Source organism: Schistocerca serialis, chromosome 1, assembly GCF_023864345.2.
Source record: "Schistocerca serialis cubense isolate TAMUIC-IGC-003099 chromosome 1, iqSchSeri2.2, whole genome shotgun sequence".
NCBI lineage: Eukaryota > Metazoa > Arthropoda > Insecta > Orthoptera > Acrididae > Schistocerca > Schistocerca serialis.
In genome coordinates, this window is record NC_064638.1 from 929,758,417 (window position 1) to 929,902,595 (window position 144,179).

A 144,179-nucleotide genomic window follows, 5' to 3' on the forward strand; every position below is an offset into this window, starting at 1 on the left:
TTGGCCTGGGCGAAAGTCACATGACATCTACACAAGCTCATCGTTGCCAGCCGTCTGACCGAACACACTGGACAATTTTGCCGGCATCACTAAGCCATCCGGAGACATTGGTCATTGCAACCGCATGGTCTACCCTAGCATGCCTCCCATAACAACCGAATTTTCAACTTATCCACACGCCACTAATGCAGTGCCCTTGCCTATTATCCTTTTACTCGCGGCATATCGCCGATTCCCATAAAAGATCGAGCCTGTGTGAATCTGCACTGAAGGGATCATTGGCTGTTTCGCCTTATTTATACTAGTATGTCCGAAAGTGCAGACACTACATATATAGAAAATAAATGAATAAGAAGATTAGATCAATAAATGAAACTCTAGGCGTCTATAGATCATGTGACATATGACTCACCATAAGACCTATAGATACTCAGTACCACATGCTATTCATTTACTTTGTCACGATTGCCTTGTTAAAACAAGGACAGCGAAAGCTGTAACCAAGAAGCTCACACAATGTACATGACGTGCCATATCAAATCCAGGAATGTGAACAGCCTGCGTCTTCGCTGTCTTTATGAAACACTTGGCATGTTAACGCGCAGATAACGTGAGGCATAAAAGAACTCACTGGCAGGCTGCCCTCTGCACAAAGAGTTCTTTGTGCTATTATTTTTATGTAATCCATTTTCAAACATCATATGAATTTCAACATCTGGTCACTGATAATAGTCATGCTTGTTGTGATTCTCCAATAGTTGTTTGGCTCTGAGCACTATGGGACTCAACTGCTGAGGTCATTAGTCCCCTAGAACTTAGAACTAGTTAAACCTAACTAACCGAAGGACATCACACACATCCATGCCCGAGGCAGGATTCGAACCTGCGACCGTAGCGGTCTTGCGGTTCCAGACTGCAGCGCCTTTAACCGTACGGCCACTTCGGCCGGCAGTTGTTTGGGACTAGCCTTTTGTAAACCTAGATAAAAGTACATTTTGAGACGCTACAAGAACCTGTAAATGGGTAATAAACCTACCGATTCACAGTGGGCAAGAATCCTGAAAACCTGTTCAAAATTGTAAAATTCTCCTCCAATACGGCAAAAATTGGATAACGGGATTTCTGGTCGTTCTGATGACGACCTTCATATCACAACTGAAAAATTCAAAATAGCGGATCCCATATGGCGAAAAGAATCCGGAAAAATTCATGAAGTGGACAAAAAATGTTTTCGGTGAACATTTATAATTTTAATGGTAAACATTATTACAAAACTGCCTCTACTACCGTCTTTATTACAGAAAATATATCTTAGTAACAAAAATGGAAAGTTTTATAGGCCTTCTTGTTCTTCATTTCCTTCTTCATCTTCTTCGTCACCGACATTTGTATCCTCTTCATTATCCTCAGCATCTGTTTCCTCGTAATCCTTTGCAGCAAGTACCAACAGGGCAACAGCTTCCGACGACGAAGTGTCAGAGATTGTTTCCGCAAAGAAGACATATATAATGGCAAAATATAATTTAACGAAACAAAATTTATATAGGTAAAGCTGATGAATATGAAACAACGTAATTATTTTATAAATAGTAATTTTTATATTTTAAATATTTTTTATATTTAGTAATTATATTTTTATTTTCTAAAGCTTATTAGCAATGTTAGAGAAATAACATTGTATGATTAAGTGTATTACCCGTTTTTAGTAAAAGTTTCACTTCTATTTTCTCGGTGTAAATAACGGCATTTTGCAACTGTCGCTATAAAAAAATGGCCCAAAGCAGGAGTTGTGGCTAGTATCTGCACTAAAAGGCTGATTCGAGAAGATAATAGGGATCTAAAACTAATCTCTTTTTTCGTTCTAGTTTAATAATTTTTTTACTTGTATTCGGGCAACAAGTTGATTAACAAAAACTACTTGTTATTAATGATTAAATAATGAAACAAGTGTTTGTAATTAAGTCATGCCTTCAGCAAAAGCCTCCATTAAAAAAAAATACCTCCGCTTTCGCTGAACAAAAATATTTCATCGAACGAAATTCAGCTTTCCAACATTACTGAAGCCAACCTATAAACGAAAATTCGTAGCTCCGAACTTTTTTGTTATTTATGGCCACTTTTTCTGGATTCTGTCCCAATATGCGATCAACTGAAGCCGGAAAGGGAACATTCGGACTGTCTCTAACCAGATAATTTATATATAACACGGAGAATAACGGTCTGTAACACTTCCTTTATGAAGGCCCTCCTGATACTTTCGCTTCTGACAAAGTATTCTGAGTTCCCCTTTCCAAGAAGTACTGAATCTAAGGGCTTACTTGCTCTAAACACTTATTCCACTTAATGCGTGTAAGTGCGGCGTTGTATCGCCGGTATCACAAAACTTGTTTCAAACGAAGTAGTCATGGACCTAAAGTTTGACTGAACAATGTTGTGCCATGTTAGGCATGGCCCTTTCAGCTATGATCTGTCCTTCCTTTCTGCTAACCTGTATGTCAGATCACGAGGGCTATTACGTGCTGGGCATGAAATTAAATGTGGATACCAAACCTCTGTGCGACTTTGCACTTTTCAGACCGAAGAGTCATAGTAATTTCCAGAAAGAAAAGAAGTCCCACCAACGATAGAGGACTGATCTCAAGACCTCCACATAATTAGCTAAGTGCTTAATTAACCCACAATGTAACTAAGAAACCCCAGACTGCTTTCTTTATTGCAGTATCTCGCAAATAGTCACGTGTGCTTAAGGAATTTACGAGGCTCGCGAGATATGCGACTTTTTAAGTTTTTTACTTAATTAACATAAGCAGCGATAGGAAAGTTGTTTAACGTTTAATGGCAGTGGAATCGTATTTGTGTGAGCTGCAGGGTGCAACCTGCTAGGTTATCGCACGCGGGGCCCAAGTACAACAAATGGCACATTCCATAACTGAGCAAAGTGTGTTCTTCCTGCGGTGTTGGAATGAGCAAGGACTGCCACGTTAACCGCTTCTGATTTATCCAAGCCAACTTATTAGACGAGTTGCAAATTAAAATAATCGAAAAACTACAAATCTGACGATTGAAACTGCAACACCAGTAAGAACAGAGATATCGGAATTTTACTTGTTGTGAATATTCAGTGTAGTTGGAAAAATATATGATTTAATTTGTTGGTGACTTGCAAAGTGCGAAATTCAGTACAGAAATCCGCAACCTCAGGCAGCAACAACGGATCTATTCCGACTGGTTGTCGAGTCGAAGAGAGATTGAGCGACAGTTGCGGATTCGTCATTCCATGCTGTTTCTGCTCTGTATCAGATTTCATCAACCGTAGTAGCTGGCGAGCGGTGGCACAGCAGTCGCTCGGCCACCCATGGCCAGATGTTTCCAACAGGCGAGAGATTTGACCAGGGCAACAATCGAACACTTGCTGTGTCGGCGTTGGTCAGGACAGCACGGACAACATGCGGTCTTGCGTTATCTTGTTAACAACAATAATGCCGTATGACCAATGGCCTGGTACAAGTATTACAATTGGACGCCACATCGGCGACTTGCGCGACCATGAACCAACGGCAACCGGCGTACCCACACGGTCACTATGCATTAACCAGGCCCAACGTCGTCGGGCAAAGAACAGTACGGGATGACCAGGCAAGAGGTATACAAAAACATTTGTTTGTATTTCAGTACCTATTAAAGTTCATACCTTCATTGTACAGTATTGTACATAGGAGATCAAAAATTTTTATGAATGTTAGCACAGTTCTATGTGGGCACCGTTTGAAGCTCGACAGATATCTAAACGGTACTCCACTTCTCGCCACATGTTCACAAATATGAGAGGAAGGTCTCTACTACGGCGTAGATCCGTTCTCCCAAATCTACCAGATCTCCAGACCTTTTTTCTGTAAACAATGTCCTTGATAAGTCACCATGTAATGAAATCCAGCAGAGTCGGATCCGGAAACTGAGGGGAGCAGGAAATTGGACGCCTCCCCCTGCTCCGATCCAACGCTCAGGAGATCAACAATTTTTATGTGTGTTCGTAGAGTTCAGTGTGTGTACAGTTTGAAGCTCGACTGATATCGAAACGATACTCCACTTCTTGCCACATGTTCATCAGCATCAGAGGTGTTATGGCCTCTACTGTGGCGTAGATCTGTTTACTGCGGCGTAGATCCGTTATCCCAAATCTACCAGATCTCAAATCTCTGTTCTGTAAACAGTAAGCCCCCATGCAGTGAAATCCAGCAGAGTCGGATCGGGGGACCGAGGGGGCCAGACAATCGGATGCCATCCGACTTTCCGATCCAACACTCAGGAAACGTCTCAGGCAGGAATGTGGTAACATCTTGATGATGGGTGAGGCACCATCCTGCTGGAAAATGACGTCGTAACTGCGTAGTTCGCCAAAGTGTCGAGATAGGTATGCTTTGTCACTGTAGGCTCCATATTAAAAAATAAAAAAAATAAAAAATAAAAAAAATGAACCAGTCACACCATTTTTATGTAATACCAACCAGATATTGGTGTGTCATTTTCGTACTGAGTCAGTTCTCTTGAAATCTCATGTCGCCATATTCGACCGTTACGTCGGTTAGTTTTGCCACGGATGTAAAGGTAGATTCATCACTGAGCAGCACTCCACTGACGTAGTCGTTGTTTTCGTCTATACGATGCAACATTTCAAAAGAAAAATCACATCGTCTGCCGTGACCCTGAGGCTTAATGTGATGCAAAAGTTGTAGTCTGTTAGCACTCAACCAGACACGTTTGTGTACAATTTCGCGCGCCGTCGAACGGGGGACGTTTATTTCTAATGGTTTTACCTCGGCTTCTACCGAATGCTTCGCGCAATTGTTCCACGGTCTCTTCATTCACTTGCGTTTTAGGATGTTTTACAACACTTGAAATCAAATTTCCCGTTTCTCGAAGAGTTCTGTCCCACTGATAAATGGATTTGCATGTGGGAGGATCCACGTTCCATTCTCTTATTGCAAGCCTCCGAACACGTGTAATGCTAACCACAGCACACACTGCACCTTTCGTTGTGGCGTCCACATGTTGACTGTCAGGCGTGCGTCTGCCTGCTGCACAATAAACATTTGTGCGCAAGCACCACACGATTCAGCGCTGTTCATGAAATGGCGAGGATCACATCTTGGAGATTGTCTCTATAGATTGCGTATTTACCCAGCAACATAAAATGAGTTGGGCGTTTGTTTGTGTATATCTCTAGTCGGGACACCCTGTATTTCCAACATGAGAAGGCAGTGAAAGGAACCTCGAACATTGGCCACATTGCGTCCGGTATTGTAACTCCAGCTGCCGTGCCTGTATGACAGCGACAGTCACACATGTATACGTCCGTTGTGATGCTACATACGCAAACAGGACTAGTCTAACAAGACAACGTGGCGCCACTCTTGTGTCTAGTATACTTGTCAGAAAGAAGAGACACCATATGCATGTAAGTATATAGTTCTGGCAATACCGGCCATGACTTTCTTCTTCTGTGCGGGTGCACACATATTCCCCGAACTCTTACGGGACTTGGTAAGATTGTCTTCCACGAGTAATGAGTGTGTTGGGGTGGGACACTACAAATGTAGTGTGTGGACATACAAGGTAAGAATGTGGGTCTCGCGGGAGGCGTGCGCGAGATAGTCCCTGCAGTTGCGCTGTCCTCTGTACCCTGGGTTGCTCAGATGGACAGAGCGTCTGCCATGTAAACAGGAGATCCCGGGTTCGGGGCCCGGTCGGGGCACACATTTTCACCTGTCCCCGTTGATATATATCAACGCCAGTCGGCAGCTGACGGTATTAATATAATTCTAATTCCCTTGTGTCTAGAGTTGTCCTTGGCCGCCTAAGAGTTGGCGCACCTCTCCCTGCTGACGCGTCAGGGGAAGCTGCAACAGTGGTCGCCATTCTGACAATCGGTGGTGTTCAGACGTCGTCGCACTGATTTAAGGTACATCACGCAGCTCTACGACCCTCCACGGCCGAGAGAACAATATATGTGTCCTCTCGGAAGGAAGGGAGATTGGCATTTAACATACTGTCGAAAGCGAGTTCATTAGGGATGGAGCACAAGCTCGGATTAGGGAAGGATAGTGATGGTAATAGGCCTGTCCTTTCAATGGAACTATTCAGACATTTTACTTAAGCAATTTAGGGAAATCATGGGAGATCTAAATCTGGATGGCCAGACGGGGATCTGAACCGTCCTCCTCCCGAATGCGAGTCCAGTGTGCTAACCACACCACAACTTCGCTCAGTTGTCCTCTCAGGCGCTAGGCATTTGTTAACATGCAAAAGATGTTATCGACGAAGTAGATTCAGGTGTGGAGGATGCGTATTGTTTCCCTTGGACACGAATAACACAGAACAAAATAATCGACGTGGAACTTACACAGTAGACAACAGATAAGCAAATAACCACGAAAACTGCTCTGACAGAAACTGAAAGTATTACACCATGAAACATCAGTCAGGCATTTATTAAACTTTGTAGAGTTGTTCACCACGTAACTGGTATTAATTGATTAAATTTTCATTCCATTTTGAACTGCTGTCCCTCATCAATATCAGTACGAGATTTGGCCTCCACTAGCACGAATAAACTTTGGTATTCGCAATGGCACGCTAACAAAGAGCCTCAGAATATCTCATTTGTAATAAATCTCACAGCCTGAAACACGTGCAATGTCACTTCATAAAGACTGCTGGCTGGAGGCTGAAATGAAAGTACAGTGTGTTCCAAAAACCACCGATGAGCTTTAGGAAGAGGTTTCTTACACCAAAACAAAAAAAGTCTGGTAAACATGAGTTCTAAAATGCATACCTTAAGAGCTATGAGCACTTGTTCCTCTTCAATATTTTGAAATACATCTATCCTACTGCAAGCTCCTTGCTCCCCATATTTTGGGAGGAGGTAGCATGGATCAAAGCAAGAAAAAAGTGGTCAGTAAATATGGACTCTAAAATGCATACCTTATGAGCTATCAGCACTTGTTCACTAGAACAGATGTGTTTCACACTAGCAAGCAAGTGCTCATAGCTCTTATGGTAAGCATTTTATACCCAAGTTCACGCGACATTATTTTCTTGGTTTGGTCCATACCTTCTAAAGATGAACCACCTTCATGTTGTCTCTCTACCGTTCCACTCTCGAACGACACGCGGGAAAAACGAGCACTTAAATTTTTCTGTGGGAGCCCTGATTTCTCTTATTTTATCGTGATGATCATTTCTCCCTATGTAGGTGGGTGCCAACAGAATGTTTTCGCAGTCGGAGGAGAAAACTGCTGATTGAAATTTCATGAGAAGATCCCGTCGAAATGAAAAACGCCTTTGTTTTAATGATTGCCACTCCAATTCAAGTATCATGTCTGTGACACTATCTCTGCTATTTTGTGATAATACAAAACTAACTGCCTTCTTTGTACTGTTTCGATGTCATCCGTCAGTCCCACCTGATGCGGATCCCACACCGCACAGCAATACTCCAGAATAGGACGGATAAGCGTAGTGTAAGCAGCCTCTTTGGTAGACCTGTTGCACCTTCTAAGTGTTCTGCCAATGAATCGCAGTCTTTGGTTTGCTCTACCCACAATATTATCTATGTGATCTTTCCAATTTAGGTTATTTGTAACTGTAATCCCTAAGTATTTAATTGAATTTACAGCTCTCAGATTTGTGTGACTTATCGCGTGGTCGAAATTTAGCTGATTTCTTTTAGTACTCATGTGAATGACTTCACACATTTCCTTACTCAGGGTCAATTGCCACTTTTCGCACCATACAGATATCTTATCTAAATCATTTTGGAAGTCGTTTTTATCATCTGATGATTTTACAAGACGGTAAATGACAGCATCATCTGCAAACAATCTAAGACGGCTACTCAGATTGTCTCCTATGTCGTTAATATAGGTCAGGAACAATAGAGGCCCTGTAACACTTTCTTGGGGAACGCCGGATATTACTTCTGTTTTACTCGATGACTTTCCGTCTATTACTATTAACTGTGACCTTTCTGACAGAAAATCACGAATCCAGTCGCACAACTGAGGCGATACTTCGTAGGCACGCAGTTTGGTTAGAAGACGCTTGTGAGGAACGGTGTCGAAAGCCTTCTGGAAATCTAAAAATATGGAATCAATTTGACATCTCCTGTCGATAGCACTTATTACCTCATGAGTATAAAGAAGCAGTCGTGTTGAACGATATTTTCTGAATCCGTGCTGACTATGTGTCAATAAATCGTTTTCTTCCAGGTACTTCATAATGTTCGAATACAGTATATGTTCTAAAACCCTACTGCAAATCGACGTTAGTGATATAGGCCTGTAATTCAGCGGATTACTCCTACTTCTCTTTTTGGGTATTGGTGTGACTTGAGCAATTTTCCAGTCTTTAGGTACGGATCTTTCTGTGAGCGAGTTGTTGTATATAATTGCTAAATGTGGAGCTATTTTATCAGCATACTCTGAGAGGAACCTGAATGGCATACAATCTGGACCGGAGGCCTTGCCTTTATTAAGCGATTTAAGCTGCTTTGTTACACGGAGGATATCTACTGATCTACAGATCAGGGAATTGGGTAAAACTGTGAGAATCTGTGGAATTCCTTAAGGAGATTATGGTCTCCACCGCAATGTTGGGTCTTGCAATTATCCTGCTGGAATATGCTATTTGATACTCCGGTCGTGTAGAGTATGACAACAGAGTTTACCATTCTTTCCACATTCTGACGAATAATGTCTAGAATCACTATTTCCTATGAGCTTCAACCATACCGTTTACGGACAATTAGGCATCGACCTGACAGCTGCGAACAAACGCGGAACTCATCGCTGAACACCGCAGGATGCTACTTAATGTGCCAGTTGGCACTGTCTCTACACCATGCAAGTGTCGGTTGTGTATGGTGTGCTGTCAACCGGAGGCGACATGTAGCAGATCGAGATCTCAAACCAGCTTCCAGTGATATGTTCGTTGTGACACTCTCCCTCCAAACTCTCTCCAGATTTCAGTTGTGGTGATCGGTCTATTCATCAGAGTCAGTCGGATAATCCTACAAACTCCTCGTGGTGTAGTCTTTCTGGAAGGAGACGTACCTACTCTTCTTATCGCTGTGTCGTCCTGAGCTCATATCTGTGTGATGTTTCCATGTCCCTCATGCTGATGATTGGACCTTTCTCAAAGTTAGAAAGATGGTGATAATCTGCCCGTGCACGTCCTCCGGCTATACTGCGTTGTGATCTCCACCTGAAAAATACTGGCAAGTTAGACACACCCAACAGCCATCAAGTACTCACACAACTTTTCACCTGTGTGAATGGCTTTCGACTGTACTGAAAATAATGTCGCATAACGATGACCTAATTGGGCGCATGAAGCACTCTCAAGCTCACATATACGGATGTTGTAAATGTAACGCACACAAGAATTCGTGGTTAGTTGTATCCATCCAGTGTTCTCACTACCCGTGCCGTGTTCGTTTACATCGAGATAATGGAGGTTCGGTAGAACGGGCGATTGCACAAGTTTACTTTTCAAACTGGCTCTGAGCACTGAGGTCATCAGTCCCCTAGAACGTAGAACTACTTAAACCTAACAAACCTAAGGACATCACACACATCCATGCCCGAGGCAGGACTCGAACCTGCGACCGTAGCAGTCGCGCGGTTCCAAACTGAAGCGCCTAGAACCGCTCGGCCATTTACTTTTCATATCCTGTGGAAATATGTTCCGAAACTTTTAAGGGCAACGAGGTAAGCCGAAGTCGTTCAACATGCGACGACAGGATTTCCTGCCCAGTTGAGATGCTCATCCAAACTTACACCCAAGCTCCTCACTGTTTTTGATAAGGCATTTCAGTGAGCATTGACTGAAAAAAAATACAGTTAAATGCTACGAGGACGTGCTGAAAAGTAATGACTCCGAATTTTTTATGTGAAAAGTCTTACAGATTTTTAAATAAAACAAACGTAAGTAACATTCTACACCTTTATTAGTCATGACTACATATTCGCAGCCATCTGCCGCTAGAGAGATCCGAATGATAACGCGTAACATGGCGGTGTGTAATTGTGGTGCTTGAGAAACAGCGTGTTGTAGTCGAGTTTCGAATTCGAATAGTTCGTCCGCACGTGGTGCACCCCCTCCTTCAGCGTGATACTGACAGACCACACACGATCGCTGCGACATCTGTAACAGCCTGATGCCTTGGGTTCACTGTCACTGGTCATCCTCTTTACAGCCCCGACTCGGCTTCATCAGACTTTCATCTGTTTCCAAAACATGAAGAACAAAAATGGTTCAAATGGCTCTGAGCACTATGGAACTTAACATCTTAGGTCATCAGTCCCCTAGAACTTAGAACTACTTAAACCTAACTAACCTAAGGACATCACACACATCCATGCCCGAGGCAGGATTCGAACCTGCGACCATAGCAGTCGCGCGGTTCCGGACTGAGGCGACTAGAACCGCTTGGCCACCGCGGCCGGCGTGAAGAACACCTTCGAAGACTTCACTTTGATATTGATGAAGTGGTGCAAGCAGAGATGAGGCTGTGGCTCCGTCAACAAAGTGTCGGTATCAATAAACTGGTCTCTCGTAGGGAAAAATGTGTTCGTTGCCAGGGTGACTATGTTGAGAAATTAATATATAGACATGAAGAATAAAGAATCAGAATGTTAATAACGTTTTTTTTCTTATAAAAGAGTCGAAGCCATTGCTTTTTAGCACGCCCTCGTATAAGCTTCTCCGTTTTAATACGAAGATTGCGTAGGGCTTTCCGGGAAGTTAAAAACTTAATTTCTGTGCAATGTCAACAGTGGATGGACAATACGGTAAGTTTCGCTAACCCTCTTTCACAAGTCTGTTGATTTTGTTCCCGCGAATGAATGATCGGAAGTTCACTGAGGGATTTTGCAGATGATGCTGTGGTGTATCGAGAGGTTGTAACAATGGAAAATTGTACTGAAATGCAGGAGGATCGGCAGCGAATTGACGCATGGTGCAGGAAATGGCAATTCAGTCTCAATGTAGACAAGTGTAATGTGCTGCGAATACATAGAAATATAGATCCCATATCATTTAGCTACAAAATAGCAGGTCAGCAACTGGAAGCAGTTAATTCCATAAATTATCTGGGAGTACGCATTAGGAGTGATTTAAAATGGAATGGTCATATAAAGTTGACCGTCGGCAAAGCAGATGCCAGACTGAGATTCATTGGAAGAATCCTAAGAAAATGCAATCCGAAAACAAAGGAAGTAGGTTACAGTACGCTTGTTCGCCCACTGCTTGAATACTGCTCACTGGTGTGGGATCCGTACCAGATAGGGTTGATAGAAGAGATAGAGAAGATCCAACGGAGAGCAGCGCGCTTCGTTACAGGATCATTTAGTAATCGCGAAAGCGTTACGGAGATGATAGATAAACTCCAGTGGAAGACTCTGCAGGAGAGACGCTCAGTAGCTCTGTATGGGCTTTTGTTAAAGTTTCGAGAACATACCTTCACCGAAGAGTCAAGCAGTATATTGCTCCCTCCTACGTATATCTCGCGAAGAGACCATGAGGACAAAATCAGAGAGATTAGAACCCACACAGAAGCATACCGACAATCCTTCTTTCCACGAACAATACGAGACTGGAATAGAAGGGAGAACCCATAGAGGTACTCAGGGTACCCTTCACCACACACCGTCATATGGCTTGCGGAGTATGGATGTAGATGTAGATGTAGATGGCAAGTAGCGGTGTAATCAGTTATTTTCTGTTGCCAGTGAAGCAGCGTGTTAGTAAACAGAGGGGTCCGGCAGAAGAGGGCAGCCACGTTACGCAGCTGTCGCTGACCCCAAACAGTCAAAGTCTGAGGTGACTCAGGACAGGAGGTTACATTCCGCTAGCCGATACCCCACTCTGAAGGAAATTTCCTTCACCTCATAGCGGAGGCAAATAAGTGTTCCAGATGTGCAGCCGTGCTTGCAAGACGCTCTACCAAATTAGCTACAAAGACGGACAGGTCTATTCTTACAGAGGTGACAGTTTCAGGTCTTTTAACATTGCTCAAAAGTAAGCATCTATTGATATGCGATATTTTCAATACAAGAGAAATACACTACTGGCCATTAAAATTGCTACACCACGAAGATGACGTGCTACAGACGCGAAATTTAACCGACAGGAAGAAGATGCTAAGAGATGCAAATGATTAGCTTTTCAGAGCATTCACACAAGGTTCGCACCGGTGGCGACACCTACAACGTGCTGACATGAGGAAAGTTTCCAACCGATTTCTCATACACAAACAGCAGTTGACCGGCGTTGCCTGGTGAAACGTTGTCGTGATGCCACGTGTAAGGAGGAGAAATGCGTACCATCACGTTTCCGACTTTGATAAAGATCGGATTGTAGCATATCGCGATTGCGGTTTATCGTATTGCGACATTGCTGCTCGCGTTGATCGAGATCCAATGACTGTTAGCAGAATATGGAATCGGTGGGTTCAGGAGGGTAATACGGAACGCCGTGCTGGATCCCAACGACCTCGTATCAAATGGTTCAAATGGCTCTGATTACTATGGGACTTAACATCTGAGGTCACCAGTCCCCTAGAACTTAGAACTACTTAAACCTAACTAACCTACGGACATCACACACATCCATGCCCGAGGCAGGATTCGAACCTGCGACGGTAGCGGTCCTGCGGTTCCAGACTGAAGCGTCTAGAGCCGCTCGGCCACTGCGGCCGGCAGCCTCGTATCACTAGCAGTCGAGATGACAGGCATCTTATCCGCATGGCTGTAACGGATCGTGCAGCCACGTCTCGATCCCTGAGTCAACAGAAGGATACGTTTGCAAGACAACCATCTGCACGAACAGTTCGACGACGTTTGCAGCAGCATGGACTATCAGCTCGGAGACCATGGCTGCAGTTACCCTTGACGCTGCATCACAGACAGGGGCGCCTGCAGTGGTGTACTCAACGACGAACTTGGGTGCACGAATGGCAAAACATCATTTTTTCTGATGAATCCAGGTTCTGTTTACAGCATCATGATGGTCGTATTCGTGTTTGGCGACATCGCGGTGTGTTTGGCGACATCGCGGTGAACGCACATTGGAAGCGTGTATTCGTCATCTGCATACTGGCGTATCACCCGGCGTGATGGTATGGGGTGCTGCCATTGGTTACATGTCTCTGTCACCTCTTGTTCGCATTGATGGCACTTTGAACAGTGGACGTTACATTTCAGATGTGTTATGACCCGTGGCTCTACCCTTCATTCGATCCCTGCGAAACCCTACATTTCAGCAGGATAATGGACGACCGCATGTTGCAGGTCCTGTACGGGCCTTTCTGGATACAGAACATGTTCGACTGCTGCCCTGGCCAGCACATTCTCCAGGTCTCTCACCAATTGAAAATGTCTGGTCAATGGTGGCCGAGCAACTGGCTCGTCACAATACGCCAGTCACTACTCTTGATGAACTGTGGTATCGTGTTGGAGCTGCATGGGCAGCTGTACCTGTACACCCATCCAAGCTCTGTTTGACTCAGTGCCCAGGCGTATCAAGGCCGTTGTTACGGCCAGAGGTGGTTGTTCTGGGTACTGATTTCTCAGGATCTATGCACCCAAATTGCGTGTAAATGTAATCACATATCAGTTCTAGTATAATATATTTGTCCAATGAATACCCGTTTATCATCTGCATTTCTTCTTGGTGTAGCAATTTTAATGGCCAGTAGTGTAAACAAGGGGTCATCAAAAATTTCCAGTTCGAATGCCTTACAGTCCAGAATAGGTAGACCAATCAGGCAAAATCGCCTTGAGCATTGAGGCAATTATCCCACCGACGCACCAGGCTGAAGACACCGGTTTGGTAAGACACCGTGTCCTGATGCGTGATGAAGTCCGGAAGTGCCTGCTGTACAACCTCGTCCGATAGGACTTGTCGACTGTTCAAGGCCTTTTTTAAGGGACCAAAGGCGTGATAATCGCATGGCGAGAGATCAGTACTATAGGGCGGGTGCTCTAGTGTCTCCCACTTAAACTGGCGTAATTTCTTCGTTACGACATTTGCGATACTGGAACGTGCGTTGTCATGAAGCAGCAGCACCCCTTGAGGCACAACGGTAGTTTTCGCCAGACGTGCTGCCCCATAAGCATTCTTCCTTCTCAGATGGACGTATACCGTTGTTTGTCTTTTTGGTAAGCAAGAAAAGAATAACAGCACGTTATTCCTGTTTGGACGCATTTGGTGATAGCGTTGCCACAGTTCACGTTGTCACATTTACCGCAAGCACGTAGGAAAGACACGTAGCCACACTAATTCCTTGGCTAATGTCGGTGCTTATATACCCGTTCGGAGTCATGTTACATTACACATACGCTGCAGAAACGTACTCAAATGAAAACTTTTTGGTCGCCCCTTCTACAATAAGCGTACCGAAGCAGAAACAGAACTCTAAAACAAATGTAACACAAGTTGCAAACTGCATTTCCTTAAGGGACTTCTTACAATGGCGGATGTATTAATACAAGACCGTGAAACACATCAATAAAAATGGTACAAAACCCAGAATTGTGTTGCTGAATACCACGAACTGAGCATCAGTGTCAGAGGACGCAGCATTCAGCTATCTTCACATCGCAGCCAACTGACAGTGTTCGGCACTCCTACACTGGAATACCAGCATGAATCTAAACTCTGTGAAAATCGAAGTGTTCCATCTCCCATGATACACCGTAACTATACACGACTTGCCATTAAAACTGCAACACTAGGAAGGGGAGAAAATATCGAATTTTAGTTGTTGTGGTGTGTAGTATGAAGATCACATGTATTGGGTTGATGCGCCCGCATCTCGTGGTCGTGCGGTAGCGTTCTCGCTTCCCACGCCCGGGTTCCCGGGTTCGATTCCCGGCGGGGTCAGGGATTTTCTCTGCCTCGTGATGGCTGGGTGTTGTGTGCTGACCTTAGGTTAGTTAGGTTTAAGTAGTTCTAAGTTCTAGGGGACTTATGACCACAGCAGTTGAGTCCCATAGTGCTCAGAGCCATTTGAACCATTTGGGTTGATGCGTATGTTATAGAGTTTTTCCACAAGTTTAATATACACAACATATACACATAACAGAGAGTTTAGTCATCAGTAATATATTCTCCTACACTATTTACAACTGTCTCAAAACGCTGCGGCAACTTTTCGATTCAGCGACTGTAGAAATCACATGGTTTTGAGGCGAAAAATTCATCATGTTCCGGAAGGATGTTGCTCGAAGGTTGTTCCACAGAGAGCGGAAAAGATGAGAATCTGAGAGCGCAAGAGCAGGTGAGAGAGGTGGGTGCGGAATGACTTCCCAACCCAACTCCTACATGGTGTTTTTTGTCAGTATACCAGAACGCGGGCGGATGTTGTCGGGGAGTAGCATCACTTCACGCAGTCTTCCTGATCGTTGTCCTTGGATTGCGTCCGCAAGGCGTCTCAGTTGATAATAATTGTCAGCTGTGAGGGTTAGACCTCGGGGACGCAATTCGTAGTACACCACACTGTCGCTATTCCACCAGATGCGTAACAGTATCTTTTGTGGATGCGTGCAGGTCTCTCTACTGGGAGTTGCTGCTTTATTTGGGTTCAACCATTCCGTTCTTTCCCTTATGTTAGCATAAAAACACCATTTCTCCTCACCAGTAACGATACACTACAGGAATGGTCGGCGTTGTTCACGAACCAGTTGATGAGGAGCAAGCAGAGATGCACATATGGCCACCCACTGATATTTATGATTGTGGCTTAGAGCGTGCGGTTTACATACACCCGATTTTTGAACCTTCCCCCATTGCATGCAGACGTAGCACCATGGTGAAATAATTACGGTTCACCACATTTGCCAGTTCTCGAGTATGCTGATGTGGATCATTGTGGATTAATACGTTTCAACAATCTTCATCAAACCCCGAAGGTCTTCCTGTACGTGAAAAGTCATTAATGTCAAAACGATCTTCCTTAAAACAAGAAAAACATTTTCTTACCGTGCTCTGTCCAGTAGCTTTATCCCCATTCACAGTGCAAATGTTTTTCGCTGCTGTCAGAAGAATAAGTCGGAAATGTTCTCCTCTTGGCACTCCATTTCCTAGCGTCCATAGCTCCACTCACTCTCTCCAAATGACAAAATGACCATAGGTAAACTCAAGTACAAACGACAACCCAATATAAGCCAACCTAATATAAATTTGTAGGTGGTTTGGAGCTATAAAGGCTGAGAAATTCGGTACATAGAGCCGCCGCCTCTGGAAGCAGCAATGCCACCGACATGGCTGGGCGTCACATCGAACTAAGCCTGATGACATGTACGGCTCCATGCTGTCTCAGTTCAATGTTAGTGTCCGTCAGCTGTAGTGGCTGGAAAGTGGTGGCGTGCCAACATCTAGACAACCCATTGCCAGATATTTTCCGTGGGTGACACAGTTGGAGGACATTCTGGCAGGGCGACACTCGAATACTCTCTGCATCAAGGTAGGTCAGGACAACACGGCCAACAAAGTTCTGCAGTGTCTTGCTGAAGGCCACGGAAATATCGAAGATAGGCCACAACCACAGCCCTTAACACGTCTTAAACTAACGGATGCCGGCGAGATTACTGGCTTTGCGAACCAGAGGTGAAGTTGTGTGTATCGAATGTCAGCCAATACCATGACGTCAGGAATGAACATGTATGACAATGACGAATACATTCTTTAAACTTACGTCTTCTTAGAGCCTCCTCACATGGATACGTATCGTGATGCTGCACGAAGAACCAGGAGTCGTCGGACAAGACTACGTGGTGCTGGCATTGTGACCAACGTTGTCGAGCGCACCAGTGTTGGCGCACTTGTAAAAGGATGCCAAACGGTTGTCGCCGTGCCAACACTCTAGTGTTTCTCCAGATTTTGTCGTGTAATATGTCACTTCTGTCTGTTTTTAAATGTATTTGAAATATGTACGAATGTGCACATGGCGCAACAGCGATATCTTTGTTTAAAGCGACTGTATTCCGGAGAAACTACATGGTCCAGCTATACTAATGTAATTACCACGTCAACGTGCAATAACCACTCACAGACGGTAGGTGGCAGCACTCGGAATGGAGGGTATGTACACTGAGGTGACAAACGTCGGGCAGGGATATGCACGTATACAGACGGCGGTAGTATCGCGCACTCAAGTTATAAACAGCAGTTATTGGCGGAGCTGTCATTTGTACTCAGGTTATTCGTGTGAAAAGCTTTCCGACATGATTGTGGCCGCACTACGGGAATTAATACATTTGAACGCGGAAGGGCAGTTGATGTTTCAAATGGCTCTGAACACTATGGGGCTTAACTTCTGAGGTCATCAGTCTCCTAGAACTTAGAACTACTTAAACCTAACTAACCTAAGGACATCACACACATCCATCTACATCTACATCTACATCTACATCTATACTCCGCGAGCCACCTTACGGTGTGTGGCGGAGGGTACTTATTGTACCACTATCTGATCCCCCCTTCCCTGTTCCATTCACGAATTGTGCGTGGGAAGAACGACTGCTTGTAAGTCTCCATATTTGCTCTAATTTCTCGGATCTTTTCGTTATGATCATTACGCGAGATATATGTGGGCGGTAGTAATATGTTGCCCATCTCTTCCCGGAATGTGCTCTCTCGTAATTTCGATAATAAACCTCTCCGTATTGCGTAACGCCTTTCTTGAAGTGTCCGCCACTGGAGCTTGTTCAGCATCTCCGTAACGCTCTCGCGCTGACTAAATGTCCCCATGACGAATCGCGCTGCTTTTCGCTGGATCATGTCTATCTCTTCTATTAATCCAACCTGGTAAGGGTCCCATACTGATGAACAATACTCAAGAATCGGACGAACAAGCGTTTTGTAAGCTACTTCTTTCGTCGATGAGTCACATTTTCTTAGAATTCTTCCTATGAATCTCAACCTGGCGCCTGCTTTTCCCACTATTTGTTTTATGTGATCATTCCACTTCAGATCGCTCCGGATAGTAACTCCTAAGTATTTTACGGTCGTTACCGCTTCCAATGATTTACCACCTATGGCATAATCGTACTGGAATGGATTTCTGCCCCTATGTATGCGCATTATATTACATTTATCTACGTTTAGGGAAAGCTGCCAGCTGTCGCACCATGCATTAATCCTCTGCAGGTCCTCCTGGAGTACGTACGAGTCTTCTGATGTTGCTACTTTCTTGTAGACAACCGTGTCATCTGCAAATAGCCTCACGGAGCTACCGATGTTGTCAACTAAGTCATTTATGTATATTGTAAACAATAAAGGTCCTATCACGCTTCCCTGCGGTACTCCCGAAATTACCTCTACATCTGCAGATTTTGAACCGTTAAGAATGACATGTTGTGTTCTTTCTTCTAGGAAATCCTGAATCCAATCACAAACCTGGTCCGATATTCCGTAAGCTCGTATTTTTTTCACTAAACGTAAGTGCGGAACCGTATCAAATGCCTTCCTGAAGTCCAGGAATACGGCATCAATCTGCTCGCCAGTGTCTACGGCACTGTGAATTTCTTGGGCAAATAGGGCGAGCTGAGTTTCACATGATCCCTGTTTGCGGAATCCATGTTGGTTATGATGAAGGAGATTTGTATTATCCATGCCCGAGGCAGGATTCGAACCTGCGACCGTAGCGGTCGCGCGGTTCCAGACTGAAGCGCCTAGAACCGCTCGGCCACTCCGACCGGCAATGGCATTGAGTCACAGGCATGGACAGTCCATTTCGGAAATCGTTAGGTAATTCAGTATTCCGAGATCCGCAATATCAAAAGTTTGCCGAGAATAACAAATTTCAGGCATTATCTCTCACCATAGACAATGCAGTGGCAGCCGACCTTCACTTAACGACAATGAGCAGCGGCGTTTGCATAGTGTTCTCAGTCGTAAAACACAAGTAACGCTGAGTTAAGTAACATCAGAAATCGATTTGGAACGTACGACCGACGTACCCGTTAGGACAGTGCGACGAAATTTGGCGTCCATAGACTATTGCACCACTCGACCAGCGTGAGTGCCTTTGTTAACAATACGACATCGCCTGCAACGCCTCTCCTGGGCTTGTGACCAAATCGGTTGGACCCTAGACGACTGAAAACCGTGGCCTAGTCAGATGAGTCCCGATTTCAGTTAGTAACAGCTGATGGAAGGGTGCGAGTGTGGCTTAGGCCCCACGAAGCCGTGGACCCAATGTGTCAATAAGCCACTGTGCAAGCTGGTGATGGCTACGTAATGGTGAGGGCCATGTTTACATAGGATGGACTGGGTACTCTGGTCCGACTGAACCGATCATTGAACTGGAAATGGTTATGTTCGGCAACTTGGAAACCATTTTCAGCCATTCATGGACTTCATGTTCCCAAAGAACAATGGAATTTTTATGGATGACAATGCGCCATGCTACAACAACTACACAAACGCCGGGCTACAGTCGTTCGCAATTAGTTTGAAGAACATTCTGGGCTGTTCGAGCAAATGATTTGGCGCCCAGATTGCCCGACATGAATCCCATTGAACATTTGTGGAACATAATCGAGAGGTCAGTTCGTGCACAAAATCCTGCACCGGCAACACTCTTGCAATTATGGATGGCTATAGAGGTAGCTTATCTCATTATTTCAGCAGAGGACTTCCAATGATTTGTTGAGTCCATACTACGTCAAGTTGCTGCACTACGCTGGGCAGAAGTAGGTCCGTTACGATATTAGGATGTATCCTATGACTTTTGTCACCTCAGTGTATTATGGATGGCTATAGAGGTAGCTTATCTCATTATTTCAGCAGAGGACTTCCAATGATTTGTTGAGTCCATACCACGTCAAGTTGCTGCACTACGCTGGGCAGAAGTAGGTCCGTCACGATATTAGGATGTATCCTATGACTTTTGTCACCTCAGTGTAAAGCGTTTTATGGGAATGCAGTCAACAGTACAGTTGCTATCGTAATGTGGAAATAGAGCGATTTATTTGACATCCAAAAGGCATGATCATTGGCTTTTAGGCCAAGGTTGAAAGCATTTCCGAAACGACTAAATCTGTAAATTGTTCGCGTGCCGCCGTGGTTAAAGTACAAGGAGGTATCCAAATGACAACGGGAATTATTTTTGAAAAGCTATGTATTTTCATATTGTTTACAAAACAACCTTGTCCCCTTCAAAGTACTCTCCATTACAAGTAACACATTTGTCCCACCTGTGCTTCCACCGTTCGAAATATTTAATGGCTGACAGCCCCTCCCTCGTTTTTTTCTTGACTTGCACGGAGCCAGGTCCGGCGAATAAGGTGCGCGGGGCAGCGGAACCATGCCATTTTAGCCAAAAACGGTCTAACAGAGATGGCTGTGTGTGCAAGTGCATTGTCATGGTGGAAGAACCTGTCTCCTCTCTGCCACAAATTGTGTCTTTTTTGACGAACGCCGGCCGGTGTGGCCGAGCGGTTCTAGGCGCTTCAGTCTGGAACCAAGCGACCGCTACGGTCGCAGGTTCGAATCCTGCCTCGGGAATGGATGTGTGTGATGTCCTTAGGTTACTTAGGTTTAAGTAGTTCTAGGGGACTGATGACCTCAGATGTTAAGTCCCATAGTGCTCAGAGCCATTTGAACCGTTTTTTTGGACGAACACTGTTTCACAATCTCTGACTGATTAATTGTCTATCGGTGGTCTGTGAGCACAACCTCTCGAATTTTTTCAATATTTTCGTCAATTTGGGCATTTGATGGACGTCGATAACGAGGTTTGTCATCAATCGACATGTCGCCGTTTTCAAATCTAGCAAACCACTCGTACACTTGAGTTTTTCCCATAGCGTAATCTTGGTAAGCTGCTTTCAACATCAAACCAGTTTCAGCAGCATTTTTACCGAACAGAAAACAAAATTTCACAGCTGTACGTTCTTCACTTGAACTTGCCATCACAAAAAACGAAACAAGATCAAAATGGCGCTAGCAAAAACAGTCACCGCAGATGAACAGAACAAGCCAGGCGGCACTGAACTGGCAATGAGTTGCGCTATATACGCTTAGGCCGGTATTACACTATCATATTTCTTTGTCAAAGCTGATATGTCAAATATTTACGGCAATGAAACTTGATGGTGTAATAAAGAACTTTGTCAAATCTCGCCTGTCGTCAAATAAATGTGATCAAACCTGAAGCCTCGCCATAAATTTTATCATAATAGTCGTTCGTCTTCTGTTCACTGCAATGTGAAATTTAACCTCCAGGAGCGCTGGCGCCGCTACAGCTATTTCACATCTCTGTAGTGCGTTTGTAAACATGGCTTCATAGTTGATGCGTTCCTTCGACCCTTTTCTTAAAAAAAAATAAACTTGCCTCGACTAGGGTGGGGGTTGAGCAAGGGGCACATTGCATGCTATTAACTGTGTGGTGATGAGCATGTGGAATATGCTGCAGGCGACTTCATGTCGCCGGCCGAAGTGGCCGTGCGGTTAAAGGCGCTGCAGACTGGAACCGCAAGACCGCTACGGTCGCAGGTTCGAATCCTGCCTCGGGCATGAATGTTTGTGATGTCTTAGGTTAGTTAGGTTTAACTAGTTCTAAGTTCTAGGGGACTAATGACCTCAGCAGTTGAGTCCCATAGTGCTCAGAGCCATCTGAACCATTTGACTTCATGTCCACAATCACCCCTATAGCCATCCACTTCTACATCTGGAAACATCCAGGCAGCTTTTCAGCAAGCCAGAATAGGCGATGTTATCACACTCTAAAATAAAAAATTCTTTCTTGGTTTTCCGTTCTACTTTGCCTATTTTTGAACTCTGGATGCCACAAGTTATGAAGCGCTTCTTCTGTTTCGTACTTGTTATTAATTCTGTAGTTGTTGGAACACTAATTCCATTAATTAAAGTATTCAAAAATTAAAAGTAGCTCTTATTGCCATTATAGTGCACGAAACATTTATTTACCTTCACATATTCCCTCTTCAGTGGTTTATAAATCGCTTCATAGTTTCTGGAATTATTTAGGTTAATGTGCAATGTGATATTCGAGAGTTGTGTTGTAAACTAGAGCGGCACTCTCCTGTATCAAGATATGACAGTGCCACAACTTGCCTGCCTTCTGCACACACAGCGTTTTTCAGGCGAGTATTCCGTTTTGTAATATGAGAAGGCACTTTACTGAGCAAATACTGAAATACGCTCTCATCCATTCGTAAGTAATTTATATGTAGGACTTGACTTCCTTCACTTGCATCTCTCATCACAAATTTTGCTGAATGCTTTTATTATCTCGACGTAATACCTATGGCTTCATCCAAGTACGTTTCCTTTTTTTCGCCGCTTTTCTTCCAAATACTCACACAACGCAGTTGTTGTACTAGCAATTGCAGCGAATAATAACGAGCTGTTGTCCACCATCTTGAAATTTGACGAAAAATATGACGACGGTGTAATACCCCTTTAAGCACCACGTCAAATATCTCTGTCAAAGAAATTTTACGAGTATTTGATCATATTTCTTTGTCAAAGAAACATGATAGTGTAATACCGGCCTTAGTGGTAGAAAAGCATACTACACAAGTTCCGCCCACGGCAGTGTTATTCCAGTTCGTTTCTAGGTATCCCTTCACATACCGTGCATGGTCAAAACCAACGTCAAGGCAACAGTGGTGCACCACGGCCCATAGATGACAGGGTTGAAAGACGACTGCGGAGATGTGTACGGGCGAATAGACGTGCAACTGTAGAACAACTGGCCGCCCAGATCAACCAAGGCGCTGCAAACAGTGACTCCTCAACGACAGTTCAGCGAACATTACTGCTCTTATGCCTCTACAGCAGGCGCCTTGTTCATGCACCCCTGCTGACTGCCATTCATTCGAGATGAAGGCTGGAATTTGCACGCCAATTCCACAACTGCACGTCTACTTAGTGGCTATAGGTGGACTTTTCAGGTGAAACATGCCGTGTACGGAGTGAAAAGGCTGAAAGCAAACAAGGAGGGAGCGTTATGGTCTGGAGGATGTTTTCTTGGCATTAGCTGGATAATCTCGTTATTCTGGAAGGCATAATGGATCAACACAAGTATGCATCTATCCTCGGGAATCATGTCCACTCCTACCTACAGTTTGTTTTTGCTAGGCACAATGGCATCTACCAGGATGACAATGCAACACGTCATACAGCTCGCAGCGTGCGTGGTTCGAAGAGCACAAGGATCAATTTACCTTATTCCCCTGGTCATCAAATTCCCCGGATTTAGAGCAATCGAGAACCTGTGGAAACACGTCGATGGGCTGCTCGCGCCTTGGGTCCTTTACCGAGACACTTAGCGCAGCTGCCCGCGACACTGGAGTGGGCATTGAACTAAATCCCTGTCGGTACCTTGCAGAACCTCATTGACTCTTTTCCTGCGCGTTTCGCAGCGATCCGTCCTACAATAGATGTTTATTCAGGTTTTTGATGGTGGTCACGTGGTGACTGGACAATGTATGTCAATTCTCGATGTAGGGATTCTGAGCTGCTAATAGCATCCACTCGCTGATTCTTTACGTATTATACACTGAAGCGCCAAAGAAAGGCATGCGTATTCAAATACAGAGATATGTAAATTGTCAGAATACGGTGCTGCAGTCGGCAATGCCTATTTAAGACAACGAGTGTCTGCGCTGTTGTTAGATAGGTTCCTGCTGCTACAATGACAGGTCGTGAAGATTTAAGTGAGATTAAACGTGGTGTTATAGTCGGCGCACGATGGACACAGCACCTCCGAGGTAGTGATGAAGTGGGGATTTTCCCATATGACCAATTCACGAGTGTACCGTGAATATCAGGAACCCGGTAAAACATCAAATCCCCGCTTCGGCAGGAAAAAGATACTGCAAGAACGGGACCAATGCCCGCATCTCGTGGTCGTGCGGTAGCGTTCTCGCTTCCCGCGCCCGGGTTCCCGGGTTCGATTCCCGGTGGGGTCAGGGATTTTCTCTGCCTCGTGATGGCTGGGTGTTGTGTGTTGTCCTTAGGTTAGTTAGGTTTAAGTAGTTCTAAGTTCTAGGGGACTGATGACCATAGATGTTAAGTCCCATAGTGCTCAGAGCCATTTGAACGGGACCAACGACGAATGAAGAGAATCGTTCAACATGACAGAAGTGCAACCCTTCCGCATATAGCCGCAGATTTCAATGCTGGGCCATCCACAAGTGTCAGTGTGCGAACCATTCCACGAAACGTCATCGATATGAGCTTTCGGAGCCGAAGGCCCACTCGTCCTGTACCCTTGATGACTGCACGACACAGAGCTTTACGCCACGCCTGTGACCGTCAACACCGACACTGGACTGTTGGTGATTGGAAACTGGTCGCCTGGTCGGACGACTCTCGTTTCAGATTGTACGTGTACAGGTATGGAGACAACCTCACGAATCCATGGACCAAGCACGTCAGCAGGGAACTGTTCAAGCTGGTGGAGGGTCTGTAATGGTGTGGGACGTGTGCAGCTGAAGTGATATGAGACCCCTGAAAGTCTAGATACGAGTCTGACACGTGACACGTAAGTAAGCATCCTGTCTGATCACCTGCATCCGTTCATGTCCATTGTGCATTGCGACGGACTTGGGCAATTCCAGCAGGACAATGTGACACCCCACACATCCAGAATTGCTACAGAGTGGCTCCAGGAACACTCTTCTGATTTTAAACACTTCCACTGGCTACCAAACTCCCCAGAATTGAACACTGTTGGGCATATCTGGGATGTCTTGCAACGTGCTGTTCAGAAGAGATCTCCACCCCTTCGTACACTAACGGATTTATGGACAGCCCTGAAGGATTAATGGTGTCAGTTCCCTCTAGCACTACTTCAGAAATTAGTCAAGTCCATACCACATCGTGTTGCGGCACTTCTGCGTGCTCGCTGGGGCCGTACACGATATTAGGCAGGTGTACCCGTTTCTTTGGCTCCTCAGTGTAAAATGAAACGTATAACAGCTTTAGCCCAATTCTTGCCCACCTCTTGACATTCTTGCCGACTTCCACTTCATGATCGACGATTGTTACTTGTTAAAAAAAATGTTCCATCACCGAAAAACCTGATGGAATATATTTTCGTGTACAACACTGACAACTACATAGATAAAAAGGAAAAAAGTGCGGGTTCCCGGGTTCGATTCCCGGCGGGGTCAGGGATTTTCTCTGCCTCGTGATGGCTGGGTGTTGTGTGATGTCCTTGGGTTAGTTAGGTTTAAGTAGTTCTAAGTTCTAGGGGACTGATGACCATAGATGTTAAGTCCCATAGTGCTCAGAGCCATTTTTTTTGAAAAAAGTGCAAGTACAAGCGGAGAAAATGCGTATTAAGGTGTATGTTGCGTCCGAGGTGATGGTATTTTTGCAGAAAGTGTCCCCACTCAGTGTAGTTTTAATCTCTTTCGTTGCCTAAAAATCCTTCTTTTCTTTCCTCTACAAAATTTGTTCAAGTGCAGGAATTTATGACCCAATAAAAATACCTTCCCTAACTTTTGGATTAGTTAATGTAGGAAATTTGTGACTTAATTTATTTAAAAAGTCAGAGCTTCACGATTCACATTTGTGTATTCCAGGTAAGAGGGTGGCAACAATGATAATCGCTCTGGCTGCAGATAAAGATTAACAATATTTATTCCTAGAACTGCGGAGAACTTTCAAACAGCTAAGAACACATTAAATTCTCATGCAATACTCCAGAGATATCACTAAACTGAAAGTACGTCTGACAAAAATAATTACACACGTATATTGTACACAATAAGTTGTCGTTCGGAAGGCAAAGTCCCTCATATTTTTGAAAATGTTTTTCATCAAACGCAGCTTTATATGAAGGTTTGGAAGAAGAACCTCTTTTGGGTCGACGAAATGCTTGATAAGAGGTATCACATTGCGTTTCATCTACATCTACAACTACGACATACTCCGCAAACCACCTAATGGTGTGTGACTGAGGGTACTTTCGGTACCACAATCTGATCCCTCCAACCCTGTTCCACTCGCGAGTAGTGCGTAGGAAGAATGATTGTCGGTAAAACTCTGTATTGGCTCTAATTTATCGAATTTTCTCCTAGTGGTCAAAACGCAAGATGTATATGGGGGAAGTAATATGTTGTCCGACTTCTCCAGAAAAGTGCTGTCCCGAAATTTCATTAGTAAATCCCTCCGTGATGCACAACGCCTCTCTTGTTTAGTATCTCCGTAACGCTCTCTCGCCAGGTAAACGATCCCGTGACGAAACGCGCCGCTCTTCGTGGGATCTTCTCTATCTCCACTATCAAAACTGTTCATATGTGAGTGAGTTCTTAAGGGACCAAACTGCAGAGATCATCGGTCCCTAGACTTACACACTACGTAAACTAACTTATGCTAAGAACAATACACACACCCATGCCCGAGAGAGGACTCGAACCTCCGGCGGGAGGATCTCCACTATCAGTCCTACCTGACAGGGATCCCAGTTAGATGAACAATACTCAAGAAACGGGCGAACAAGCGCCTTATAAGCCGCTTCTTTCGTGGATGAGTTACATTTCCTTAAGATTCTTCCGATGAATCTGAGTCTGGTGTCTGCTTTTCCCACTATCTGTTTTATGTGGTCAATCCACTTAAGGTCGCTCTGGATAGTTACGCTTAAATATTTTACCGCCGACCCTGTCACCAGCTGTTTGTTATCAATAGTGTAGCTGTACGATAGTGGATTTCTTTTCCTATCTATGCCCAATATGTTACATTTATTTACGTTCAGGGTCAACTGCCAGAGCCTGTACCATTCATCAATTCTCTGCATGTCGTTCTGCAAATTCTTACTATCTTCTGGTGTTGCTACTATGGTATAGACAACTTCATCATCTGCGAACATCTTAAAGAGCATCCGATGCTTTCTTCTAAATCATTTAAATATACTGTAAACAGCAACGGTCCTATCACACTTACCTGTGGTACTCCGGATTTTACCTTTACATCTGTCTATTTAGTTCCGTTAAGAGCGAGGTGTTGAGTTCTTCTGCATGGAAGTCTTGAATCCAATCGCAAGTCTGCTCCGATACTCCGTAAGCCGAAACCTCGTTTTTTTTTCATTAAACGGTAATGCGGGTAGGTGTCAAATGCCTTACTGAATTCAAGGAACCCGGCATCAACCCGAGTGCCGTTGTCCACTGCGCTGTGGATCTCATGCAGGAAAAGAGCGAGCTGAGTTTCGTAGGATTTCTGTTTGCGGAATCCATGTTGATTTTTATAGAGGAGACGTCCATTTTCCAAAAACGTCATAGTTCTTCAGCATAAAACATGTTCCATAATTCTACAATAGATTGACGTCATCGATACAGGTCTATGTGGATCTGTCTTACGGCCTTTCTTAAAAACGGAAATGACCTGCGCTTTTTCCAGTCGTTATGTACCTTTCGTTGCTCAAGCGATCTACGCTAAGTTACTGCTAGGAGGGGAGCAAGTTCTTTCGCATAGTCTTTATAGAATTTTATAGGTATCTCATCTAGTCCTGACGCCTTTCCACTACTAAGCGATTGTAGCTGCTTTTCAATTCCGCGATCGGTTATCTGAATACCTGCCACTTCGACGTCCGTACGTCGATTGAAAGGAGGGCCAGTGTTACGACCTTCCGCGGGGAAATAATTTCGGAAGACCGAATTCAGTATTTTGACCTTCTCTCTGTTATCTTCCGTTTCGGTGCCGGCGTGGTCGCTGAGATAATGAATAGATGATTTTGACCCACTTACTGAGTTTACATACGACCAAAATCTCTTAGAGTTTTTACTCAGGTCGGCTGACAACGACTTACTTTCGATATCATTGAACGCTTCTGTAATTGCTCTCCTTTCGCTCATTTTCGCTTCGTTCAGCTTTTGTTTGTCAGCTAGGTTTTTACTTCTCTTGAATCTGTGATGAAGCGCTCTTTGTTTAATTAGCACTTTTCTAACACGGCTATTAAACCATGGTGGATCTTTCCCATCCCTTAAAACCTTACTCGGAACATACTTGTCTAGGGCATATTGAACGATGCCTTTGAATTTTGTCCATTTGTTCTACACTTCTTCGTCCTCGTCACCAAATATTTGATACTGACTGCTGAGATATTCTGAAATTTGTATCCTGTCACCCCTGCTGAGCAAATATATCTTCTTACCTTTCTTAACATTCCTTGTAGGGCCCGTAGTCATAGATGCTGTCACAGCCTTTTGGTCACTGATACTTTCCTCTACGTTAACTGATTCGACAAGTTCATGTCTGTTTGCTGCCAGGAGGTCTAAGACGTTACTCTCACGAGTTGGTTCTCTATCTGCTCGAAGTAATTTTCGGACAAGACATCCAGAACAACGCCACATGAATACCTGTCTCTGGCACCAGTTTTGATGGCATAAAACTCCCAGTCTATACCTGGTAAGTTGAAGTCACCCATGTAACAACGACATGATCAGGAAAATTGCTAATGATATTCTGCAAGTTCTGTCTGAAGCGCTCTACAACTATAGAACCTGACTCAGGTGATCCGATCACCATTATTGACCGTTCTTTGATACTCAATTTCACCCAGATTAATTCACATTCGGAATCCATGGTAACCTCACTAGATTGTATCGAATTTCTTACTGCAACAAACACACCACTACCATTGGCGACTAACCTATCCTTACGATAAACATTCCAATCTGAACTTACGATTTCGTTGTCATTGAAGTCTGGTTTCAACCAGCTCTCTATTCCCAATACAATCTGTGCATTACAACCTTCAGTAATCGATACTGATTCTGGGACCTTTCCTTGGACGCTCCTGCAGTTTACTGAAATCATATGAATCTTTTCTATCTCTGACCTGCGAGGATCAAGATTCTCTGAGGCCACTGTGGCTGATTCAACAGACACATCGTCTTTGATTCCAAAGGAGGGGTTCTGTAACTAAAAAAGCCCCATGTGTACGCCACACGTACTCCGCTACCCTAGTTGCCGCTTCCTGCGTGTAGTGCACGGCTGACCTATTAAGGGGAACCCTACAATTCTGCACCCGATAGCCGAGGTCGAGAAATTCGCATCCGGTACTATCGTCTGAGCCTCTGGTTTAGACCTTCCACTCTATTCCAAATCAGAAATTGTTGTTTCATCGCAATGGAACGAAAATTATTCACCGAATTTACATATTTTCCTGTTATTTTGATCTCAGAAATTTTACACTTCAAAAGCTCTTGAAAACCATAAATACTGCACTAACTACAATACAAACAATGTGATACTCGCATTCACAGAAATAGTACTAATGTTTATAACCCACCAACAGTTGGAGAAAACTGTTTGTGGTAATGTAGCAGGTACGGCGACACTTACATCAATTTACCACTAACTAAATAGTTTGATTTACTTCTGATATTGCTAGGATGGGAGCATCTTTTGCGCATTGAACTACGGAAAACTCCAAACAGCCAGTCCGCATTCAGTAGTGGTATGAGTGCGGACACTAGCTGTGGGGGCATTATTCCCTTGTTTTGTATGTATAGATATTATAATTATGACATGCCGACATCCAGTGTGTTCCAACGTCGTTACATACAAGTTTGTGATATGACACGATATAAAATGCAAATGGTGGAGACTGTATCAATTGTAAACTTGAAGATCCGAAGATGGTAACATGCTCTTACTGAAACCAGTCATCTAAATAAATACTTTATTAGCGATTTGTTTGGAGTTTTCCAGAGTTCATAAAAAAATTGACTGAGGAAAAAGTGACATTTCATTGTAGCTTCAAAGCAAGAATTAATCTGTCATTTTATGGTGATTTTAGAATTCAATTCAATAGGTGAAAATACAAGAAACTAGATTTTTTTTGAGCCCGAAATATTTTCACTGTAGACAATGATCGAGCATAGAGCCACCAGCAAGCTGGAAGTGGTCTACAGTGAATGAAGTAGACTTACTGAGTTTTAATTGAAGCCAATAAATTGCATTTATTACGGTGGAGAATTGAGTGTGATGTTTTGTGTGACTTTTTCCCCTGTTTTCTTTAACTTATTTTTCTGTTTTGTCTTTCCCAGCTGCTGTGGCCGAGTGGTTCTAGGAGCTTCAGTCCGGAACCGCGCTGCTGCTACGGTCGTAGGTTCGAATCCTGCCTCGGGCATGGATATGTGTGATGTCCTAAGGTTAGTTAGGTTTAAGTAGTTCTAAGTCTAGGGGACTGATGACCTCAGATGTTAAGTCCCATAGTGCTTGGAGCCATTTTTTGTTTTGTCTTTTTTGGGGGTCTCAGTGGAAGCTTCTAGGAGCCACCTGGTAATTGTAAATGAACTCTTAGCAGTGTACCTTTTTCAGGCCAGTGATAGAACCTCGGTATCTATTTGTAAGATTTCATATTGTTACAGGGCATTTATTAGTGGTATATTAGCAGTGACACTCTTAACCGTGTTCGCAGGTCAAAGAGAGGCTAGCGACCCTTACTTGGACTGATCTAGCAGTGTAGCAGTGCAGAAGATTACCCTGTGTTCGTCAGAGAACGTTTCCAAGTAAAGACGAGTTCACATTGGCCGTCACGTCTTATCATGTGAAAACGTTCCACAATGCGTTGCAAATGGCGACATTCACACTGGCCGTCACGTCACGTCACGGTACTGGCAAGGTTTCTCAAGAACGAAATTTTGATGGCTGATGCCGTCATCCGTTGTTGACCACGTGACCCCCCCAAGCTCATTTCCTCCCAATACCAGTCATGCACTTATCTTCCATAATTCGTTTTATCGTGCTTCGTTCGGTTGTGCTTGTCATTGTTGATAGCAGTTGTTACTCTACGTCTTTGTTATTTGTTCTTTGTTATTCGTTATTTCCTGTTGTTTGTTATAGATTGAAAACATGAGAGCGCTATGCGAGTTGAGATCACGTGACTTGACGTAAAGTGACGCGACGCATCGGACAGTGTCAATACATCCTGACATGACAGAGCCGTGACGTGACGCTGCCACGATGTGACGGTGCTGGGACGGCCAGTGTAAATTGGCTTCAACTCCGCCTAGCCGCATGGAGCGTAATTGGTCCCACGAGACGCACAGAGCAGAGAGAGCGTGGGTTCTGGCCGCGAAACTTCACGCAGCGCCGCGGAAACTTCGACGACGGAAGGAAGGAACATTGCACTATGTGTTATCAGAAGTACAAGTATCTCAATAAACCTTCTGTAGTGTCACATACTGAACACAGCACTTAAATCAGTGTCTTTCAGTACGAACTTTGGTAGTATTGCCCGTAAATTATAGACAAATCGGGGAAAAATTATATCCGACATATATTCAAATTGCGTGACAAGTATAAGTTGCCAGCACATTTTTTTGTTAGTACTGATAAATATATTTGGTTACAAAGTGTTGAGAAGAAGTGACGAGGTCACCCCATCTGTTTCCAAGCGAGAGAACTTACTGATGCCAGTTTTTGGGAGGAAAAGCAACTGAATTCTTCTCTGTCACTTTTGATTTAACTTCTCCGTGTTTTCCCTTTTCACTTGAGGCGAATTTCGGTACGGTGCTTTTTTCAGGGCCACGACATGTCTCTTGCCCATCATTTTTCGAGCTAAGCTAGCCCTCCGTCTGTTATAAACTCAACGGCACGTTAAATTCCAAGCTTCCTTCGTGTCTTCCTGTTGTTACATTTTTTTTGCTAGCATCTCAATCTTTTTAAATATTTTCTTCGTTCCTTCTGTTTCCTCTTGTTATCTCAATAGTGGAACGAAAATAGAAACTGTAATACATTACAGAAACAAGGGTTCGACAAGGATATGGAAAAACTGCAAGACATGCGTGCTTCTACATAAACGCTGATGTTAACCAAGTCTGCGGGTTACGCTGTAGTGTACCACCACGAACGGCATCTGTGCAATGTCTTCCACACGTTGCAAAGTGCCAGTCGTGTCAAGGCAGTGTTCTGAGTGGTTGTGAAGGCATTATGTGGCAGCTACGTGAATTTCGAACACGGGTAAATTGTTGGTGTTCGTCTGGTGGGTGTTTCCATAACCAAGGTAGTTTCAAGAGACACCGTATCGAAGATTTATACCGCGTACTTGTCTCTGAGCACTATGGGACTTAACTTCTGAGGTCATTAGTCGCCTAGAACTTAGAACTAATTAAACCTAACTAACCTAAGGACATCACACACATCCATGCCCGAGGCAGCATTCGAACCTGCGACCGTAGCGGTCGCTCGGCTCCAGACTGCAGCGCCTAGAACCGCACGGCCACTCCGGCCGGCTATACCGCGTACTGGGAGGGCGCAAAAACATCTGCTGAACCAAAATGCGGACGAAATAGTGTGTTGAGTGATCGTTATAATTGGTCTTTGAAGAGAATTGTGAGGAAAGATAAGAGGACAGCAGCTGCAAAAGCCATAACCAGACTGAATGTCTCGCCGGCCGCGGTGGTCTCGCGGTTCTAGGCGCGCAGTCCGGAACCGTGCGACTGCTACGGTCGCAGGTTCGAATCCTGCCTCGGGTATGGATGTATGTGATGTCCTTAGGTTAGTTAGGTTTAAGTAGTTCTAAGTTCTAGGGGACTGATGACCACAGCTGTTAAGTGCCATAGTGCTCAGAGCCATTTTTTTAAGACTGAATGTCGCACTCGCTAACCTTGTCAGCATCAAAATAACACGAAAAATCCGATTAGAAAGAGCATTTAATATGCCAGCGCTATAAGATTTTACATTTTGGTAATAAATAACTAAACAATAAGAAACCGAACCTAAACCATTCAGGAAAATGTTGGGCAAGCTGGGAGTCCACGACCATTCACCAGTGATGCAGATGCCTGTAACTGGAAGAGGTAGTGCCGAAGCCACAAAATCTGGATTATGAGTAATGGAAAAAAGGAATTTACTTAGCTGAGTTTTGTTTCACGCATTTTTCTACTACTGGCCGAGTTTACGTCCCAGGAGTGAAATGGTTCAAATGGCTCTAAGCACTATGTGACTTCACATCTGAGGTAATCAGTCCCCTAGAACTTAGAACTACTTACACCTAATTAACCTAAGGACACCACACACATCCATGCCCGAGGCAGGATTCAAACCTGCGACCGTAGCAGCAGCGCGGTTCCGGACTGAAGCGCCTAGAACCGCTCGGCTACAGCGGCCGGCCCCAGGAGTGAAACATGCGGGGGCTTGATGGTGATTTGGACAGCCATATCGCGATATTCCACGGGCCCCATACATATTGCGCAAGATCGCTTTACCGCCAAGGATTATGGGACCGTTTTGCGTGATTAGATCCATCCTACCTGTCTACCACAGTCACCAGATCTAAATATTGCTGAGACTCTGAGGTTTACTTTCGAGAGAAGGGTGCGTGAACGCTGTCCATCTCCAACATCGTTACCTGAACTTTGCTCTATTTGGCAAGATGAGCGGAATAAGATTCCCTTGAAAACCATATAGGACCTTTATTTATCCATCGCGAAACGACTGGAAGCTGTTTTGAATGCCAAGCGTTTTCCTACACCATAACAGGCATGGTAATGTGTTGTGTTTTTCGCGTTTCCATATTTTTGTCTCTCCATTTGATAATGATTGACTCCTGATATTGATCCCATATTTTGGTTACATCTCATGACAAACATCAATGTGTTGTACCTTCTCGGACCTGGAGAAATGTTTATTTTTATTTGGTGTATGAATATTATATTTTAGATGGAAATGGGGTGATCTACACGGTAATATTTAAGAGAAATCGTGCTTTTCCGAGAATTTTTTCGGGAGTGTCAACTTGGAGGGGTCAAAGAAGTCCGACCGTAAATAGGAGAAAAATTTCCTTTGCACAGTTTAAAAATACAACTACTACAGGCGAATTTTCGTTGCTTTCCGATTAGTCGTTTTGTCCTAATAATGACGGCTGTAGATTGTCTCAGTTCGCCTGATGATAATATGCATTAAGACGAAGAAAAGTGCACACACAAGCTCTGTTGTTGCCTTTCACAGACGTTATGTTTTTATCCACATTATTGTCCGCCCCGATAGCTGAATGGTCAGTGTGACGGATTGCCATGCTGCGCGCCCGGGTTCGATTCCCGGCTGGGTCGGGGATTTTCTCCGCTCAGGGACTGGGTGTAGTGCTGTCTTCATCATCATTTCATCCCCATCCGGCGCGCAGGTCGCCCAATTTAGCGTCGAATGTAATAAGACGTGCACCAAGGCGGCCGGACCTTCCCCACAAGGGGCCTCCCGGCCAATGACGCCAAACGCTCGTTTCCATCCACATTATTCTACGCAAAGCGATAATGTCACGTGTTTTATTCATCTACTTTTGCATCTATATGTGCCGCGTGTTCGCGTATGCTGCGCTGCCGGACCTCTGAACAGTATTTCCACTCAATTCTACATTATTTCAGTGTTTACTTCGTGGCTTCCCGTCAGATGGAAAACAGTCGCACAGCCCGTCGTTGTTTTGTGCTCCTGTTAGACAATCTTCGTGATTACGTAACTAGCTGCTTTGTACTTTTATCGAACCATGCATCATTTATCCAAAAGCCCATGGTGATCAATGATTTTAAATGTGCGTGCGTACTTTGGGGCCGAAAAAGAACAGGACGCGAACAGTTCCGTATCACATCTAGTAAGGAGAACTTCTGGATCTGTCGGTACTAGTGAAAGTACAGACAAACGAATTACGAGAGAATACAGCGAAACGTCATATCGTATATCACCAAAAACGAGTACTGGCAGACGGCAGAAGTTTGAATTCGATAAGTTTATACAGGGTGTCATAGGAAGGAAAATCCACGGTTTCTACGTGGAAAAGCAGTTTCCAACAGTAGCTACCGGACTGGAAATGTTACAGACTGAAGTGGAAGACATTCCTAATATGAGTGAAACAACCCTTCGAGTTCTATTCGGGAGATTGAGCTTCGGATGCAACGATCTCATTATCAGCTATTTTCTAAAAGACAGCAAACATTATTCATTTGTTGTATTGCATTCCATATATTGATGGAAAGGATCGAATGGAAACAGTATGTACGGTCGGGTGTAGATTTGGTATCGGATGGACTATTATTCATTCATTTCTTTTGCGTGGAACCAGGCTGTGGGGGAAACCGAGTGAAACCACTATAATCAGTCCCTTGTCGTTTGCATATTGACTAAATTATTCATTCTTTCTTTTCAAATGAAACCTTTCTGTGAATTTTGCAGGCCAGCCTAAAGAATGTGGTTTTTAAGCGGTCCCACCACACTCCCCTAGACGATTGCTCGGCTGTTCAACCATTCGTAGAAAATTAACGAACAACGACAAATATTTCCCGCAAAAAAAAAAAAAATGAAAAAATGGTTCGGACACATTGCAGTATATGCTTAAAAATAAAGTGATTAAGCCACAAACAATTTTTAAAAAATGTAGCCTTTGTACTTTCTGTTCGCGTCACCTCGTTATTTTCCCGAAAGGAAGTTTTCGGTGTTGGGCGAAAACCGACGGGAAGAGAGAGACAAAGTTTCAACAATTTACATTAAAAAGTAACCGTTCACTTATTTCAACATAAATTTACAGTGTAGCTCCAGTTATCAAAATTCTAAAACCAACCAAAAATTGATTGTTGATGCCAATACCAGAAGTACGAAAAATCCGTATGAAATATACTTTTTATCTAACTCTCCTTGGAGTATGATACGTTATTTCACACTAAAAAAATGGGCAATCCTAGTCGTGGCTTATCTATAAACGAAAAGACTGAACAAGTATGCAAGAATATGGGTGATAACACTCTTAACCGGAGACTGCGTGAAAACTTTCACATATCGATGTAGCCGTCAGAGACTTGTGTCACTCAGATACCTCAAATTAAGTGAAGCCACTCAAACCCGGACGACAGTAAAAAATTTTCATACAGCGACGTCGCGGTAGAGACTAATTTCATGAAAAACAGACTGAACGGAAAAACAAGCAACTGGATGGTCGATTGTCCCACTACCAATTCCGTCGTCAAGTAACACAGGGTCATACATAACTCGCGCATCTGTGTTGTGTACTGAGTGCAGTACGTTGATATTTAATAAACGTAAACATGGTCCGTAGTAGTCTGTAATGTGATTTTTATTTAATCGTACGATTAGCAAATATCGACTACTTGTTGTTGTCAAGCACCTGTAAAACCAGGAAGGGAAAGCACTACATTGTCTGCATACATCGGCATTTATAAATAATCCTCCTCTCATGGAGAGTACCATACACTCAACACTTCAACCAGTTGAGTATTTTGGGGTGCAAAACCAGTAAAATTCTTTGTTTTGTCGATCTTCACAAATACAAAATTTTATAGTGCTATTTGATATACTCTTACAAATAGCTACACACACACACACACACACACACACACACACACACACACACAGAGAGAGAGAGAGAGAGAGAGAGAGAGAGAGAGAGAGAGAGAGATAGGGAGTACTACGCTTACATATTTTTACATTTGTGCAGTGTCTATTTCTATCTACATCTACATCGATACTCTGCAAAGCACATTTAAGTGCCTGGTAGAGGGTTCATCGACAGTGTCTGTATAGTTTCATGGTTCAAATGGCTCTGAGCACTATGGGACTTAACATCTAACGTCATCAGTCATCTAGAACTTAGAACTACTTAAACCTACCTGACCTAAGGGTATCACACACATCCATGCAAGAGGCAGAATTCGAACCTGCGACCGTAGCGGTCGCGCGGTTCCTGACTGAAGCGCCTAGAACCGCTCGGCCACACCGGCCGGCAGAGTTTCATGCAATGTTCCTTCGGGCAGCCACACATGTCGGAAGGTAGACTGCGTCGAACTATACAGACACTGCACTAGTGTATTTCATACCAAAGCCAGCACACCTTTACGACAAAAATAAATAAGTCTTCTCTCCCTGTGCGGGAGTCAAATAATTGTGCAAGCACTGTGGGAAGCAGTCACTGGGACATACAGAGATTTAGACCGATTCTGGAAGCGTGCTCGGATAGCTGAAGTGGATAAGGCGACAAGCGAAAAATCCGGGTTCGAGTCCCATTCCGGCACCAATTTTAATGTGTATCCAAATTGCGAATGTCTCGATTACATATTTTTGTCTGGAGCAGTATTGTCTCGGCGTTAAATTGAAAATAATTCTGATTCATCAGTCCACGCCAAGGTTTTTCGGAAGGTTTTCGATGGTTGTTAGGCACATGGAAATCCCTTCCAAATATTCTCAATTGCAAACTCACCTATTCCACTGCCTACCGCTTGAATCTGCCTGAAATGATAAAAGTTCTACAACGTGCCGACATGTCAAACAGCTTCCCAGGAAAGAAACGTTACAGAAAAAAAGCCTCTTTATATTTAATTGTAATCGCTTCAACACACAGATCATGTTCATCAGCTGCCACAACGAGTCTTTTCAGAATTCATTTCCTAACAGTAGCTCCTGTAGACTTTATAGAGTAATTACGTCTTCATCATCCATTCCGATCACTATAACGTCATCTGCAAAAATTATGGCATGAAGTAACAAACTACGAGTTTCAACGTCCATAATCTGGTATTTCCTGGACCGAATCCAAGTGGCATGAGAAAAACGTACTTCGAACTGCGCAGGGGCCTAGACCAAAAACCATCCGCCATTTGAGGCTCAAAAGTTTAGTTTCCTATATTTTTAAGACAGACTTTTGTTCACATTTATGCAAGTATCGCTTATACCCGCAATGACACGAATGTTTAAAGTTATGAAAAGTTTTCAAGCCTCGTATTATTCTGTAAGGCGATGCACGAATAGAAACTGTGTTGCACCTGAAGAGAGAAAGGACGTCACCATCCACTTCAGCATGCATTTTTACAGCCACTGATTTTCAGGGTCGCAAGACGTTCCGTTCTATTTTAATCGACCGACGCCGCCGGCTGGTTATCGAAGTTCACCTTTGAACCCCGTGTTTTTCGGTCCAAAGATCACGTATCAACCGATCTCTGTTCAGTGCACTCTGGCAGAATTTGTTTAAGTTGTTAGCGGTCTCCGTTTCTGTCATGATCAGAACACTTGCTGATGCTACCTAGCGACTACATGTATCCGAAGAACCAAACTACATCTACATTCATACTGTGCTAACTACCGCGAAGTGTATGGCAGATGGTACGTCCCACTGTACCATTTATTACGGTTTCTTCCCGTTCCATTCACGTATGGATCGCGGTAAGAATGATTGTTTGAATGCCTCTAAACGTTCCATAATCATTCTAATTTTCTCCTCACGATCCCTATCTGAGCGATACGTAGGGGGTTGTAGTATATTCCTATGGTCATCATTTGCGAAGCGGCGCATCGGTCGTCTGAGGAAAAGTGTTCCAAACCCCGTGCAGCCATTCGGTTTTGTTTTTCGCGGTTTGCCTAGCAGGGGCTACCAAACTTTTTCTCTGACGGAAAATTTTGGTAGTCCTGGTACTTCGATAGAACACTTTGTTTAATTTGAACGCAAAATTAAATTGAAAAAATGATTACTTCAATATCAAATCACAACTAACAGCACAGAAATCGTGATCAAATTTTAAACAAACGATTAACATCGACAAAATTTCGAAAAACAAACACTCCATGTTATTAACAGTTTTTAGGACAGCACTTATTCACTTACCTCAGAACACAGTTTCTGTAAACCTGGCCTCTAGCGATGAAGGCGAATACAGGCATTGTTCCTTTGCACAAAAAAGACCGATTACTTTCCCATCCTTTTTCTGTTCGATCTTATGATGCGCTTCTGATTATCTTGCCGTCCAACAGAGGTCAAATGTGAATATTCTTGCCTACCTTCCAAAGAAAATTTTCAATTGCAAATTTTACGAATACTCTGGAGTACGTAATGAAGCTCAGAAAGATTGCATATCAGATACGTACACTTCCAGAGGTTTCACTCTACTAGAAACCTTGAAAATATACAAATATCCTAAGGATTATATGCTGTGTTTCAGAAGTAAAGCAACAGACTTTGAAGAATGATAGATCATACGCAGAGGATCATTTCGTGGCATGTTAGATTTTCATTTTAGCTCGCCGTTTCTGAGCATGAGACATTTGTAGATTTTGAGAATGAACGAGTATAACAGTTTGCCACGAGCCTCGTTACACGTTTGATATTTTCGCAGCAATATCCGCCCATCTCTCTCGAGAAAGCAGAGCACTGCTTCAAATTGAGAAATGTTATCTTTGATTTGTGAAACCCACTCAGCTCTGGTGGCAGCTGGAGTATTGGCTCCAAAAAAAGAAAATTGTTAGGGACTGCTTGGGCTACGCCGTAGGTCCTGTTTGATTTATCTAACGCTCTCCAAAATACGGAGTCAGCTGTGCTTCTGCATCAACACTTAAATACACTGACCAAAAAAAAATCGCAATATAAAAAATAATTAATGTAGGGTAACGACATTCTGGAATACATTTGTCTAAGGAACATATTTAAGTGATTAACATTGCAAGATCACAGGTTAATGTCAGCAAAAGATAAGCCAAAGCAAATGTGAACTGCTGCTACTTTAATAGCCAGTGTAACATCCAGAATATCGGGTGGAAGCATGCATTGTGTTGTACAGGTGCCGGATGTCTGTTTGTGGGATGACGTTCCAGGTCTGTTGCACTTCGTCGGTCAATACAGGGACAGTTAAAGCTGTTTGTGGATAACGCTGGAGCTGTCGTTCGATGGTGTTCCACATGTGCTCCACTGGGGACAGATCTGCAGATCGGCCAGACCAGTAGAGAATGTTGGTTTACAGCAGCTGAATATGGGCGAGCGTTATCCTGTTGGAAAACATCCCCAGGAATGCTGTTCATGAATGGCAGCACCGCAGGTTGGATCACCAGATTGATGTACAAATTAGCAGTCAGGGCGCGTGAGATAACCATGACAGTGATCCTGCTGCCATACGAAATCACACTCCAGACCATAACTCCAGGTGTAGGTCCAGTGTGTCTAGGCCCCAGACAGGTTGGATGCAGGTCCTCAACTGGCCTTCTTCTAACCATAACACAATCATTACTGGCACCAAGGCAGAATCGGCTTTCACCAGAAAACACAACAGCCCTGAACTCTGTCCTCCAATGACCTCTTGCTTGACACCACTGAAGTCGCAAATGGTGGTGGTTTGGGGTCAGTGGAATGCACGCTACAGGGCGTCTGGCTCGGAGCTAACGTTGAAGTAACCGATTTGTAACAGTTCGTTGTGCACTGTGGCGCCAACTTCTGCTCAGATTGCTGCTACAGATGCAGTAGGAAGCGACAGAGCCATGCGCCGAACACGGTGGTCTTCCATCTCGGTAGTACCACGTGGCCATCTGGAGCCCTGTCTTCTTGCGACCGTACTTTCTCGTGATCACCGCTGCCAACAGTCACGTACAGTGGCTACATTCCTGCCAAGTCTTTCTGCAGTATCGCAGAAGGAATATCCAGCTTCTCGTGTCCCTACGACGCGAGGTATTTCAAACTCAGCGAAGTGTTGGTAATAGCGTCCTTGGGCCTTAAAGGCATACTGGACTAGCATCAACTCGCCATGTCCAATCTCAAAGGTAACTAACGCTCAGCATTGTATGTATTGTATTGTATGTTAACTGGGGACTTAGAAACGACGGAGAGGCTCCATCCCCGCCGCAGCCACAGTGGTCCACAACCCCACGACGACTGCGGCAGTCCACTTCATCCTCCGCCGCCCCACACCGAACCCAGGGTTATTGTGCGGTTCGGCCTCCGGTGGACCCCCCAAGGAACGTCTCACACCAGACGAATGTAACCCCTATGTTCGCGCGTTAGAGTAATGGTGGTGTACGCGTACTTGGAGAACTTGTTTGCGCAGCAATCGCCGACATAGTGTAACTCAGCCGGAATAAGGGGAACCAGCCCGCATTCGCCGAGACAGATGGAAAACGCCTAAAAACCATCCACAGACTGGCCGGTTCACCGGACTTGGACACAAATCCGCCGGGCGGATTCGTGCCAGGGACCAGGCGCTCCTTCCCGCCCGGAAAGCCGTGCGTTAGACCACACAGCCAACCGGGCGGACAACGCTCAGCATACTAACGCTACAGTGTATATTTAAAGCAAACCTACTAGCGCCACTCTTATGCGACAGGCGTGAATTTTGAGTAGAATCATCTTTCACATCTAGAAACACATCTGCCAACTTTCGTTTATGTCGCACAATTCTTCCTCGGTGTTGCGATTTTTTTCTGTCTGTATTTGTTAGGGCTTCTTTATTGTTGGAACCAGACCTTGCTATGCCCAGCAATCGATACTCTGTCCAAAATTTCAATAGGTGTGGTATACAAAAATTGTGCATACACTACTGGTAGACTACCAAACACTCCAGTAGAAACGGCTGCCGAATTCGTCTTCTGATCACCCGTACATATACTGCTGGTAGACGTACAGATTCTAAAAGATAATTGCTAAACACCCCAGGACAAACGGTTACCGTATTCGTTTTCTGATCAGTCGTAAATCAGTTTTCACTGTTCCAGATATTGCTATTCTGATTATTAAAGTAAATGGCACACATGAAGATCTCCTCCGTGATTAACCCCTGGGTATGGAAGGCAGCACCATTACCACTATGATGAGGAATCTATTATACAAATTCCAGAGGAAGCGAAATTGGACAGTCCTAGAGCCAGCACATTCCGAAGGCTGTACTCCTACAAGACTGCCCAAATAATTACGAGATCCGTTCCCTTATCAGTGCTGTAGGATGCGTGATAGTTTCAGCTGCTTTGTTAGACCTCTGTAAAGCAGCATTTTCAAAATCCGGTTTTCCCGCATCAGGCCTCCGTCCCCTAATAACCAGAAAACGAGTCGTTACGATTACCTTAAGGGGCGGGGAGTGGGGGCGGGACCAGTACTCTCCTGAATGTAAGACATGAAATTTTTTCACAGCCTCTCTCCCCATTGTAACACATAATCACATCCATGAGCTAAAACAATTCATAGCCCATGTTGTGTCCAGAACTTCACAGGTAAAGAACAACTGCAAGGCACTGAAGACTTAGCACCAAAAACAACTAGCTACACTGGTGTGAAAAACTTATAAACAAAAGTAACTTTCATATAATGTGTCACTATCAAGTAACATAGCTCAAAGAAACTTGGACCAAACATAGACAGAATCGCTACGGTATAATACAGAAGGTAAGAAATATGCAATGTGAAGAACAGAAAAGACGCTTTTATTCCAGGACAATAATGACACCGAAGTCACCACGATTTATGATGGTCACTTGGACAGTGCAAAAGGTGGGACACTGTTCTTCATGGGGTGTACGATCACCACGGCCAGCAATGCATACTCAGCAACGCGTTCCCATGCTGGCTACCAAGACTGGTAAGGAGTCCTTGTGGTAGTGCGTTCCATTCGTCCATCAGCGCGGTTGACAAGTGCTGGATGCCCGTTGGTGGTTGTGGACGTGCTGTGGTTTAATGTGGGGGAACGGGCAGGCCAGTCCATTCACCGAATATCATCTCGTTCCGAGGGCTCCACAACATGCGCCGTACGACGCGGGCGCGCATTGTCATCCCTAAAAATGAAGTCACAGCCGAATGTAACCCTGAAAAGAAACACATTGTGAAGGGTATACTGTCACAATAATGTTGCTGAAGAGTGTAACCATGTTCAAAGTTTCGAAGGGCAGTACGCGCTTGCAACATTGTGCCTTCCCACACCATTGCACCTGACCACCAAAACTGTCACGTCCGACAATGTTCCTGGATGCATTACGTGCCCTCATACGAGGGTCACTCCAAAAGAAATGCACACTATTTTTTTTTAATCCATCTTTTATTCTACATGTTTGAAAGTTTTACAGTGTGTAGATACATCCTTTAGGAACAATATTTTCATTTCTCCACATAGTTTCCATCCCTCTCAACTGCCTTACGCCATCTTGGAACCAGCGCCTGTATACCTGCACAGTAAAATTCTGGACCAACCTGTTGGAGCCACTGTTTGGCAGCGTGCACAAGGGAGTCATCATCTTCAAACCTTGTTTCACTAAGAGGGTCTTTCAGTTTCCCAAAGAGATGATAGTCACATGGAGCCAGGTCAGGACTGTGAGGCGGGTGTTTCAGTGTTGAGCATCCGAGTTTTGTGATAGCTTCCCTGGTTTTTTGACTGACCTGTGGCCGTGCATTGTTGTGCAACAGCAAAACATCCGGCTTTTGCTGATGTGGTCGAACACGACTCGGTCGAGCTTTGAAGTTTCTTCAGTGTCATCACATATGCATCAGAATTTATAGTGGTTCCACTTGGCATGATGTCCACAACCAAGAGTCCTTCGGAATCGAAAAACACTGTAGCCATAACTTTTCCAGCAGAAGGTGTGGTTTTGAATTTTTTTTTCTTGGGTGAATTTGCATGATGCCACTCCATTGATTGCCTGTTCGTCTCTGGTGAAAAATGATGGAGCCATGTTTCATCACCTGTCACAATTCTTCCAAGAAATTCATCTCCACCATTCTCGTACTGTTCCAAAAGTTCGCTGCATACCGTTTTTTTTGTTTCTTTGTGGGCCACTGTAAACATCCTGGGAACCCACCTGGCACAAACCCTTTTTAACGCCAACACTTTCAGTATTCTGCAAACACTTCCTACCCCTATCCCAACCTAGCGTGATAATTCGTTCACTATGATTCATCTGTCAGCAGTCACCAATTCGTTAACTCTCTGCGCATTTTCTGAAGTGTGTGCAGTACGAGACCTGCCGCTGCGTCGACAGCAGCATCTTCATGCACCTTTTTCAACATCTTGTGGGTGTTTCCCATTGTCTCGTTTTCACAGCAAGGGAGTTCTATGACAGCACATTGCTTCTGACGAACGTCAAGTGTAGCAGCCATCTTGAAGACATGCTGTGACGGCGCCACTCACGGGAACAGGTTGAACTAAGTTTGAAAACAAGCGGGAAGGACGCATCTACACACTGTAAAACTTTCACACATGCAGAATGAAAACTGTATTTTTACAAAAAAATAGTGTGCATTTCTTTTGGAGTGACCCTCGTATGACGAGACGTAGCAACACGTGATGTAGCCAGAAGCACCGGCCAACAAGGTAGTTTTCGTAGTTCAGGTGCTACGTTGTTGGGAGGCATAATGTGCGTGGGCGTAGTGACCACCAAATTTTCGAGCACGGAGCACTCACCCCTCAACGTTATTGTGGCACTGTAGCCCTTCAACACGTGCGCCTTTCAGGGATGCATTCGTCCCTGATCTCATTATTATGTATGAAAATGTGCGACCGCATCGAACTGCGCAAGTGGAGGAGCCGTGTGTGCATGTGTGTGTGTGTGTGTGTGTGTGTGTGTGTGTGTGTGTGTGTGTGTGTTTGAGAGTTGGCGGCACTCAACGACGAGGATATCGGCGCCTATACGAAAATTAGTAGAAACAAATAAAACGTATAAAATGTGACAAAAGAAACAAAAACAATTTCAGATAAAATAGCTCTCACTTTCTCCCAATCTCTACCATGATCACCCGCACAACCCACATGATATAAGATAGCGTTCAATGGTAAGATATTCTAAAACTGCCAATTAAAACAGAAATAAGACAAGAGCAAAATGTTCCCAGGAACATGTGGCTGGCTGATCACTTACAGGAAACAGGGCTGAGTTAGTCACCCTGATAACACATTAAAAACATCGCCATAAAATTTTAGAGAACATGTCGGACATTGCACAAAACATTAAAAGACGTCCCACATTCGCGTCATTGCTATTTAAAATAGAGGTCAAATCGAGCAACAAACGAGCTCCTGTTCTATTGTCTCAATACAGAACTCAGCCAATCGAAATGTGGCGGATCGTGATCCGCACACCACAAGCGCCACACATAGGAGGATCCTCCAGCCAGAGCAAGAAGCTCATCGGGCCGTGGCGTATGCGAAGACGGGTAAGGAGCACTTCACCCAGGCTGCGTCGCTGGAAGGAGGTGCACCAGGGTCGCGTAGCCGTTTTTACTAGACGCAGCTTATTATCTGTCTCTTCCAGCCACTATTATTCCCATCGACGCATGATTCCGTACCTCAACAGCGAAGCGATAGCATATAGGGGGATGCTACAGTGAAGTATCTGAGGATAACGACACGCCTCCTTGGCAGCTACATCCGGCATTTCCGTCTCCGTAATATCTATTTGCCCTGGCACCCAACAGAAAGACACCTTCTTCCCAAGCCTTTGTCCTGGATATTCTGGACTTGGGACAAGAGGATATTCGTTGAATGGAGTGGCGTCCCCTTTCCCCCAACTTAAATCCCATCGAGAACGTGTGAGATGCGTTGGGCAGACGTACACCAGCACATCCGCACGCACTAACGACCGTCCAGCACTTGTCAACCGTGTTGGCAGACGAATAGAACGCCCTACCACAGGAACTCCTTGCCAGTCTTGTGGCCAGCTGGGGAACACGTTACAGAGTACGCATTACCGTCCTTGGTGATCGTACACTCTGTGAAGAAGAGTGGCCCGCCTTTTGTAATGTCCAGGGGACCATCGTGAATCGCGGTGACTTCAATGTAATTATTATCTTTGAATAACAGTGCCATTGCAATTCGTCTCATTGCGTATTTATTTCAGTTATGTTCTGTACCATACTGTAGCAGTTCTTTCTTTGTGTGGTACAAGTTTCATCGAGTAATGTTACTTGGCAGTGACAAATCATGTGAAACTTATTTTCGTTCTTAAGTTTTGCACACCAGTGCGGTGTCTCCAATAACGTGCACAAATCGGAAACGAAGGCTTAACAAGATACAATCACGTGCGTGTGAAGAATCGGATCTCAAATATAGTTGGTGACATGGAATGTGTGTAACGTATGATTCCTACTTAATGAAATTGCACTATTATGTTTACAGTACCAGAAGAATTCCTTCAATAACACGGAACCATAACACTTTCTTAACGCGATAATACGCGTCAAGTTATCTGAACGTTTCTCGAAACGAATGGGGCGCCGTGATCAAGATAATAACTCTCCCTCATCATTTTTCCTTTGCAGTTTTTCAGACCGAATTGTACGCAGTTTCTAATTCCCTTACTTCACAAAGTCAGTAGAATTTCAATCTAATTGCATATAATACAAGCAAATCAGATGGAAGCTGCATTGATAGTTATGATGGGATGCTTGTGAATTTTATTGAAAAATGTTGGGAATTAATTGATTACTTTTTAAAAACAAACGTCAATCTTCCGCCTCCCCCCCCCCCTTCCGAAACCCCACCACCCCACCCTCTCTTAACCATGGACCTGGCCATCAGTGTAGTGACATGCGTCTCAGCCACATAGATAAACCATTCCGTAGGTGCAACCACAACCGAGGGGTATCTGTTGAAAAGCCAGAAAAATGTGTAGTTCCTGAGGAAGGGCAGAAGTCTTTTCAGTAGTTGCAGGACCAACAGTCCGGATGATTACCTGATGTGGTCTTGTAACATCAACCAAAACGTCCTTGTTGTGCTGGTACTGTAAACGGTTGAAAGCAAGGGGAGACTAGAGCCATAGTTTCGCCTGAGAGCATGCAGCTCTACTCTGTGGTTAAATCATAATGGCATCCTCCAGGGCAAGATATTCTAGAGGTAAAATAGTCCCCCATTCGGATCTCAGGGCAGAGACTACTCAGAAGGTCAGGCAGCAGTAGCCGACCGAGACAGACGCAGCAACAGGAAAGTAACCGCTTTTGTGACATTTACGAGTTCCTAACCAGGAGCAAATTTTATTATTATATCATCTGTATGCTTTAATATTTTAGTTTCTTGAGTTTCTGCATGTAAATTTAATATCTAATAGCCACAGTTCTGGCGTTTTCGTCTGCGTCGGAAAGTAAACCGATGTTGTGACATATTACAAGTTCCTAATCAGGGGCGAATTATTTAGTTTCACCTGAGTGCTTCGGTAGTTAGGTTTTTGAATATCTGTGTGTTACTAGACACAGTTCCTGCGTTTTCGTCAGGGTCTACAGTAGAGGTGTGCAGCACGTACCGATAGTCCGTTTGTGTGCATAATTTAGTGTTCCACAGTCTTTAGTATGGACAGGGACTGCGACTGTCGTGTGCGGATGCGAGCCGAGTTGGTGACACTTCGCTCTCAGCTTCAGGCTGTGATGGCTTCGGTTACACAGCTTGAGGCTGCAGTGGATGGGCAACACTGTTGTCGGCCGGCTGCGGGAACCAACTGACGTCCAGCACGCCTGAGTCCTTCGGTCCTCAGTGGTGGCCAACCCAGTTACTGCTCCCACTGAAGTTGACCCCTCACCTGTGGTCGAGTGGAAGGTCACCCTGGGGCGAAGCAGGCGGCGAAAGACTTCCCAGGCGGCCGAACGTAAGGCCTCCCCAGTTTGTCTGACAAACAGGTTCCAGGTGCTGTCTCTGGCTGACACTGCCGCTGAGCCGGATGCTGTCGCCTGTCCTGTTTCAGAGGAAATCACTCAGCCCAATCAGCCTGCAAGATCTGGGCAATCACAGAGGGTGGGATTATTGGTAGTTGGGAGCTCCAACGTTAGGTGCGTTGGGGGCCACTTAGGGACTTGGCTGACAAGAAGGGAAAGAAAACCAATGCGCACTCCGTGTGCATACTGGGTGGAGTCTTTCCAGATGTGGAAAGGGTCCTCCCTAATGCCATGAAGAGCACAGGGTGCAGCCAGCTGCACATGGTTGCTCACGTCGGTACCAATGATGTGTGTCACTTTGGATCAGAAGAGATTCTCTCTGGTTTCGAGCGGTTAACAGAAGTGGTAAAGGCTGCCAGTCTTGCTTGCAAGATGAAAGCAGAGCTGACCATTTGCTGCATAGTCGCCAGGACCGATTGCGGACCTCTGGTAAAAAGCCGAGTGGAGGGTCTGAATCAGAGGCTCAGAGGTTCTGCGACCTTGTAGGCTGCAGATTCCTCGACTTGCGCCAAAGAGAGGTTGGGTTTCGGGTTCCGCTGAATACGTCAGGTGTCTACTATACGCAGGAGGCGGCTACACGGGTAGCAGGGGCTGTGTGGCGTGGACTGGGCGATTTTTTAGGTTAGAGTGTCTCGGAAAACACAAGAAGGGCTTCAGTCACGACGGGTGCAGGCTGAACACAGGAAGAACGTAGATACAGGAACCACTGGTGTAACAGTTGGGAAAGTACCAGAGCTTCAAGCGCTAATAGAAAGCACTGATGCTCAAATTGTTATGGGCACTGAAAGCTGGCTAAAGCCGGATATAAGCTCAGCCGAACTTTTTGCGAAGAACCTAACGGTGTTTCGAAAGGATAGGCTAAACACGGCTGGCGGTGGCGTGTTTGTTGCTGTTAGAAGTAATTTATCTTGTCGCGAAATTGAAGTAGATACTTCCTGTGAGTTAGTATGGGCAGAGGTCATTGTTGGCAATAAAATAATAATCGGATCCTTTTACCGACCTTCCAATTCAGATGATACAGTTGCTGAAAAGTTCAAGGAAGAGATAAGTTCAAACATGCACCAGATCTATACAGCTATAGATGGTGATGACTTCAATTTACCCTCGATACGCCGGCAAAAATACATGTTTAATTCCAGAGGTACGCATAAAATATCCGAAATTGTGCTAAACCAATTCTCTGAAAATCATTTCGAGCAGTTAGTTCATGAGCCACGCGAGTAGCGAACGGTTGTGGAAACTCACTTGACCTTTTAGCAACAAATAATCCTGAGTTAATAACGAACGTCAAAACCGATACAGGGCTTAGTGAACACAGGGTTGTCGTAGCGAGATTGAATATTATAATCCCAAAATCCTCAAATAATAAGCGAAAAATATACCTATTCAAAAAAGCAGATAAAAATTCACTTGACGCCTTCCTGGGAGACAATCTCCACTCATTCCAAATTAATAATATAAATGCAGACCAGATGTCGCTTGAATTCAAAAAAATAGTATCGGCAGAAATTGAGAGATTTATACCAAATAAATTAACAAACGACGGGCCTGATCCTCCTTGGTACACAAAACGGGTTAGAACACTGTAGCAGAAACAACGAAACAAACATGCCAAATTTAAACAGACGCAAAATCCTCAAGATTGGCGATCTTTCACAGAAGCTCGAAATTTAGCGCGGACTTCAATGTGACATGCTTATAACAGTTTCCACAACGAAACTTTGTCTCGAAACCTGTCAGAAAATCCAAAGAGATTCTGGTCGTATGTGAAGTATGTTAGCGGCAAGAAACAATCAATGCCTTCTCTGCGCGATAGCAATGGAGATACTATCGAAGACAGACAATTGGGAGACAATCTGAGCAGTCGTCTTAGGTTGTTTGTAGACGACGCTGTCGCTTAGCGACTAATAAAGTCATCAGAAGATCAAACTAATTTCAAAACGAATGAGAAAAGATATTTGAATGGTGCGAAAATTGGCAGTTGACCCTAAATAACGAAAAGTGTGAGGTCATCCACATGAGTGCTAAATGGAATTCTTTAAACTTCGGTTACACGATAAATCAGTCTAATCTAAAAGCCGTAAATTCAACTAAATACCTAGATATTACAATTATGAACAACTTAAATTGGAAGGAACACATAGAAAATGTTGTGTGGAAGGCTAACCAAAGACTGCGTTTTATTGGCAGGCACTTAGAAAATGTAACAGATCTACTAAGGAGACTGCCTACAATACGATTATCCGTCCTCTTGTAGAATACTGCAGCGCGGTGTGGCGTCCTTACCAGATAGGACTGACAAAGTACATCGAAAAACTTCAAAGAAGGGCAGCACGTTTTGTATTATCGCGAAATTTGGGAGAGCGTGTCAGAGAAATGATACAGGATTTAGGCTGGACATCATGAAAAGAAAGGCGTTTTTCGTTGTGACGGAATCTTCTCACGAAATTGCAGTCACCAACTTTCTCCTCCGAATGCGAAAATATTTTGTTGACACCGACCTAAATAGGGAGAACCGATCACCACGATAAAATAAAGGAAATCAGAGCTCGTACGGAAAGATATAGGTGTTCGTTCTTTCCGTGCTCTATACGAGATTGTTGTAATAGAGAATTGTGAAGGTGGTTCGATGAACCCTCTGCCTGGCACTTAAATGTGATATGCAGAGTACCCATGTAGATGTAGATGCCACGAGGTCTTGGGCGCCATGTCACGGATTGCGCGGCCCCTCCCGCCGGAGGTTCGAGTCCTCCCTCGGGCATGGGTGTGTGTGTTGTTCTTAGCATAAGTTAGTTTAAGCAGTGTGTAAAACTAGGGATCGATGACCTCAGCAGTTTGGATCCTTAGGAATTCACACACATTTGAACATTTTTTCAGAAGGATGTACTCGTCAGGAGAAACAAAATTGATGGTCCACGTATCGGAGCATGGAATGTTATATCCCTCAATCAAGCAAGTAGGTTAGAAATACGTTGAAGTTAGATACAGTGGAAATTAACGAAGTTCGGTTGTAAGAGGAACAGGACATCTGGTCAGGCGAATACGGAGTTATAAATACAAATAAATCAGGAGTAATGCAGGAGTGGGTTTAGTAATGAATAGAAAATACACTGCTGGCCACCGTAAATGCAACACCAAGAAAGACAAGAGGTAGCACAACAAAATTTATTTTGTAGATAACATGTTGACCAAGTATCAAATGATTAAGTTTACAGACGTCTGTGACATGTGGTTCCTGCCAGAATCAGTAGCCAGAGTAGCCGCCATTGTTGGAGATCACCTCTGCCACACGTCTCGGCATTGAGTCAAAGAGACGTTGGATGTGTTCCTGGGGTACAGCAGCCCAAGCAGCTTCCACACGTTGCCAAAGATCATCTGGTGTGGCAGCTGGGGATGTAATCTGGGTCACTCGTTGAGCAACCATGGACCACATGTTTTCTATCGGCGAAAGATCCGGAGAGCGAGCCGGCCAGGGAAGCAATTCAATCTGGTTATTGACGAAGAACTTTTGGACAATGCATGCCACGTGTGGTCGCGCATTATCCTGTTGAAACATGGCTGTGGCCGAGCCCTGAAGGTAAGGAAGGACAGCTGGCTCCAACACCTCGGATATGTAGCGCCGGCTATTTAAAGTACCGGCAATGCGTACTAGAGGCGTGCGAGAGTAATATCCAATACCGCCCCATACCATAATACCCGGTGCAAGACCAGTGTGGCGGTGCATAATGCAGCTGTCCAGCATCCTCTCTCCACGGTGTCTCCACACTCGAATCCGACCATCGTAGTGCTGCAGACAGAAGCGTGCCTTGTCAGTAAAGACAACGTCATTCCATTCTGCCGTCCACATACGTCTGTCATCACACCATTGGCGACAGAGACGTCTGTGGTTCTGCGTCAATGGTAGACGAAGCAATGGACGTCTTGCGGACAGACCACTCTGCTGTAAACGGCGTCGAATGGTACGCGCAGACACTGGATGATGCGTTACAGACGCAATGTGCTGTGCTATGGTTCGGGATGTCACTGAGCGATCCGTCACTGCCATGCGCACAATTTGCCTATCAGCACGTGCAGTGGTGCACCGAGGTGAATGCGATCGACCACGTCGGTCCGTCGTACCCTCCTGCATCCAACGGTCACATATCCGCATTACAGTTGTTTGGTTTCGTCCAACACGACTAGCGATTTCTCTGTATGATAATCCACAATCTCGGTAAGCCACAATCCTTCCTCTGTCGAACTCGGATACTTGATCAAACGATGTTCGCTGTTGTCTACGAGGCATAACTGATCGTCTTGTGAAACAACCACAGGGTAAACACACGTGCCGAACGTACACTCGTCGAAATCGCCAAGCCTTAAATGGCGCTATGAGGTGGCGCCACAGGCGCGCGTGATGTGCGTCTGCGCTGAAATTCTAATCAGTTGCATATCTCATCGCTGCAAACCCATGGTGTAAATTTCACTTGATTCGGATGTTTCCTTCAGGGTGTTGCATTTACGGTGGCCAGCAGTGTAGGAATGTGGGCAAGCTACTATTAACAGCATAGTGAACGCATTGTCGTAGCCAATATAGACACGAAGTCCACGTCTATCACAGTAGTACAAGTTTATATGCCGACTAGCTCCACTGATGGTGAAGACATTGAAGAAATGTACAATTTGAGATAAAAGAAATTATTCAGATAGTTAAAAGAGAAAAATTTAATTGTGGTGGAGGACGGGAATTCGATAGTAGGAAAAGGAAGAGGAGGAAAAATAGTAGATGAATACGGACTCAGGGAAAGGAACGAAAAAGGAAGCCATCTGGTAGAATTTTGCACGGAGCATAATTTAATCACCGCTAACACTTTGTATAACAATCATAAAAGAAGGTCGTCTACGTGGAAGAGATCTTGAGATACTGGAAGGTTTCAGATTGATTATATAATGGTAAGAGATAGATTTAGGAGCCAGATTTTAAATTGTAAGACATTCCCAGGATCGGATGTGAACTCTGATTACGATTTATTGGATATGAACTGCAGATTAAAATCGAAGAAATTGGAAAATGGTAGGAAATTAAGGATATGGGACCTGGATAAGCTGAAAGAACCAGAGGTTGCTAAGAGTTTCAGAGGGAACGTTAGGCAACGGTTGACTAGAACAGGGGAAAAGAATATAGCAGAAGACGAATGAGTTGTTTTAAGAGATGAAATAGTGAAGACAGCAGAGAATCAAATAGGTAAAAACACAAGACCTAGTAGAAATCCTTCGATAACACAAGAGGTATTGAATTTAATTGATGAAAGGAGAAAATGTAAAATGGAGCAAATGAAGCAAGTGCAAGGGAATACAAAGTTTAAAAAAGGAGATCGACAGGAAGTGCGAAATGGCTGAGCGGGAATCGCTAGAGGACAAATGTAAGGGTTTGGAAGCATATTTCATTAGGGTAAAAATAGATACCGCCTACAGGAAAATTGAGAGAGGCCACTGGGGAAAAGAGAAGCAGAGAACTCAGATGGAAAACCAGCCCGAAGGAAAGAAATGAAAACTGAAAGGTGCAAGGAGTATATAGGGGTTCTGTACAAGGGAGATAAACTCGAAGGCAATATTACAGAAAGGGAAGTGGACGTAGATGAAGATGAAATGGGAGATACGATTGCGAGGAAAATACGGGAATAGACGACATTCCGTCAGAACTACTGATAGCCTAGACAAAACTCTTTCATCTGGTGGGCAAGATGTCTTGAGACAGGCGAAATAACCTCAGACTTCAAGAAGAATCTTATAATTCCAATTCCAACGAAAGCAGTTACTGACAAGTGTGAAAATGACCGAACTATCAGTTTAATAAGTAATGGCTGCAAAATACTAATACGAATTCTTTACAGAAGAATGGAAAAACCGGTAGAATCCGACCCCGGAAAGGTCCGTTTAGATTCCGGAGAAATGTAGGAACATGCGAGGCAATACTGACCCTACGACTTATCTTAGAAAATAGGTTAAGGAATGGCAAACCTACTTTTATAGCATTTGTAGTTTTAGAAAAAGATTTTGACATTGTTCACGGCAATACTTTACTTGACATTCTGGAGGTAGCAGGGGTAAAATGCAGGGAACGAAAGGCTATTTACAGACTGTACAGAAACCAGACGGCAATTATAAGAGTCGAGGGGGCGTGAAAGGGAAGCAGTGGCTGAGAAGGAAGTGAGTCAGGATTGTAGCCTATCCCCGACGCTGTTCAATCTGAACATTGAACAAGCAATAATGGAAACCATATAAAAATTTGTAGTAGGAATTAAATCCAGGGAGAAGAAATAAAAACTTCGAAGTTCGCCGATGACATTATAATTCTGCCAGAGCAGGACTTGGGAGAGCAGTTGAACAGAACGGACATTGTCTTATAGTATAATATACGATGAACATCAACAAAAGCGAAGCAAGAACAATGGAATGTAGTCGAATTAAATCAGGAAGTTAGGTTAGGAAAGAAAGCGCTTAAGGTAGTAGGTAAGTTTTGCTATTTGGGCAGCAAAAAAACTGAAGGTGGAAGAAGTAGAGAGGATATAAAATGTAGATTGGCAATGGCAAGAAAAGCATGATTGAAGAAAGAAATTTTTTGACATTGAATATAAATTTAAGTGTTAGGTAGTCTTTTCTGACAATATTTGTCTGGAGTGTAGCCATGAATGCAAGTCAACCATGGACGATAAACAGTGTAGACAAGAGGAGAATAGAAGCTTTCGAAATGTGGTACTACAGAAGAATGTTGAAGATTACACGGGTAAATCACGTAACTAATGAGGAAGTACTGAATAGAATTGGGGGGGCAAAAAAATTTTGGCACAACTTGACCAAAAGAAGGGATCGGTTGATAGGACAGATTCTGAGACATCAGGGGACGACCAATTTAGTACTGGAAGGAAATCTGGAGGGTGAAAATTGTAGAGGGAGAGAAAGAGATGATTATAGAGTGCCGGTTCAGAAGGATGTAGATTGCGGTAGTTATTCAGGGACGAAGAAGCTCGGTCAGGATAGAGTAGTATGGAAAGTTGCATCAAAGCAATCTTTGGACTGAAGACCACAACAAACAACATTCGTCAATAGGTGATTCTATATATTCTTGGCATTCCTTACAGCATCTTGTGTACACAAACTTCTAACAATTTTAACAGTAGACTTAGTGAAAATTGTATTAATCGTAACAAGACACAATCTTCAAAATTTGTCTGTATCTTTGTCTTCCCAAATATTCACTGGTCGTTCTGACATGCCGCGAAACAGTGCTACTTCGACTGTTTACATTTGGTCCGAGACAAAAGCATCTCTCTCTCTCAAGCCTGTTATACCTAAGATAACGACCGTTCAGTGCATTTTTGCAACTGGTGCGAGTGTTAGGGAAATCTTCCGTTAATGATGCTTAAGTTTTGAGGGATTGTTTATCAAGTTAAGTATTATAATGAAAATAGTATTTAGATGTGAACTGCGTGCCCAAAATAAAATTTTGCAGTTAGTACATTATAAAAATTAACAAACGCAGATCGAAGTTTCAGAGCAGGCTCGGATTACTGAACTATTTCTTGGGCATAGAATCTACTGAGAACGCAGAAAAGTCAGTCCGTCTGCACCAGGTCTAATGAGAGGCCAGGCAGTGCCTTCGCTATCTGCAGGACCTCCGATGACCCTACGGCTCCCGGAATTACCACACACAGCAGAAAGGCTACAGCTCTCTAGCTTCGTCTCCTAAAGTTCTAAGGCCCGGCTGAGATGTAAGACGCACATCATAGATCGAGTCCGCAGCTCGTGGTAGCGTTCTCGCTTCCCATGCCCGGGTTCCCGGGTTCGATTCCCGGCGGGGTCAGGGATTTTTCTCAGCCTCGTGATGACTGGGTGTTGTGTGATGTCCTTAGGTTAGTTAGGTTTAAGTAGTTCTAAGTTCTAGGGGACTGATGACCATAGATGTTAAGTCCCATAGTGCTCAGAGCCATTTGAACCAAGCCATTTCATAGATCGAGGGGCACAGCCTCATGTTTACGCTTCGAAAATGCGCCTTATTACCACTGGTTTCATGAAAGAATGCACTAGCCTTGCACAAGCATAACACGTAACTGCATGCTCTCATGGAGAACGTGACTTGGATATGGCGAAGGTTTCCAATTTCCGAGAGTGGAAGGGCTGCCTAGGCAAATGCTTTTGTTCAGCTTTTCAGAAGACGGTAACAACGAGCTTTCCGTCATTTCGGTAGGTTTGGCTTGGAGCATTCTTGACCGCAAGCCAACTCACGGAGTACTGAGTTTCACTGTATTGTAACTCACTAATTAAACTGCTTTTTCCACCTCTTGCGAAGTTGATCAAAAAAGACAACTGTAGATGGTGTCTTGTTTTTGTTTTTAGCTTGATATCCTATCACAGCTAAGTCGTTATGGTGAAATACTACCTCAGATTAGACAAGAATAAGTGATATCAGGTGTTCCCCAGGGAAGCGTCCTGGGACCTCTGCTGTTCCTGATCTATATAAATGACCTGGGTGACAATCTGAGCAGTTCTCTTAGGTTGTTCGCAGATGATGCTGTAATTTACTGTCTAGTAAGGTCATCCGAAGACCAGTATCAGTTGCAAAGCGATTTAGAAAAGATTGCTGTACGGTGTTGCAGGTGGCAGTTGACGCTAAATAACGAAAAGTGTGAGGTGATCCACACGAGTTCCAAAAGAAATCAGTTGGAATTCGATACTCGATAAATAGTGCAATTCTCAAGGCTGCCAATTCAACTAAGTACCTGGGTGTTAAAATTACGAACAACTTCAGTTGGAAAGACCACATAGATAATATTGTGGGGAAGGCGAGCCAAAGGTTGTGTTTCATTGGCAGGACACTTAGAAGATGCAACAAGTCCACTAAAGAGACAGCTTACACCACACTCGTTCGTCCTCTATTAGAATATTGCTGCGCGGTGTGGGATCCTTACCAGGTGGGATTGACGGAGGACATTGAAAGGGTGCAAAAAAGGAAAGCTCGTTTTGTATTATCACGTAATAGGGGAGAGAGTGTGGCAGATATGATACGCGAGTTGGGATGGAAGTCATTCAAGCAAAGACGTTTTTCGTCGCGGCGAGATCTATTTACGAAATTTCAGTCCCCAACTTTCTCTTCCGAATGCGAAAATATTTTGTTGAGTCCAATCTACATAGGTAGGAATGATCATCAAAATAAAATAAGAGAAATCAGAGCTCGAACAGAAAGTTATAGGTGTTCGTTTTTCCCGCGCGCTGTTCGGGAGTGGAATGGTAGAGAGATAGTATGATTGTGGTTCGATGAATCCTCTGCCAAGCACTTAAATGTGAATTGCAGAGTAATCATGTAGATGTAGATGTAGATGAATCTGTGAATAAGACAGCCAACAACTTGACCGAGAGTCGATGCTCAGATGTGTTTTTTCGGCGAAACCTAGAAACTTGATATTAGAAAAAAAACATGAAATTCATTTATTATTATTATTTTGAGTGTGACGCTTCATATTTAAACACTACTGAACACTACTCTCAGATGTGATTAGCTCGAAGACCTCTTAAGTAACAGAACCCAGTATTTTGTCCTGGACGGCCAGTACTCATCAGAGACAAGATTGTAGTCACGAGTGCCCCGGAGGAACGCTGTGGTGTACGAGAAAGTGACATCGTTGAGTAACTGTAAGAGGGTACAGCATGACTTAGATTTTATATTTAATGTTTAAACGTAGGAAAATGTAATGAGTAGGAAAAACAGTCTTGTGAATGTTCGAATACAGTATTAGTGGTGTGCTACTTGACACAGTCACAATGATTACGTATCTAGGTTTACCGTTGCAAAGTGATATTAAATGGAACGAGAACGTAAGATCGTTTGTAGAGAAGGCAAATGGTCTACTTCATTTTACTGGCAGAATTCTAGGAAAGTGTAGCTTATCTGTAAAAGGAGACCGCGTATAAAACACTTGTGCGGCCGATTCTTGGGGACTGCTCAGGTGGTTGGGAGCCCCATCAGATCGGGCTAAAGGAAGACATGGAAGCAATTCAGAGGTGTGCTGCTAGTTTTGTGGCTGGTAGGTTCGATCAGCACGCGAGTATTACGAAAATGCTTCGTGAACTCAAGTGGCAGTCCCTGGAGCAAGGAAGCCGTTATTTTCGCAAAACATTGTTGACGAAGTTTAGAGAACAGGCAGACGCAGCTGACTGCAGAACGATTCTGCTGCCACCAACATACATCTCGCGTGATTACTGCGAATACGAGAGAAATTAGGATTCGTACGTAGACGTACAGACAGTCGTTTTTCCCTCGCTCCATTTGCGAGTGGAACAGAAAAGGGAACGACGAGTAGTGGTACAAGATACCCTCCGACATGCGCCGTATAAGGGGTTGCAGAATATGTGTGTAGATGCAGACTGCGGACAGAGCGCTATTTAGTAAAGGTGGAACTATTGTCAACGACGCCGTGAAGGTGACGTTGTTACGTAAGTCTTTCAACGAATAGTGAGTCTCGTAGTCCTACAATTAACAATCGAAATTATGGATTGTTAAACGTTGCAGAGAAAATATATTTTATCCATAGCCGCTTGGGCGAAACCTGCACTAGTTCAATGAACAGGAACAGTTGAAAGACACTTTTAGACACTATTTACAGTTGACTGTTACCGTTTCTGGTTTCGGGTTTGACGTCCCTCTTCAAGTGGCTGTTTGCACGTTCGTTCATGCAAAGCATCTGCTTTTTCAGTAACTTTAAACCCATTTCTGAAAATCCTAAATCTTGTTTCTATATGTTTAAATAGTTTGAGTAGCGCATATTTAAGAAGGAAACTGGGCAATAAGAAGATAGTAATATGAAAAAGTAACTTCACTAAAAGTAAAATCTCAAATCTTATATAGTATGTCACATAGCATAGCAATTTTAAGTTTTCTCTGAGCCATAATGAGTATTAAACGTACCATTCGCCACATAGTATAGTAATTTTCAGTTTGTATTGAACTCTAATTTGTATTAAAAGTGTCAGTCGGCTAATATCATCACCAGCTGTTACAAAGTACTTAGTTACAGAGAGCGATAAACAACGATTCGAGGAGAGGCTATTCACAATCATGCTGCTGACCTCGTGTCACTGATGAATTGATCATAAACTGAATGTACAATGTCACTTAGATCTCACCAACGCCATCCTCGACCTACAGAGGTATACAAGAACGTTTTTTGAGTGATGAGTCAAGGTGCCTACCATCTACTTGACGTGGTACTCAGGCGGACATCCTGGTGGGTGTATGGTGGACATATTTGCCTGAATGTTTTCTGACGACAGTGTATTATGAGATAGTGACGCTGTGGTCTTTGGAAGTTTTTCCTGGTTTGTTCTCGGACCATTAGTTTTGATGTATAATATTCATCAAAACATTGCAGAAAATAGTAGTGCATTCCTTACACTGTGACATAATTTTGATTTTCTATGATTTCAGTATTAGCACGATAACATTCCTGCGATGTACTTACAAGGCTATAGAGTCGGTTTTCTGGTTTGCCCTACTCAAAGGACCGACTTGGAATCAATTGCGTGCAAGAGAGTGCATAACAGGCATTCAATAAGTACCGCAACACATTTTTTTCTGAAAGTAAGTTCGTTTTATTCAAGATTCCAATGCACCATGAAACTTCACACTCTTTTGGCCAGAAGAATCCTATTTTTCAACATTATCTATGTGATGGCCTTACGCTACCTTAATGGGAGGGCCTGCATGCTATCACACGTCTAGTAGACGTGAGAGTGTGTTCCTGCATCAATAATCTCCCCATCATCCAGCGGAGTGCATACATAATTGGACCAAACAGATGGAAGTCTTTATGGTCTTCTGTTAGGCGGCGCAGAACCCATCGGGCACACACCTTTGAGTACCCAAGTTGGTGGACAAATGTGTCAGCACTATCAACACAGTCATCCAGTTGTGCAGTGAGAAGTTTGTTTATAGTTCGTCAATCACTTTGAATTGGAGTGGCCGCAAGTTCCAGCATCGCAGGAGTCACAGATGTGTGTGCCCGCCGGCACCCGGGAGATAGGATAGGTTTGCGCGACCTCATTGTGATGATGACAGACGCCTCGCCCTACGACTCACCGTGCTTTTGTGCACTACTTGGTCTCCGTAGACATTCTGTAAGCGCCTATGAGTATCTGTGATGCTCTGGTTTTCCGCCAAAAGAAATTCAGTGCAGCTCGGAACGCACCTCTGTTACAAAAGCTATTTTGAAGGCAACGAATAGCGCCGCCACCTATAGGAACTTCATGAAACTGTAGTGACTGAAGCGGGAATATTCTACGATGTCCCACAACAGATTCGGCATTTTTTCAACCGAAACTGACTGAGAAAAAGTGTGTTGCATTGCCTGATGATTGTCCCTCGTAGGTTGTTTGCCAGACTAACGCACTTAAAATCAAAACAATTTTTTTGTCAAGCTTTGGGAACAACAAAAACTAATAAATTTTATTTTCAATTATTTTGAATAGATCTGAAATCGTTTCATTGAACACTGTAATACAGCAAAAGAAATTTGTATACACTATTAATTACACGCCTTGTGTTTAGAATCAACAATGGAATTCAAGAGACGGAATGAAGGCATATCTTAACCCACCTGGATAGTCGCAAGCGTTAGCCCACCGCTTCCGGAATTCGGGGAGACGAGTCTGCCCTGGATCGAATCCGTCTCGCGGATTAATGGCGAGGGCTGGTAAGCTGGCCAACCTCGATGTGGTTTATAGGCGGTTTCTCACATTCACCTAAGTAAATACCGAATTGGTATCCATGTCCCACCTCAGATACACGATGTGCAAACATTTAGAAAACGTTCTCAATCTTGCAAATGAGATTTACACTGGATTCAGACAGATGGGGTACACAGATTCCATCCTGTGGGAGTGGTGTCGTCATGAAGGGTATTTGGCCGCTAACTGCCAGTAAGATTCCCAAAATCTGTGTATCAATACCGACCACGTATAGAAATGGGAAAAGGCAAGAACGAAGACGAAAATGCAGGCACACACAGGTCTGGTTCGAGCACATTTTTTTCTATAGTCGGTGTATCATTTGGCACCCCCCCCCCCCTCCTCACCTCCCTCTTTCATTTTTCCACATAAGCGACATGCGATTTTATTTCTCCTTCCATTTTTCCACGTGAGTGACTTATCATATGGCGCCCACATCCTATTCCTCCCTTCCTCACACATATGTTGACGTTCCTGCACTCTTAGAATGACCTTCAAAAGTAAATCTAAATCCAGTGAGTTTGAAAATGGGGTAGTTTCGCTACTAATTATGATACAACGGCCGGCCGTTGTGACCGAGCGGTTATAGGCGCTTCAGTCCGGAACCGCGCTGCTGCTGCGGTCGCAGGTTAGAATCCTGCCTCAGGCGTGGGTGTGTGTGATGTCCTTAGGTTAGTTAGGTTTAAGTAGTTCAAAGTCTAGGGGACTGATGACCTCAGATGTTAAGTCCCATTGTGCTCAGAGCCATTTGAACAATTTCGATACAACAGTAGTAGGGTAAGGGCGGCATGACCAAGATTTTGATATCAAATTGATATACAAATTAAATTAAATTGACCAATTAATTACATCCCCTGACCATGCCCACCCCCACCCCCGAAAGATGTCATGTGTTTTCCTCAGGCTGCACATGCGTCCCTTAACCCTGCCCCACTCCCCACCCCTCCCTCTCCTCCATCCCCACCCTTTTGGCGGGAATTTCGAATTTTGGTGGAATATCGAATTTTGGCGGGAATTTCTTTGTCCTGGGACTATGCTGATGTCCAGCCCAACCCACACCTGGGAACTGAGGGGAAATTAAAAATGGTGGTGCACTTTCTGGGACTTGAACCCTGGCCCTTCTGGACAGAAATCCCAAGTGCACCCCTGCACCCCCCCCCCCCACCCCCCCCACCCCAACACATGGAAACAGCTCAGATGCAGGAGAGGAAGGTTAGGTTACTGTACTTTATTGACTTTGGTTGGGAAACTGAAGTAAAGATCGGTCCTAAATACATAATTAATCATACAGATCGGTCCTAAAATTGCAATACAGCTCAAAAATTGAAGATGCCACACAACTGGTGTTAGCCTGCTGGGAAAAAGTTTCACAATAACATTCCAAACTAGTGGTAGACGCACTCAAACTCTACCCTTCACCTACAAGCTGGAGGGGGAAAAGATAGGGGTGTAAGGTACTAACTTTATTCTTTTTTTCGTGAAATATGTTCAACTGACGAGATGATGGTGTTGGAAAAAATGTTCAAATGTGTGTGAAATCTTATGGGGCTTAACTGCTAAGGTCATCAGTTCCTAAGCTTACACACAACCTAAATTATCCTAAGGACAAACACACACACCCATGCCCGAGGGAGGACTCGAACCTCCGCCGGGACCAGCCGCACAGTCCACGACTGCAGCGCCTCAGACCGCTCGACTAATCCCACGCGGCGATGGTGTTGGATAGAGAGGAGTTTCATAAGTGTATTACTTGTAAGCTTACAGCTGAGGACTATCTATCGCTGTTTGATGCAAGAGCTCGCTACAGACGCCCACTCAACAATGTCACTGAAACTCAGGTAATCGAGTTCAGTACACGCAACCAGAACTGATGAAAAATGCATCACTGTTTTAACTACACGTCGAAATTGTCGTGGAAAAAAAAAACCAACACTCGTGATCAATGGGTCATAATGCTACACATGTACTGGGGAAAATCTTGGTCCTAAAAGACTGTAGAGGGGGCAGTAGTTGAACATGCGATCTCCTCAATGTACAATCACGAACTGCCGAAAGTTAGAGGCCCTCTTACCTCCCTTCACCCCTCCCACTCCCTCCCTCCCACCACCTATGCGAAGACACAGGCTTTCTCAAACATCTGCTGCTCGGAAAACAGGAAGCCATCCACCTAAAGTGACCGCAGACCCCGGAGCAACCTCCTACCGATCTGGTTGCAAAGTCTTCAGTAAAATACATCCCCGACAAGCATGTGGCTGGGCAGTCAGCGTTATCGACGCCAACAAAAGCTACACATATAATAAAGCGCGACACCGTCATCCCTCAGAACAAACCCGAGATAAATGAATGCTGTCCTGACTGCAGGTTGTTTGTCTAAAATGACAGATGCGACCTCCTACGGAGCTCGCCCACCACGCCTCCAGTAGCCCCACTAGCAAGTGACCGCCGTTCTACGATGGTGAACACTTTTATTTAACGTCAACGCATCTCATAATCGTGCGCCTTTTAAAAAGGAAAACACAATTGAGACGATAATAAATGTCCCCATTTTCTTTTAGTTTATGAGCAAAATCGGTATAGCTTTTACGTTAGACTGGAGGGTACAATTCACATCTCAGTGTTTTGCGACATCCAACGAAGCGCACAACCGTCGATTACAAATGATCAAACTGTCGACACCTACATAAGCCCACCCTGTATAAAACTGTAAAAAAACTTCCACTATTTTGCTGCAAAAACTACCGATCGACGCAGAATGTCCTCGTTATTTCGAAACCATCATCGGAGTAAAGAAAAAGCGAGAATTTTTATACTCCAAAGAAAAAACATCTAAGTTACGCAATTTCTTTCAGCTTGATGGACAAACTTCATGACCTCAGTGTGTCTCTCGTGTTCAAATCAGTGACTGTAAATAAACTGTCATTCACGTGTGTATTACAAACATCTCAGACACATGAAATAACATTAGAGAATACAATCTTTCACTCCATTAGCTCACATGTCAGAAAAAAATACGATCATTTTACATTCGTCAACAATATTCTATAATTCAAGAGGTCGTTGCTGTTTTGTATACTATGGCAAGTGCCATGTTACTAATGTGAAGCTATATCACACATGCGTTTACGAGGCAAATCGTGAGAGCGTGTCTTGTAAAAGAACCTCCTATAAGATTTTACCGCGATTCTCTCTCTCTCTCTCTCTCTCTCTCTCCTGTTACATCGAAACCATATGCGTGCTTACATTTGATATTTTTGTTCCACAACTCACCTCTACGGACATGTCTGTAAAGTTTCTATCATACAGCAGATTCTTGCATTCTAATTTTGTAAGCTATTTGATCATCACAATCTGTTTCACGCAATCTACTCACATGTCGGCAAAAACGCTATCATTTCTATGTTCCACAATGAGCTATAATTCAAGTGGTGTCTGCTTTATAATTAGAGGTTATGAAGTATGAAATAACACAGGACTTGTGGTAACACCTATTTTTTAAACACGTAATCGTGATGAGAATAATAAAAGCAGTCATAATTCCATGAGAATAAATACAGCCGATTTCTAGTAGTTTTATGAGCAAAATCGGTGCAGTTTTGAGAGAACTATCTGCATCCAGACATTAGCCAGTTACACTACTCCTTGTAATAGAATCTCCTATAAGATTTTATCGCGTCTCTCTCTTCCGATATATTGAAAAACAAATACCGTCTGCGTGCTGACATCAAGCATTTTACATATACACGTATCACTCCATTGGAGCACGTGGCCAGGGTTCAAAGTCGCTTGCACAGATATGTGTAAATTTTTGTAGATGAAAGGTGGAGTTTGAGTGCATCTGCCACTACTTTTGAGTGGTATCGTGAAATTTTTTCCCAGCAGGATAACACCAGTTGTATGATGTCGTCAATTTTTGAGCTGTATTGCGATTTTAGACCGATCTGTATGATTAATTATACAATTAGGACCGATCCTTACTTGAGTTTTCCAATCAAAATAAATAAAATGCACTAACCTAACCTTCCTCTCCTGCATCTGGGTTGCTCCCACTTATTGCAGGGTGCACTTGGGCTTTCTGTCCAGAAGGGCCAGGGTTTGAGTCCCAGAAAGGGCACAGGCATTTTTTAACTTCCCGCCAGTTTCAAGGGTGTGGGGGGAGGGGGGGGGGGCGTCAGCACAGCCATTGGACAAAGAAACTCCCACCAAAGTTCGAAATTTCTGCAAAAATTTGAAATATCCGCCAAAATTCAATATTTCCATCAATGGGGAATGTTGGGTAGAGAGAGGAGAAGGTGTTGAGGAAAGGAACTCACGCGAGAGCTGAGGAAAACATACGATTTCATCTGAGGGTGGGTGGTGGAGGGGTAGGCGTGGATGAGGGGGAGTAATTAATGGATCAATTTAATTAATTTGCATATCAATTCGATATCAAAATGCGCCAGGAACCACCATCTCCCTACTACTTACAACAACCTGTGTTGTTTGCACGGGGGGGGGGGGGGGGGGGGCACCTGTGGCACTCCCTTTCACCTTGGCACCCCGAGTGAAATGGCCACTTGCTTCGCTTGGGTCTTAAACCAAACCTGGGCAAACTTTAATAAAACGAATACAATGAAGGAAAAAATCATCACACCGAGAAGGAGTTGTGTGACATAAACGAAACTTGGTAGGCGCGATTCTACATCTGAAAGATAAATCTATACAAATTTCGCTCATGGTGCTAAAGAGTGGGTCTAGTAGCGCAACTATCAGAAAACAAATCAGGTTTGCTTTAAATACATGCTATGACGGTCATGAGCTTTAGCTACCTTTGATATTGGACATGGTGAGTTGATGTTAGTCATAAATGCCTTTTAGGTGACAAAGACACCACTATCAATACCTCACTGAGCTTGAACAAGGTTGTGTAATAGGGCTACGAGGAGATGGAAGTTCATTGTACGACACTGCAGAAAGACTTGGTAGGAATGTAGCCACTGTACATGACTGCTGGCAGCAGTTGTCATGAGAATGTACGGTTGCAACAAGACTGGGCTTTAGATAGCCACGTGGTACTACCGATAGGGAAGACCATTGTGTCTGGTGTACGGATCTGGCACTTCATACTGTATCTGTAGCAACAATCTGGGTAGCAGTTGGCACCACAGTGGCACAACAAACTCTTACAAATTGGTTACTTCAAGGACAGTTCCATACCAGACACCCATTCCACTGATCCCAAACCACCGCCATTTGTAGCTTCAGTAGTGTCAAGCCAGAGCTCATTAGAGGGCTGGGTGGAGATTTGTTGTGTTTTCTGATATAAGCTGTTCCTGCTCCAGTGCCAGTGATGGCCATGTGTTGGTTAGGAGGAGGCCAGCTTAGGGCCTGCAACCAACCTGTCTGTATGCTAGACACACTGGACCTACACCTGGAGCTAATGTCTGGGATACGATTTTGTACGACAGCAGGAGCACACTTAGGATTATCCCACACACCCTGACTGAAAATTTGTTCATCAATCTTGTGATTCAACGTGCTGTACTGCAATTTATGAATAGCATTCCAAGGGCTGTTTTCCAACAGAATTACCACTGTTGTAACCCAACATGCTCTACAGAGTGTCGGCATGTTGGGTTGGCCTGCTTGATCACCAGATCTCTCTCGAACTGAGCACATATGGGACATCATTGGACGACATCTCCAGTGTCATCCATACCCAGCATTAAACGTCCCTGTACTGACCAAACAAGTCCAACCAGCATGGAACTCCATCCCACAAGCTTACATCTACCACCTGTCCAACAGAATGCATGCACGTTTGCATGTAACATTCTGCTGGCTACACCAATTATTAATGTATCTGCATTTCACGTTTGCAATGGCTTACCTTGCATTCATGTTAAGCTGTGATCTTGCAATGTTAATCACTTACAGATGTTACCTAAACAAATGCATCAGTGGAATTTCGCTATCCTACATTACTTATTTTTTAGTGATGTGGTACTTTTTCCATCAGTGTGGCTATCAAACTCCTCTCTGTGATTGCTAACAGGAGGTCTGATAAGTCAGTGTTAATTCTTATACATGCTGTATTTTAAAGTCAGTCTAATTTTGCTCAACCATGACTGCCAACATATTCAGAGTGACTTGTTTCTCAGTTGCAAGGATGCACACAAGTTGAGTAGACTAGAGTTTAAGCAAGGTATCTTCTCATCATATCTGCGTGTCAAACAGGAACAAGCTGTTACCATAAGCGTCATCATTTCGGTGAACAAATACACCAAAGTGAAATTTCTCTAATGTGTCTAGGTGCCTTTATAAACAGGTAATATCAGCAGCTCAAGCTGTGAACAGACCAGTGCTCCTGTCACCACTGAGAATAATTGCAGATCATTGTCCTCCTGCACCATTTGTCTATGTATGCCAGTACAGCCTTCTTTTTATCTCCATTCTTCAAGTTGTTCTATCTCAAATCACTTGATGTCCTATTTGTAGGATAAAGGTATCTACTTTCTTCCACTGTTTTTATGCAGAATAAGATAAGGCTTCTTGTCACAATCTGGCCAGAACTTTGTAGTCTGAATTTCGTGGAACTCTTATTGATATCATTTTACTTCAACACTCAAGTGTTCTAGTTATTAATGTAGATGTTTCCAGTAGCCCATTCAGCCTACGGTAACAAGCATCTCATTTCCACAATATGAAATTTGTGTTCAATTTTACTACACTCACAAATAAATATTATTACTGGAATGTTGTCTTAAATTAATTCTCCAAGTAAGCTTATTGTTTAGGGGAGCAAGGAAATCACTTAGATTGTTGGAGTTGTAGCTAGATAGTGTGTCATCACATTAAAAAACTGAATCTTGCCCATTACCTTGGACTAGGAACTATAGCTACACTAAGGATTTGGTTGTCTTAAATCAGACTGTGAAATGCGGCTGACACGCCTACCTCAAATCAGCTGTTCCTTGCAGAATTATTTTCTACTGTCCATAATAAACTATAATAAATAAATTGATCATGTCTGCCTAACAATATGGATTCCATCTATATAACTTGTCTTATTATAACAACTGCCTTATGAAACGAGTGACAACCACACACCACAGGACTTCTCTCCTCACTTTGTTAACTACTGTTCCAACTGCTTTTTGGCTTGAGGTGAATTGGTATAAGATATTGCACCTGAGGATTTAGAAGTTTCGGAGTTGTAAGGACTCATTGCCAACACTTGCCCCTTTTCGGACACAAGGCTGTTCCAGTACATCACATCCAGATTAAGCGACTTGATCATGTAATTCTATGAAATTGCAGAGATGCTGATGTCAGTGTTTTACCTGCTGTTCCAACATGTGCTATTGGTTTCAAGTCATGCGATTTTGCAGGCCAATAGAGTTGTAACAGGGTGAAGTAGTCACATATTTGGCTTTCGTGGGATCCACAGCCTCTAAGTGTTTAATAAAAGGCAACATTTTCCACAGTAGGCTGTATTGTGTTTTATTAATATTGTGCTATGAACTAATTTTGGCTGTGAGCCATCATCAGTCATATTTTCTGTCATGTATTATGTATTGTGCTTATCACATTCTTTTATGTCACATACATAAAACTAGAAGTTGTACTCCATCGTAACATACTTTCATGACAGCAAATGTGCTTGATAATGGCTCACAGCTGAAATTAGCTAATAACGCAATTTTAATAAAACACAATACAGTGTACAATGGACAATGTTTTTGTTTATGTATTCTTCAAGCCAGATGAACTTGGCTGTTGTCTTTATGTGTCTGTGTGACTAATGGCCTCTTGTGAGGTGACTGACTCCAAATGCTCATTGCATGCAGTTCGTAGCCCAGTGTTTTGGTAACAGGCTGAAATGGACATTCATTTACTGCCTGAAGCATTTCCTGTGGGGTTCAGATGTGATTTTGATCCAAAAGCCATGAAATGCATATCTGGTCCCTCTCAGTCAGAATCTTTTTCCAGCCACAATTCTGGTATTGTGTTTCATGGCTATATGTGTTACGCAACTGCTTGTAGACCTGTTGAACAGCCCACTGTGGAATACCAACAAATGCAGCAACTTCATGCACCATATGGCCATGGGCATGGCCAAATGTGATTGCCCCTTCCTGCCACTCTATCATGTCCTTACATCTACTCACATTTACATACAATGTCTGCTTGTAACATAAATGTCTCACTGATTGCTACTGCTTTATGCACACATAGAAGCAGTGCATGCACAGGTGAGCACAATTTGATCACAGTGCCATATGTCAAGGCTTAATGATTCATCTGGGCATGCACAGGGGCAACTAATTTTTTGTCCAATGACTTTATTACTTCCCCTTTATGACGTTTATAAATCAGCACTACCTTTAGCCCATTGTGCTCTCAAAATTGATATTTGTGATTGGTGGCTGAAATTTGTACTTGGGTAAATCAAATATATTGATATTTGTTTATTCATTTCAGTCCCAATACTTCCTGTCATCATTCAGAAGCATTGTTTGAATCTGGTGGCCAAAGTTTTTATTCTGATACTTGTTTCATTCTCAGGAAAGGAGTGTAATTTGCATCCAAATTTTTACTTGGTTTGTGTTTAATAGTGCACAAAACCATTTTTGCTTTACTCATTGAATTTATTATTTCCCACATATAGTGTTACAATACAATGATTTAACTTTAAAATTAATTAAAAAGGTACAAAAATCAAAATAAGTAGGCACTCATTACACATTTTTGCTACAGTATGAAACATTTCTCTTGATTTTTTCTGTTTTTCTTTTCTGTTGCACACAGCTGTGGAAACAATTAATCTAAGGAGGGTGCAAAGGAAGACCTAGCACAGTACTGAGAATATGGGAAAAATTAATATGTAGTTTGAGTAGAAAGCTGTTTTTCTGTTGCTTCTTGATGTTTCTGTTGTTTTCCATAGTATAGCTTTTAGAATAATTATTCTTGCCTGAAAGAATGTGTGCTTCTGCTCCTGGTTAACAGTTCTTATATTTTTATTATATACATTTTTGTGCTTCTTTATCTATAGAATGTATGTAAAAAATATTTTTTAAAACTATATAAACAAAATATTCCAAAAATTATAAAACATGATCCACCAGTAAATAATAAACAAAACTAGCACTGCCTTACGGCACACTAGTTTGTCGTGAGATCTAGTTACTAAAAGTCGTGAAACAGCCAACAAAACTTGCCCACACTGCTCTAGTTCAAGAACATATCTTCCCAGTCACATCTCCCCACATGTTATTCCACTTCCATGCCAAGATAAGCTTTGCCAGTGAAACACTCTTAAAAATTTAAATATGGTAGTCATTGATCTATGAGCTGTGTACAACAGTAAGGTGATTATCAGTCCAATTTTTTTTTTCAGGGTAGTCATGGTTTTTGTAGTTCTGTCCTGATTTTGTTCAAAGGTTGTTCTGAACACCATTGTCTCAGATTTAACAATTATTAAATCATTTATCCTGAATTAGATATTTATTTTGCCTCTATTGGTATATTTTATTATTAATTTTCATTAAGTTGGTGAAACCGTTTGATAAAAAGATTCCATTCTTAACCACAGTATGCACTTACATTGCTGTGTATAAGGCACATTGTGTGTCAACGGCATGTGTGTTATATTATCAGACTGTATTGTGTGCTACGTAGTGTTATGTTATATTGTGTTAGTTAGATTTAGTTGGTTTTTTCTCCATCAATAACAATGCTTCCTGGTAGGAAAGAATTTTTTAAAAATCACAAGTGCTCCTTCAATGAACATTTACAACCAGAATTTCCTTGCACAGTGGCTATAGTTCTTCAGACTCAAAAGGAAAAGTGAGATGCAATACTATGTGCTCCGAGTTTCTCAATAAGGCACAGTGGATGTGGAGATGAGCCACTCCACCTAAAAAGGGGGAACATAAAGGAGCAGTCTGTACCACAGCGTCTAGGGCAACATTAAAGCCATTCTTTAAATCAGAGAAACTTTGTGGTTAGAAGGAGAAGTTAGTTACAACTGAGTCTCTGCGTCTCATTCTGCTCAGCAGAGTCATAGTTTCAGATCTACAGACTGTACAGTCAAGCTTATTCAAGCAACATTAGGGTATAAACTTGCATGTGCATGTACAAAAATGGAAGGAAAGAAAATTGGAGTCCTTTAGAGTCATTAGAGGTGAAGAACAAGCTTGTATTATAAAAGGATGGAGAAAGAAATCAGCTGTGCCCATTTCAAAGAAACCATCTGGCAACTGCGTGGACTGATTTAAGGAAATCATAGAAAACCTAAGCCTGGATGGCTGAAAGAGGGATTTGAACCATTTGCCTCCAAAATGTAAGTCCAATGTGCTAACCACTACACCATCATGTTTGGTTACAAAAACATAAGACAAAATCATGAATGTGTTAGCTCATCATACTTTAGATATATTGCAATGTGATTTGGCAAAGGTGAAATCTACTTCACTCCTGACTGATGCATCTAACCACAAATTAGATTAAGGTTTTTCCTCTCATTATTACATATTTTGATCACAAAACTGGTGTAAACTTAAGAGAAACATCTACTACTGCAGGTGACCATTTAACAAACAGTCTCAAAGAAAATCATCTTGGAGATAAAATTGTTGAACTGGATGCTGATGATTCTAATTTCAATTTTGGAGGTGCTGAAAGAACAGGCTGAATAATGATTTTACCAAACTACAAGTGCAACTGAGCCATGGACTGACAGGGATTGGATGGCTGCCCATACACTGCATAATATGTTTGAGCAACTTCCTATATTTTCCCTGTAGATGTAGAAATGGTAGTTTACAAATAGTTCTGTACCTCAAACCATGCACTGTGAAAGTTCAAACACTGAAGGACTTTTGTAGCTTTGTGGAAACAGATTTTGCAATGATAAACAAATAATAAAAAATAAAATAAACAAATAATAAAATAAATAAGGTGGTTAGCACTGTTGACTGCTGTTAAACAAGTCATCAGAATCCAGAATGAGATTTTCACTCTGCAGCGGAGTGTGCGCTGATATGAAACTTCCTGGCAGATTAAAACTGTGTGCCCGACCGAGACTCGAACTCGGGACCTTTGCCTTTCGCGGGCAAGTGCTCTACCATCTGAGCTACCGAAGCACGACTCACGCCCGGTACTCACAGCCTTACTTCTGCCAGTATCTCGTCTCCTGCCTTCCAAACTTTACAGAAGCTCTCCTGCGAGCCTTGCAGAACTAGCACTCCTGAAAGAAAGGATATTGCGGAGACATGGCTTAGCCACAGCCTGGGGGAGGTTTCCAGAATGAGATTTTCACTCTGCAGCGGAGTGTGCGCTGATATGAAACTTCCTGGCAGATTAAAACTGTGTGCCCGACCGAGACTCGAACTCGGGACCTTTGCCTTTCACGGGCAAGTGCTCTACCATCTGAACTACCGAAGCACGACTCACGCCCGGTACTCACAGCCTTACTTCTGCCAGTATCTCGTCTCCTGCCTTCCAAACTGCCCGGTACCGGGCGTGAGTCGTGCTTCGGTAGTTCAGATGGTAGAGCACTTGCCCGTGAAAGGCAAAGGTCCCGAGTTCGAGTCTCGGTCGGGCACACAGTTTTAATCTGCCAGGAAGTTTCATATCAGCGCACACTCCGCTGCAGAGTGAAAATCTCATTCTGGAAACCTCCCCCAGGCTGTGTCTAAGCCATGTCTCCGTAATATCCTTTCTTTCAGGAGTGCTAGTTCTGCAAGATTCGCAGGAGAGCTTCTGTAAAGTTTGGAAGGCAGGAGACGAGATACTGGCAGAAGTAAGGCTGTGAGTACCGGGCGTGAGTCGTGCTTCGGTAGCTCAGATGGTAGAGCACTTGCCCGCGAAAGGCAAAGGTCCCGAGTTCGAGTCTCGGTCGGGCACACAGTTTTAATCTGCCAGGAAGTTTCATATCAGCGCACACTCCGCTGCAGAGTGAAAATCTCATTCTGGAAACCTCCCCCAGGCTGTGGCTAAGCCATGTCTCCGCAATATCCTTTCTTTCAGGAGTGCTAGTTCTGCAAGGTTCGCAGGAGAGCTTCTGTAAAGTTTGGAAGGCAGGAGACGAGATACTGGCAGAAGTAAGGCTGTGAGTACCAGGCGTGAGTCGTGCTTCGGTATCTCAGATGGTAGAGCACTTGCCCGCGAAAGGCAAAGGTCCCGAGTTCGAGTCTCGGTCGGGCACACAGTTTTAATCTGCCAGGAAGTTTCATATCAGCGCACACTCCGCTGCAGAGTGAAAATCTCATTCTGGAAACCTCCCCCAGGCTGTGGCTAAGCCATGTCTCCGCAATATCCTTTCTTTCAGGAGTGCTAGTTCTGCAAGGCTCGCAGGAGAGCTTCTGTAAAGTTTGGAAGGCAGGAGACGAGATACTGGCAGAAGTAAGGCTGTGAGTACCGGGCATGAGTCGTGCTTCGGTAGCTCAGATGGTAGAGCACTTGCCCGCGAAAGGCAAAGGTCCCGAGTTCGAGTCTCGGTCGGGCACACAGTTTTAATCTGCCAGGAAGTTTCATATCAGCGCACACTCCGCTGCAGAGTGAAAATCTCATTCTGGAAACCTCCCCCAGGCTGTGGCTAAGCCAAGTCTCCGTAATATCCTTTCTTTCAGGAGTGCTAGTTCTGCAAGATTCGCAGGAGAGCTTCTGTAAAGTTTGGAAGGCAGGAGACGAGATACTGGCAGAAGTAAGGCTGTGAGTACCGGGCGTGAGTTGTGCTTCGGTAGCTCAGATGGTAGAGCACTTGCCCGCGAAAGGCAAAGGTCCCGAGTTCGAGTCTCGGTCGGGCACACAGTTTTAATCTGCCAGGAAGTTTCATATCAGCGCACACTCCGCTGCAGAGTGAAAATCTCATTCTGGAAACCTCCCCCAGGCTGTGGCTAAGCCATGTCTCCGTAATATCCTTTCTTTCAGGAGTGCTAGTTCTGCAAGGTTCGCAGGAGAGCTTCTGTAAAGTTTGGAAGGCAGGAGACGAGATACTGGCAGAAGTAAGGCTGTGAGTACCGTGCGTGAGTCGTGCTTCGGTAGCTCAGATGGTAGAGCACTTGCCCGCGAAAGGCAAAGGTCCTGAGTTCGAGTCTCGGTCAGGCACACAGTTTTAATCTGCCAGGAAGTTTCATATCAGCGTACACTCCGCTGCAGAGTGAAATTCTCATTCTGGAAACCTCCCCCAGGCTGTGGCTAAGCCATGTCTCCGCAATATCCTTTCTTTCAGGAGTGCTAGTTCTGCAAGGTTCGCAGGAGAGCTTCTGTAAAGTTTGGAAGGCAGGAGACGAGATACTGGCAGAAGTAAGGCTGTGAGTACCGGGCGTGAGTCATGCATCGGTAGCTCAGATGGTAGAGCACTTGCCCGCGAAAGGCAAAGGTCCTGAGTTCGAGTCTCGGACGGGCACACAGTTTTAATCTGCCAGGAAGTTTCATATCAGCGCACACTCCGCTGCAGAGTGAAAATCTCATTCTGGAAACCTCCCCCAGGCTGTGGCTAAGCCATGTCTCCGCAATATCCTTTCTTTCAGGAGTGCTAGTTCTGCAAGGTTCGCAGGAGAGCTTCTGTAAAGTTTGGAAGGCAGGAGACGAGATACTGGCAGAAGTAAGGCTGTGAGTACCGGGCGTGAGTCGTGCTTCGGTAGCTCAGATGGTAGAGCACTTGCCCGCGAAAGGCAAAGGTCCCGAGTTCGAGTCTCGGTCGGGCACACAGTTTTAATCTGCCAGGAAGTTTCAAGTCATCAGAATGTTTAAACCATTAAAATCATGCTTTCAATCTGAAAATAAATGTTCATTGTTCCTTCAAAACTTCTTTTACACCCTCTTTTCTGAACTATGTTCACACTGTGAACTTTGTTCACAGCCAGGCTTCATCGTTTCTTCATACAGTGAAAAAAGTTGAAGGACACACATTCACTCTATTGGTAGTGATTGAATGTGTTAGTAAGTTGAGAATTACCTTGGAGTCCAAAACTGAAGACTAATTTCTTACCTCAAGATTTAAAACCATTCTTGAAAAGTTTGAAACAGAGGAAGATCTGTTTCCAGCGGGTGTAAAATGTTTCGTGGTATTTCACTAGTTTCCTTCGTCAATTTTTTTATTTTATTTATTTACATTTCTCTTTGCATTTAGTCATCAAATGATGATTTTTGTGAACATCATATTGTTTATAAAGATACTGTAGATATCATGTCCGTGTAAAAAGTTAATACACAACATCTTTACCTAAAGCTCTATCCCGCCTAAAAAAAGTGGACTGAAGTAGGTTTGCAGAATCTTGAGTCCTACAATTGGCACACATGAAATCAAATACCTTTATGGGATAATGCTGGAGGAATTTCCTTTCTAGTTATGAAAACTGCCCCATGTGTTCAGCTTGCAGAAAATGAAATGTATGTGTATGTCTGTGCCAAACAGTTTGTAACCATTGGGAAAATCAGTGAATGAACTGCTACTGATCCTTTGCCGACTCAAAGATGGGTTGAAATGATTTAAATATAGTTCACAAGTTCTGGTAGAATGTCAGTAATTTAAGAGTAAAGGAGACCATTCACCGAATAGCAAAATCATTGAGCCTTTGACAACAGCACATGAAAGGGAATGAAAATTTGCTACATTTTGGAATCAATCCTTTGTCAAGCTATACTACAAATACACATGAAATATTACATTATGTGTCCAGCTGGCAGAATGTAGAGACACAGGTGTGTGTGTGTGTCCACATGAATAATATATGGACCAGTGACAAAACAACTGAATACAAATTGCCAAAGAAAATTCACAGCACTGATAAATAAAGTTGGTCTTCTCTTAGTCCTTTGTCTTAGAAGTGAATAATAGTGCATAAATTAAAGTACTTTTTGTAACTAATTAAAGAGATAATTTGAATTATTACATTCATTTAAGTTTTCTTTTCTGCAATGGCTAGAGGCAGTGACCAGGTAGGATGTATGTATGAGTAGTGCTTGTGTGGATGTGACAGTGTTTTCTATTTCTGAACAGGGACTTTTTTGTCCAAAAACTAAAATATGTGGCAGTCTTTTCATCTGCACCTGGCTGTGACTCAGTGTCTCCTCTATGTGATGAGTAGCAGTTTATCGTTTCCATGGTACTGTTGTTATTCCATTATGAACTATCCACTGTTTTATTATGTACACACAGGTACATGAAATGCTTGCACCTATCATGACAACTGCAATTGTTATGTTTTGCATGATTCACTCAGTCATTCATTATTTCAATAAGTTATGTATAGCCCATGATGAAAAAGAACTTGTGGGGTATGGGACAAGTGGAGGTATGAATCAACAATATAAAACAACTTTAGTAACAATTAACTACTGGTAAACTGCAACAGATTTTTGTACACACTTACAATAAAACTATAAAGAAAGTTACTACTTTCAAACTACCTGCTGTTTCCTCGGTTACATTAAATATCTGCTGCTTATCCCTTTGTGATAACTTAATATTACATTACCACACTGATATCTGGCACAAAACTATAGTTAACTACATGCTGTAAGAACAGAGAGAAGCCTGTCTACAAAGAACATTACTACTTGTCAGGTAACTAATAGCAACTGGACACTGATCACATTTCATTTCACAAAATTCATTAGAATTGGTAGCAGTTCAGAGCAAAGTTTTTTAAGTTTATAAATGTCAGGCATATGAGGATAAGTCATTCATTCTCTGAATGTTCTTATTCTCTGAATGTTCTTATTCTCTGAATGTTCTTCTAATTAATTAATGATGTAATTTAAACACAGTGTTATTGCACGATCCCCTACTGTTAATGTGATTATTTACTTAATGGTGTGGCACAACAGCAATGGGTAATAAGATCACATTCATTTTACTGCTTAAATGTGTTCTCTCTAATAGAACTTTGTGATCCTAAGGGTAATCTCTGACAGTTGATAGGATAATATTCTGGAAAAATTTAGAACAACTCTCTATGCAAGTAATCAAAACAAATCCTTCTCAGTCATTTTATGTTATCCACATCCACGGCAAGATATAAAATCAGTTTCCCAAAGGAACCCCAATCTCATACAAAAGCACAAGCTTGCAACAACAAAATATTTCTCTCTCTCTCTGTCCTCCCCCCCTTTTCCTGTGCCCCCCCCCCTTTTCCTGTGCCCCCCCCCCCTTTTCCTGTCTCTCTCTCTCTCTCTCTCTCTCTCTCTCTCTCTCTCTCTCTCTCTCTCTCTCTCTCTCTCCAAATTACATTAAAACATAGGGCGTATTGGCTAATGGCAAATCCTATACCCATACACATTGCATACTTATTGGTTCCATCCATCAGTCCATAAGGTTCTAAGGAAGCCTTAATAAATAATAGTGTACACAGCATTATGTTAAAAACAAATTATCACTATGCTGCTATATATCATTTGTACGTAGACAGTCTAAATGTAATTACTATTTTGAAACAAGCTGGTGCATCCCCATTTACACTAAATAACTGCTCCTTATCTCCTACAGTTAACTTATAGGCTGATTTTTAAGTGGAGTAAAATCCATTACACCCATCTTATTACACACAGTTCTGTTCATGCTGGCATTCAATATTTTCTCCAGACTGTGTGGCACAATTGGTAACACTGAAGGTGCTAAGTATTTATTGTTTACACTCAGTAGACACCAGTGATCTAATGAAGCTCATTTCCTGCAGTTACTTTCATTTCTCAATGTCATATTTAGTTATTTTAGCCATCAGTAGAAAGATTGGTTTTTGTAGCTTTTCACACTAGTCTCTCCATGGCAAGTATCTTCTGTTAGTATAACTATGACAACATACATTCATTTGAACATACTAATAGTATTCAAGTCTTGGTCTCCCTCTCCAAATTTTATCTCCTATCTTCCCTTCCTTTTAGATTAACTATTCCTTCATACCTCTTCATTCATAATCTGAATTACCCTCCAAATCTTTGGTGTTCCTCCATGATATAACATTTCAAACACTTATATTATCTTGTTGTCTGTATTGTGTACCATGTCTCACTTTCACATGATCCTGATACTTACAATTATGGTTGATGTTCCCATGTTTTTCTTTATAAAAAACCTTTTCTTACTGTTTCCTGTATTTTTAGTTTGGCAATTTGCAGTTATTTTGCTGTCCAAACAGCAAAGCTCATCTGCTAGTTTTAGTACCAGTATCTAATTTCTTACTCATTTCCTGACTCTCAAATACACTCTATTTCTGGTACGCTTCTTTCACTTTCATTGATAGTCATTTTTAACACACTTCAAAACATTATCCATTCCATTAAGAGATCTTCCAAATGCTTTGCAATTTTAGACATAATTTCAGTGTCATCAGCAGAACTCAAAGTTTTAATTTCTTCTTCCCAAACTTTAATGCATTTTTTAAATTCTTCCTCAGTTGCTTTTTACTGCTTTTTCACTGCACGGATGGATTAATATTAGAGATCACCTAAAACCCTTCCTCAATTTTTACCTTTCATGTCATCTGAATCTCATGACTGCTGTCTGGTTTATGTACATATTTTCTGTATTTTGTCTTTGACCACATCAGAATGTAAAAGAATATATTTCAGTCAGAATTATCAAAAGATTTGTATAAAACTTAAAAATGCTATAAATGTGGGTTTTGTCTTTCTTCTACCCATCTTTTAAAGTCTGCCTCTCCCACTCTGCCCTTTGTCTTTTAACAGTCATTTTATTCTTCTATGGATAACTTCTACTAGAATTTTGCAACTATGTTCTACTGAAGAGACAGTTCACTAATATTCATTCCTGTCAGCACATGATTTCATTTGTATTTGTATTATTACAGTTATCCTGAAGTCTGAGGGTATTTTGCCTTTCTTGTGTATGCAGCATAACAGGTGGAACAGTTTTAACACCTTTGATTCTCCCAAGGATATTCATAGTTTAACAGAATGTTGTAATGTTGCCTTACTGCACTTATCCTTTAATGTTCTGTTAAATTCTTATTGGAGTATTGCATCACCCAGTTCACTTACGGCCGGCCGCTGTGGCCGATCGGCTCTAGGTGCTTCAGTCCGGAACCGCGCTACTGCTACGGTCGCAGGTTCAAATCCTTCCTCGGGCATGGATGTGTGTGATGTCCTTAGTTTAGTTAGGTTTAAGTAGTTCTAAGTCTAGGGTATTGGTGACTTCAGATGTTAAGTCCCATAGTCCTTAGAGCCATTTGAACCATTTAGTTCATTTACACCCATTTCCTCTTTCTTTGACGTAAAACTGTATCTGAGGTTCTTTTCTTTATACAGCCCTTCCATTCATTCATTCCAACTTTCACCCTTCTATTCTTTGCTTAGTAATTGACCTTAATAGTTCAACAGAATATTCTCCTTGGAATATTACATCATCCACCTCATCTACATCCACTTACTCTTTCATTTACTCAAAGTTCCCTTCTAGTTTCTTTTCTTTATACAACCCTTCCATTCATTCTTTCTTAGTTTCAGCCTTACATTCTTTGCATAGTATGGCTTGCCATCAGAGCTGCTCTCTTTCATCCAAAGATTTCTTTAAGATTTTCCTTCTCTGCCTTTGACATTTCATCTTTCAAAGTTGCCCATTCATTTTTATTGTATTTCTTTCTCCAGTTTCAATCAGCAATTACCTGATTTTCCCATTTGAAACTATCAAAAATCTCTGGCTGTTTCCACTTATCCAAGTATCATCTCCTTAATTTCCTAGATTTCTGCAATTTCATCATCTTTAATCTGCATTGCACAATTAATAAATTATGATCAAAGTCAACATCCAATCCTGGGAATATTTTGTGGTTTAAAATATGGTTTCTAAATCTCTGTTTTACTCACTACACAATTTATCTGAAACCCTCTTGTGTCTCCAGTTCCCTCACACCTATATAATATGAATTGTGCTCTGTGTAAATCATACCAGACAGCTTTCATTTTCATTGCTTACTCGCAGCGACTTCTCCTACGGCTATTCCTTTCCTTACTAACAAAATTTAGCCCCCTTCCAAATTAAATTTTCTTCTCCCTTAACACATTAAATATTTTTTTGTGTCTCATTACAATTCTTTTCTTTCTCCATTATCTGCAGATCTGGTAAGCATCTGTGCCGCTACTAATGTGATGAATTGTGGCTTTACCCTAACCTGTGCTGTTACTATTGAATATGATAATCAATTCACTGTACTGTTCAATATAGTTCAGTTGCATTACTCCTATTTGATACTGTGGCTATATCAGTGTACCAATCTGAAAAGCAGTCCTAGTGTTTCTGCCACTACACTTCACTAGCTTCCACCATATCTAACCCCATGGCCATCCACTCCCTTTTCGAATTCTCTAACATACCAATATGATTAATGGATCTAACATTCCACACTCTAAGCCACGGAATGCCATATTTGTCTTTTTTATCAAAAGTAGACATTACACGAGAAAATTAAAATTTTGTAGTGGCAGAATAGCTTGCCAGTACTTCCCTTCATGAGGTGACATTCCAGTACTGTCCTCAGAACAGGTGGGTCCATCTCAAGCTGGGGACCAAGTTACCTGCATCTCCTTTCCAACTTTCCAATCCCAGACACCTTTTTTCTCCATGAGGTGAGGAGGGAATTAACCATTCCAAAAATCAGGATCCCCCCCCCCCCCCCCCCAACAAGGTAACTAACAGCAGTACTGTGATTTCGCCTCCTCAATGTAAGGGTTTGATAGTGGACAGTCATTCCATTCCTTTGTAATTTTACATTTGTTTTTTCTTCTTACCTAATACAGAAAAACTGATTTTCCACAGTTTTCCTGAATAACTTTAGTAACGTGCCAGGATGGTTCATATGATTCTTGCTAACAAGACACAGCTGGCACCTTCACCTTTGTCTATATTTTCCATGTTATTGGCAGAAAGTAAATTATTTTTAACAATAAAGCTCACACACTCAAGTGATTATATAGATTCTTTAATGGCTACACCAGTTTCAACTGATAACTCATTTCCGATACCTCGTAGATGCCTCTTAAAATGTTCTGATGCAGTCAACGACCGAGAGTTATCTATGGACGATTGACAATGACTTATTAATCAAAACTGGTTTAGCCAATAAAACCTCCCCTATATGTATCTTCTTTCCTTGCACTATACTAAGATTCTTCTTCTTCTCTTCTTCTTTTATCAATGTTCTTTTGATGCTGGTATTTCATACTTCTGAAGGGATGGATGATCACAGTTTGGCCACATTAAACAACAATCATTTCATAGTAACATGTCCTGTTACACTCTTTTGTCTTCTTCCAAAAACTTAACTTTACTTTTGCACAGGAAAGAGTAAAATATGTAACTATAAAAACATTTGACTGTCCCCCTTGTGAATTGCGGGTGTTGACAGATAATGAAAGTTTCAAAGATAAACTGAAATTGTATCTTCTTCACAGCTCCCACTCTACAGATACATTTGTGAATGGGTAGTATGTAGTTGGATTACATTTATCACATTTTGTTGTAGATTAAAGATTTTTTAAAAAATCTAGTTATGCAAATAGCCAGCATGTAGCCATTTTTTCATAGAGAAAACATATCTTATTCGGAAACATACTGGCAATTTCCACATAATATTAAATTGTCATGAACATAATCCACGAATATGGAAAAACTGTACTCCAGACAATGGAAAAATTTGGGTCAAGTTAAAATACTAGACATACAAATCACTTATTTGTATCTCTAGAGCACTCAAACTTTGCACCTATTTTGTGGAAGGAAACTGGAGATCATACACCGAAGCAATTATTCTTAGCTAGACTTCACACCTTGCCATTCTCTAAAAAGTGTGCAAGAGTTTGGAAGTTGTACTCCAGTGATTGTATTGCATTATATCTAAAACTTTTAACTGAGAATCCACTGTAATGCCATACATAAATGCTATAAATGTAGATTAGGAAAACTTTCTAGATTTAAAGCAGATAGATTTAAAGCAGCTTGTAATGGTCATGTTCATGCCTAGTGAAATTGCTTTCAAGATTTTTTTTATATGACATTGAACTAAGCTGTTACTGATGCATAGCTTGTGATGTTAGGAAAAGCATGGTTACGGAATCATGGTGCCTCACATTGGTAGAGAAATGTCATGTTAATTTCTTCATCTTCAGAGAACAATCTAGTTGGACATTTGCATAGCAGCTGTTTGCCTAATTATCCACAGAAACAGACAGCCACTAAATTTACTTCAACCTTTACAAGTGTTTAGTGTGCCTAATCTATCAGATGTGAAGTTGTGTAGTACCATGGTCTCAAATACCTTCTTCTGTAGTGAAAACGAGAAAAAGGTAGAAGCACAATGACACTATTGAATATAGCGTTTCCATCCAGCTGAACGGGAAGAGAGGAATATTAGGATATAATGTCTCATCAATACTGGTGTCATTAGAAATGGAACACAAGTTCAGAATGTTTCAGGGATGGGAAAAGGAAATGGTCCTACTCTTTCAAATAAACCATCCCAGCATTTGACTAAATCTCTTCAGGGTAAATGATGAAGAACCCAAATCTGAACGGCTAGATGTGGATTTGAACCATCGTCCTCCTGAATGCGAGCCCAGAGTGCTACCATTCCATCACTTTCCTCAGTCCATCTGGCTCACAAACAACTGTCAACAGTGTTTCAAAATGAGGTTTGAACTTCAGCTCACACAAGTGCAAAGCTTTTTCATTTGATGTTACAATCTGCCACTACTTCTAGCATTGTCAGCCAAATTCTGGCAATTGAGATACCTTCACACCAAGGAACCTAATAGGCTCCCCCCATGACGAGCAGAAGACATGCAGACTACAGACACGGAGGCAGCACACAAATAATTATCTGTGAACCAGTAGCGAATCCATGATCTTGGTGGGTGGAGGGGGGGGGGGGGGGAGAGATCAAATCACACACAACTACGTCTGTACCGACTACAATAGCGAGAAAACTTTGGAAACTGTTTGAAAGTTACGTTGCAATTTTCATTTTTTTTACAGATGATTATTAAAAACAGGTGTAGCTCTGGAGTGACAATGGCCGTTATTCTCTCATAATTGTCTGTATTTAAAGTCAAAGTTAAATCTAATCTTTTAAATGGAGTTTTAGCATCATTGAACATCTATTTTCGAATAATGCAAGGAACAGGACAGCGCAAACAATGTAAAATTTAAACAAGGCTGGGGAAATTTTAAAAACGAAATGGTGCGTCAAAATAAATGATTGTGAATGATGCTGGGAAGCGAAATTTAATTTTGACTTTCGATCTTCTCAACAGAAAATCACCAGAACTTTACTCAAGACTAATAATAATCTTTTAGATAAGGTTCGAATAATAATAGGCCAATATCTCTTGCTAACTAATAATACAAAGATATTTCCCTTGCGTCTCAGATTACGAGATATGAATTGAGCGCAGTCTAGCGACAATGCTACACACTATCGTAGTGGATAAATAATTACTGCTTCGGTACGGTTAGGTGATGTATCCGTGAGTGCCAGTGAGTTATTACAAATGAATATATTTTAATGTTCATTTTTACTGTGTTACGTACAGATATTTTCACTTTGTATTATTTTGAATAGGTTGCTACGCTAATATACTCAATATCTACGAATCAACAACTTTTATCAGAAGGTATGACTCCTATGTTTGAGAATAAGTTTTCGAGGGTGTTACCTCTCGTAGTCTGGGAGAGAAGCAACGGCTGGTACCAATATGTCAAAATTCTGAAGAACATGTCCATATGGGATTCCAAAGTAGGCAAGATATTTATCTCCAGCCTCTTCAACGGAGTGAATTGTGTTGGAAACTCCTCCATTTTGAGAGAATCTCCAGAGAAGGTAAGCGATGAAAGTGCATACGTAAAGCGAAAAGATGTCCATAGTGCTAACGTTAGACACATTAAACGACGGAAAATTTTGCAGGTACTCGATGTGTTAAAGCTTTATGTTGCTCTTAAACTTGGAAGTGGTATGCTTATTACTTGCTCGCTAGCGTCAGACTTCAAAAGCCGGATTATGTCGATGTACGAATCATTCTACACTGTAGTGGATAAAGAAGATATGGTGATGGAACAATGCCCTCAGCTATCGTACCGGGGCCTTCCCTGTAATTCCGGTAGCGTGAAACAAACTGGGATGATCAAAATTAAATACATTGATAAAATATAACTTGTTTCAAATTGCTTTAGATGTTTTGTACTTCTAATGAGGAACATATGCACTCAACTTGCAGGTTTACCAGAGGTGCCCGGACAACAAGAACATAGGTACAAAGACGAGGACTCGCCTTCTACTAGTAGTGCTGGAACAGCCTTGGTACGTCGCCCAGTGGCTTACCGCATCATCCAAGGCGCCGCGCAGATGTGTGATAAATTCCTAGACTACGTGCCACTTATCGGAAATGATACGTTTCCCTGGATGTCTACAGCAGAGAGACAGTAAGATTCTGTGTAAAATATTTGCAGAAGAGCAGTTATTTGAATTTCATAGCTGCAAGTAGCGTTTAGTAATTGTAAAGCAGCTAGGTCAGAATATGAAACAATAAATTATGAAACGGTACCAAATATGTTGAATATCTGAAGATAACAAAAATATTTCGATCGACAGTAACTTAATGCCTTAATAAAAAAACAAGTTTTGAGACAAAGTTTGTACTTACTAATGTCTAAATTCTTTAATACCATTGTTTTCCTTTCGAACAGAACGAACCGGAAAAAACTAGCAGGTACCATAATGGTCCCCCCCCCCCCCCCTATGAATACTGTCTGTTTTATGCCGAAATAAGTTCCGCGAAAATACTGCATTTCATTGTGAAGAAAGTTTGCTACTTAGATACCAACAAATGTATGGCTCCTTGTATGAACATGTGAGGCTGAATAGGATGACAAACTAGAATATTACTAGTTACTCGTTAAATTTTGGTTATTGCGCAAGCACATAGCATAATTCAGTGATGGTTTCCAAACCATTCGGTTATCAAAGGAAAGAATAGGGTTAGTCAACATAAACATAGATTTAACTGGTCTGTCTGCCATCATTCAGTCGAAGCAGTTTGTGTGTGACATGTATTGATGTTGAAAGGGTATTTAGCAGATGCAGAATGCTACACGTAAAGTACAAATGGGACATTCCAGCCAGACTTCTACAGCAATAATTACATGGAATACTTTAATACTAATGATCAGCTATTCCGTTAATGACAGTTGCAGATTTGTACTCAGCAGTATGCAGACTCATTACACCATAGTATATCAGTACCTAAAGGATGTGACACTAAGTGGTTCATTAAATCGTGTGTACAAGCGCGTGGTTTAATGCTTAACCGGAGTACTCAGTGTTACTGATACTTCATATCTTATAAAGCATTACATGATGCAAAAACAAAAAAAGATAACTGTGCATCGAGTAAAACTTCTACAAAAGATATTTTCTCGTCTGGGCATGTCACTACTAACACTTGCTTATGGCGATAGGGCATTGTATATGTTGATGGTTAAGGTAATCCTTTGACACCAGGTTGAGTTTCTGTGCGTTATCTGCTAATGGTATGCAATGTTCAGTGCTTTTCTGACATTAGTAACAGAACGATCTCCAATGGATCGTTCCTATGCCTTTCCAAATCGGAGAGAGTGCAACAGGATAAATTTCCCTTTGAACATGTTTACATGCAATCTGCTTTAAAACATATTTCCTGTGTTACTGGTCAAACCCGAGGCTCGTATCCCACAGTCATCTACATCCAAAATACTTATAACATTTATCCAGAAATTATTCTTAAATAGCACTGTATCTAACCAAACTTTATAACTGTAACCATTTTACAGTAATAGATTAGTCTGTTTAAGAAATCAATTTCTTATAAGATGATCACACATCAATCGGATTTTTTAATTTTTTTTTATATTATTGTACGTACGTAAAATTCGGACCTCAAATATCAATCCTACAGAAGTTTTATGCAGCACTCAGAAATTCTCGAGAAAATAGACTTTGAAGTTCTGCGAACGCCTTTTAATATCCCAAAGCAAGGCCGAATTTCCCGCAGATAGCGTGACTGTGGTAGCGTGTTTGCCGGTAATTTGGGTCCCCGGATTCGATCCATAGCTGCGGTAAATTTTTAAACAAAGAATGTTAAGAGTAAAATTCACAAAGATGAAATAACAATTTGAAAAGTTTTATTCATTTATCTTTAACAATACTTTTAAGGCCGGTAATTAAGAATTTATATATACATTGAAAATTGGATTTTTGTGGATGATATGTAATTAGAAATAAGATGTGCATTTTTCGTAAACAGACGCTTACATTTGGGTTTATTAACACGTACTGATAAATTTTATATTTTATGTGGCGCAGATACTCGAAGTGAACAAAAAATTACCGTAACAAGTTACCCAACGTTTATCATTATCGAGCGCTCCCGATTTTTAGCTGTGTTTATGCGTTTCACGGGAATTCTCGTAGAACACGCATCTTCCTTTAAAAATTTGCATCGGTCAGGAATCGAACACAAGCTGCCTACTTGGTAGGTAAGCACTCCACCACAGAGCCACGTCGCCTGTCGAAAGATAGACTGTGCTTCAGGATATTAAAGACGCTCAGAAACACTTCACAGTCGATTTTCACGAGAACATTCGACAGTTCAGTCTAATTGCTATGAGTTATTTGAGTTCTGAGCTTCACGTACCATGAATTACAACACATTCGATTTCAATACTTCATGGTTATTTAGAGGATTATGGTTGGTTGCCTTTGCCATTCCTGTTGAAAGTTTCTGCACTTACTGTATAAGGCGTAAGCATGTCCTATTCTTGCTTGTATAGCATTGCATGTATAGCATTTCGCGTCTCATATTAACTTAAAAATTAATGTAGCATGTAAACTAATCAGGAAAAGGATAAGACCAAGCACCACATTTTATTTTATATATTTTATTTCTAGCGATTTCGCTTTACAGGTATCGCTAATCTGGAAAAGCTTGGAAATGAATGCACCTGTAGTACTATTGACCCCCCCCCTCCTCCTCTAATGTCAGTGTTGTGCAACTATTGTAGTGAAACGGAAGACTTCACTGGCACTCCGAAGTATCGATTAATGCTTTAACTAAACGTACAGAGGGAATTCTTGAACTTATACAGTGCTGAAACGTTCCACTAAGAACGTTTCTTAAGGAAATCTTTGTAGAAAAATAATTGTACCTAAATGATTACCACTCAAAAATAATGGTTGCGCATATTGTTACCATATATTCGGTTGTGGAAAGGACGTTCTTGCACGAACTAAAATAGTCTTGCCTAAATTTCATTACTTACGCGTGTGTAACAGCATTGTCCATAAACTCATACACTCCTGTGAGGCAATATATCCAGCTAATAAGGGCCCTTTCACACGCGAGGCACTGCACCCAGCTGCAGAGTGCTGAAGCGACTCGCGTTATATTGGACCTTATGCGTCCTTCCACACGGGAGATTCGGAGCTTCGACTTTGGCTCACTGTGCGGCAGTGTAGCTTGTTAAGCGAATCGCCTTCTACTGCCTTTACACATAGCCTTATGAGAGCTTTCACGCGGGACACAGTCGCCAGTCGCTCGTCGCCCTCCGCGCGCAGCTACGGTACACATTGTTGACTCAGCCAGATGCTAAGTACCCGTAAGAACAGTTTTACATAAATGTATTAATGACAACCACCATGTTTTTAGGGAATAATATACAGAAGAAGTGGAAGAATCTGCTGTTATCATGCGTGAGGGATATTAACACGTCAGTGCACGCGCCTGGAAACTGGACGCACAAACGTCAAACACGTAGCTGTTCTTTCAGACCCTTACAGATTACATCGATTTTTAATTCCTATCAGACGACTCTTATTGTTATCTTTTATATGTGCCGACAAGATGGCTTCTTTTAACTAATTTTCAGACATTGTATTAATGTGAAGATTTCTCCGTGGTCTGACAGACCAGCTGAGTTTACTGCCGGGTTAAAAGATCTAGAAGTAAGAAGTGGTTCTGCAGCAGCTGACAAAACTAAATAGGTATATTTATTCTGGCCTCCTGCCATTTTTATCACCTGTTATACGGTACTCGTATATTATTATATTCAATATAACTGAACGCATTCAAATTCCTTTCTCCTTTGAATGCGGTCACATTGCACGATTCATTTCACAACATGTTTTAACTTACGTAAAGAAAGTGACACGATTAGAAATGATCAAGCTGAATGGGATAGCGTCGAATTGCGAGTTAGTATTAGTGAGGGAGGGCAGATCCCGTCAAAAACGAAAATAAAGAAGCAACGTTTAAAATCAGACATAATGTTTTACACCGAAGCATTGAACTTAGAGAAGAAAAAGGACAGCATCATCTGAGGAGGATAAACTTTGGCAAAAGACTTGGTAGCTATTCCAGAACACAGCAAGCTTCAGGCGAAACCTGAAATAATGGAAGTGGCCGCTAACTATAAGTTACAGACTTCTATGGCTATGCATCAGCCAAGTTATGCAAACTTCGCAGCACACATGGCACAACAGCGTGATGATGTTCACCCAGTTGCTTTTTACCCACCCTAGCAGTTTTCCACATACGCCTTTCAAATAAATGAAATACCCCCCTCCCCCCCCCCCCCCCCCCCGCAATCCGTCCGTCCTCTGCCCCGCCATCGTAAATAGCGCGCGCACACACACACACACACACACACACACACACACACACACACACACACACACACACACGTTCCTCTGACTCTGTAGAAATCGTCGAAAAACAATCTGACAATTTGTCAGTTTTGAGCCTTTGAAACAACTTCTCCCTTCGTTAATATATACTTCAGTAGTCATACATTTCAGAAAAACTTCCATGACATTAGATTCTATTTTGTTGAGATATGTGTACCCATGACAGATAACTTGTTAAAATTCTATTAAATGTGTCCCTCCCCCCCCCCCCCCCCCCACTTCTCTCTCTCAACAATGAAGTTTTGCACCCACGTTGGAGCAACAACCACCTTCTCATCCACTATTATATGCTTTCTCGAGTTTGTGTCAATCAACCGCAAGAATGGTTTCGATACAGCACACAGTCCATTGAATGATAAAAACTGAAAAACTTCCCAGGATCTGCTATAAGTGTCCTGTGAAGACAATGAAAAGTTCCCACGCTTAATCGAGAATTAGTTATTGGATGACACCAATGCTTTCTCTTTTGGACTTTGCGTTTCTTCATAACAACAATAACAAGAAGTTACTACTACATCTACGTGATTACTGTGCTATTCACAATAAAGTGTCTGGCAGAGGGTTCAATGAACCACCTTCAAGCTCTCTCTCTACCGTTCTACTCTCGAAGGGCACGCGGGAAAAACGAACACTTAAATTTTTCTGTGCGAGCCCTGATTTCTTTTATTTTATCGTGATGATCATTTCTCCCTATGTAGGTGGGTGCCAACAGAATGTTTTCGCAATCGGAGGAGAAAACTGGTGGTTGAGATGTCATGGGAAGATCCCGTCGCAACGAAAAACGCCTTTGTTTTAATGATTGCCACTCCAATTCATGTATCATGCCTGTGACACTATCTCCCCTATTTCGCGATAGTACAAAACAGCTGCCCTTCTTTGTACTTTTTCGATGTCATCCGTCAGTTCCACCTGATGCGGATTCCACACCGCACAGCAATACTCCAGTGTAGGGCGGACAAGCGTGGTGTAAGCAGTCTCTTTAGTAGACCTGTTGCACCTTCTAAGTGTTCTGCCAATGAATCGCAGTCTTTCTTTTGCTCTACCCACAATATTATCCATGTGATCGTTCCAATTTAGGTTATTTATAATTGTAGTCCCTAAGTATTTAGTTGAATTTACAGCCTTCAGATTTGTGTGACCTATCGCGTAATCGAAATTTAGCTGATTTCTTTTAGTACTCATGTGAATAACTTTACACTTTTCCTTATTCAGGGTCAATTGCCACTTTTCGCACCATACACAGATCTTATCTAAATCATTTTGCAAGTCGTTTTGATCATCTGATGACTTTACATCTGCAAACAATCTAAGACGGCGACTCAGTTTGTCTCCTATGCCGTTAATATAGATCAGGAACAATAGAATGCCTATAATAATTCCTTGGGGAACGCTGGATATTATTTTTGTTTACTCGATGACTTTCCGTCTATTACTACGAACTGTGACCTTTGACAGGAAATCACGAATCCAGTCGCACAACTGAGGCGATACTCCATAGGCACGGATTTTGGTTAGAAGACGCTTGTGAGGAACGGTGTCGAAAGCCTTCTGGAAATCTAAAAATATGGAATCAATTTGACATCCCCTGTCAATAGCACTTATTACTTCATGAGTATAAAGAGCTAGTTGTGTTTCACAAGAATATTTTCCGAAACCATGCTGACTGTGTGTCAATAAATCGTTTTCTTCCAGGTACTTCATAATGTTCGAATACAGTATATGTTCCAAAACCCTACTGCAGATGGACGTTAGTGATATAGGCCTGTAATTCAGCGGATTACTCCTACTTCCCTTTTTGGATATTGGTGTGACTTGAGCAATTTTCCAGTCTTTAGGTAAGGATCTTCCTGTGAGCGAGTGGTTGTATATAATTGCTAAATATGGATCTATTTTATCAGCATACTCTGAGAGGAACCTGACTGGTATACGATCTGGACCGGAGGCCTCGCCTTTATTAAGTGATTTAAGCTGCTTCGTTACTCAGAGGATATCCACTTCTATGTTTTTCATCTTGGCAGTTGTTCTTGATTGGAATTCAGGAATATTTTCTTCGTCTTCTTTGGTGAAGGGGTTTCGGAAAACCGTGTTTAATAACTCTGCTTTAATGGCACTGTCATCAGTGACTTCACCGTTGTTATCGCGCAGTGAAGGTGTTGATTGCGTCATGCCACTGGTGTGCTTTATGTATGACCAGAATCTCTTTGAGTTTTCTGCCAGATTTCGAACAGAATTTAGTTGTGGAAATTATTAAAAGCATCTCGCATTGAAGTACGCGCCATATATCGCATTTCTGTAAAACTTTGCCAATCTTGTGGATTTTGCGTTATTTTAAATTTGGCATGATTTTTTTCTTTGCTTCTGCAACAATGATCAGACCCGTTTTGTGTACCATGGTGGATCAGTATCATCACTTATTAATTCATGTGGTATATATCTCTCAATTGCTGTCGATACTATCTTTTTGAAAACATTCCACAACTTTTCTACACTTACATTATCAGATCGGAAGGAGTGAAGACTGTCTCTTAAAGAGGCGTTGAGCATTTTTATCAGTTTTAAAATAGATATACTTTGCGTTTCTTTGTGATGGTTGTAGGTGTTACGGTATTCAGCCTAGCAGCAACTGCCTTGTGGTCGCTAATCCCTGTATTCGTCACGATACTCACTATTTGTCTAGCATTATTTGTTGCTAAGTGGTGAAGTATGCTTTCGCGGTCATTTACGCTTCGAGTGGGCTCATGAACTAATTGTTCAAAATAATTTTCTGAGAAAGCATTCAGTACAATTTCGGATGACGTTTTATGCCTGCCGCAGGCTTTAAAGTATGATTTTTCCAGCATATCGAGGGTAGATTAAAGTCACCACCGACTATAATTGTATGAGCGGGATACTTATTTGAAATGAGACTCACCGTTCAGCATCTATATCTTTTGAGTCAGGGGTCGGTAAAACGATCCAATTAATTGTTTAGTCCGATTGTCAGGTATAACCTCTAACCATACTATTTCACACGAACTATCTACTTCAGTTTCGCTACAAGGCAAACTACCTCTGACAGCAATAAATACTCCACCGCCAACTGTATTTAATCTATCCTTTCTGAACAATGTTAGATTGTTTGAAAAAATTTCGGCTGAACTTATTTCCGGCTTTAGCCAGCTCCGTGTACCTACAACTATTTGAGCTTCAGTGCTTTCTATTAGGGCTTCGAGCTCTGGTTCTTTCTCAACACATCTACGACAATTTACAACTACAATACCAATCGTTTTTACAACTACCTTACCGTGTTCTAACTGCCCACTTTTAGACGGACGTCGCTTCTGTGGTTCCTTGAGACCCTCTAACCTAAAATACCGCCCAGTCCCTTCCACACAGCCCCCGCTACCCGTGTAGCCGCCTTTGTGGAGTGGTCTCCTGACCCACTGCCCTATAAAGTGGAACCCGGATACCCACCACCCGATGGCCCAAGACAAGGAATCTGCAGCCTACACGGTCACAGAACCGCCTGAGCCTCTTATCTGCTACAAGAAACGTGTTAACATGTTGTAGTTGACTGGTTGTGGAAACAACACGCCAATAGTCAGCAAGCATTTCCTTTGAGGTTTCACGTGACGGCTGCAGTGGGCGGGACTCGGGTCTGTGCGCCGAAGTCGGTGGAAAAGCGGCTCACTGCATCCAGATGCACGGCCTCCCGTGTGAAAGAGCCTTAAACACCAAGCCATTCATTCAATACCTGGTGAGAAACCCGTGCCCGTGCGTTTGCTTTTACCCCCACAATATTTCTTTCCGGATAGCAACATGCGTAAAAGTACGTGCTGTGAGTCGGTGGGCGGAGCACAAGTAATGTACGTAACATATGTGGTTGACATTGCTCTAGATATTCCTTAATTATCTTCCAGTGCCACCCCCTTTCCATTCCCACCCTTTTGGCTCTTAATTGTAGTGCTTCTTCCCATATAATGAGTGACCAGTAAATCCCCGATTCCTTCAATAATCTAACTCCTCTGTATAAAACAGCTTCAAACTGATTACTTTACAAATATTAGTTAAAATGTTTAGTTAGGCATGTAAGCGAGAGGTAGGTGGTACATACCCCCACAGTTATTTCCAGACAGCAGGTGATTGTATACCAAGTTAAGATGAAATCGATACAGTAATTTAGGAGATTAAGATTTTCACTCTGCAGCGGAGTGTGCACTGATGTGAAACTTCCCGACAGATTAAAACTGTATGCCGGACCGAGATTCGAACTCGGGACTTTTGCCTTTCGCAGGCAAATGCTCTACCAACTGAGCTTCCCGAAGCGCGACTCACGACCTGTCCTCACAGCTTCAATTCTGCCGGTACCTCGTCTCCTACCTTCCAAACTTCACAGAAGTTTATTCTGGAAACATCCACTAGGCTGTGGCTAAGTCGTGTCTCTGCAATGTCTTTTCTTCCAGGAGTGCTAGCTCTGCAAGGTTCGCAGAAGAGTTTCTGTGTGGTTTGGAAGGTAGGAGACGAGGTACTGGCAGAATTGAAGCTGTGAGGACGGGTCGTGAGTCGTGCTTGGGTAGGTCAGTTGGCAGAGCACTTGCCCACGAAAGGCAGAGGTCCCGAATTGGAGTCTCTGTCCGGCACACAGTTTTAATATGTCAGGAAGTTTCAATTTTGGAGATCTTGAACACTCACAGAGTGAGTCAGAAGGATTTGAAAGCTGACAGTGTTAGTGATCCTGAACAAAAGAAACTTCGTATTGATATATGCCATACTTCGGATGATTTCCGAAATACCGGTACTGTGAAACACATTAAACATCACTCTTGTACGTTTTTCTCGAGTAATTCGAAAACTGCACCCTACAACGAAAACGGGACGCGGTACAAAACTGACTAAAGCAAATTGCCTACAAAAGAAGGTCTTATTGATTTTTTTACTCGAAGACTAGTAGTTTGCGCAAATAAAGCAAGAGAAAATCGAAAATCTCGCGCGACGCGCATCCGCTATAGCTTAGATAGATTTTCTAGGTAGATTTGAGGTTGCTTCTAGACTTCATAAACCACAAGTGTCGTCTCAATTTTAACACTACTGTGTTACGTTGCAAACAATGACAAGGTTTGAGTAATACGTAAAATTAATGACATTGAATGTGTTCTGTCTCGGAAACCATTCAGAATAGGGCATATGTCCACATGAAGTTTTTTTTAGTCAGAATCAGTAGCACTGTCACCCCTCAAAGCCTGTACCTTTCCTCCTAACTCACCTTGTACATACATAAATTTTTATAATGTGTGGAGAGCCTAATAAACGCTGACACAGAGGTGTTCGTTTGTTTAAAGTATTGGTTTCCTGGAACTCTCAAGGCAATTAGTTTGCAAATCTTCCAGTACCTCCTTAAGTATTTCATATTGCATACGGTAATGTTTTTGTAATAATGTACAGCCTTTAAGTTCATTTCAGCCTTGGTGTTAGCGTGTATCTGCAGCCTCAGAAAAAGTAGTAATCGTACAGGTGGTATTATTATACAATATTGTAAATTATGTGTTACCAGAAACTGAATGACAGGAGGAGGATATTGTCTCTTACTTGCCTATTACTTCCATATGAGAGTCGTGAAAAATCATTCCAAAATATAGGTTCAGTAAATAAAACACGAAGAAATTCAAAATTTAAACATGTGTTTGATTCCAATCTAATTTCGGAAGTTCTTCTACGGTGAGAATTTTTAACACACATTTCATGTCTTCTGTTCACATTTCATGTGGATAACATCGCCTTACACACACACACACACACACACACACACACACACACACACACACACACACACACACACACACACACCGCTTCCCAACTAACTCTTAGACCAAAAACGTTTGTTCTCCGCTTTACAGATAATACGGAACACAAAATCGAAAACATGAACAGAATTAAAACCAAAAAAAGTTGGTTCCTAAGAATCAAGGAAAGTAAAGAAAATATAAAAGTACAGTATTTATGTCGGTTACCACTGATACGAATATTCCATTTTTCACCTTGACTGTTAAGCAGTAAGTGTCATTTTTATTACACGATCAGCTGATTTAGGCAATGTGCCATTTTAGTCTTACTGTTATCAAAACTTTAAACCATCTCCCTTTGTGGGTGTATACAAACGTGCGTCTGTCATTTGGGTATTTAACCGTTGCCGTAGTAGACTCGAAGCGAGAACGATGTTCCATACTCAAAGATTTTGAATAATATTTCTGCCTTAATGGCATACGTCGTAAGAATGGAAACTTAGAATACTAGCGAAATCGGGCCGACAATGCCCTGCCTGTGTAATTTACCTCTCCGAGTCAAAAAAAAAAAAAAAAAAAAAAAAAAAAGGATGATCTGTATTAATCCAGAATCTATAATTTGCTGTAGAAAAGTGTGGAAAATGATAGTTCTTATTGATGGCCGGCCGTTGTGGCCGAGCGGTTCTAGGCGTTTCAGTCTGGAACCGCGCCATCCCTACGGTTGCAGGTTCGAATCCTGCCTCGCCGGCCGTGATGGCCGAGCGGTTCTAGGCGCTACGGTCTGGAACCGCGCGACCGCAGGTTCGAATCCTGCCTCTGGCATGGATGTGTGTGATGTCCTTAGCTTAGTTAGGTTTAAGTAATCTAGGGGACTGATGACCTCAGATGTTTAGTCCCACCGTGCTCAGAGCCATTTGAACCATTCTTATATATGGGTTTCCGTCATTTTTATTGGCATAAAGTGATGGACTTATATATTTTTATTAATAAATTGTGTAAATAAACAATAGTTAACTATTCCATTCGCTACATAGTTCAACCAACTTAAAACAGTTTAAAATAGTTCTATCGTTTAGCGTAACACGAGTGGATAAACGATACTTTCGGTTTTCTACTTTAACGTATAGAAGTACAGTGTTTCCACAGTTCCTTCTCTGGAGCAAATGACACATAGTTGACCGTGGGGAAAAAACATGGATTTTCTAAATTTAATCCAGTTACGAGCAGTGATTGCCCTTGAGCTTCGTTGATTGTCATCACCAAATCAAACGCACAGAAAATTGTAGTCGGCTGAATGTGAAGAGCAAATCATTGCGAATGATTGGAAGGCAAGGAATCAGCACATCATCTCCTTTACATTTCCGGTGAAATATTGTTGCTTCAGTCACATTCGGCATCAATTTTTTCCCGGAATGTTTGGTTCTATTGCATAGCTTTGGCGTTTTGAAATTTCGAATTGTTAGTATTGGTGAGCCAGCTTTCAATGTCAGTATGTGCAGTGCCATACCAGCAGGCTCCAATGAACTGAGAAATTCTACTGGAAAATTAACAGCTTGACCTTCCATTGTAGCTGTTCTTTGTATTTCATAACCGCACTAAGAATTTTCAATAGTGTCTTATTATTGATTCGATTGAAGTCATCGTTCTCCATTGACTGACGTTGCAGTGCATGTCTGGTTGATTTTCATACTTTTTGGACGGCATTAAAAATAATTTGCAGTCCTTAACGTTTAGTGACAGATGACGACCCAAAGATAAGTTTAGTTGTGTGTGACACAAACATGGACACAAATTTATCTCGCCTGTAAATAAAAGTATGGAATGTCATTCTGCTATCAACAAAAGAATAGTTATTCATATCGACGTCCAAGTACTGAACACGCCGAAAATGGCATTCCATTTCAAACTCTATCACCAGTTACTAGTAATAGTCACAATCACTATTTTTTATTATTGAGGACAGAGGCACCTATATGATTATATTATATTATCAATCTCGAACAGTTTTACCAATGCCCATTTTTTTTACTATGACGAAAAACAAAAAAATCGCAGCACCAAGAAGGAGTTGTGCGACATAAATGGAATTTGGTAGCCGTGTTTCTACACCTGAAAGATGTCTATTCAGATTTCGTGCTAGTCGCATAAGAACGGTGCTAGTAGCACCACTGTGAGGATACAAATAAGATTTCCTTTAAATGCACGCCGTAACTGACGAGGGCGTTATTTGTCTTTGAGTTTTTACATGGTGAATTGATGTTAGTCAAGGTTGCCTTTAAGGCGGCAAAGACGGCTTTTTCAACAACTGAGTTTGAACGAGGCTGTGTCACAGGGCTACGAGAAGCTGGCTGCTCCTTCTGCGATACTGCAGAAAGGCTTCGCAGAAACATAGCCGCTATACATGATTGCTGCTAGCGGCCAAAATGTACGGTCGCAAGACAACCGGGTTCTGGACAGCCACGTGGCATTACCGGGAGGAAAGTCCATCGCGATCGGCGTACGGTTCTGGAGCATCGTACCGCATCTGGAGCAGCAATTAGAGGATCAACTGGCACCACAGTGACACAACGACCTGTTACAAATCAGTTACTACAAGGACAGTTCCGACATACACGCCATGTAGCGTGCTTTCCACTGACCCCAAACCACCGCCGTTTGCGACTTCAGTGTTGTCAAGCGAGAGCTCATCGGAGGGCAGGATGGAGGTGTTTTCTGATGAAAGATGGTTCTACCTCGGTGCCAGTTATGCCCGTGTGTAAGTTAGGTCAGTTGAGGGCCTGCAACACCTGTCTGCGTGCTGGACACACTGTACCTACTCCTGGAGTTATGGTCTGGGATACGATTTCGTACGACAGCAGGAGCACTTTTGTGGTTATCCCACGCACCTTGACTACAAATTTGTTCCTCAATATGGTGATTCGACCTTTCGCGCTACCATTCATGTACAGCATTCCAGGGTGTGCTTTCAAACACGATAATGCTCACCCACATATCGCTGTTGTAACCCAGCATGCTCTACACTTCTACAGAATGTTGACATGTTGCCTTGGCCTGCTCCATTACCAGATCTGTCTGCAGTCGAGCACATATGGAACACCATCGAACGGCAACTCCAGAGTTATCTGTAAACAGCATTAATTGGCCCTGTATTCAACAGACATGGAGCTCCATCCCACAAGCTGAAATTCGGCAGCTGTACAACACAATACCACGCATGCAAGTTTTCATGGTTGGATTCAATATTCTGGTAGTTACACCAGTTATTAATGTACCAGCATTTCACATTTGCAATGACTTAACTCGCACTTACATTACCCTGTGATTTTGCAATGCTAATTACTTAAATATGTTACCTAAAGACAGATGTATTCTGGAAATTGCAGTACATTAATTATTTTTTTGGTGTTGCGGTTTTTTCAGTTAGTGTGTACATGTATAAAATATTGCGCAGATCATTGCTTTGTACGGATTGATTTGATGCAACACAGACTGATTTGATGCAACACACATTTGCAAATATGTTCAGTGCAGAGTTTGGATACGCTTGACCATTCTATAGCTCCAGTAAAATAACTTCATGATTTACAGATTGCTGTGGCGGGGAACAGTGTTGATGGCGTGCAGCTAGCCATGCTGGGAAATTTATGTGTGTAAAAAAAATTGGCAAAATAATGAGGATGTGGGGCTTGAGAAAGAACTAGACATGTTTGAGTACGTCAGCACAAAGTTATTTTAATCTTAGTGAAAGTAATATTCAACGCATTCACATGACATGTGAAATGAGTAGAAACAAAACTTCGAACGTTGTCCTCAACTCTGATATGGCAAGACAACCGTTTCCTAACCACGCCAGTACTGTTCCAAACTAGTTCATACATAGAGTTAAATTTAATAAAAGTCTTTTTGTGACACATGGTTATGTGCCTTTTATTGGCCATTATTCAAACAATTATGCATTGGTTCATTTTTCACACATGATACAAATACGAGGTCCCTGTAAGAAATAGATTTTTCACTTTATCACAAGTAAGAGACAGCGCCGCGTGGGAGTAGCCGAGCGGTCCGAGGCGCTGCAGTCATGGACGGTGCGGCTGGTCCCTGCGGAGGTTCGAGTCCTCCCTCGGGCATGGGTGTGTGTGTTTGTTCTTAGGATAATTTAGGTTAAGTAGTGTGTAAGCTTAGGGACTTATGACCTTGGCAGTTAAGTCCCATAAGATTTCACACACACACACACACACACACACACACACACACACACACACACACACACAAAGAGACAGCTTAGAATATCTGATGATTTATGAATTTCTTGATATCCGCCAGGTTGTAGTCATTTTCTTCCCACTACGTTTTGACAACATAATAATCACAATCAATAATGATCACAGCAAGCAAAAAAATTCTGTGCTCGGCTCCTGATGGAGACAAGGAAAGTAGAGGAAATGTCGTGGAAGGAAAACATCAACTGGACTTTAACTGGAAACTTGGAATCATTAATCCCGCAGTGAAACTCAGGACGATTATTAAGACCATATTCAGGGCAGTGCATGGTAGCAGTAGGGTAAGGGCGGTGCTAGGACACTTTTAATATCAAATTGATATACAAATTAATTAAATTTATCAATTAACTAACAGTACACTGCTACACTATACTCTCTAACTAATATGCTGTTCTATCTTGTACATAAGAATAATACTCACAAAGCACTGTCTCCATCCTTCCAATGGACATATAACACACACAATAGTGGAGCTGGGATGATCATGTGCCGTCATCGTGAGTTTTGAAGAGTATAAAAGGATGTGTGATACACAGAACAGGATGCCTTGGTTTGTTGTTATTACTGGAGAATCTAGACAATATTGTTACGAAATATTGGTAATACAACTTGCATCGAAGTTATGCTCTTCAGTAGGATGAATTTAAACATGCTTACATTGCCTACAGAATCGTTCTGCGAAGGGTTTTTCGCTACTTGCGGGGCTGTAGCACTGTCGAAAATAACGTACAAGTGGTTGAAATCGAGACTTCGTGATTGGTATTACGCATGCATAGTCTCCATATGTATGTGTGTAGAGCTGTCAGCAGCAGACAGTTGCAGTTCGAATGCATAACTTGCTAACTGTTTGTCCATAAATTACATTGCCGGAGGTGCGCACTCTGTAGGTACAGAGAAGGGAAACTCACGTTCCAGGATGCTAAGTGCACTCGACACTCTACCAACTAACGGATAACTTATTACTACGGTAAAAGAAATAGCTGCAATGTACAGTTTGTAGATGTCCTGACATGGTTGTGGGGACACATCAGAGTTGGAAGGTGTAAACAGAAATAGCGAAGCTCATCTGGTAAGCAATAAGAGCGTATACTTACAGGAAAAAGTATCGAAACAGCAGCAGAAATAAACTCTGTACACGGTAGAGTGGAAGTCAAATGAAGGTGTAGAACTGCGCCAGACTTTGAGTTTCCATCAAGTGCATCGCTACATGAATCTGCTGACAAGCTGTCTGATGTCTTGTAGCAGTACATGGATTTGTTTCCAAACTGCACCACTCGTTGAGCCTCATCTAGGCACAAGACAGGTGTTACTACACTTTTCGTTATCTGTCTATCCGAGATACATGTTGTAACGCCGGAAATGCATATCCTCCTATTTCCATCTATTGCACTGCAATTTTTTTTTCCTTATTTTGTTACCTGAAGATATAACATTTCTGTGTCTTTGTATATTCTAATTGTTTTACTATATATATATATATATATATATATATATATATATATATATATATGCATTTATGTCGATGTATAATCGGTTTGTTTTGTGAATATTATTTGTATTTATACGCTGGGTCTGGCCTAGGGAAAACGATGCTATCGAACGAATACATCGATAGGTCGTGTGGAGAACCAAAGTGTTTAGGATCTTTGGTAGTGTTAACTCTGCCGCGTGGAGCGCGGGCAGAAGGGGGAGTGTGGCTGGAGGAGGGCAGTGGAGTAGGTGTGTTGTGTGATGCTCCCGCGAGTGGCCGCGCTTTCGGGGTTTGGCAGCGTGTAATTGCGCTCGACTTGCTATGATAGTTTCTGACACGCTGTCGCGGACGGGAAGCGTTAGCTGGCACACATCAAGAGCCCGTTTCGGCTGGAGACCGTGTCGACAAGAAGGCGCGCCAACATCCAGCTTCTGCAACAGCGACGGTCGACAATAAGTGACTGTCGCCACCTCCTCGATCGACGACTTCAAACCTTCAATCAACCAACAAGGAAGACTGGTAGAACGTAAAGTTTTAGAGCTGTATGGCAGACCTCAGATTTTCAAACTGTTAAATTTTTCTCACTAAATTACAGCAACGTAGCATGAACCTTTGTTGCTCATTGTCCCAATTGCATTACCAAGCAGGCTCCCTTCCTTTTCCGAAATGAACCCGAGTGTCGTTGAAATTCAAACACCAGCATTAAAGTAATAGCATTCGATTTCACTGCTTTAATTTCAAAGTTCAGTTAAGGTATTCATAGCTGGCTACAATATTTAGATTACACAAGCACAAGCGAGTTTTGTTACCGTATTTTAGCTTACCTGTGACTGCAGCTCAGCTTGGTACGTACTAAATGTTACTATTGTTAATTGTTCAGAATCATTTAATTCAAGTTCAAAGTTAAATCTCTTATTTCTAAATTGCGTAGATTCAAGTAGCTTTTGAAATCACTGTTGAGGTAGCCCAAGACTATCCGCATTTTACTGAATTTCGATGTGCTTAAGAAACAAAGCTCACTATTAATTTCAGTCACTAAATTAACCTTCAATTTTCCGGTTTTATTAATTCTTTTGCTAAATTCAGTCACCCCCCCCCCCCCCCATGAACCATGGACCTTGCCGTTGGTGGGGAGGCTTGCGTGCCTCAGCGATACAGATGGCCGTACCGTAGGTGCAACCACAACGGAGGGGTATCTGTTGAGAGGCCAGACAAACATATGGTTCCTGAAGAGGGGCAGCAGCCTTTTCAGTAGTTGCAGGGGCAACAGTCTGGATGATTGACTGATCTGGCCTTGTAACATTAACCAAAACGGCCTTGCTGTGCTGGTACTGCGAACGGCTGAAAGCAAGGGGAAACTACAGCCGTAATTTTTCCGGTTTTATTAATTCTTTTGCTAAATTCAGTCACCCCCCCCCCCCCCATGAACCATGGACCTTGCCGTTGGTGGGGAGGCTTGCGTGCCTCAGCGATACAGATGGCCGTACCGTAGGTGCAACCACAACGGAGGGGTATCTGTTGAGAGGCCAGACAAACATATGGTTCCTGAAGAGGGGCAGCAGCCTTTTCAGTAGTTGCAGGGGCAACAGTCTGGATGATTGACTGATCTGGCCTTGCAACATTAACCAAAACGGCCTTGCTGTGCTGGTACTGCGAACGGCTGAAAGCAAGGGGAAACTACAGCCGTAATTTTTCCCGAGGACATGCAGCTTTACTGTATGATTAAATGATGGCGTCCTCTTGGGTAAAATATTCCGGAGGTAAAATGGTCCCCCATTCGGATCTCCGGGCGGGGACTACTCAAGAGGACGTCGTTATCAGGAGAAAGAAAACTGGCATTCTACGGATCGGAGCGTGGAATGTCAGATCCCTTAATCGGGCAGGTAGGTTAGAAAATTTAAAAAGGGAAATGGATAGGTTAAAGTTAGATATAGTGGGAATTAGTGAAGTTCGGTGGCAGGAGGAACAAGACTTTTGGTCAGGTGATTACAGGGTTATAAATACAAAATCAAATAGGGGTAATGCAGGAGTAGGTTTAATAATGAATAAAAAAATAGGAGTGCGGGTTAGCTACTACAAACAGCATAGTGAACGCATTATTGTGGCCAAGATAGACACAAAGCCCATGCCTACTACAGTAGTACAAGTTTATATGCCAACTAGCTCTGCAGATGATGAAGAAATTGATGAAATGTATGACGAGATAAAAGAAATTATTCAGGTAGTCAAGGGAGACGAAAATTTAATAGTCATGGGTGACTGGAATTCGTCAGTAGGAAAAGGGAGAGAAGGAAACATAGTAGGTGAATATGGATTGGGGGGAAGAAATGAAAGAGGAAGCCGCCTTGTAGAATTTTGCACAGAGCATGACTTAATCATAGTTATCATAGTTGGTTCAAGAATCATGAAAGAAGGTTGTATACCTGGAAGAATCCTGGAGATACTAAAAGGTATCAGATGGATTACATAATGGTAAGACAGAGATTTAGGAACCAGGTTTTAAATTGTAAGACATTTCCAGGGGCAGATGTGGATTCTGACCACAATCTATTGGTTATGAACTGCAGATTGAAACTGAAGAAACTGCAAAAAGGCGGGAATTTAAGGAGATGGGACCTGGATAAACTGAAAGAACCAGAGGTGGTACAGAGTTTCAGGGAGAGCATAAGGGAACAATTGACAGGAATGGGCGAAATAAATACAGTAGAAGAAGAATGGGTAGCTCTGAGGGATGAAGTAGTGAAGGCAGCAGAGGAACAAGTAGGTAAAAAGACGAGGGCTAATAGAAATCCTTGGGTAACAGAAGAAATATTGAATTTAATTGATGAAAGGAGAAAATATAAAAATGCAGTAAATGAAGCAGGCAAAAAGGAATACAAACGTCTCAAAACTGAGATCGACAGGAAGTGCAAAATGGCTAAGCAAGGATGGCTAGAGGACAAATGTAAGGACGTAGAGACTTATCTCACTAGGGGTAAGATAGATACTGCCTACAGGAAAATTAAAGAGACCTTTGGATAGAAGAGAACCACTTGTATGAATATCAAGAGCTCAGATGGCAACCCAGTTCTAAGCAAAGAAGGGAAGGCAGAAAGGTGGAAGGAGTATATAGAGGGTTTATACAAGGGCGATGTACTTGAGGACAATATTATGGAAATGGAAGAGGATGTAGATGAAGATGAAATGGGAGAAAAGATACTGCGTGAAGAGTTTGACAGAGCACTGAAAGACCTGAGTCGAAACAAGGCCCCGGGAGTAGACAACATTCCATTAGAACTACTGATGGCCTTGGGAGAGCCAGTCATGACAAAACTCTACCATCTGGTGAGCAAGATGTATGAGACAGGCGAAATACCCACAGACTTCAAGAAGAATATAATAATTCCAATCCCAAAGAAAGCAGGTGTTGACAGATGTGAAAATTACCGAACTATCAGTATAATAAGTCACAGCTGCAAAATACTAACACGAATTCTTTACAGACGAATGGGAAAACTGGTAGAAGCGGACCTCGGGGAGGATCAGTTTGGATTCCGTAGAAATGTTGGAACACGTGAGGCAATACTAACCTTACGACTTATTGTAGAAGAAAGATTAAGAAAAGGCAAACATACGTTTCTAGCATTTGTAGACTTAGAGAAAGCTTTTGACAACGATAACTGGAATACTCTCTTTCAAATTCTGAAGGTGGCAGGGGTAAAATACAGGGAGCGAAAGGCTATTTACAATTTGTACAGAAACCAGATGGCAGTTATAAGAGTCGAGGGACACGAATGGGAAGCAGTTGTTGGGAAGGGAGTAAGACAGGGTTGTAGCCTCTCCCCGATGTTATTCAATCTGTATATTGAGCAAGCAGTAAAGGAAACAAAAGAAAAATTCGGAGTAGGTATTAAAATACATGGAGAAGAAATAAAAACTTTGAGATTCGCCGATGACATTGTAATTCTGTCGGAGACAGCAAAGGACTTGGAAGAGCAGTTGAACGGAATGGATAGTGTCTTGAAAGGAGGATATAAGATGAACATCAACAAAAGCAAAACGAGGATAATGGAATGTAGTCAAATTAAATCGGGTGATGCTGAGGGGATTAGATTAGGAAATGAGACACTTAAAGTAGTAAAGGAGTTTTGCTATTTAGGGAGTAAAATAACTGATGATGGTCGAAGTAGAGAGGATATAAAATGTAGACTGGCAATGGCAAGGAAATCGTTTCTGAAGAAGAGAAATTTGTTAACATCGAGTATAGATTTAAGTGTCAGGAAGTCGTTTCTGAAAGTACTGGTATGGAGTGTAGCCATGTATGGAAGTGAAACATGGACGATAACCAGTTTGGACAAGAAGAGAATAGAAGCTTTCGAAATGTGGTGCTACAGAAGAATGCTGAAGATAAGGTGGGTAGATCACGTAACTAATGAGGAGGTATTGAATAGGATTGGGGAGAAGAGCAGTTTGTGGCACAACTTGACTAGAAGAAGGGATCGGTTGGTAGGACATGTTTTGAGGCATCAAGGGATCACAAATTTAGCATTTGAGGGCAGCGTGGAGGGTAAAAATCGTAGAGGGAGACCAAGAGATGAATACACTAAGCAGATTCAGAAGGATGTAGGTTGCAGTAGGTACTGGGAGATGAAGAAGCTTGCACAGGATAGAGTAGCATGGAGAGCTGCATCAAACCAGTCTCAGGACTGAAGACCACAACAACAACAACAAATTCAGTCAGAGTGTAGCGAAATTTATTACTTCTGACAAACTTTCAGTTTTCACACTACACGTGTCAACCTTCAGTTGCTACGCTTCTAGTGCTAATTATATGCGCAATAACCTTTCTTTTTCAGTTACTATAGTAATTGTCCATAGGACTGGCACCCGTAATTTTCCCCAAATCTCATATATCTAATTACCGCTAGTTAATTGTTAACGTAACGGCCGCACATTTACTGTCTTTATTAACTTTACCCCTTTTCAAAATTAATTTCCACCAGTTTCATTTGCATTTTTCCTTTCATTTAGATGTAACCCTTTCCTCCCTCTTTACCGACAGATTTACTTCGGTGACGATTGCTTTTCCCAAATTTCCATTAGGTATACGCGGTTTAATTTTTCACTGTCAATAAGGTCGATAAGTGAGGGGGAGGTTACACTGTACGCAGATCATTGGGAAGAGGGGAATTCTTAGGATGGTTTATTAGACTGGTGTATGGGACACGCAAATATCCTAGAATAAAATCAAACTACTCATGTGTATGTCAGCAATTTAACCATATACACACAGAAAACTATCGAGAAAGTATGAAAAAATGACACAAAATCGGTAAAAATCGAGGAAAACCTAGTATAATAACGACAAATTGATGGGAAATACGTCAACTTGAGGGAAATACGATGAAATGTGAGGCCATCAGCACAATAGTGGCATAACCCACATTTTTGTAAAAAATGAGATATTCACACAGAATATCACTTTACACCCTACAATTACGTCCTACAACCGCCGGACATGTATTCGGACACCATGGACAATGCGGCAGCGTCAGATGTTGTTTCTGCACCGTGCAGTGCCATACGAAATGGGGTGCAATAGTGGCTATGCCACATAGGCCACTATTGCGCCTTGTATGCATAGCAGGTAGGCCGGTGGGACAGCGTACCATACGTCATACAGCACGTGACGACCGGCGGAGGACACAGCTGCAGTATAGACTCACAGTAGTGTGGTCGACACACCGCTCAACGGTCATTACTAAGTGTGCGTGCGTGTGTGTGTGTGTGTGTGTGTGTGTGTGTGTGTGTGTGTACTACAAAACGACATGTGCAGTAGCCCTAGAGACGATGTCGAAACCGCATTGCGTGCACCAGGCCGATTCAGCCAGCGTGCAAGTGGTACAGCTGATGAGTTACGTGTCATTTTAGCATGGCCCAATATACCCGGTACATTGAAGGATACCACACCCACTACGTCAACAATGGACGTATCGGGGGGGGGGGGGGGGGGACCGTAGCACTGGTACCGTAATTCCACCGCAACGAGGAAGAAAACGGGTCCGAGATGCACACCCGTGGGCACGAAAGATTCGAAAAGAAAAGCGATCGAAAGGGGAAGAATGCATTAATGCGAAGGGAAATGTAGCGCCAAAGAAATGTCCCACCCTCGGAGCATGCGCGCATCAGAAGGAATGTGGTCAACATTTTTCACCTGAACACCAGCAACATCTATTTGACGCGTTCTTTTTTTTTTTTTTTTTTGGTTATCAGTCTACTGACTGGTTTGATGCGGCCCGCGATGAATTCCTTTCCTGTGCTAACCTCTTCATCTCCGAGTAGCACTTGCAACCTACGTCCTCAATTATTTGCTTGATGCATTCCGATCTCTGTCTTCCTCTACAGTTTTTGCCCTCTACAGCTCCCTCTAGTACCATGGAAGTCATTCCCTCATGTCTTAGCAGATGTCCTATCATCCTGTCCCTTCTCCTTATCAGTGTTTTCCACATATTCCTTTCCTCTCCGATTCTGCGTAGAACCTCCTCATTTTTTGCCTTATCAGTCCACCTAATTTTCAACATTCGTCTATAGCACCACATCTCAAATGCTTCGATTCTCTTCTGTTCCGGTTTTCCCACAGTCCATGTTTCACTACCATACAATGCTGTACTCCAGACGTACATCCTCAGAAATTTCTTCCTCAAATTAAGGCCGGTATTTGATATTAGTAGACTTCTCTTGGCCAGAAATGCCTTTTTTGCCATAGCGAGTCTGCTTTTGATGTCCTCCTTGCTCCGTCCGTCATTGGTTATTTTACTCCCTAGGTAGCAGAATTCCTTAACTTCATTGACTTCGTGACCATCAATCCTGATGTTAAGTTTCTCGCTGTTCTCATTTCTACTACTTCTCATTACCTTCGTCTTTCTCCGATTTACTCTCAAACCATACTGTGTACTCATTAGACTGTTCATTCCGTTCAGCAGATCATTTAATTCTTCTTCACTTTCACTCAGGATAGCAACGTCATCAGCGAATCGTATCATTGATATCCTTTCACCTTGTATTTTAATTCCACTACTGAACCTTTCTCTTATTTCCATCATTGCTTCCTCGATGTACAGATTGAAGAGTAGGGGCGAAAGGCTACAGCCTTGTCTCACACCCTTCTTAATACGAGCACTTCGTTCTTGATCGTCCACTCTTATTATTCCCTCTTGGTTGTTGTACATATTGTATATGACCCGTCTCTCCCTATAGCTTACCCCTACTTTTTTCAGAATCTCGAACAGATTGCACCATTTTATATTGTCGAATGCTTTTTCCAGGTCGACAAATCCTATGAAAGTGTCTTGATTTTTCTTTAGCCTTGCTTCCATTATTAGCCGTAACGTCAGAATTGCCTCTCTCGTCCCTTTACTTTTCCTAAAGCCAAACTGATCGTCACCTAGCGCGTTCTCAATTTTCTTTTCCATTCTTCTGTATATTATTCTTGTAAGCAGCTTCGATGCATGAGCTGTTAAGCTGATTGTGCGATATTTCTCGCACTTGTCAGCTCTTGCCGTCTTCGGAATTGTGTGGATGATGCTTTTCTGAAAGTCAGATGGTATATCGCCAGACTCATATATTCTACACACCAACGTGAATAGTCGTTTTGTTGCCACTTCCCCCAATGATTTTAGAAGTTCTGATGGAATGTTATCTATCCCTTCTGCCTTATTTGACCGTAAGTCCTCCAAAGCTCTTTTAAATTCCGATTCTAATACTGGATCCCCTATCTCTTCTAAATCGACTGCTGTTTCTTCTTCTATCACATCAGACAAATCTTCACCTTCATAGAGGCTTTCAATGTATTCTTTCCACCTATCTGCTCTCTCCTCTGCATTTAACAGTGGAATTCCCGTTGCACTCTTAATGTTACCACCGTTGCTTTTAATGTCACCAAACGTTGTTTTGACTTTTCTGTATGCTGAGTCTGTCCTTCCGACAATCATATCTTTTTCGATGTCTTCACATTTTTCCTGCAGCCATTTCGTCTTAGCTTCCCTGCACTTCCTATTTATTTCATTCCTCAGCGACTCGTATTTCTGTATTCCTGATTTTCCCGGAAGATGTTTGTACTTCCTCCTTTCATCACTCAACTGAAGTATTTCTTCTGCTACCCATGGTTTCTTCGCAGATACCTTCTTTGTACCTATGTTTTCCTTCCCAACTTCTGTGATGGCCCTTTTTAGAGATGTCCATTCCTCTTCAACTGTACTGCCTACTGCGCTATTCCTTATTGCTGTATCTATAGCGTTAGAGAACTTCAAACGTATCTCTTCATTCCTTAGTACTTCCGTAACCCACTTCTTTGCATATTGATTCTTCCTGACTAATGTCTTGAACTTCAGCCTACTCTTCATCACTAGTATATTGTGATCTGAGTCTATATCTGCTCCTGGGTATGCCTTACAATCCAGTATCTGATTTCGGAATCTCTGTCTGACCATGATGTAATCTAATCGAAATCTTCCCGTATCTCCCGGCCTTTTCCAAGTATACCTCCTCCTCTTGTGATTCTTGAACAGGGTATTCGCTATTACTAGCTGAAACTTGTTACAGAACTCAATTAGTCTTTCTCCTCTTTCATTCCTTGTCCCAAGCCCATATTCTCCTGTAACCTTTTCTTCTACTCCTCCCCCTACAACTGCATTCCAGTCGCCCATGACTATTAGATTTTCGTCCCCCTTTACATACTGCACTACCCTTTCAATATCCTCATACACTTTCTCTATCTGTTCATCTTCAGCTTGCGACATCGGTATGTATACCTGAACTATCGTTGTCGGTGTTGGTCTGCTGTCGATTCTGATTAGAACAACCCGGTCACTGAACTTTTCACAGTAACACACCCTCTGCCCTACCTTCCTATTCATAACGAACCCTACACCTGTTATATCATTTTCTGCTGCTGTTGATATTACCCGTTCTACTCGTTCTATACATTAGTTAGTTTCGACTTGCAGTCGGCGCGCGTATTCCTCTGGTACTGCAGAGTCGCGACGAGTAACAACATGCCCATACCATTTCCAGAACGAAGAGGGAGAGGGCTTGAGTGCACTACCAGACCCCACCCATCGATAAGCGAGGCGCATGCCCTGCTAAAAATGGTTCAAATGGCTCTGAGCACTATGGGTCTTAACTGCTGTGGTCATCAGTCCCCTAGAACTTAGAACTACTTAAACCTAACTAACCTAAGGACATCACACACATCCATGCCCGAGGCAGGATTCGAACCTGCGACCGTAGCACCTAGAACCGCTCGGCCACCTCGGCCAGCCCCTGCTAAAAACAAAACACCAATAGCAAAGACGGTTGCGGTAGAGAACTTCATAAAACGGTTTCCAGAATATTGGAGCCACTATGCACGCATGAATGAAACAGTGGATCGGAAGTATTTGTCACCAGACCTGAACATGGGGAAGTTATACCTTTTATATAACTCCGAGAATGATGATCCGGCCTCGTACTACATATTTGGTCAGATATTTAATACAAGATTTAATCTGTTCTTTCATCCCCCTGTAAGTGATTCCTACCATAAATGTGACCTCTCTAACACAAACATGCTGCAGCCGCAACCGCAGAAGAGAAGGGTAAATGGGAACGTGAAAGTGAGTTACATCAACGAAAGGCCGAGAGCGCACGGACGGGAATGCATCGTGATGCAGTTGAAGGGAGGTATCAGAACAACGATACCACTGTGATTGCCTTTGATTTGATGAGGACCTTACCGACACCGGTACTTACGACAGGTATCTCTTACTACAAGTGACAGTTGTGGACATACTGTCTTGGTTATACACGACCTGTGTACTAAGAAAGCTACCAGATGTCCTGTATGCCCGCATCTCGTGGTCGTGCGGTAGCGTTCTCGCTTCCCACGCCCGGGTTCCCGGGTTCGATTCCCGGCGGGGTCAGAGATTTTCTCTGCCTCGTGATGGCTGGGTGTTGTGTGCTGTCCTTAGGTTAGTTAGGTTTAAGTAGTTCTAAGTTCTAGGGGACTTATGACCACAGCAGTTGAGCCCCATAGTGCTCAGAGCCATTTGAACCATTTGTCCTGTATGGAGTGAGGGCGAAGCATCCCGAGAGCCGCAAGAAACTGGATTGTGTCTCATGCAATACATTAAACATAACGTCCAAACAAAGACACTGAATATGTACTCGGATCAATGTGGCGGGCAAAATCGGAATATACTCTTAAAAATGCCCTTACTATGTCCGTTCATGGTTCTGCATGCAGACTTCACACCGGAAGTAATCCACCATAAATTCCTAGTATGTGAGCATTCATACCTACCATGTGACCAGGACTTCGGTATCATCACGAAGAACAAGAAATTTCACACGAACATATACACACCCTCTGACTGGATGAATTTCATTATCACTGCACGATAACAACAACCATTCACCGCTATATCGATGACAAAGAATGATTTCCTGTCCACAGTATGTTTAAAGAGAAACATACGTATCTGTAAAGTGTCGACACAAAATACCAGGCTGCAATGGTTCCATATTCAGTGGCTTCAGTATAAAGCATCCTCTCCCCATATCATGTTTTATAAGTACTCCAATGAGCCAGATGTCTCGTTCGCAATGTCAGATTTGCTAGAGGGTTGAAAGTAACTGAGACTCTGCACGTACTATATCCCAATGGACACGTTATTAGCGTGTTGAAAAAGACCTATTTAATGACTTTGCTGCAATTCGTACCTCCGGTGTACCATGGTTATTATCGTAGCTTGAAGACATCTGCACAGCCGTGAGGCGACACCATCCGTGTAAATGATGATACAGACGATGAACATTAACGCCTCATGTGTATCTTGTCCAATGTTTGACTACAGCGTGTAAAGCAATAACGGCCTATCCCACATGTTTCGTGTATTACGGCCAAGTGCGTCGAAACAATAGTGACCTAACTCATAGATAAAACGGTCTAAAAACACTATTACGGTTAACTCCACGTACAGCCGATTACCGGACACCATACCATGTTATGTATACAACAGTCATTGTTATACGCTGCAATCACTACCTTACACATCAATTCTGCAAACGTTCTTCCAGTGGCCATTCCTACAAACCAGTGTGCTGTGGCTGTTTACATTCAGTTTAACCCCCCCCCCCCCTCACCCCCTGTATACTACGTGGATTTTCATAACACATACGTCAACAAAGGCGATATAAGTATTACACAGAGGTGCTATATTAAAACAGGCAAAACATATGTATCCCAATCCAGAACTGTATTCTCACACATTCAGTCAAATGCAGATATTACCGAAGTTCGGTTGGTTCTCACAAGCCATGTTATTCCATACTGCAAGTATTAAGGAGAGGAATCAACGTGTTTATCAGACGTAAGCCATTCCTTAGAGTGTTCTGTAGGAGAGTGGACCGATACCGCCTATATCACCTTTAATAGTGTGAGGAGGGTGTACTCAAGAGACATGGTGTTAGGACGAAGTTGAAATTATTGTACAGGGTGTCCCACTCAAACCTCCCTGATTTCAAAAACCCAGGAAAAAAAACCGCAGTAGATACGACGATGAAAAATACACCACATTGTAGAGAATCTCAAAAAATTTATATTTATCATCAATACATCTCTACATGTGAACCATTCGTAGCACAAAGAATATCTTGTCTATATTCAATTTCTTGTCAAGTTCTTTGTAACATTTCCTCTGTTATTGTTGCAATCGCATTAGTGACAAGATGTCACAACGTAGGCATATCGTCCACTTTGGTCACATACACGCGGTCCTTCACGAATCCCCACATGTAAAAATCAAGCAGCGTAATGTCGGGTGAATGTGGTGGCCAGGCAATGGGTCCTTCGTGTCCGATCCACCAACTGGAAAATTTTCTATCCAGGAGCTTGTGAACAGCCATTGACCAATGTGGCAGAGCTCTATCTTGTTGAAAAATGATGTTGGGTTGCAAATCTTGCATCTGAGGATAAGCAAACTGCTCCAACATATCCAGATACAATGACTTATTCACTGTTTGTTCCGCAGAGAAGAATGGACCAACAATCTTGTCGTGCATTAGCATGCACCAGACGTTTAGTTTAGGGCTATCATGAATATGTTCAATAATAACGCGCGGATTTTGAGAACTCCAAATTCTAACTTTATGCCTATTAACCCTTTCTGATAGATAAAAGGTTGCCTTATCTGGGACTAAACATCTTTCCAGGAAGCTGGCATCCATATCAATACGCTGAAACATATCTGCAGCAAATTATTGTCGGCGTGGTTTGTCGTTCAGCGTCAGATGTAGCAGAATTTGCACTTCGTAAGCACACAAACGAAGACGCTAGTGAACTACACGATGCAATGTTTATCGAGGTACATCAAGTTGCCTAGATGCTTGACGAATTGACTTATGTGGGCTTCTGAGAAACGATTTGTCTGATGTCCTCCACTGTCTCTTCTGAAACTCCGTAAAGTGAACCTCCAGAATGTTTCAGAATACTTTCTGTTGCCAGAAACTTCCTATGCCATTCCTTAATTGTTTTCACATCAGATGGATCACAGTCATACACATGACGATAATTCATTTGCACAGTAATCGGCGATTTTGTTTCTACAAACTACATTTCAGCTTGCGTGCACTGCTGTGGAGTCGCCAGTTTCACTCCATGCGACCGTGATGCACTCTGGTGACGATAAGTGGCACTTCTGACGCGGGAATATAAATTCTTTGAGATACACTACAATGTGGTGCATTTTTCATTGTGGTTTTTCTCTCGTGGGTCCTTGAAATCCTACACATGAGCAAAAATATCCAACATCAGACCAGGACGTCTCTGTGCGGGAGGAATGTTACCAGACCTGTGGTGATACTACTGCAAACAGCAATGAGACTGTCATATCTCCTTGGCTACTGATCGTGGTACTTACTCCCACGCATGAACTAGCTGCTTTTTCATGTGCAGTTTCATGTGGCAGGGCGTGGGTGCTAACTCAATGTATCGACTATCAAAAATATTCATGTCGTTTTTTCCCTGCTCTGTTTCCTAGTCAGACATAGCTACAACCATTAAAAACTACTACTACTACTAATAATAATAAGCATGACTGATGCGGTAAGTGTGATTGAGGCTACATACGATTCTGACTTAAAAATACATGTGAAATCCATTAATTTTCTAAGAGACAGAGCAGCAGTCTTCTGACTTCATTCTATTTGGTTTATAAGCAGTTCGAGTGGCAGATATACACTGATGATTCCTTCCTAGGACACCAGAATAGTGTAGAAAGTAGTAGTTTTTATCATTTTAAAGTTTGTCACCATTGCGAGTAGGGTGGAAACTTGCAGGCTAGCTATATGTCTGTTGTTGGACAAATACATCCTGCATTAGAGCATTGCATTCTACAAAACTAATATTTCAGAAACCAAATGGCATTAACAACATAGCATTTTTAGCAGCAGAACTGTGTAGTCATAGGAGTGTGTGTTTATGCCCTACCTGCCTGACTCCAGACAGTGGAATAATATTTCAGAATTGACAGCACAGCTGATTTACATGCATTGATTCAAAGCCATCTGCCTTGAGCTCCATTGTGTATAAACCACACATTTCTTCTTAACTGGCTGTTATATCACACTCTCATGTCTACTATACGCCAATAAGGGGTGCTGCGTGGGGGCTTAATTATATACAATGCAAATAATTTTAATATTTAGATTTAGTAGCTGTCTGTTCGGTTACGCTGTCTCGTAACCGGTTGGCCCTGACTAGTATTAGTATGCAATCTGACTGCATAGAATAACAACAAAGAATGAAAGGAAATTTCTGTTACCACAATTAATTAATTAAGTCCCCAGCAACTATAAAAGCTACGAAACAAAAACTACGAACAACAAAGCACAAGTGTAGGCCTAACTGTTGTGTGTGTGGAAGTGTGATTCAACGTACACATCTGGCACTGTTCTTCCTCAATAGAACAAGATATTTTAAATACCATTTACACTGAATAAATTAAATAAAACTAAAATACTATAATTGCACATAGAAACCCGAATTACAGTCTAATACATGAACACAAGCCAGATGCTTTGTTGACTGAACCTGTGACCAAGAGGCATTGTTAGTTAGGAAATTTAAAAAAAATAAAAAAATGTTTTTTACCTTCATATATATTGACTAAAAATACACTCTGATCATTACAACATCTCCATTCGAACATCATCTGCTGTCTAGCCCATCAAAACAACTGCACACGACATGGCCTCAAATAGTAGAGCTATCAACATCCTCTCAGCAAAGCACTAACCCCCACAACCTCTGAACAAGCATTGCCAGTGGAGGCGGCAGAATAAAACTCTTTGGCGCGATCTCTGGCGCTGTGACTCAGTGTAGCCACCTTTCATAAGCCCCTCCTCCACGGGCTAGAATTTGATGGTATTTTTGCCAGCATTGGTGGTGAAAATACCACCAAATTCGTCAAAAAAAAAAAAAAAAAAAAAAAAATACAGACGAAAATAAAAGATAATATTAATAAGTAAATATCACATAACTAGATAAATTTTGGCTTTGCACTGACCCTTCAATAACCTAATATATAAAATACAGTAAGGAATACAAATGCTTGCATACATGTGATTTTACATAATAGTTTACACAAGTATCATTCAATCAATGGCACCAGCAATGACGAATAGGTGTAGGTAAGCGTCTCATAACATTTCATAAACAGTAAATACACCAAAAAAAATCAGTTTATACAAATATTCACATAAAATCCTTTCAATAGTTCAATAAACGAGTAGCACTCCTCAGAGTAGTTCACAGTTCCAACAGTAGCACCTGGCAATGGTCAACAGGTGCCAATAGCAGTCTCATAACATTTCATCAGCAGTATTTAAACAGCTCCAACAGTGACACCCAGCAATGTTGAACAGGTGCAGACACCAACAAGTGACATTATGTCAGTAGAAGCACTTCAATCAGTGGCACCCAGCAATATTGAGCAGGTGCAGACACCAACAAGTGACATTATTTCAGTAGAAGCAGTTCCAACAGTGGCACCCAGGAATGTTGAACAGGTGCAGACACCAACAAGTGACATCATTTCAATAGAAGCAGTTCCATCAGTGGCACCCAGTAATGTTGAGCAGGTGCAGACACCAACAAGCGACATTATGTCAGTAGAAGCAGTTCTATCAGTGGCTCCCAGCAATGTTGAGCAGGTGCAGACAGCAACAAGTGACATTATGTCAGTAGAAGCAGTTCCATCAGTGGCACCCAGCAATGTTGAACAGGTGCAGACACCAACAAGTGACATTATGTCAGTAGAAGCAGTTCCATCAGTGGCACCCAGCAATGTTGAACAGGTGCAGACACCAACAAGTGACATTATGTCAGTAGAAGCAGTTCTATCAGTGCCACGCAGCAATGTTGAACAGATGCAGACACCAACAAGTAACATCATTTCAGTAGAAGCAGTTCCATCAGGGGCACCCAGCAATGTTGAGCAGGTGCAGACACCAACAAGTGACATGATTTCAGTAGAAGCAGTTCCATCAGTGGCACCCAGTAATGTTGAACAGGTGCAGACACCAACAAGTGACATGATTTCAGTAGAAGCAGTTCCATCAGTGGCACCCAGCAATGTTGAACAGGTGCAGGTAACAGTCCATAATATTCACTATCATTAATTAGACAGTTCATCAGCAGAAATTAAACATTTCCAAGTGGCACCCATCAATGTTGAACAAGTGCAGGTAACAGTCCATAATATTCACTATCACTAATTAGACAGTTCATCAGCAGAAATTAAACATTTCCAAGTGGCACCCATCAATGTTGAACAAGTGCAGGTAACAGTCCATAATATTCACTATCACTAATTAGACAGTTCATCAGCAGAAATTAAACATTTCCAAGTGGCACCCATCAATGTTGAACAAGTGCAGGTAACAGTCCATAATATTCACTATCACTAATTAGACAGTTCATCAGAATTTATCAGCACAAATCAAACATTTCCAAGTGCCACCCACCAATGTTAATACATGTAAGCACGAACAACAGTTTGAATGCACACACAATTGCTTTTACAAAATTATCATCAATGCTCTTACACTAAACATAAAAATAATAATAAACACACAAATGATGTTAGATAATTGTCATATTAAATATTACAAATACACAAATATCAGTAAACCTATAATATTTATAGGTGTCAGTGCAAGCCACAACAAACAAGTAAAATCATATTTAGGAGATAGGTCGGTACCAATTATTTGGGATTAGGAAAGGAAAACACACAAAACACACTCACTCATCTTTCATCCACATTAAGTGCTACTGTGTAACTGTATAGTGTTAACTGTGTAAATGCAATTCTGTCAAAGATTTGATGTTCGACATGTGTATCAAGTAGTAGTGGCAGCAATGTATAACAGTCAATAATAGTTAGTCAACGTCATAGTCATCATGTCAAGACCAATGTTTGCCAAGCCAAATCAAATGTACAGTTGCTGAACAACTGTCAGTGTGCCAAGATATGCAAATACTTCCTCTCTCCAAAAAAAAGTATGTACTGCTTATTGATTTAACAAAGTATGTGTAGACAATCTTCCTTCCACTTGAGTGTTCTAGTCTGCCATCTTCATCCTCCTTGTTCCATATAAACCAACAAAAAAATATGCTTCTCACTTACTTTACCTCTTATCCACCAAAACTCCAATAATCATCAGCATCACATAATCTTAATACTTCAATAATACCTCTTACGTCGATACATATAAACCTTATCATCAATATCATTTACCTTACCTCTTGTCCACCAAAACTCCAATAATCATCAACTTCACACAATCTCAATACCTCAATTATACCTCTTCAATATGTCGACACATATAAACCTTATCCCCAATATCATTTCACTTCCATAACAACTCTTTCCTCTAGTCGGTCTCCTCGAACAAGTACAGATAAAATCCTAGTGCAAACTTCAATTCATCATCCCATACAATCTGGAGACACAATGTCCACACGCAACCTCTGTTTAATCCATCTGACCCAAATCTTCTACTCATTATGAATTATAAAATACATTTTGGTTACCTTGTCAATCATTAAATAAAAGAAATGCCTACATGACCTCTAACAGCCTTTAGTTTGAATAACTTTTTTGTAAGTAAGTACGAGTACGGAGTGTGAATGATCATAATATTTCACAGTGTGTACACCACTTCAAGAATCATAGCAAAACAGAAGCAAACATGTGGAGTATTTCTTGTGTCAAGTGTCACTTGCTATTTCAATTGCTCATGAAGAATGCAGTGTAATAACTATCAATGGTCTAAACCTAGTGTTGGTATGTCATGTCGTTAGCTTCCTTCCTATTAGCATACATTTATACAGCTTCCATAAAACCTCCAGCTCATGTGACTTCAATGAAGTTTCTCGTACCAATGTCGTTCGTAGCATTATAGCAGTTCATTTTCTTATCTTAAAATATAAGGCACTGAGCGTAAGCAAAACATGCAATAGCGAGTAAATATACCAGTAGAGAACAGAATGTCAACAAGTGGATGCAGCACAATCCCTACAACGAGGCTCTGCCAAGTGAACAATCTATAATTAACACCATACTGTGGCCTAAACTCCATGTTCGTACACTGCATATCAGCATTTCTATATACCAAATTAAAGAGTAGTTATGACAACAAACAGAAATGTATAAATATGCAATCCATACGCAAAGCAGCAAATATGTATCTTACATAATAAACAGGTCATTAGCATCATATCAGCATAAGCAAATAAATGTTCATATGTAATCTTAATAAGTAAACATGAAGGCGCAAGCAGATAAATCACAAAGTATAACTTACATACATAACCATATCAGCACAACTAATCAGGTGACAATTATAATTTAAATAAACAAGCACAGCAGGCACATAATAGAAAAATATGACATCAGTGAAAAAGCAGTGCAGCCAAGCGATGCATAATATACACAAGTAACAACCCTGTTCATTAATCAATCATCATCAATATCAGTTTACACGAAGTATGAATCACGTAATCGCGAGCAGCAAATTACGTCTAAAGTACGTACCAAGTGGAAATATGTTACCTGAAAAATAAACTCAATTAATAGTTACCTTTTTAGTTTATTACTTTCTTCTTCGAAATTACATTCTTCCTGAAATTTTCTCGATAGGAAGTCCTCTTAACGTCGGACACACACAGAATTTACCTGAAGTTCTTAAATATTTTATACAACCGTATCCTGAAAAATACTCAACGTTAATAACATAATTTATCAAGTCGCTATTAGCTTTATACTGAATTTAATCAGAGAAAACAGACCGTGTATTTGCTTACGGCTGTCAGTGCATTCGCACTGAGGACTCGATCAGCTGTAGGTACGCGTGACGCAAGAAGTAATTGTTTGCGGTCAACGACTGCCTTGTGCGCCGCGCGGACTTGACTGTTGCTTTGAGTATGTGCCGCCGCCGGAACACGGCGTGATATCCTTGTACTCTCCGTTTGTTTACGTATAACTGTTAGTTTCTCTAAAGTATGTCATTCCACAAAAATTTTAACGTTCGATATATGATGTATTCCCTTAGAGCGCCGAGATTTAAGAGTTTCTACTTCGACAGTGTTATCATGAATAATTTTGCGAACTCTATATGGACCGTTATAAAGCAGAAAAAATTTGCGACACAAGCCCTTTCCTTTGTGAGACAAACGGTGAGACTTAATTAACACCTTTTGACCAACTGACAAGGTTTTTAAACGACCAGGACGTTTAGCTGATTTCTCTCTTCCAGCAGCCGCAGATGCAATATTTCGTAGAGCCAGGTAGACAACTTCAGAATGTCGCAGTTTCCGTGTAGGTGGAAAAGGAACGATTTCAGAAATGCGATTTGTCGGTGCTTTATTTTTTAATATCAATATAGGCGGTAGAGAAGTTGAATCATTAGGGAGTTCATTCAGAATGTTTTGAAAAATATGAAGATACTGATCCCAAGTTCTGTGATTCTGATGACAATAAAGTCGACACAATTTATTGATTTCCTTCATCCATCTCTCTGACGCGTTAGATTGAGGGTGAAAAAGTGAAATGAAAATTGGTTTAATCTTACGACGCCATAGAGTACGAAGCCAAATTTTAGAGCGAAACTGTGATTCATTATCTGATATAACCTTATCAACATGACCCACTTCTTTAAGAAAATGTTTGATAGAAGCATTAGATACTGATCGAGCTGTTGCTTTGCGTAAAGGTGTAAAACACACATATTTTTATGTCAATTCCATTGCTACCAAAATGTACGCAAAACCATTAGTAGAACGAACCACTGGACCGAACAAATCGACTGCAGCCATCTCCTTTAATTTCGCTGAAATGATAGGAAACAACGGTGCTCTGTGAGAAATAGTTGGCGGCTTAGCCTTTTGACATAATTTGCATTTGGCATGAACAGATCGAATACGGTTTTCCGTATTACTGAAGTAGCAATTTTCTCGTAATTTATGAAAGCATTTTCTGGGACCAAAGTGTGCATAACTGAAATGTGTATACCTAATCAATTTATTAACCCACTCATAATGAATACAAACTAACCAAACAGAGTTGTCGACCGATTTTCGTTTAAAAAGAATATCGTTGCGAACTAAACATTACTGTCTAATCGCTACACTTTCCTTTCTCCTTCACTTCTCCTTAATGTCCTTCCGGATTGGATCCTTATTTTGCTCCTTAGCGATCTCCTGGTGCGAAGACGAAATAAAATTTTCGAACACAACACCTTGAATATACATCAAACAATAATTGTTTTCTTTGCAGTCCTCCTCAACACTTTGTTTCAAACCCATAGGTGCACGTGATAAAACATCAGCAATAATATTTGAAGAACCCTGTATGTAAACAATACTGAAATCAAATTCCTGTAGATACAGCGCCCTTCATCACAATCTTCCATGTGTTAATTTTGTTGACATAAGAAATTCTAGAGCTCGATCATCGGTGTAAACCTTAGTATGTCTGCCGTACAAAAAGATACGAAATTTTGTGAAAGCCCATACAACAGCCAAGGCTTCAAGTTCCGTAATCGAATAATTCTTTTCTGATTTAGAGAGAACACGACTTCCAAATGCAATATTTTTTTGTACTACAACGCCGTTTTCTTCTATCTCTTGAAATAAATGTGCACCTAGGCCTTTGTATGATGCGTCCGTCGCCAAACAAAAATCTTTAGATAAATCCGGATGTGAAAGAAGTGGAGCACCAACTAAAGCATCACGAAGTTGTTCAAATTCTGATTGACCTTCCTCATCCCAACACCAATTAGAATTTTTTCCAGATAGTTCACATAAACGAGGTGTGGTCAAATCGTCCAATTTAACAAAGCGTCTAAGAAAATTACAGACACCAAGGAAACTATGGACATCACGTTTGGTAGTAGGAACAGCATAATTACGAATAGCGTCTAGTTTCTCTGGATCAGGAAGAATACCTTCTGTAGAAGTAATATGACCAAGAAATTTCACCTGAGAACAACCAAATTCAGATTTTTCCAAGTTCACTGTAATGCCAACTCTTGCAAATATACGTAATAATGAATCCAAAATTTTGTTATGCTCACTCCAAGAACGTTTAGCAATAAGAATATCGTAAACATACGAAGTAATATTGTCATGAAGATAAACAGGTAAAATTTCTTTTAAACTACGAATGAATGCTGCAGAAGATATAGTAAGTCCAAACGGTAATTTCCGAAATCACTTTTGGGTAAAATAGTCATATCCGGTTATTCTTTATCGACTGTCTAGATAGATTGATAGTTGAAAAGTTGTTTTAATAGATTCAAAGAATAGTAAAAGAGTAGGCAGCAGTGCAGAAAACTACTACACCTCGGGGCCCTGTGCACGCTACGGCACATATTCACTTAGCGTAGTGAATCCCGTGAGGACTTAAATAGCCGCTCATAAATTCCAGTTTGTGACTTAGTGGCCAATTTGGTGGAAGTGTGTACATAAATTGATCTAACCATGAACATGGATGTATGTCATTCTTAGAATTGCGAAAGATCTTAAATTTCTGAACAGTTAAAAAGTGTTTATAGTCAATGTTTTCGCCTCGTGGCGACAAAGACCTACCGCGTCTGTCCCAGTCCGAATGTCGATTATTGTCAAGTTCGCGCGCCTGGCGCTCTTTTCTTGCATCTCGTAAATGAAATAAATTATTTTCTTCAAAGCCCTCTGCTATCTGTGATTCTAAATTTCTTCTGCTGTCTTTTCCTACGATTTCGCCTTCAATTTGTTTGACTTGCTTTCGTAATGCCTCAAATTCCCTTTTAACGCATTCATTAAATTTTCCCTGATTTTCAACATGTTTATTTATGCTCTGGTACTCTTCTGTTTCTGCAAATGGCAATGGAGCTGTATCATCTGAATCTCTGTCCCCATGTAAACTAAGATTTGTCAATTTATCTGAAATCTCCTCAACTCTTTCCGATAAGTCACCAATTTTTTCTTTCTGTTTATTTACGTCTTCCATAAGTGTCGCGACTCGGGTTTCAGAATTGACACACTTAGTAGTTAACTGTTCATATTGTTGTGTTAGGTTATTTATTCTGTCATTTGGTACGGATTCCTCGATTCTCTCAAATATTTCTTCCTTATCGTGTGCACGTTGTAAATTTAACTCTGAAAATTTTTGTACTATCACGCGATCTCTTTCTTCCTGTTCATTATGTCTAATTTCTATTGCAATTAATCTATTATTGTGAGAATTCAAAATCGGTTGTACTTCTTCTCTAATTTCTTTCTTTAATTCATCTTTCATGTTTCGGAAACATGTCCCTATTCGTGAGTCTAACCATGTTTCCATTGTTCCCATCTCAGTTCTAATTGTTCCTATTTGTGATCCCACTGTTTTTAATTCAGATCTTAACTGTGTTTCCATTGTTCCCATCCGTGATCCCAAATTTAATATAGCACCCATCAACTGCTCCATATTAACTGGTTCGAAATTCTTTTCGCCACTAACATTTCCCGCAAAACCAGCTTCCTTCGTCATAGCTGTAAAGCTGTCTGTGTTCGATACTATTCCAGAATCTTCTGTCGTTAATCTCGTGTTCTGAAAATTCTTTAATTGTGAAAAGTTTTGAACTGGTTCTGGACTATTTTCCTTGCTTATTAAAATTGTTTTCTACTTCATTATTCATCATACTGTTCTCCTGTGTTGGCGAGTTCGCCATGTTAACAATTTCGTCATTCTCACTATCCATCATTTTTGCCTTTTTCATCGATCGCGTAATAATTTATAAAACATACAAAACTCGTCACTATACGAAAATTACACACAATATGACACTTTATCACGAACAATATCATTCACACGAAATGCTTCCCTCAAACACGATTAACGAACAATTGAAATCTTCGTAATTGCACAAAATTGTCAAATGCGTATACAAGACATCAAAAATTAAATTCTGCAAAAATACCATTAGAAGAAAGACAAGACAACTACAAATGTTCATTACCAAATCTACACATGCAACATAGACTACAATTACTAAACTACAAATTACTACAACAATACTACTGTCTGCTATTTTTACTATCAAAAATATTCCAAGGGACGATCCGAAGCAGCGGTCGCCACGTGCATGGGGGCTTAATTAAATATATTGCAAATAATTTTAATTTTTTGGATTTAGTAGCTGTCTGTTCAGTTACGCTGTCTCGTAACCGGTTGGCCCTGACTAGTATTAGTACGCAATCTGACTGCATAGAATAACAACAAAGAATGAAAGGAAATTTCCGTTACCACATTTAATTAATTAAGTCCCCAGCAACTATAAAAGCTACGAAACAAAAACTACGAACAACAAAGCACAAGTGTAGGCCTAACTGTTGTGTGTGTGGAAGTGTGATTCAACGCACACATCTGGCACGGTTCTTCCTCAATAAGACAAGATATTTTAAATACCATTTACACTGAATTAATTAAATAAAACTAAAATACTATAATTGCACATAGAAACCCGAATTACAGTCTAATACATGAACACAAGCCAGATGCTTTGTTGACTGAACCTGTGACCAAGAGGCATTGTTAGTTAGGAACTTTAAAAAAAAAATAAAAAAATGTTTTTTACCTTCATATATATTGACTAAAAATACACTCTGATCATTGCAACATCTCCATTCAAACAACATCTGCTGTCTAGCACATCAAAACCACTGCACACGGCTTGGCCTCAAATAGTACAGCTATCAACATCCTCTCAGCAAAGCACTAACCACCACAACTTCTGAACAAGCACTGCCAGTGGAGGCGGCGGAATTAAACTCTTTGGCGCGATCTCTGGCGCTGTGACTCAGTGTAGCCACCTTTCAGTGCTACCCCCCACAATATGCATGTATCTGGAGAGATCTTGTGCACTTAGAAAGGTGCTGTGGGCAAGTAACAGACCTCGCTGAGCAGCATTTATGGATACAGCTCGCTCTGTTCCTTCATGAGACGTGGAATGTAGTGACTATAGGACCTTCCTACTCCTGGTCAGTTGCAGATTAAATTCGCAACCATATTTCAGGGAGGATTGGTCTTGGAAATTTGGTGAGATCTGTCAATCTCTGAATTTATCCTACGAATGCAAGAATGCTCTGTGAGACCCACCCATACAGACAAAGAGCTGTAATCGTAAATTCTGCATTATGATCAATTTGCTGGAAATGTGTAGATAACCTAATTCCGTCGGTATAGGAAGCTGCCTGGTATATTTTGGTGGATATGACCATTTGGATGAACAGCACAGTTATATATCTGCATTCGCAATCTAGTAATCTAGTATATGGTACTTGCAAAGTAGTGGACAGGGGATTTAGCAATGATACCGAAATTGGGAAGCAAAAAAAAAAAAAAAAAAAAAAAAAGTGTGTGAAATTTTATGGGACTAAACTGCTAAGGTCATCAGTCCCTAAGCTTACACACTACTTAACTTAAATTATCCTAAGGACAGACACACACACACACCCATGCCCGAGGGAGGACTCGAACCTCCGCCGGGACTAGCGCAGCGCCTCAGACCGCTCGGCTAATCCCGCGCGTCAAATTGGGAAGCATTCTGCTTTTTCTTTGACTGGTGCTGAAATTTCGGAACAACTGGTAAAATTGCTAAAACTGATTGCTCTGTCAACTGTGGTGCATATTACAGTACATTATCCCATATTAACAGTGTCTCACCGATCCCATCCGTCCACTGGTATGCTTTGTTTACCACATAGTGATTGATTGGCACCAGTTCTTTGAGATGGAGAGCACCTTGGCAGAATATGGGTGTCTACTACTTGTCATTGTGGAGCATGGGATTAAATGTAGAGGTCATCACCTTCAGACTGTTGTTTGGAAGCGTTCCTCAGTGCTGCAGACTCGTCCTATTTCCATATGCTGCAATACCCTCCACATTTCTTTTTCACCAATATGATAACAGCACGGCCGTAATTTTTCCCGAGGGCATGCAGCTTTACTGTATGGTTAAATGATGATGGCATCCTCTTGGGTAAAACATTACGGAGGTAAAATAGTCCCCCATTCGGGTCTCCGGGCGGGGACTACTCGAGAGGATGTTGTTATCAGGAGGAAGAAAACTGGCGTTCTACGGATCGGAGCGTGGAATGACAGATCCCTTAATCGGGCAAGTAGGTTAGATAATTTAAAAAGGGAAATGGATAGGTGAAAGTTAGATATAGTGGGAATTAGTGAAGTTCGGTGGCAGGAGGAACAGGACTTCTGGTCGGGTTGAATATAGGGTTATAATTACAAAATAAAATAGGGGTAATGCAGGAGTAGGTTTAATAACGAATAAAAAAATAGGAGTGCAGGTAAGCTGGTACAAACAACATAGAGAACGCATTATTGTGGCCAAGATAGACACGAAGACCATGCCTACTACAGTAGTACAAGTTTATATGCCAACTAGCTCTGCAGATGATGAAGAAATTGAAGACGTGTATGATGAAATAAAAGAAATTATTCAGATAGTGAAGGGAGATGAAAATTTAATAGTCATGGGTGACCGGAATTCGTCAGTAGGAAAAGGGAGAGAAGGAAACGTAGTAGGTGAATATGGATTGGGGCTAAGAAACGAAAGAGGAAGCCGCCTGGTAGAATTTTGCACAGAGCACAACTTAATCATAGCTAACACTTGGTTCAAGAATCATAAAAGAAGGTTGTATACATGGAAGAAGCCTGGAGATACTGACAGGTTTCAGATAGATTACATAATGGTAAGACAGAGATTTAGGAACCAGGTTTTAAATTGTAAGACATTTCCAGGGGCAGATGTGGACGCTGACCACAATCTATTGGTTATGAACTGTAGATTGAAACTGAAGAAACTGCAAAAAGGCGGGAATTGAAGGAGATAAGACCTGGATAAACTGAAAGAACCAGAGGTTGTACAGAGTTTCAGGGAGAGCATAAGGGAACAATTGACAGGAATGGGGGAAAGAAATACAGTAGAAGAAGAATGGGTAGCTTTGAGGGATGAAGTGGTGAAGGCAGCAGAGGATCAAGTAGGTAAAAAGACGAGGGCTAGTAGAAATCCTTGGGTAACAGAAGAAATATTGAATTTAATTGATGAAAGGAGAAAATATAAAAATGCAGTAAATGAAGCAGGCAAAAAGGAATACAAACGTCTCAAAACTGAGATCGACAGGAAGTGCAAAATGGCTAAGTAGGGATGGCTAGAGGACAAATGTAAGGATGTAGAGGCTTATCTCACTAGAGGTAAGATAGATACTGCCTACAGGAAAATTAAAGAGGCCTTTGGAGAAAAAGGAGCCACTTGTATGAATATCAAGAGCTCTGATGGAAACCCAGTTCTAAGCAAAGAGGCGAAAGCAGAAAGGTGGAAGGAGTACATAGAGGGTCTATACAAGGGCGATGTTCTTGAGGACAATATTAGGGAAATGGAGGAGGATGTAGATGAAGACGAAGTGGGAGATATGATACTGCGTGAAGAGTTTGACAGAGCACTGAAAGACCTGAGTCGCAACAAAGCTCCGGGAGTAGACAAAATTCCATTATAACTACTGACAGCCTTGGGAGAGCCAGTCCTGACAAAACTCTACCATCTGGTGAGAAAGATGTATGAGACAGGCGAAATACCCTCAGACCTCAAGAAGAATATAATAATTCCAATCCCAAAGAAAGCAGGTGTTGACAGATGTGAAAATTACCGAACTATCAGTTTAATAAGTCGCAGCTGCAAAATACTAACGCGAATTCTTTACAGACGAATGGAAAAACTAGTAGAAGCAGACCTCGGGGAAGATCAGTTTGGATTCCGTAGAAATATTGGAACACGTGAGGCAATACTGACCCTACGACTTATCCTAGAAGCTAGATTAAGGAAAGGCAAACTTACATTCCTAGCATTTGTAGACTTAGAGAAAGCTTTTGACAATGTTGACTGGAATACTCTCTTTAAAATTCTGAAGGTGGCAGGGGTAAAATACAGGGAGCGAAAAGCTATTTACAATTTGTACAGAAACCAGATGGCAGTTATAAGAGTCGAAGGGGTATGAAAGGGAAGCAGTGGTTGGGAAGGGAGTGAGACAGGGTTGTAGCCTATCGCCGATGTTGTTCAATCTGTATATTGAGAAAGCAGTAAAGGAAACAAAAGAAAAATTCGGAGTAGGTATTAACATCCATGGAGAAGAAATAAAAACTTTAAGGTTCGCTGATGACATTGCAATTCTGTCAGAGACAGCAAAGGACTTGGGAGAAAAGTTGAACGGAATGGATAGTGTCTTGAAAGGAGGATATAAGATGAACATCAACAAAAGCAAAACAAGCATAATGGAACGTAGTCAAATTAAGTCGGGTGATGCTGAGGGAATTAGATTAGGAAGTGAGACACTTAAAGTAGCAAAGGAGTTCTGCTATTTGGGGAGCAAAATAACTGATGGTGGTCGAAGTAGAGAGGATAAAAATGTAGACTGGCAATGGCAAGGAAAGCATTTCTGAAGAAGAGAAATTTGTTAACATCGAGTATAGGTTTAAGTGTCAGGAAGTCGTTTCTGAAAGTATTTGTATGGAGTGTAGCCATGTATGGAAGTGAAACATACATAGTTTGGACAAGAAGAGAATAGAAGCTTTCGAAATGTGGTGCTACAGAAGAATGCTGAAGATTAGATCGGTAGATCACATAACAAATGAGGAAGTACTGAATAGGATTCGGGAGAAGAGAAGTTTGTGGCTCAACTTGACTAGAAGAAGGGATCGGTTGGTAGGACATGTTCTGAGGCATCAAGGGGTTACCAGTTTAGTATTGGAGGGCAGCGTGGAGGGTAAAAATCGTAGAGGGAGACCAAGAGATGAATACACTAAGCAGATTCAGGAGGATGTAGATTGCAGTAGGTACTGGGAGATGAAGAAGCTTGCACAGGATAGAGTAGCATGGAGAGCTGCATCAAACCAGTCTCAGGACTGAAGACCACAACAACAACAACAACAACAACGATAACAGTACATCTTCTTCTTATTTCTACTACCTCATGTGTATTGTGAACAGCACCTTCAGGCGATGGTCAACACCAGGACTGTAATCATGTACGTGACTGCAAAATGAGAAAACATTGCTCTTCAAAACAGAACACTGAGACATCTGCTACACCATCCCTGTGGAAGATGAGATACCTTAGACTTGTTTTAAAATGCTTTACAATACAGCACACTCTTCCAGTTTCCTCATGTTGTGATGTCTTTCACATTTTTGTCAATGAGAAACATCGCCTGTGTGTTTTTTCTACCATCCTATGTGTTGTGGGGGCTGCATAGTTTACACCATGCGATGTTCAGCTTTCTGTGAGAGCCAATGCATCTAAATGTCTGAATGATTAGTTTAGCACCTGACACAGATCTTGAAGTCATGGTAGAAAAACAAAGTGTATGGCGGTGTACAAAGTTGTTGTCATACACTGCTTGCATGAGTTACAGAAGAAAAAGCAATGTATTAAAATGCTTATGAAAGAGCAATACAAGAACCCTCTCTTGTGATTAATAGTCTGTTGAATATGGTCTTCCTCCACTACCTACAACAAAACTTTACGCATGTCAGTGCAAGTGACTTTGAGCACTGGCCACCTGCTCCAATGGAGCGATACGTGCGTATGTAATACACTTGATTTCAACATGCTGATGGTATTTGTTTTACTTTTTCGATACATCGGAAGAGAGAGATGTGGTAAAATCTTATAGGAAGTTCTGTTACAAGGAATGGTATAACTGGTTAAGTCTGGATGCAGATAGTTGTCTCAAAACTACACCGACTTTGCTCGTAAAATTAATAGAAACCGGCTGTATCTATTCTCGTGGAATCATGACTGTTTTTATTATTGTGTACTCGATTGTGTGTTTAAAAATAGGTATTGCCCCAAGTCCTGCTTTATTTCATACTTCATAACCTCTAATTGTAAAGTACACACTACTTGAATAATAGCTCATTGTGGAACCTACAAATGATAGTGTTCTTTCCAACATGTGAGTAGATTGCATGAGGCAGGCTGTGATGATCAAATTGCTTGCAAAAGTAGAATTCAAGAATCTGCTGCTATTGCAATTGATTGCTGGATGACAGAAATTTTACAGGAGGTCAGCAGAGGGGAGTTATGGAGCAGAAATGTCACATGTGAGCATGCAGATGGTATTTCTTTTCGAGGTATCGGGAGAAAGAGACGCGGTAAAATCGTATAGGAGGTTCAATTACAATTACAAGGCAGGCTGTCATGATTTGTTTCGTAAAGGCCAGTGTGATATAGCATTGCATTCATAAAACTGGACCTGCGTAGTGTACAAAACAGCAATGTCGTCTTGAATTATAGCTTCTTGTTGTCGAACATAAAATGATTGTGTTTTCTCTGACGTAAGCAAATGGCGTGAAAGTCTGTATTCGATAATGTTATTTCACATGTCTGAAATGTTTTAATAAATACATGCATCACAATTTATTTACAGAGGCTGATTTGAACGTGAGAGACGCTCTCAGGTCGTGTGATTTGTCCATCAAGCGCAAAGAAATTGCTGAACACAGATGATTTTTCATGAGAGTTTAAACTCTCATTTTGTTTACTCCAATGACGGTTTCGAAATAACGAGGACATTCTGCAGTGATCGGTAGTTTTCGCAGCATAATAATAGAACTTTTTTTTTTCATTTTTAACCAGGGTGGACTTGTATTGGGGTGTGTGTAGCCCGACCTCTGTAGTTTGATCTGTAGTCAGTGGTGGTGCTGTAGTTTCTTTCTTTTTTTTTTTTTTTTTTTTTTTTTTTTTTTTTTTTTTTTTTTTTTTTCCCTGCGTTGGATGTCGCAAAATAAAGGCAGCGGGGGAAGGAGAAAGATACGAACTGCATCCTTCAGTCGAACGTAAAAACTATACCAATTTTGCTTATTAAATAAAAGAAAACTGACTTCGACTGTTTTTATGGAAAGAGTTTATTTATTACCGTCGCGATTCTGGTTTCCTTTCTAATAGATGCTTCTTTATGAGAGGTGCATTGACATTATATACACTTGTTACAGTGAAGCGTTTTCCTTACAGAACAAAGGACCTACTGGAGTCGTGTGGGTGTATTCCATAGGAGGTCACAGCTGTCCTTTCAGACAAACAAGCCACGGTCAGGATAACTATCATTTATCTCGCTTTTGTTGTGAGGGACGCCGGCGTTGCGGCCTATTATGTACGTGTATCTTTTGTTGGCATCGGTATAGCTTACCACCCAGCCACATGCTCTTCGGGGTGTGTACTGTACTGAAGACTCCACCACCAGATCGGCAGGAGGCAGTTCCAGGGGCTGCAGTCAGCCTGTTCGCCAAGCAGCAGGCATTTGAAAACTGACCTGGAGAGTTCTCTGGAATTTCGTTGCTATTCCAGGGAGAATCAATCTGTCTGGGAAATATTGAAACGGTACAGTAGTTTCTGCTCTATAAGCAGCAGGTTTCGCTGCTCGCTCGCACCGGGAAATAGAAACAGAGGCGGTTCCGCAGCCAGTTTTATTACACGACGCGGCTGGCCGCGTGTGCAACAGAACCAATGTGGACGGGTGGATAGAAATCTGTCAGGCTTCATAATACGTATTTATATGTGTCGTGCATTATGCATTTCTTGTACGTGAATGTGAATCTGCAACATGAACTTTCCTAATCCTCCTCATACATTTCCGTAAAGCGTGGCCAAATCTTTGTTGGGAGTAGTTCTGTAGTGTAGTAGTGCCAACCTTACTCCTGGGTAGGGGATCAGAGAGACAGCACAGGCAGGTAAAAGTCAAAGACTTTCCAGTGTCACAAGATTTGGGGTGGAGAGGTTGGTCACGGCCAAGTGGTTCGACCACCCCCTCCACCCGGGCCCAGGAAGACCTCCGGGTGCCCGCCATATTCTAAGGTGTGTTACAGAAGACAGGTAAGTGGGCAGACGTGCCCTCAGTACGTCTGTCTCAATGTTCACGCATGGAAGAGAGGTATTTGAATATTTGTACTAATTCTTTTATTTCCAGCTTCGGATTGTGTAAGGAAATGAACGTGCTCATTTAATTCCCGAAATTTGACCACCTGTGTTAAAGTATCTGGTCCCCAGTTTGCCCGTTATCCTCCTCACATAGTGAATGTCCTATGTAAAATATTGGGAGACTTTGGTGGTATACATTTGGCCAACGCAATTCCGTCTTACCCGTAGAAATGTGCGTGCAGATTAGTATATAATATACCCGAGCTATAAGTTGTAAAATTGTAATATCTGTAAACCGAAACAATTGCTGCAATCGCTGAAAATTCGAATGATAATGTTTAAAATAAATAGGTAATCAACTGTCATCAATATTTAACATACCTTAAAAATCACAAAGAAGTCAAGTTAAAGGAATTTATTTAAAATAAAAGCTATAGAACGCAGGGACCCACACATCAGCGTGTGAGCCCTCCAGCTCCTTGCCTAGTATCGTACAGAAAGGGCACGCTCTCTAGGTAGCGCTCTCAAGCTCCCCTCCCCAGTTATATGTTGCGCAATTTTCATTCAGGGCTTGACGACATCAGCTTTCATCTGGCGTCCCTAGGCAAGGAGGTTAGACGGTAAACTTTCAATATGTTTAACATATTGTGTGAAGCGTCCTGTTCTTGTCTTTTATCTGCGACTGATTTCTGCAGACTGGAGACGGCATATCAGTGCCACAGGAAAGATCTCTCTGTGGACCATCAGCGACAAGATAGAACAGGCCTCTATCCCTACCTATGATGAGGAGAGGGGGCGATGAGAGGAGTTAGGAGGAAGGGTAAGACTGTCTCTAAGTTGGTTAATTGGTGACCGCCCGTCGAGGAGGACGCAGCTGCAAGTGCCGCCCCTCACTCCTGATGCAATCTTCTGGGATCGGTTTTTGCGGTAGATGTGTTATTACGAAGATTTTTACCAATCCTCAGTACATGTGTCGCATTGTGGCACATTGTTTACAAGTGCTATTGTTTTTCACAACAATTTCGATGTGTAATTAGAAAAGTGAAGCATTTTCCATCAGCTGTGGTAGCGTGTATTGACCTTGCTGAATTTCGACACCTGGCTTGTGGGGTGATTGTCGAGCAGTGCAGTAGGAGCGGTCTGTAACGAACTCTGAGATGAAACATCGATAGACACAGTCCTCAGCTGTATGCTGGCAAGTAATACACTTATTAAACTTTTCGCTGCCCAACACAGGCATCTCGTCTGTTGAACACAATTCCTGCCAGAAATAAAGATAGTACATTCCATTCCATCAGTTTTACCACCAGCTTGTATATGAAGGATTAAGTTTGAGTATGTCTGCCACTAGTTTCGAGTGTTATTGTGAGATTTTTCCCAGCAGGATAACACCGGTTGTATGGCATCGTCAATTTTTGAGCTGTATTGCGATTTTAGACACTCCTTGTGTATCACTACACACATAGTTGTATAATTAGGACCGAACTTTAATTACGTAATCAGGACTGATCTTTACTTCAGTTTCCCAACCAAAATAAATAAATGGGCGGGGAGAGGGACCCATGTGCCAGCTGAGGAAAAAATGGTTCAAATGGCTCTGAGGGCTGTGGGAATTAACATCTGAGTCATCAGTCCCCTAGAACTTAGAACTACTTAAACCTAATTAACCTAAGGACATCACACACATCCATGCCGAGGCAGGATTCGAACCTGCGACCGTAGAGCTCAGGAAAACACATGACGTTATACAGGTGGGGGCAGAGTTGTGGGGGTATTTAATTGCTCAATTTAATTAATTTGCTTATCAATTTGATAGCAAAAGTGTCCCCTTACCCCACTACTACTTGGACTGGGCTGCTGTCCCACCCATCACTAACCTCCCCATCAAATACTGATGTATCAGTCCCATATCACTTTCAAGAATATTAAATGATGTCTTTAATGCATATTGAGCAGTAGCAATTGCACCTGAAAGCATTTATTGAGAGATCTCAGAACTATTTCATCATTCACTGCTAAATTAACATGAGTTCCCCCTCGTCCCACCCTCCCTCCCCCATGAGACCAGTTCCTGAGTACGCTCTTGAAGAGCAAATCTTTGAATATCTGTAGCTAGCTTCTCTTCTTGTAAGTATTCTGTGGGAACTCGGCCAGCAATACTGTTCTACTGTTACTTATGGTGGGGGATGCCCCCCCCCTCCCCCTACCCATCACCTACAGTAACAGTAGAACGATATTGCTGGACAGAGTCCCCACAGTTCGCTCCGTGATGATGTATCGGCTGGAGTCGGCATGGGGAGATACCCGGACACGGGGATTTACGAACACAACCAGTGCATGAAAAGATTGGTCGCTTGCCTCTCGACCGATACTTTGCAGACACCCCCATTCCTTGAAGAGTTTTGTAAGTGTTGCGTTGTTGTAAACATAAAGCTCTGTGATTACTTTGCTTCCGAAGCAAGTACAAGAGAAAACTCTCCGCCCGAACAGGCCTCGAAAGGTCCCACGGTACCGATCGACCGCCGTGTCATCCTTAGTGGATAGATGTCACTGGATGCCGCTGTGGAGGGGAATATAGTCATCACACCCCCCTCCCAGCCGTTGCCAGTTTTTGTGGCGGGAGCCGCTACTCCTCAGTTAAGTAGCTTCTCAGTTGACTTCAAAAGGGCTGAGTGCTTCTCGCTTGCCAACAGTGCTCCATAGACTCAAACGGTCACCAATTCAAGTGCTAGCCAAGCCCGACAGCGCTTAACTTCGGTGATCTCACGGGAAGCAGTGTTACCACTGCGGTAAGGCCTGTATTGTAATATTAAAACCAATGAAAAATAAAAAATAAAATATTACCTCTACGAAGTATTACTGAATATTCATATGAAAACACATTTTGTAGCATATAATACGACTGAGTTATAGAAATGTCTGTGCTTATCTGAATTTTTCTTGGCTATCGGACCTTGCTTACATTTCAATTGTAGTTGCAGGCAGCGGACTCCGAGAACACCGGCCCTTATCATGATCACAAAAATCCTCCTCACATGGTTTTCACTTCACATCAATAAATAAAAAATATTTGATACTGTTGTTCAATATACGATTACTCATGCACACATTTGGTACATAGAACTCGTTTAAAATCGTACATCTTCATCGTCATTCTACAAACGAGAGAGAGTGAGTAAAAACAAAAAACTGTACAAAAAATTGAATTAATGTTTTCTAATTTGTCTGCGCCTTACCACGCATTCATAATTAACGTCTTTGCCAACTCCTATGTTCGATCGGTGTTTCATTTTTTTGTTTTTTAATAAATATTAACTTTACGATATCCTGGGGGTCTTTCATCATGTACCTACACAGGCATAAGAACAGCAAAAGGTGGTGTTTAACATGAAATGAGGAATTGTTCACAAAATAGTCCTTCTTTTCTACCATATACACAAGCACAAAGCATTGTCGCCCGATCCAGCGGCCATATAACCAATCATTCAAAGGCTTTAATGGCGTTAGCTGCGTTTGGGCACTGAAATGTATCAATGGTAACAGGTGTAAATTTGTGCCGGGCCGCAATTCCAAACCACATTTCCCTCTTTACGAGAACGGTCGCCGTAACGGCCTCGTCCATTCGAGCACGCTCCCCTTGCGACTCAAATTTCCTAATTGTTACTCTCTACTGACGTAGCGACACCTACCCATGAACCTATTATTTGCAGTCCCTGGTTCCATTTAGACTCTGGGTATGGTGTGCCTGCACACTGAAAGACAGGATCATTGTTATGACCACTGCCCACTGCGACAGTGGAGGTACATCAGCGAAGCAAACCTGGATGGGGGATGACCCTAACGAAGATACGGGCACCAAATGGGGAAATCCTTTGAGATAAGCAACTTTGACAAAGAGCAGATTATTATTACATAGGTCCTGTGAACGATTGTCTTGGAAACGGTGAAGCTGGTCGAACGTTCAAGTGTCAATGTCGTGAGCATCCACGGAATGAGGTAGAAGGACAGTGAAACTACCACTAGACGCTAAATGGTTGGACGTCCACGACTCTTCACAGAACGTGGGGTTCTGAGGCTTGTCCACTCTGTCAAGTAGGATTGATGGTTATTTGTGGCATCTCTGACGAAAGAGCACCGCAGCAGATCACTCGTACGTTTTCACATGTTGAACCAAACGACATCGTCAGTTACGATTGCAGTGGACACGGGACCATCGGGATTCGACCGGCGATCAATGGAAACGTGTCAGCTCTTCGTGCGAGTCACATTTTTGCTGCACTGGGTCGATGGTCGTCTCCACAAACGCCGTCATCGAGATAAACGGCGGCTCGAAATGTGCAACGCGCCACGGCCGCAGGCTGGTGGACGCAGTATTATGCTATAGGAGACATTCTCCTGTCCATGCATGGGACCTGTGATAGTACTCGAAGACACGCTAACAGCTGCGAACCACTTGCATCCCTTCATGCTTGATGTCTTGCCGCTACGGTCGCAGGTTCGAATCCTGCCTCGGGCATGAATGTGTGTGATGTCCTTAGATTAGTTGGGTTTAAGTAGTTCTAACTCTAGGGGACTGATGACCTCAGATATTAAGTCCCATAGTGCTTAGAGCCATTTGAACAATTTGGTGTCTTGCCCGACGGCGATGTCATCTTTCGGGCGCATAATTGTCCGTGTCTCGGAGCCAAAATCGTGCTACAGTGGTTTGAAGAGCATTATTGTGAACTCGCGTTGATGTTTCGGCGACCAAATTCACCTGATCTAAATCCTACGGAATCCATCCGGGTCGCAATCTGGTGCCATCACCGGTACGTAAATCAGCGGCCCGTTGTGTACGCGAATTATATGACCTGTGCGTAGACATCTAAGGCCACATAACTCCACAAACCTACCAACAAATTGTCGGATCCCTGATAAGCAGAATCAGTGCTGTATTTAGTTCCAAAGGCGAACAAATAAGATATTAAGCAGGTGGTCATATTTTTTTGACTCATCAGTATATACGCGGATTCGAATCGCCGTCTAACACAAATTTTTACTTGTTACCATTGATACAGTTCAGTGTTCAAATGCGGCTAGTATCATTAAAACTTTCAATGAGCAGTGTACGTATACATGCAGGAGTTTTTACTACACCTTTAAAACAAAACAAAAACCTAGTTCCTCAGATGAAATTCCTTTAATAGTATTTTAATGCAAAATTCTGAGGCAGGCCGAGTGTTTGCAGTAGTAATAATATTATCTCTTTGGAATGAGGTTTACAAATGATTCTCTGAGACACTGCTTTCATTTTAAATATTAAAACGCAGTTTTACCTTATCAAATTAAATCACAGCGGTATTGCACATTACAACCGCAGGCAACGGCTTCCACTTCCAATATTTATCCAATAACTGGTAGTCTTTAAAGTGCACGACACACATCACTAATGAATAGAGAATCTGGGCATCCAGCTGTAGCAATATTGGATCAGGATTCGGTCCCAGGTCGCTGGCTTATGTGGCAGAGGCTCTGACCACTGAGCCATCGTGACACAGTGGTGATTGCAACTGCACGGATTACCCTCTGAGAGAGCACACACCACTTATATGTATATATTTAAGATATTTGCCCCTATTTGTTCACATACGCATGTTGCTCTTTAGTTTGCATTTCTCTTCATGCCATACGACATAACAGTCACGAATCACAAAAATGATTTCCTTGCTTTTATTTAATTAACTAACAACATTATTGCATTACAGATATAAACGCATTGCAGGTTTTCGTGATAATCATATTGTTAGCTTTCGCTGATATTGCAACACTAAATTGCCGGCCGGTGTGGCCGTCCGGTTCTAGGCGCTTCAGTCTGGAACCGCGTGACCGCTACGGTCGCTGGTTCGAATCCTGCCTCGGGCATGATGTGTGATGTCCTTAGGTTAGTTAGCTTTAAGTAATTCTAAGTTCTAGGGGACTGATGACCACAGATGTTAAGTCCCATAGTGCTCAGAGCCATTTGAACCATTTTCAACACTAAACATGACTCAGTTTGTGGTGGGATATCGTGAAATATTCGCACTTTAGCACCTATAGTTTCATGAAGTTCCGATAGGTGGAGGCGCAATGCGAAGCCTTCAAAATGGTGTCTGTAACTGAGATGCGTTCCAAGCCGAGAGCTGTCATTCTTTTGGCAGAATACTAGAGTTTCGCAAATATTCACATAACGCTTGTAGAAAGTCTACGCACACCTGACAGAGACCAAAGCACAGTGAGTCGTTGCATTTCGCGCAATCCTGTCGGATCTCCCTCGTGCTGGACACCAGCACACAGCCGTGACTTTTGCAGTGTTGGAAAGCGTGGACTCTCATTCTACGTGATCGACGGGTCACGGGTCGACGGGTAACACTTCGCTGCACAACTGGACGTCCCTGTTGGTAGTGCTGACACATTAGTCCAACAGTTGGGGTACTCAAAGGTGTGTGCCCTCTGAGTTCCTCGCCCCCTTATAGAACATAAAGAGCAACGAAGGACCCTCTGTGCGGAATTATTGTACGTTACGAGGCTGATCGTGTCATTTTTTGTCGAACATCGTCACGGTTGATGAAACATAGGTTCATTACTTCTAAACGGAAACAAAGCAACAATCCGTGGAATGATGCCACACCTCTTGCGAAGAAAAAGTTCAAAGCCGCGCCGTCAGCCTGTAAAGTCATGACGATGATCTTCTTGTAGTCTAAACCGGTTATTCTGTTTGATGTCCTCGCTCATGGTGGAACGATTAACTCTGAAGTGTATAGTGCTACCCGCAGGAAACTGAAGAATCAACTTCAACATGTTCGTTCTCTCGAAAAAGCTAACGAACTTCTCCTTCTCCACAAGGCCTCATCCAAGTCCGCGCACCCGAGAGAAGCTCCCAAAACTTCATTGGACTGTTCTTCTTCATCAGCCCTATAGCCTTGATCTCGCAAATTACGACTTTCGTCTTTTTGGCCCAATGAAAGGTGCACTTCGCGAGAAGCAATACGTGGATGGTGCGGAGGTTATTGATGAAGCAGGGCGTTGGCACCGACGTCAACCAGTAGAGTGGTACCACACAGGCATAAAGGCCACCCCCCTCCCCTCCTATAAGGCCGTTGCATTGAACGGAGATTATGTTGAAAAACAGGGTTTTGTAGCCAAAAGAGTGGAGCATAATACGGTGTATTGGAATACTAAATAAAACCAACCTGCTTTTAGAAAAAAATTTGATGCATTACTTATTGAACGTCTCTCGTAATGTGGCCACATTTTTTTGCGTCTGCTATAACCTTCTGACTTCTAAAACGGAATGTAGTCTCAGGATAAGATGCAGAGTACCTTTGTGATTAAGGTGTGCACAGTTGGTGGTAGAGGCAGACAAAGGAAGGTAGCGTTCAATAGTTCTTTTCTGTACGGCATTGTTCAAAATATTAAACAACGCACATTCCATAGTCGCATTGTTCGCAACAACATGATTCTTTTTGCTACGTTCCAATACAACTCAGTGAAAAGCGGTAACAAACAAAACAAAAAAAATGTACTCCAGCTAGTAACTGAAAGAAAAGCAAGTATCACTGTACCAGGTTAAGACAGGCCGTACAGAACTGTTACTCAACACATTCGTATACTGATCTCCTTATGATTCCCTTTCATGCGTGTCCGTCCTCTTCCCATTATAAAGCCCTTCTTCTTCTTCTTCCCTCTTCATCTTACTCCCTTCTCCCGCTTTTCTTTCGCTCTTCCTGTACTTAACGCCCCCTGTCACAAAACTGCGCCCCATACGCATCTAGGACACGCGACCCGCCTGCCGTACCATAGTTAAGCTACTGCTTAAGGGTTTTCTTGTTGGAGTTTGAGATAGATATCCGACAGGCATATTGCAGTCATAATGGAGGAGAAGAATGTCCTGGGAATTGGTGATTGACTTCTTATGCCAGAGTATTGAACCAGTCAGCCCTCGATTGATCAAATAGTATCAAACAGTATTCACATTTGAAATAGTACTATTCAGTAGCAATAACGGAAACAGCTACGCGAAATTTTTCATTTCCACTGAAGTCTTTGCTATCGTCTTCATCAACAAGAACCCGACTCGAAAAAATGGTACATGCAAAAGATAATTCGTGGAATTAATCGAGGACTGTTCATTCGTTGTGTACCAGGAAACTGTTCGTATTCGTCAAATTCATATGGCAGCGCACAACCGGAAAGAAAAGTTACTGAAACAGTTTACTTGTACGTACTTCCGGTAACACAACGATGTATGGCCATTCCGATCGTTTTTCCCAGTCCACACAAATAAATCTTGCACCAAATAAAGAAAATAGCGAAATTTTATTTTTTGATGTTTTTTCGTTCATTTACGAATTTAAATACTTCTCCCATCATTCTATAAAAATAAGTTTCTAATTCGTCAAAACATGTCAAAGTCTCCGCCTTGATTAAATAAATTCCTAGTATAAAATTGTTGAGGCTTTCGTCTCGGGATCTATGGACGACGTTTCACTAGCACGAGTGGCTGACATTTTCAAAGGTTCCCTCTCCATTCCGCCAATAGCAACGGAGAGCGAACCTGGCATGTTAGCCAGCTGTGCTGGCGAAACGTCAGAAAAACCATTGAATAAACGCAACCGAAGCTTCTGAGACGAAATTCAACAGGTAATACGTCCGATTTCAAATAGTCCAGCAATGTGGTTGTTTCCAATGCTCACCTTATATTCCGAAAGTTGTCGTATGATATGTCGTGTAAAACACGAAACTAATAACCTAATTGAACAGCCGGGAATATTTACAAATGTAGGTTTTATATCATGTGAAAGTTTCTATCAAAGTGCGAGAAGAAATTATGAAAGCAATTTTTTCCGTGTCCTTCCTGCTAGCCGCAAATGCGTATGTAAAGGCCACGAACAGTCTTGGCTGACTCGGCGCCGCTTTGCATGCGGTGCCACCTTCAGGCAGTCTGGTGTTACGCTTCAACTGCCGTTACACTCGCACCACGATTACACAGTCGTCCTGTTGCTGTGATGTGTTTGTTTTTAGTTCATTGTGTTTATGTTCTACGAGATCCCGTTGGTTTGCCAGAGAAACAAGGACGGGGGTTTGCCTTGGCTGTTTTACTAAAAAAAAAAGCCGAGAGAAAGCTGTCTGTGATACAGCGTCAAGGGTAACCGCAGCCATGGTCTCCGAGCTGATAGCCCATGCTGCTGCAAACGTCGTCGAACTGTTCGTGCAGATGGTTGTTGCCTTGCAAATGTCCTCATCTGTTGACTCAGGGATCGAGACATGGCTGCACGATCCTTTACAACCATGCGGATAAGATGCTTGTCATCTCGACTGCCAGTGATACGAGGCCGTTGGGATCCAGTACGGCGTTCCCTCCTGAACTCACCGATTCCATATTCTGCTAACATTCATTGGATCTCGACCAACCGAGCAGCAGTGTCGCGATACGATAAACCACAATCGTGATAGGCTACAATCTGACCTTTATCAAAGTCGGAAACGTGATGGTGCGCATTTCTCCTCCTTACACGAGGCAACGCCGGTCAACTGCTGTTTGTGTATGACAAATCGGTTGGAAACTTTCCTCATGTCAACACGTTGCAGGTGTTGCCACTGGCGCCAACCTCGTGTGAATGCTCTGAAAAGCTAATCATTTGCATATCACAGCATCTTCTTCCTGTCCGTTAAATTTCGCGTCTGTAGCACGTCATCTTCGTGGTGTAACAATTTTAATGGCCAGTAGTATAATATTTTGCAGCATTATACATCTTGACTAATCAATTTTTCTCTGTCATAACCTTAATCATTCGATTAGAGTTTTTCCTGCTGAAGAACAGCAACAGCTCACTGTTCAGTCTGGACATTCTACAGCCACTGATGTTTTTCGTTGCTCAAGACCCTTCACCTGGACCTTCTACAGCCGAAGAAACATTGCTCAAGCCACCAACAGCCAAACGGAGGAGACTACAAAGACTGCGTACGTGACATCAGTACAGAAAGTTCATTATTCAGCTTATCCATATTTTGTATCCATATTCAAAGTGCCTTCTTTCTTTTCTAGATGGAGAATCTACTCGAAGTGATGACCCAATAATGGGCTCGTCATTCACTCATTTCATGACTCATGACTACATACTGATTTCATATTAATCTTTGTGTTTGGTGTCATGTAACTAATATGCTGTAAATACAATTTTTTAATATTTTCATCAAACATGATTTCCCATCAATTTTCTCAAAATACCTCTTTTAAATCGTAGTACATCGAAAGTAAGGCGTCTATGAGAGATAGACAGTTGAGAGGAACTTTTGGTTGATGAGACAATTGAATGTTACCGATGACTCTTGCAGGAAATTTAATGCACTTACACGTGGATCTGGAGGCTTTGTTGATAACATGTATAATTTTTGAATTGTGGCGGTTGGAAGTGGGTGTTTTCGTCGTTTCCGGAGAAAAAAATGGCTCTAAGCACTATGGGACTTAACATCTGAGGTCATCAGTCCCCTAGACTTAAAACTGCTTAAACCTAACTAACCTAAGGACATCACACACATCCATGCTCGAGGCAGGATTCGAACCTGCGACCGCAGCAGCAGAGCGGTTCCAGACTGAAGCGCCTAGAAGCGCTTGGCCACAGCGGCCGGCGTTTCCGCAGAAGGCCAAAAAAATCGCTGCTTTTCAGCGCGCTCTAGCGTCCATAACGCTCGTCAGAAAATAAAACCTGATTCGTGGGTTTTGTAGGAAATTTTATCTACTTTAGTTTTGTGCTGAGTGATTACCTACGAAGAACGCATAGTTTTCGATATAAAAGTGAAAAACTGAGAAAAGTGTGAAAAATTTTAAATTTTTTGCGTTTTTCGTTTTGAAGCCGATAGGCAGCAAACTTGAAATTCTGATTCAGAACCACAAGAAACATATAGAAACTCTGAGAAAAATACTTCGGCAAAATTGGTAGAAAAATTACTGTTTTTAAAACCAATTGACTGGGCTAGAACGCAAGGAAAGAAATTCACTCACATTCTACTGTTGAAGCAGCTGGGAGTCGATGATTTTCGTAATTACTTAAAAATGGGTGAACATTCATTTCGGGGCTGTTGAGCGTCTCATCAAACCATTTTAATGGAAAAGAATGGTAATGGGAGAAGATGTAAGCTGCGAGAAGACACTGTTAGCTACATCACTATGTCTAGCCACTGGCAGAAATTAATGGGACCTTAGAATCATTGCTGCTGTATCCACACAGTTATTAACTAAAATGATCCATGAGAGCTTCTACGTGATTTGTAGTTGACTGAGGAAATACGTCATGGTAAAGCAAAATAAAGTACAAAAGACGTTCATGTAAAGGTTATTAATTTATTTATGTACGTAGCATAAAAATGACCTGTAAGTTTAAGAAACTCATTTCAGATTCGAAGAAGAAAGACTACACATGGCTGTGGTGTACATCTTCTGATAAATGCAGCAACAGATCCATAAGAAATGAAGCATATAGCCGCTGTTAGAACTTTAAAAATTATTCCACATTTTGCTCCTCATAGCAGAGGGCTTGAATGCAGGCAGGAAATTTTTTAAGACATGAAGCAAGTACAGGGTGATCAAAAAGGCAGTATAAATTTGAAAACTTAATAAACCACGGAATAATGTAGATAGAGAGGTAAAAATGGACACACGTGCTTGGAATAACATGGGGTTTTATTAGAACCAAAAAAAAAAAAAACAAAGTATTACTAGACGCGTGAAAGATCTCTTGCGCGCGTCGTTTGGTGATGATCGTGTGCTCAGCCGCCACTTTCGTCATGCTTGGCCTTCCAGGTCCCCAGACCTCAGTCCGTGCGATTATTGGCTTTGGGATTACCTGAAGTCGCAAGTGTATCGTGATCGACCGACATCTCTAGGGATGCTGAAAGACAACATCCGACGCCAGTGCCTCACCATAACTCCGGACATGCTTTACAGTGCTGTTCACAACATTATTCCTCGACTACGGCTATTGTTGAAGAATGATGATGGATATATTGAGCATTTCCTGTAAAGGACATCATCTTTGCTTTGTCTTACTTTGTTATGCTATTTATTGCTATTCTAATCAGATGAAGCGCCATCTGTCGGACATTTCTTGAACTTTTGTATTTTTTCGGTTCTAATAAAACCCCATGACATTCCAAGCATGTGTGTCAATATGTACCTCTCTATCTACATTATTCCGTGATTTATTCAGTTTTCAAATTTATACTGACTTTTTGATCACCCGGTATATATTATGAATTAACGTCCATTGAATGTTGACATTTCGATGTTTAGTTTTCATTTCCTATAAGTATCAGAAGTAAGGGACTTAGAAGAGCAGTTGAACGGAATGGACAGTATTTTGAAAGGAGGATATAAGATGAACATCAACAAAAGCAAAACGAGGATAATGGAATGTAGTCGAATTAAATCCGGTGATGCTGACGGGATTAGATTAGAAAATGAGTCACTGAAAGTAGTAAATGAGTTTTGCAAAATAACTGATGATGGTCGAAGTTGGGAGGATATAAAATGTAGAGCCGCAATGGCAAGGAAGGCGTTTCTAAAGAAGAGAAATTTGTTAACATATAGTATAGATTTAAGTGTCAGGAAGTCCTTTCTGAAAGTATTTGTATGGAGTGTAGCCTGTAAGGAAATGAAACATGGACGATAAACAGTTTTTGAAATGTGGGGCTACAGAAGAATGCTGAAGATGAGTGGGTACTGAATAGAATTGGAGAGAAAAGAAATTTGTGATACAACCTGACTAAAAGAAGGCATCAGTTGTAAGCACACATTCTGAGGCATCAAAGGATCACCAATTTAGTATTGGAGGGCAGTTTGGTGGGTAAAAATCGTAGAGGGAGACCAAGAGAGGAATACAGTAAGCAGATTCAGAGGGTTGTAGGTTGCAGTAGTTACTCGGAGATGAAAGGGCTTACACAGGATAGAGTAGTATGGAGAGCTGTATCAAACCTCTCTTTGGACTGAAGACCACAACAACAACAAAGTATCGGAAATACAACGCAAGAACTCAAATACAGAAGGTCGTCGTACTTTCATTTTCTCTATGTGACACACGAAACCATTATGGATCCATTAAAAAAGTGAAAAAAAATGCATCTGTATTGCTGCATTTCTCGCACAAACTGTGACTAAAGGCGAACTTTCGTCGGGCGGTTTGCACGCAGCGGCACACTAGACACAATTTATTGGGAGAAGTGGTGGGGGATCGGCTGAGGGGTGGTCCTTACCGCCCAACATCCGGACAAGAAAGTTTGTCGGTCGGTCGGTATTAACGGCTGCACACGCCCAACTTTTCGGTCGGTCTTTTGGCGCATGTATAGGGGCCTTTATTATTCTAAAAAAATAATACTGAAAGAAAAAACGGAATTCAGAAAGTAGCAGATCAACAGAGTGATTTGTGACTAAGGCTTCACTTTTAACGGATGCATTTTTCAAAGTTTCTTGTGGACTGCAAATCGACATTAGCGCTGCAGCGGCCGTGAGAGACATTTAGGAAGTTCTGTTCATACAAAATCGTGTGCACCGCAAGTAGTGAATGTAGTGTGTTGGGTTGGCTACCTATACGTGAACTACTTTCTATCAGTAACAGGTAGTAACTTAAGAAAAAGTAAGAAGATTGAGTTTAAAGTACAGCAGTTACGTTATAACTACACTTCTTATCTTTATTTCAGTGTTTGTAATCTGGACTAATTTGGAACTACTGTGGTTGAAATGACTCCAGACTCGCAAACAGATAAATCAATGGCAACATCTACGCCACCTGCTTCCGAATTGCCATATGATAGCGAGCAAGGGAAGGTTCCCTCGCTTCTCACTGTATGCCTGCTAATTGATATTCCGGTTATTAAAGCGATATTAGAGAAATCTAAGCTCGCCTGGCAAAGAGTAAAGGAGGGCAGTCCTGCAGCTAAGTGGTCGCTAAGTGCTGTCGAACTTACAGCAAGAAGTGCTGCCAAACCGGGTCGTATCTTAGGGTGGCTTTTCAGGATTCCGATCGGCATCGCAGATCGCGCTGTAAGTGGACGCATTATAGAAGCAGAGAGGAGGTGGCCGATTTTGAAGGAATCTCCGAACAAAGTAAGGATCTCTTCGTATTTGTAGGAAATTAGTTCTTATGTTGAAAAGTTTAAATTCCATCGGAGTTAATATTTTTGTTAGTGATTAATTTCTAACATTGTCGCTCGCTGTCACAGATATCTGCAATAGAAGCAACAAT

General features: G+C 42.2%; 1 protein-coding gene and 1 long non-coding RNA gene across 2 annotated transcripts; one reads left to right on the forward strand and one right to left on the reverse strand.

Annotated features, from left to right (window-relative positions):
• Window positions 1-1,325: 1,325 nt before the first annotated feature.
• Window positions 1,326-86,580, reverse strand: LOC126458533 (uncharacterized). The gene is made up of 3 exons (XR_007585655.1): window positions 86,463-86,580; window positions 9,111-9,261; window positions 1,326-1,458 (listed from the first exon to the last, which is right to left on the reverse strand). It is a non-coding gene; the product is annotated as an uncharacterized LOC126458533 (long non-coding RNA).
• LOC126458526 (uncharacterized) lies at window positions 82,573-83,755 on the forward strand. Its single transcript, XM_050095631.1, has 4 exons — window positions 82,573-82,646; window positions 82,732-82,989; window positions 83,074-83,266; window positions 83,384-83,755. The coding sequence occupies exons 2-4, from the start codon at window positions 82,786-82,788 to the stop codon at window positions 83,590-83,592; spliced, it is 606 nt and encodes a 201-aa protein (XP_049951588.1). The 5' UTR covers window positions 82,573-82,646; window positions 82,732-82,785; the 3' UTR covers window positions 83,593-83,755.
• Window positions 86,581-144,179: the final 57,599 nt, after the last annotated feature.

Coding starts and splice junctions, on each gene's coding strand:
- LOC126458526 (XM_050095631.1), top strand. CDS start 82,786: ATGACTCCTATGTTTGAGAATAAGTTTTCGAGGGTGTTACCTCTCGTA. Junction 82,990..83,073: donor TGAGAGAATCTCCAGAGAAG/GTAAGCGATGAA, acceptor AAAATTTTGCAG/GTACTCGATGTGTTAAAGCT. Junction 83,267..83,383: donor GGGCCTTCCCTGTAATTCCG/GTAGCGTGAAAC, acceptor CTCAACTTGCAG/GTTTACCAGAGGTGCCCGGA.